Source organism: Thermothielavioides terrestris, chromosome 6 (assembly GCF_000226115.1).
Source record: "Thermothielavioides terrestris NRRL 8126 chromosome 6, complete sequence".
In the NCBI taxonomy this organism is placed as follows: Eukaryota; Fungi; Ascomycota; class Sordariomycetes; order Sordariales; family Chaetomiaceae; genus Thermothielavioides; species Thermothielavioides terrestris.
The window spans coordinates 3410-137220 of record NC_016462.1 but is presented as its reverse complement, the minus strand read 5'-3'; the positions used below and the strand labels follow the sequence as shown (position 1 = coordinate 137220).

Below are 133811 nucleotides of genomic sequence, written 5' to 3'. Positions count from 1 at the left end.
GCTTCTAGAAAAGCTTCTTCAATATACACTATATATAGCTTTTAAGTAGCTAGGGCGCTTCCTTAACGGTAACTCCTTGACTAGCTATCTAGGCCTAGGTCCTCGCTAATATACTACTAGCGCCTAGCTTCTATCTAACTATATTCCTTAGCTATATAACCTCCTCTTTTATATAGTCGACACTCCTATATAGCTTATATATATTACAAAGGTAGTATAGCTCTTTATAAAACACTTTATAGAAGTATATATATATAGTGGCCTATATACATAGCTATATCTCCGGTGCTATTAAGGCGTAGAACTCCTATAGTAGCCTCGATTTCTTGTCGCTAGCACCCTCGTTATATATATTTCAATCGTTTATAGCTCCTATAGGAGGGAGCATAAGTCTCCTATCGCGTTAGTTAGGGTGCTTATATACGTTAGTAGCAGTGTTGTAGCTTATAGAGTTTTTTTACTTAGCCAACGTAGCTACTACTACGGCTTGCACAATCGCTACGCCCTCTTTGCAACATCGTAGATAGGGGTAACTAGGTATACTGAACACACTTGCGTTGTTAGATTCGATTTTAGTGCAACAGTTCCTTCGCAGTTGGCGTTTCTAAGCTAGTGCTAACACTCTAGCTATAATATATATAGTGCCTTCTTTTTAGCCTTGACACTACTTTTATATATATATTATTAGCGCTCTCGCGAGGTGCAAGTGCAGAGCTAGCTCCGCAGCTTAACATAGATATAACTGAGGGCCCTAGATCAGTACTAGCTACGTAGCTATAACATTGCGAGTGCTCTACTAGAACACCAATAGTAGCTAGCAGCGCCTCAATTAGGCGTTAGAAGGGAAGGAGGAGTTCGACCTAGTGGCGATATAGGAGCTGCCAGTTAGGCAAAATACAACTCTACTAGCCCTGCCCTATAGGCGAGGTAGGAGATACAAGATGATATATAGCGCTAGGAGAGTAGCGCTATATATAAGTAAGCGTATCGACTATACTACGTAGTCTATAGAGGCTAGGGAAGACTAGGTAGCGATAACGTTTGAGAAGGAGGAGGCTAAGCCCTTTACTATCTAGTTGATCTACTCGCCTAACTAGGAGCTAAGATAGAGATCGTCGCTCTATACCTTTGTAGAATAGAAGCTAAAGGGGTACAATGTACTAGTAGAAGACTTCAATATATATTACTTAATATAGGATAAATATAATAGGACCTTCTAATTAGTAAATGTATTACTCTAGATTATAGTAGAATAGGAGCTTAAGCTTTATATACCTTATAGTATACCTACCTAGGTATAGTAAAGTAATAAAGATAGTACAATTGACTATATCTAGGCAATATAGAGTAGTAGTACCTAGTAGCTAGGGCCGTTTAACTTAGTAGGTTTAAACTATATACTTTAAATAGCTAAGGTACTATTAAAGGGAAATAGCGATAGAGCAATAGTACTACTTAGCTATAGCTAGGTAATACTAGACTATAAAAGGTGTAAAGCCAAAGTATAGTTCCTTATACTATTAGAAGAAATTAATATTATTATTATTATTATTATTAATCTTATACCGAAGAGGCACTTAGCGCCTCGCCACTAAGGGCAAGCGGTCCCTCCACCTCTATATACACCACTTATACGCAGCGCCCACACTACGTTCCCGCTATATAGGGCGGGCCTCCCTAGTTCCTTCTCTCCAACTCGCTAGAACTTACCTTTCTAGCCTAATAGCGACAGAGATATAGCGGCCTATATAGCCCGTTATACACTACTTATATATACGATACGCTCCTAGCGCGAGTACTATAGCCGCTAGGTGTACTATATACTCGAGGGGGGCAGCTAGAGGCTAACCTTCCTACACCTCTTCTTCTTCCTTTTATACCTTTCGCCTATACCCTAGTCCTCATAGCTAGCTACTAGAGGCTCCCCTACCGTATTGTCCTAGCTACTACGCTCCTATTACGTATTTATAGAGCTTTTAGCTAATCCCCTATATTCTACCTTGCCCTCGACATTTAGTTTAAACGCTAGCTAGAACTCCTATAGACGTCTAATATACATTAGCTATCTTATAAGCCTCTAGGCGCCTCTCCTACTTCTAAACAATGTAAATAGTGTATATCGATCTTAGATATAAGGCCTTCCTATAGTAACCGTAGGGTCCCTATAATGTATTGTAAAGTGGGCGATAGTCTTAGGTACCTCGCTATAGCGATAAAGTGGTATAGGCATATTTAGCATCCCCTTCTAAAATAGGAACTACCTAAGGCCAATAGCCCTAGTTTATACCTATATAAAGAGGGAGCTTTACGCTTTACTAAGATCCTTGTACACCTATAGCACTTAGGCAAGGGGTTCAAAGGTATATAGGTCCGCCGCCTCTCTATAGTACGCCCTCTCTAGCCTCCTAGCGTCTATATAGCGTATCTATAGCTCTCTATACACCTTCTATTCCTCTATTATAGCTATATCTACGTTAATGTAAAGCTATAGCTCTTAGGGCCTCCAATCGTCGTCCTTATTACTCTTGTTCTATACCTCTACTACTACTACTAGATAGTATATAAGGAGCTAGCCCTTGGCCTATATTTGCCTCTATTCTATAGAGGACTCTCCTATAGCTAGCCTCGCCACTAGGGTATAGTATATATAACGCTACCTCTTCAACTTCGATACTACCTTTATATAGACATCGTATAGAAGCTATATAAGCCTAGTTTTCTAAAGCCTCTATTTGGTATATACCGCCTAGCAGTTGAGGTATAGATCGATAAGGGGCACCTAGGTCTTACTTTCTAAGTTGTAGACTAGCGTAGCCTTATATACGTTAGTAACTACCTAGAGGTAGCCTAACTACATTGTACTAAAGCTATATATAATCCTATAGGAGGTCCCTCAAACTAGCGTCGGTATATACTACGCTACTACTCTATACGATAGGACGCTCCTAATAACCTTCGTATAGATCTTCTAAGCTTATACGATATATACCCTATACGTCTTCGCTATAAGTCTTATAAGGGCAAACTTCTATATAGCTATCTTAGCCTTAACCGCCTTCTTATATACTTAAAACAAAAGCTTATAGTCTACCTATACACCTAGGAACCTAGCTAACTCTATAAGCGTAAGCCCTAGCTAACCTTCGCCAAGGATATTAACGACCTCTATATATAGCTACTGCACTCTTATAAAGTAGATAAGCTCGCTCTTCGTCAATTCGAATTATATCCCTTGTTCTATAGCCTATTTCTTATATTTAGTAAACCCTCTCTCTAGTATATAGTAGTACGCTAGTATATCCTATCCGAATATAAGAAGGTTAATGTTATCTATATACCCAACTGTTAAGAGCCTAGTATATATCTTAAGGGTATAGAATAGGGGGGTAATAAAGAAGATAAATAGCGCTAGTAATAGCGGCGAACCCTATAGCGTACCCTACTATAGGGTCGTCGGCTTAGCTATAATCTTGTCGAACTATAGATATACTATACAATCCTTAAAGTAGCTCTTTAGAAGTATAACTAGCCTTCTCTCGAAGCCTATCTCCTAGAGTATATACAATAGCTAGACCTAGTCGACCTAGTCGAAGGCACCTTTCAGATCCAATTGTAGTAGCAAAGTATAGGCGCTATACGCCTATACCGTCTTTACTATATTGGTCACCACTTAAATTACTACCTTGGTAGACCTATACTACTAGAAGCTTATCTATATCTCTAGGAGCAGCTTATACGCCTTGGCTATATATATTACCTAGTCTATAATAGCTACCTCGATAATCTTACCTACTACGCTAAATAGCGATATTAAACGGTATACCCCTACTTCCTTCAACTACTCTAGAGACTTCCCTAGCTTCCTAAGGACTACTACCTATATAGCGTAGAATCTATATAGGAAATGCGCTAGCTAGAAGCAAATACGTATAACTATTGTAAGTACCTCCAATAGTTTACCCTCCTTATCATAGGCCTTAAGGAACTTATTAATAAGAAGGTCTTCGCTAAGCACCTTATTTAATCTTATACAACTTACAATCTTAGTAATCTCAATACTACTAACCTCCTAGTCAATAGGTATAGTATTATAGAAAGACTCTTTAGGCCAATCTCGGTCGAATATACTATTGTACTACGCCTATAAAGCAAGGAAGAAGCGCCCTACTAGCGTCTCCGCCTTCTAAATGTATACTATAGCGCTCTAGAGCTCGCTAGGCCCTATATCACACACAACTGTGGCAAGGGCACCTATAACCGCACTGCGGTCAGGGGTAATGAGCATTCCCTTAAAAAGGGAACCTTACCTAGAATCCCCTCGTAGGAAGACAGACTACATCAACATACTTTTATAATATATATTAGTGTTCAAGAGTACCGCCTTATTAGCTAACAAGGCTAAGAGGCATTGATCTTTCTCACCCTTATACGTTTACCGCTAGATGGTCACCAAGGACCATCTACGTATAATAAGTGGTGCCTACTAACGATTTAGACCTATTCGCTTCCCTTCGAGGGGAGCTAAGCTTAGCTTAGAAGGCATTATAAGTTACGCCTAGTAAGTTGTATAGAGTAGTACCTAAGGCAGATATTGCTCCTTTGTAAAGGAGCAAGCTTCGAAGTATACGATTTATAACGAACTGGTTTACAACCTAGCTACTGTTATTCTAGTACTAAATACTTATAAGGAGTTAGAAGCTAGATAGATCTAAGCCTTATAAACGCCAACGTCTATAGGGATATATAGTAGACACTTAAGTTTATTAAGGACTTTGAGGTTACCTATAACGTCTAGTAGATAACCGCTATCAATTCCTAAGAACTCCAATACCTAGAAGCTATAGCATTACTTAAAAAGGTATTAGAAGGAGACGCCTACGCCCAATAGTATACCGAAACACTATATATCGTAGAGTATCCTCCCTCTTAGATACTCAACAACTATATTCTATACGCTTATCTTATATCTATTAGGTATAAAGTCTAAATAGCTATTAGTAAGAACCTTATCCTAGACCTTAGGATCAAAGACGCTACCTTAGAGACTAAGGACTTAATTTAAGAAATGCTAGAGACTTTAGTACTAGAGAGTCAGGGACCGCTAGAGACCCTAAAGTCTTAGAGGACCAACGATCAATAACTAGGACTAGCTATACTGCTAAAGATATTAGTAAGAACTAGATATAATCCGACTAAGAACTAGCTAACAACTCTATTAAGCCTAACCTTCTAGGAGCAACTAGAGCCTTAAGATATATTAACTATTCTTTAATAGAGATATAAAACCTATATTATTAGTAGCTATAATCTTAATAGACGCTATTAAGGGCTACTAAAAGGATTATAGGATCTGTCGCCTTAGAACCAACAATCTAAAGAGGAAGATCTATTATTTCTAATAGTCTAGCTAATTAGCGTTTTCGACTAAGTTCCCTAGCTACTACTATAAATACCTAGCCAACTATCCTAGTACCTATCTAAGCTTCCTAAACTAGGTATAGTCGTCTAGAACCCTAGAATAGAATATATAGACAGTTTAGTCGATTCTAATGTCTCTTTACTATTCTAAAAGATGCTAAGCCTACTATACGGACAAGTAGCTAGACCCTTTAAACAAAGAGCTAGACCCTCTAGATAAGTAGCTAAAGCTATAGATATCTAGGCCACTTTTACTATATAGGACTTTCTTACCTAGATGGCTAGAATAATAGAGAATCTAAATATTATAATCAAAAGGGTGAATAGGGCTATAGGCGTAGAAGACCGTTAGCCTAAAACCAAGGATAGAAGTACTATATCTTCGTAACCGTCTATACCTATATCGAAATAGAAGATTTAAGATACTAGTCTCTTCTAGCTAGATATAGAGAACAAATCTAAGGAACCCTAGGACCTATAGTACAATAAATAGTAGCTATATTATAGGGACGTCAACCTTTAGGTTAAATAGATAGATTAGGTCGTTAGATATTACTTAGTAAGAGAAGAGACCCTATATATAGAGATATAGACCCTACTTCGAGGATTAGCGCTATAATAATATAAGTAGTAGCTCTCTACTATAGAAAAGGTAGCATTGACTATATCTATAAAAGTGTAGATCAAACGTTTAAAAAAGGAGTTTAGTATTAAGAGATATAAAGTAGAGAAATAGCTAAACGAAAACCAATATATTACAAAGGACAACTATAAAAACAAGCTAGTCTAGAAATTTACTATAGAATACTTTAAATATATATATATTTAGGGAAATACTACTAAAGAGCAACGTCTAATACGCCTATACAACTGCCTTTATCTAGAACTTCGTTAGTTGTACCCTAAACTAGATATAACTATAGAGATAGACGTATTCCTTAGTATTCTCGACACTAAAGTATATATTGTTAGAGACAAGCTCTGCTAAGACGTCGCCAAGGGCCGTATTATCGGCTATAGTCCTATTGCCAACAATATAGATATAGAGTACAACGACGAAGGATAAGGAAACGACTAGGAGGATAGTAGAGCCTTCTAGATAGAAAGAGGTAGAAGAGGATATTACGATCTTTAGAGAAGAGATAGAGATAAGCCCTAGCGACCTAGAAACAATTGGCGTAGAGATAGTAACTAAGTATAGCTATTTAGTAACTGAAACTTCTATAGTACAACTAGATATAGAAGAGGATACTAACTATTTAACGATTATAGAGGAGGAGTTAGACTATTCAACAGCTAGAGAAGAGGCGACAATAGCAACTAAAGAAGATAACCTCAACGACTTTAATAGATTTGGATATATATATATAAGAAGCAGTTCAAAGATAGTACCTTCTTATACTATAGTAAGATTATAGTGATAGAAGACGACAAAGACGCTAACCTTTATTATAAAATGCTAGAGAAGACTAGGTACATTCTTGTCGACAAATATAATACCGAAGCTAAAGACAAAGAATTAGAAGATAAGGAAGCCAATAGTTCTTACTACTTATATTATACCTTTTGCTAGCCTAGACTAAGTTGGAATAAACTACTATAATAGTTCCTATAGATTTAGCAATGTACCACCTATAGCAGAGTCTTCGCAATATATTGTAAGCTTTTTAAATATATAGCTAACGACGGCGACGAAGACAAGTATAAACCTATATAACCTTAAATAGACTACTAGCACAACCTTAGTAACAACAAGGACAAGCTTAATAGTAAAAACGTAAACTTTACATTGACTAAAGGACAGATTATAGAAGTATAGCTATATATATCGCTATTGAAAGTATTAGATAAACAAGCTATATACCTTATAATCAATATTAGTGTAAACCTAGGTAAGCTAGGCACCAAGGTTTACTTTGACACTAGTAGTAATATTAACCTCGTCGACAAGGAGTTTATCTCTAAATAGGCAAAGAACCTACATTAGATTGATATAAAGCTACACTTTATCAAAGGCGTTAGAGCCTATACTAAAGTTAAGAAGTAAGTTGAGTTTAACTTCTATATCCGAGGAATAGTCTATAGTACTAATATAGACAGTTACTTCACTATAATAGCCAATATCATTGAAGGTTTAGGAGCGAAACTATTGATTAAAACTAACTTTATACTCTGTAATAGAGTAAAGATTAACCTTAATATATCTACCTATTACTTCTAGTCCGTCTATAATATAAAGGTGAGAGTGTATATAGAATAGAAGAGAATAATCTAGAAGGTGAAAGCCGCGAATACTATAATAGTTATACCTATAATAGAACACCTAATTAAGACTATATTCGAGCTTATAGACATTGATAACAACAATCTAGGTAGCTAGAAACGTAAGCTCTACTTTGCTTTATATATCGAGGGTATACTAGACGCTATTGTAGATACAAAGAGTGTACACTAGGCTATTATAAGGAACAATACCGTTCGCCTAATCACCATTGTCGAAGGATAGTATACTAGATACCTCCTCTAGTATAGCCTAGAGGAGGATATCTAAGCAATAGTATAGAACTTTATATAGTAGACCTAGAATAACGTTATAGACAACAAATATATATAGATAATGACAACTATATAATATAAGCCTAGTGGTAAGGAACTAATAACAAAGACACTAATAGAGGATAAGTACAAGCTATCTACTAAGTAGGAGTTCTATATACTATCCTATAGTATTGAGAGACTAGACGACATCCTATATATCAAGTTAGCAATAGAGGTAAATGTCTATAGCAGGGATAAACGGTATATAGAAGAGATAAAGGTATTGCTAGACAAGTATAACGTCTTCTATAACTATAGCATTGTCCCTATACTAGAGGATCAGAAGATGAGAATTCTGCTTATCGACGAATAATAGAATTAGCTCAAGCCTATTTAGATTTATCCGCTAAGTACTAAAGACCAAGTGATCGTCGACGAAGAATACAATAAACTATATATATAAAGAAAGATAGACTTTATAGACTAGCTAACCCCTATCGCTTACCTAGTCTTTGTAGTCTACTATACAGTTGCTAGAAAAACGAAAGGCAGAGCTATAGTGGACCTCTAGCCCCTAAATATATTAGTGGTACTAGATATATACCTATTGCCTAACTAAGACGATATTATAAATATAATAATAGGCAATATAATCTTTATAGTATTCAACGCCTTTAGATTCTTCTTCTAGCTTTTAGTTATAGAAGAACATTGTAACTATATAGTAGTTATTAATCCTAGAGGTTTAGAACGCTTAAACGTTATACTAATAGAATTTAAAAACTCGCTAGCTTTTATATAGCGCTTTATAGACCGCTTATTCTATAAGTATAAGCACTTTGTCTACGCCTATATCAACGATATTATTATCGCTAGTAAGAATATAGAGGAGTACCTCAAGTATATTAAGACGGTTCTTAACATCCTCAACAAGGTATATATTTACATTTTAATAGAAAAATCCTTTATAGCCTATCTATTAGTAAAACTTCTTAGCTATATAGTCAATAGCAAAGGAGTAGCTAAGATAGACAATAAGATCGCTATATTTAAGAAACTTAAGTTCCCTAATACCCTTAAGACCTTAGAATAGTATCTTAGTATAGCTAGATAGCTATATAAAGGCATCCTATAGTATATAGCAAAAGTATAGCCCTTATAGGACTATAAGACTAAGCTCTTTGCCTAAGGGAGAGTAAACGGAGACCTTCCTATCGCTAAGTCGAAGAACGTTAAGAAAGTATTTACTTTAAATGCTAAATTCGAGCCTATACTAGTAGAACTAGAGTCCTTTAGGTTGCTATAGGAACACCTATATAAGCAGTACTTCCTATATTATTATCGTCCTAATAAATCGCTATTTATTAAGCTCGATATAAGCGGCAAAGAATATAGAATAATCGTCTTTCAACTTTATAGCGAATAGGATAGTACTAGTATCCCTAGCTAAGATATCTTAAGTAGCGAGATCTAGCCTATTATATTTTTATTCTACTTGACTTCCAATATAGAAAGGAAGTATAGGAGTATAGAAATAGAAGTCGCTACTATTGTATAAGCAGTTAGGAAGCTCTAGAAAATAGTATAGTTAAACCAATACCCTATAAATATCCTAATAGACTATATAGCGACTAGAGGCATTGTAAAGTATATATCTCTCGCTACTATAGACCTTATAAAGGCTAACCTAAAGCTCACTAACGCTATAAATTAGTTATCTTAGTTCGACCTCAATATCTTTTATATACTAGGAAAGCTTAACGTTGTACTAGATGCCTTATTATATCTACCGACCTTCGAGGAGGACGCCCTTGACGAAACCTAAGATACTATCGACGAACTAGAGGACATTTAGTCCGCTATCTAGATCAACACTAAGGAATACTATACTATAGACACTAATACCTTCGAACTAGTTATTAGTAACAAGTTCAAAGCTAAACTGACTATAGCTTACTCTAACAACCGTTAGTATAACAAGATTATTAGGAGTCTCTATAATATAGAAGAACAAGCTAAGAAGATCACTAAGTAGAGAGAATACAAAAAGTAAAAAGGAGAGCTATAAAGAAAGTAATATTAAAAGCTATAGCTTAGACTCTACGAACTAAAGGATAGTCTCCTCTACTATATTGACTACAAAGGAGCGAAGAAGCTTTATATCCCTAGTAGCTATATTAAAGATATCTTTACTATTATATATAACAACATTTACTACTTTAGTATAGACAATATAATAGTGAACCTCTTAATATTTATATTTAACTAAAAGCGCTAGATAGTATATAAATACGTTTAGCACTGCCCTATATATAGAGAAAACTAGACCTTAAGAGAACCGAAGCCTAGAGACCTTTAGCTAATTCGAATATCGCTATAGCCTTTCTATACTATTACTATAGATTTTATCGTCAGTTTACCTACTATATCCTTCGAAGGGATACCGTAGTTAATAAAAAAGTATCTAATCTTTAACGCTATATACACTATCACCTACAAATTTAGTAAGAAGAAGCTTCTTATAGCTAGAAACAACGAAATATTAGTAGAGAAATAGACAATTATAATTCTTAGAGCGCTAATATATATAGATTAGAGACTCCTAGTATAAATCATTAGCGACTAAAATACTAAGTTTACCTCTAACCTATAGAAGGAAATCTTTTATATCCTAAGCGTTAGCCTCCTTTTCTCAATAGCCTATTATCCCTAGATAGACAGTCAATTAGAAAAGATAAACTAGACGATAGAAATCGCTATCTATATAGAAGCTATAAAAAAACTAGGAACACTATAGCCTCTACTTCTCTTTATATTGTAGTATAACTTTAATAATATGCTTATAGTCACTATCGGAAGATCATTGAACAAGTTAGTATATAGCTTTAAACTATATTCTATCTTAGATATACTTCACTGTGAAAAGGGTACTATTACCTTCGCTAAAGCTATTAGTGTCCTTAGACAGTAGTACTAGGAGGAAGTAGCGAAATAGATTGATTATATAGGCGCTATCGTAAAGATATATTATAACGATAAGTATATACCTACTAAGTTTAAAGTAGGAGATACCGTTTACCTACGACTATACGATAGATACTATCTCCTAGAAAAGCCTAAACGAAAGTAGTTACTATAGTAGGTAGGACTATTTAAGATTGTCTATAAAATCGATAGGAACGTCTATAAGCTTGACTTTCTAGCTAGTTGGAAAGTCTATCCTATAGTTTCAGTTTCCTAGTTATAAAAGCTAGATTAAAGGAAAGACCTCTTTAGCTATAACGTAGAACCTCCTAGCCCTATAATTATTGATAGAGACGAGTATTAGGAAGTCGAGAGAATTGTACAATAGTATATCATTTAAAGGAACTAAAGACCTAAGGTCGAGTATTTAATACGATAGAAAGGATTTATTGCTAAAGACGATTAGTAGATCCTACGTATCTAGCTTATTGACAGTGCTAGGGAACTTGTTGAGAAGTATAAGAAGGCGTACCCTATCGACTAGAAGAAGGAATACTATAACAAGGGTATCGCTATTAAGGAATAGGAAGAAGTAAAGGAGATTCCTTAATCCTAGAGCCGAGTTGTTGTCAAGCTACTACAGAGGAAGGGCAACGACTACTAATAGCTATACTGTTATTGACTTTCTCTTTCCTTCTTTCCTATTTCCCTCTCTTCCTTTCATTTACTTATATTTTCCTTATTAGAATATATTTACTTCAATATATCTATTACTGCTATACTACTATTAGACGTATAAACGTCGTCCTCTATCTTATAGATCTCCTAGTTTTTCTTCCCTTTACCCTTTACTTAGATATTACTAACGCTTTTAGTTATAAAACTATAGTTATTTAGTTCGTTAAGCACTCTACTTATTCTAGTTTTCCTATATATAGATTCGCTACTAACCTTGATCTACAAATGGTTAGGGAAAGCTATCCTATTGCTATAAAGGTATAGGGCTTCGAGCCTCGAAGGTACAATGTTCTATTCTCTAGCTACCGCTAGATAGTAACACTATTTATCGGCTATAGACATTACACTATTGTTTTTATTTACTTCTAAAATAGCCTAATATAGGCTACTACAATTTCCTTTCTCTTTATATATTAACCTCAATATATCTATCTTCTCTAATAATTCTTTATCATAGTTATTCATATTCGCTATACGATCGATCGTTAGACCTTTTTATCACTAAGCTATATATATCTATATAAGCTATTGTCAATTAGTATACGCTTATACTATATTCGTAACTTGAAATAATCTGCTATATATTCTTATAGTGTCTACGTTAACGAAAGAGGCGACTATATAGTCGATTCTCTTAGCTTACTAACGTTATCGAGTAGTAAAGCGCTCGAGTACGATTATATCGATATTATAGAGAGAGATATCCGACTAGCCTTCGTCGTATATAAGATGCCTCCTTATATATGAAAGACGCCTACTAAAGGCTATACCGCTAGTACCTAGAAGAGGGAAAGCGCTTATCTCGCTACTAAGTAAGTAGAAGGTATAAAAAGAGCTGATAATACGCCTAATGTTCCTTTATATACTATACAAGTATATACGTCCTATTAAGCTATAACCGAGAACGTCGCTTCTAGAACTGCGTAAAACAACGAAATGATAGCCACTAAAGAAGCTAATATAGCCAAAGTAATCTAAAATAGCTTAGAGACCACTTGTAAAGAGCGGTAGTAGAACGTTACTATAGACCCTATCATAGTGTCTAACAACGAATAGGACGTCTATAAGGACTATAACGAAGCGCTAAACAACGACGCTATATAAAAGCGCTTAGGAACTCTCCTAACTTATAAGTATATAGAAGGGGAATAGCCTCTATAATATACACTAGGGATCAAGTATCTAGAAGCTAGCAACGTTACCTCCGCTAATATATAGCGTTAAGAAGTCTAGCAAGCTCTATATATTACGTTAGAAAACGAGGCTACTACAACTAACGACGACCTAGACGTCTCCAACGACGATAGTGCTAATTACGCCAATAATAAGGAGGATATAGCGATAGAGCTATACTATATCCTAGAGCTTTAGGAAACCTATATATTATATAAGTACTCTCGACGTCTAACTAAAGCTATAAACAAGTATATCGCTACTATAAGCAAAGCATTTACTTATATATATATAGATTTCAGTCACAATGATAAGTATATAGCTATGCTAGCAATGTAATTCGCTAGGTTCTACTATATAGTCCTAAAGAAGGATTTCGGTAACAAGCCTACTAGCTTTATATACAACCTATACGTTCAAAAGATCAAAGGTATAATTAAGAGAGCCTTTAAAGAGTTCTAAAAGACAGGTATAGTTATAGCAAGCTATATATCGATAGCAATTGAAATCCTTACATTACATTACATCTCGTCTAAGGGCGAGGGCAACCCTTCTATAAATACAATGTTAGTAGAGCTTAGGCTTGCCTATTACAACAACGCTAAAGCCATAGATATAGCGAATAGTGCTAGCTATACAGTCACTGTGAACGATAACGCTATTAAATCTCTATAAGTAGATATAAAAGCTATATAAGCGCTGACTAAGGATCTACTCTAATTTGCTTAGAAGTACTAAGTCTATATTAAAGAAGTCGAAAAAACTATAGTAGAATTAGCAAAGCTTATTAATATATCGGAAATAAATAGCAAAGCTAGTAACTTAGATTTTAATAGTCTTGCCTTCTAGGGCGACCTTAATAATATATACTATCACTGGATAGCAAAGATTAGCGACCTATAGCTAGTATATAATAAGACTATAACGGATCTCCGTTATAAGAACAACGCTCTTTTAGAGAAGATCGACCTTACTACCTAAACGACAGTAAACCTATACAATGGTATCTATATAGGACTGGTATAGTATATATAAGACGTTGAGCACTGCTTTTCAGCTATCGAATCTCGAACTATTGCGATAGATTCGTCTACTACGAAGATAGATATTACGAAGTAGGCTACTACGGCTATCTAAACCGTCGGACACTAAAAGGTAGCGCCCAAGGTCAGCTATACTATAACCGTGACGACTATATACTCTACTAGGACTATATAGCCGCCCGCTTAGAAAACGTCTACTAAGGTACCTATCGCTAAAGCTATACTACTAGTTATATCGACGACGCTAGCTAAAACGCTATAAAGCTAGTGTAATGAAAGCACCTATTCAAAGTTAGGAGTTAAAATAGCCGAAGTTACTGCTACTAAGCGCTAATGTAAAATAACTATTGACGACAAGGTGTAGGAGACGTTGACACGTCCTTCTAAGAAGTTTAAGAAGATGCCCACTTCCATTGAATATAAGGTGGTAACAAAGGTATCCAAGGTCGGAAGAGACGACCCCTATACTAGTAATAGTATAGTCGATCTCGATAAGTAGAACAAATAAACAAATGTATTATAACGGAGGACTTTGCTATAGAACGAGATAATAGATATAAAAACCTATATAGAGTATAATGTAGATTAGTTTTCTTTCTTTTCTATACGCTCCTTATCCTATATTGAGTTCTATAATGATGGTGAAGACACTATCTTTTTCTTCTTATCCCTAGGCACTTGTTATACGCAATTGTAGCAAAGGCACCTATAACTGTACCGCGGTTAGGGGTAACGAGCGTTCCTTTAAAAAGGGAACCTTACCTAGAATCCCCTCGTAGGAAGATAGACTGTATTAATATACTTTTATAACATATATTAGTGTTTAGGAGTGCCGCCTCATCAGCTGACGAGGCTAAGAGGCATTGATCTTTCTTATCCTCATACGTTTACCGCCAGATGGTCACCAAGGACCATCTGCGTGTAACACCCTAGCTAAAGCACTAGTAGCATTGGCGGCTTAGGGCGTTAGTAGCTATAAAGCTATACCTACCTCTCGATATCCTATATTAGCTTCTACTCCCTCGATGCCCTAGCAAATAAATAGCGCTAGTACAACGTCTATAACTAATGGGTATAGCGCTTAAAACGCTATATCGCCTTATAGTAATATACTTAGGAGCTCGCTATACGATTTAACCGCTAGGTGCATTTAGCCCTCCTCGCTTCTTATATTGCCTCGTTGACTTCAAGGTTCTACTATAGCGTATAGGACCTCTAGTTAAGCTTATAGTATAGGGCCACTATATCTACGATACTAGCTAGCTTATATATAAGGGTATCTACTATATCCTTAAGTTCCTCTACCGTATTAATCTCCCTTAGTAAAGTTAGGAACTAGGCCTTAGCCTTATACCTTTTATAGTCTAGTAGCACCTAGCTATAGCCCTATAGTGCAACGGCTTTGCCGTTACTCCCCTTTAGCGGTACTTTAGCTACCTAGAGTATATAGTCTAAGCCTACTAAGTTAAGAGGTCCTAGCCACTAGGCACCGCTACTCTATATTGCTTAAATATAGTCGATTGTACCATCTCTATTGCTTTGCTATACTTAGGTAGATATACTATATAATATACAAAGCTCAAGCTTCTATTCTACTATGATCTAGAGTAGTATATTCGCTAATCGAGAGGCCCTATTATACTTGTCCTACATTAGGTAATAGGTGTTAAAGTCGCCTATAAGTACATTGTACCCCCTCGGCTCCTGCTCTACTAAGGTATAGAGTAGCGACCGCTACCCTAGCTCCTAGTTAGGTAAATAAATGGACTATACTATAAAGGGGTCTAATCCTTCTTTCTTAAACATTATAGCCGCCTAATCTTCCCTCGCCTTAGCCGACTATATTGTATAGTCGAGGCGTTTACTTATATATAGCGCTACCCTACTAGCGTACTATCTTATATTAGCCACCTCGCCTATAGGGTAGGGCTAGGGGGGTTATATCTAGATAAATTAGTAGCTTCTAAACCGCTACTAAGTCGAACTCCTCCCTACCCTCTAGCGCTTAGTTAAAGCGGTTTCTACTCCTATTGGTATTCTTATAGAGCACTCTTAGTGTTATAGCTACATACTTAGTATAGGATAGGGGCCTTTAGTCATTATTATATTAGGTTATAAAGTTAGCTCTATATTTATACTATATAGGGGCACTATATAAATAACGCTCTTATTCTATACTCTAGCTCCTTAGAAGGTTTATAAAAGTACTTTAAATTAGAACAAGTCTATACTATTGGAACGCCTTACCCTTTAGATATTAGTAGGCTAGCCCACCTTAGTAGGGCACTTCCTTAGGCGCTATTCTCCCAACTTGTCCTCCTAGCTCTTAAACTATATACTCGCCCCTATTGCTACTACTACCTAAGGCTAGGGTATATAGAAGGTAAGTAGGCAATTGTTAAACCGCTCCTTTATACGTTAACGCTACTCCCTTACTATCTTATAGTTTATATTAAAGGCTATATAGGCGCTTCTATAGTTGATATACTTTAGCCTATTCCTAGCTAGGTTGGTCTTTACTAAGTATCTTACCTCTTGTTCCCTTACTATATCGCTATCGCTATATACTATATAGACGTAGATTAGGTAGTATACCTCTTCCTTTTTATAGAACGTTGCTTTATACCCCTACTTCCTATATTTAAAGTATAGGATTGTATATACTATACCTTTAAAGCGTTTATAAGGGTAGACTATATAATCGAGTAGGACCCCTTAGTCGATAAGCCTTACTACTTCCTCAACTATATATAACTTGACTAGTATATATATCGTTTATAGCCCTTAACCATCCTTGGTACTGCCCTACAACGCCTATAGCCTCGCGTATATAATCTAAACCTTATTCTTCTTCGCTAGGTCTATCGCTAAGCGGCTAACGTCACCTTCGTACCTTGTTAAAGCGGCTAGCTGAATACCCTTTATAAGTACTATAAACGTATAGTACTTAAGTATTATAGTTGCTCTAAACATAGCTATAACCTATGTTTTATTGTCTTTATCTATAAACTATGCCTAGTAGTCCTCCTTAAAGGTAACTACTATATTCCTACTCTTTAATAGCTTCTATACTACAATTGTGCTACTTTCACTACCCCTTGTTATCGCTCTTATTATTGTTGTAGCTATATTGACCGTCTAGACTATATTACCTATACTCCTATTAACGATATCTGTAGGTACCTACCTAAGGTCTACTATAAGTTTATAGAATAGTTTCTTTAGTATATACTAAACGTAGCTTTCAAGTAGCTAGGGCGCTACCGTTATAGCTACGCCCTACCCTACTACCTATACCTAAGTCCTCACTTATATACCTCTAACGCTCGCCTACGTCCCGACCTTGTTCTTAATTTGTATAACCTCCTCTTTAATATAGTCAACGCTCCTACGTAGCTTATATATATTATAAGGGTAGCTTAGCTTATCTCGGAACACTTTACAATAGTATATATATATAGCTACCTATATATATAGCTATATCTCTAGCGTCACTAAGGTATAGAATTCCTATAGAAGCCTCGATCGCTTATTGCTAGCGCCTTCGGTATATATATTCCGATCGTTTATAGCTTCTATAGGAGGGAGCCCAAGTCTTCGGTCGCGTCGGTTAAGGTATTTATATATATTAATTATAGTGTCGCGACCTACAGTACCCGACGCTAGGCTTCTACTATCGCCACTACGACCTACGTAGCTGCTACACCCCCTCTACGACATTGTAGATAGGGGTAATCGGGTGTACTAAGAACGCTCGCGTTGTTAGATTCGATTTTAGCTCAACAGTTCCTTCGTAATCGGCGTTTAAGTACGAAGAAGCTCTTCCTTCAAGAAATTAATATAGTCGACAAGCTTAAAAGCGTTATAAATACTTTAATATAGAAGCTTACTAATATTATAGACGTAGTAGTGTTATATAGGAAGCTCAACTATAGATCTTATATACTATAGTAGAACCTTGAGGTTAACAAGGCGATATAGGAGGTAAAGTAGGTAAAATATACCTAGAGGGCAAGCTGTATCATAAACACCTAAGAGTACTATCGTAAGACAATTAGGCAGTTTAAGCGCTATACTAGTAAGTTGTAGACGCTTTACTAACGTTGTTTACTCGCCTAGGTATCGAAGGAATAAAATTTGATATAGGACATTAAAAGGTAGATAAGGCTCTATAGCTATTAGCGCTTCGAGCCCCTAGCGTTGCTAGCGTTTAAGCTAGGGCCTAATAAGCCTTAGAGCGCTATAACGTATACCTAGAAGGCAAAGGCGTTAGCGAAGCGCTTCTTCTTTATATTATAGGCGTAGGTCGACTATATCCTAGACTAGGATTAGTTAGAGAAATCGTTCTATAATATAGCATTTATCGACTAGAAGGTCTATAAAGCTAATATTATAGAGATTATAAGCTACTTAGAATTAAATAAGATAGTTAGTAATAACCTCTTTACTAATAAGTTCCTTAAGGTCTATAATAAAGAGAGGAAGCTATTGGAAGTACTTATAGTAATAACGTATATATACTTTAAGTTTAAGCACTTCCTATATAGATTCTAAGTAGTATAGATAGTTCTTCTAAAGAAGTCTAGAAAGTCTTAGAAACAACTAATAAAGGTAGGGGTATACTACTCTATATCGCTACTTAGTATAGTAGGCAAAGTTATTAAAGTAGTTATTATAAATTAAATAATAATAATAATATTATTATTATTAATCTTACACCAAAGAGGCACTTAGTGCCTCGCCACTAAGGGCAAGCGGTCCCTCCGCCTCTATATATACTACTTACATATAGCGCCCACGCTATATTCCCGCTATATAGAGCGGGCCTCCCCAGTTACCTCTCTCCAACTCGCTGGATCTCACCTTTCTAGCCCGGTAACGACGGAGATATAATGGCCTATATAGCCCATTGCACACCACTTACATATACAACGTATTCCTAGTGCGAGTGTCGTAGCTACTAAGCGCGCTATATACTCGGGGGGAGCGGCTAGAGGCCGATCTTTCTACGCCTCCCCCCCCTCTTTTTACGCCTCTTGCCTACGTCCTAGTCCTCGCGGCTAACCGCTAAAAGCTCCTCTACTACATTGTCCTAGCTATTATATGCCTATTGTACATTTGTAGAGCCCTCCGCTAGCCCCCTATAACCTACTTTACCTTCGATGTTTAGCTTAAGTGCTAGCTAATACTTCTATAGGCGCTTAGTATATATTAGCTATCCTATAAGCTTCTAAGCGCCTCTCCTACTCTTAAATAACGTAAATAGTATATACTAGTCTTAGATATAAAGCTTCTTTATAGTAACTATAAGGTCTTTATAATATATTATAAGGTAGGCGACGGTCTTAGGTACTTCGCTATAGCGATAGAGCAATATAGGCGTATCTAGTACCTTCTTCTAGAATAGGAACTGTCTAAGGCCAATGGCCCTAGTATACACTTATATAAGAAGGGAGCTCTACGCTTTACTAAGACCTTTATATACCTATAGTATTTAAGTAGAGGGCTCTAAGGTATATAGGTCGGCCACTTCTCTATAACGCGCTATCTCTAGCCTCTTAACGTCTATACAATGTATCTATAGCTCTCTATACACCTTCTACTCCTCTATTGTAACTATATCTATATCGATATAAAGCTATAGCTCTCAAAGCCTCTAATCGTCGTCCCTATCGCTCTCGTCCTATACCTCTACTACTACCATTAGACGGTATACAAGGAGCTAGCCCTTAGCCTACATTTGCCTTTATTCTATAGGGGACTCCCTTATAGCTAGTCTTGCTACTAGGGCGTAGCGTATATAGCGCCTCTTCTTCAACCTCGACGCTACCTTTGTATAGACCTTATATAGAAGCTATACAAGCCCAGTTTTCTAGAGCCTCTATTCGGTACACGCCGCCTAGCGGTTGAGGTACAAGTCGATAGGGGGCACCTAGGTCTCACTTTCTAGGTTATAGACTAGTATAGCCTTGTATACGCTAGCAACTACTCTAAGGCAGCCCGACTAAGTTACACTAAAGCTATATACGATCCTGCGGAGGGTCCCTCCAACTGGCGTTGGAGTGTGCTACACCGCTGTAAACTAAATAATATATATAGCTAAAGCGTATAGGCTACTCCTAGAGATATAGATAGGGTTTTAGCAATATAGGTCTATAGAGATAGCAGTTAGGGTAGTAACTAATATAGTAAAGACAGTGTAGAAGCGTAGTGCCTATATATCGCTACTATAGCTAGACCTATAGGACGCCTTTAATTGTATCGACTAGATCTAGCTACTATATACGCTTAGGGAGCTTAGGTTCTAGAGGAAGCTAATAATATTTTTAGAGAGCTACTTCGAAGATTAAATAATATACCTATAGTTCAATAGGATTATAGCTAAGCCTATAACCCTATAGTAGAGTACAATATAGGGCTTACTACTATCTCTAGCGCTATTTATCCTTTTTATTACCCTCTTATTCTATACCTTCGAAGCGTATATAGGGCTCTTAACTATTAGATATATAGATAATACTAACCTACTAGTATTTAAATAGGATACTCTAGCCTATTATAAAGCGCTAGAGAAGGGGGTTACTAAGTATAAGAAGTAGGCTATAGAGCGAGGTATATAATTTAAGCTAGCAAAGAGCGAGCTTATCTACTTTATAAAGGTATAGCAGCTATATACTAAGGTCGTTAATATACTAGGTAAGAGCTAACTAGGGCTCGCCTTTGTAGAGTTAGCGAGGTTCCTTAGTATATAGCTAGACTATAAACTTTCCTTTAAAGTATATAAGAAGGCGATAGAGACAAAGATAGCTATATAAAAGTTTACCTTAACGAAGCTTATAGCGAAGACGTATAGGGTATATATCGCTAGAGTTTAGATAATCTATATAAAGGTTATTAAAAGTGTTCTCTTATATAGAGCTATAGTATAATATACCCTAATGCTAGTTGGAAGAACCTTATATAGTATTATATATAGCTTAGGAGCTATATAGTTGGGTTGCCTCTAGGTAGTTGCTAATATATATAAGGCTACGCTAATGCATAACCTTGAAAGTAAGATTTAGATACCCTCTATCAACCTCTACCTTAACGCTAGGTAGTATATACTAAGTAGAGGCTTTAGAAGACTAGGCTTATATAGCTCTTATATAACGTATATACAAAGGTAGTATTAAAGCTAAAGAGAAGGCGCTATATATACTATAGCCTATAGTTAAGACTAGCTATAGAAGAGTCGCCTAGAGATCGAAAGTAGATATAGGCTAGGGAATAGCTCTTTTTATATTACTCTACTAAAGTAGAGAGAATATAAAATAAGAGTAGCGAAGATGACGAATAGAGGCTCTAAGAGCTCTAGCTCTAAGCTAATATAGATATAGTTACTATAAAGGAGTAGAAGGTATATAAGGAGCAATAGATATACTATATAGATATAAAGAGGCTAGAGAGAATATACTATAGGGAAGTAGCTAATTTATATAGCTTAGAGCCCTTAGCTAAAGTCTTATAGGTATATAAGGACCTTAGTAAAGCGTAGAGCTCCCTATTTATATAAATGTATATAGAAGCTATTAGCCTATAGTAGTTCCTATTTTAGAAAAGAGTCTTAGATACACCTATACTACTATACCACTATAGCAAAGCGCTAAAGACTATTGCCTATCTAGCAATTTATTATAAAGACCTAGAGATAGCTATAGAAAGGTCTATAGTCTAGGACTAATATATACTACTTATACTACTTAGGAGCAAGAGGGGTATATAAGCTCTTATAAAGTAGCTAATATATATAGAGCGCCTATATAAGTACTAGCTTACCCTCGAGTTGAACGTCGAAGGTAAAGCTAGGTACAAAGGAGCTATAAAGAGCTAGGTAAACAAGTGGACAGTATATAGTAGCTAGGACTATATAGCGAGGGAGCCTTCTATAAGAGGCCCTAAAGGCGGTAGTTGTAATAGGAGTCTTCGAGTGCTACCGGTGAGATGCCCTAAGGCAGAGAAGTACAACAGTACTATAGCAGTGACTAGGGCGAGTAGTTGCAGTTTCTAAGGCGACACTGTCTAAATGCGTCTCCTATTATGATTAGAGGCTGATCTTTAGAGGATTAGGAATCTTCTTCCGCCTCGGTAGGCGACTACCTACCTTTTTAGCTATAGTCCCTAGGCTCTAAGTATATACGTTATATCGTACGTTATAGATATAGGCTTCTAAGTTCTAGGTGCTTACTTTGTCTTAGAACTATATTGGCGTCTACTCAATAGCGGCTTACGTATATACTATAACAGTTTGTCCTCCCCTCTATAGAACCTATCCTTAGGTTTAGACTTTATAGTTGACAATGTACTATATTGCCTAATCTCTAGAAAAGGTCCGCCTACCTATATAGACTTGTTAACTAGCGGTATAAAGGGTAATATATTATCTATCTAACTATAAGTTTCGCCTAGGATTTAGTAGGGTATCCCTATAGGGTTAGACTAGTTGCTAGAGCAACGTATATAGCGCGCTTTACCCTTTTTATAATAATTTATATTTTACTATTATATATAGACTATCTACTCCTTGCTTTAAATTTATATTATTATAGCTACGCTTTATACTTTATATTTCTTTTTTTTATATATTATTATCTTATTGATTATAATACCTCCTTCTTCTTTGTTTATTCGCCTTATATTCCTACATTTATTACTATCTATATATCGTTGTTTCTTCTTATTTTATACTTATTGCCTTCTCTCTACCGACTTATTATAGATCTTAAAGAGTTCTTTATACTTTCTATCTATAAGAAGTTGCTATACTTTAAATATCTATATATAGTGTATAAAAATCTTCTACTTAACTTATTGATATTGATTATTCCTAAGTATATTATTACTAAGCCCTCTTTAAGTTGCTATAATTAGTATATTAAAAGGAAGGATATTTATATATCGGTAGGTAGCTTAGGACTAATATTTAGTAGTTGTTTGCTTATTAACCCTATTAGGCTATTAGTACAATGTCTAGCGATTTAATTAATCTAATAATTGGTTTATATATCGTTTATCTCCTCTATAAGGCTAAGGAGAGTTAGGTTCTATCTAATTATAAGTCCTTTAGTAGTTAGGAGAACAACGAAGAATTTACCCTTTTAGACGACATTTGCTATAGTATTATACATTTATCTAAAAAGTTAATCGATATATTTTACGCTATAGACGAGGCTTACTGCTACGTCTATAGTATTATATTGAATAAACGTCTTTCTACTAATTAGCAATTAGCTTTTAAGGCTATAGTAGTTAAGTATATAAAGCTTAATGTCTCCCTCTTTTTATACTCTAAGTGCTTAGCCAATATATCCTAGTCGTTGGTAAGTTGCTCTCGTTTATCCCTTAGGTTAGACGACTAAAATATTGATAGCGATTTAATATCGATATAATTTATAGATCTAGGATTTAAAGAGAGTCTATCACCTATATCCCAACGACGCTAACTACTTCGCCTAGACTTAGGCGAAATACAATTTTACTAAGGCCTTAATCCTACTAATCGCTAACAACATTAGCGACTATAACAATGCCTTAGACCTAATAGAGCAGATTTATCTACTTTATAAGTTGCTAACCTAACATTCTCTAATAGTTTAATCGAGGTTTTTAGAAAGGGGATCTAGTCGTTTTGTCTATATATAACTATATAAATTAATTTGTATATATCGGTCTCTAGCTATAACTAAGCTAACCTAATATCGCTATATTGTATATTACTTAATATATCTTAAACGTCCTCTCCTCACTTCTTTTTAGCAGTAGCTTTATATATCTGTTGAAACTAGTAGATCAATCGCTATACCTTTGCTATATTGTCTTTATAGACCTACTAGTTGTACTCTAATAGCCAACTTACCTATTTCACTTAAAAGAATGTTTCGCCTTCGATTTACTATTTAGCCTATACTTCTTCGACTTCCTATTCTTTATTATCCTTTAGGTCTAGCATTGGTATCTAGGTTTCTTTAGCTATAGTTTATATATACTAGAGCTCTAATAGAGCTATTAGGAATACATTATATAGCTTTATATACTTATATAACAAGGCTAACCAATATACTAGCGATCCTACTTAGTTTAGTACTTAGAATAGCCTAATAAACTAGGGCTTTAGCTTCTTACTAGTCTTAAGTTTTAGATTTTAAGTAGACAACTTGACTAAAGCTCCCTTCTAGAACTCTATTAACTTATATTTTTTATCGTAGTACTATTTCTAATTTACTATAGTATTAGCCTAATATCGCTCTAGCTATTAGTGTAACTCCTTAAGTTTCTTAATCTATTCTACTATATTGAGGTATAGTATCCTTCTTTATTAAATATCGTCCTTAATATAGTAGGAAATTATAAGGTTGTAACCTATAAATACTTAAAAAGGGGTAATGCTAATAGTTATATTGACGGAATTATTATAAGTGAATTTAGCTTTAGAGAGGAGTATTGTCTAAGTGATAGGATTTAAAGAGGCGAAATATTGGAGGTATTAGATAAAGGTCTAGTTTATTCGTTTAGTCTAGCTATTGGTTTAGGGGTAAAACGCTATTAAGAGTCTATAGTTTACTTAGTTTAAATAGTAAAGATCGCTCTAGAATTAGAAGGTAAAGACTAAGCCTTGATTGCTAAGGTATCTATAAGATACTCTATACTTAAGCTTAATCTTTTAATAAAGGAGTTCTACTAGCTATTGGCTATAAATAGAGGTTAAGATAAGGAAGAATCGACTTATTTTTATATACTAGTCGACTATAACTAAGATTATATCCTTTTTACTATCTAGTTGTTCTATTATAGGAAAACCTATAATAAAATCTATAGTAATCTCGCTCTAAGGTTATATTAGTATTAGTAAAGATTAAAGGTTGCTATAAGGTTGATACTTCGATAGTTTCTAATACTAATATACTAGGTAGATATTATAGTATTCGTTTACTTCTCTATCGATACCTAGCTAGTAGTACTTCTATTATACTAACTCCTTAGTTTAATTATAACCGAAGTATCCTACTAGGGGATTATTATAGTGTTACCTAAAGAGCTTTTACTTTATAGCCTCCTTAGCAAAGATATAAAGCTTAGCTTAATATAGTAGCTCGTCATTAGGTCCTAACTCCTATTTAAAAGTAATGTTAGTTCTTTATTATAGAGCCTATAGATAGTCTTTAATTTTTTATATTACTAGATCTAAGTTCTATAACTCTAGGATCAACTCTTTTATTGTTTTAGAAAATACTAAGTTATATAGGGCTTCGCTCTATATATAAATAGCTATAACCTTTCTAGGTATAATTTACTCCCGACTAAGCAATTCTTTAAGTTTATCTATACTAGAGGGCTCTTAAATATCCTACTTTACTAGCTAGGTAGTAACTGTCTAACGTTTTATAGCTATCTTAGGGCTAATATATAGCTAGCTCTCTATACTATTAGACATCTAGTATCCTATACCTATCTATATAATAGATTGAATATATAGAAGCCTCTCTTTAGTGAACATTTACTAGAGTCCAACTATCTTGTTTTACAGAGTTAGCAACTACACTATATATTCTAAAGCCAACCCTTCTTCGTAGTTAGGTCTCTTCAACGGCGTATTAGCTAGGTTTCGCTTACCTGCCTAGTACTTAATAATAAAATTATACCCTATAAAGTATATATATTATCTAGCTTAGCGCCTATTTAAGTATATTTACTTTATAAAGCTCTATAGATTATTATAGTTAGAGAGAATAGTAACTAGAAAGTTACTTTCTTTAATATAATAGCACTAATGTTTAAAGGCCTTGATAATTGCTATTATTTCCTTGTTAAATGTCCTATAATTCTTAAGCGATCTAGAGAACTTAGCTAACTAAAAGGCTATAAGTCGTCTTATTCTATTGTCTTCTTTTTAAGATAGAACTACTTCTATAACGAAGTCGAAGGCATTAGTCTTAATAGTTACCTTCCTCTATAGATTATAATAATATAATATTAGCGCTTCTATAAAAGCTTGTTTAAATCGCTTAAAAGCCGTTTATTCTTTGCTAGTAAATTAGAAGGATTTTAGTTTCCTCCTCTTTTCTAATCCCTTTAGCAAAGTAGTTAAAGGTAGTACTAGTTCTAAATAGTAGAAGATAAACCGTTAATAAAAATTGTAGAACCTAAGAAAGACTTAAATATCCTAGTAAATAGTAGGCTCTAGCTATTTCTAAATGGTTTAAACTTAGGTCAGATCTATAGTGATTCCTTTAGAAGTTACTAGGTATCTAAGGAACTCGACTTTACATTAGTAAAACTAACATTTACTTAGCTTATAGTATAACTATATAGCTTAAAGCTTCTTAAAGACTTACTAAATATAGGAAGTATAAATATTATAGTCCTTTAAAAAGATTAAGACGTTATTAAGGAAAGCTATATAAAAATCGTCTATAAGTCGCCCTAGTGCTTAATAAATATAACTTTAGAAGGTTGCTAAGGCGTTGGTTAACCTAAAGGGTATAACTAAGTATTTAAATAGGCTATATTGGGTATAAAAGACTATCTTCTATTTGTCCCCCTCCTTAATATAGATTCGATAGTAGGCCTCCTTAATATCTAATTTACTAAAGTACTTAGTACCAATTATATAGTCTAAGATCTCTAAGATCAAAGGCAATAGATAGTGGTTCTTCCTTATAATTTTATTAAGCCCTTAATAATCGATATAGAGTTGGAGGGTACTATCCTTTTTAGATATAAATAAAACTAGGCTTATAGCTAGGCTCTAAGATTCTTAGATATGTCCTTTTACTAGGTTTTTACAAAGATATTCCTTAAAGATATCTAACTTCTTTTAAGCTAATAGGTAAATAGGCCCTACTAACGATATTATACTTAGCAATAGCTTAATAGTATAATCGATTTTATAATATAGTAGTAAAATATTAGCCTTAATAGGGTCTAATACGTTAACAAAGTCTTAGAGTTCTTTAGAGATTTCGTCTTTACCTTAGGACAGCTTCGCCTACGTCTCCTTATCCTCCTCCTCTTTAGGGAATAGAGTTTATAGTATATTAAGGTATATAAATAGAGTATAAATATAAAGCTTTTAGTATAACGTTTTAGTAAATCGCTTTAGATATTTAAAATGAACTTTAATAGTCTTAGGTATAAACTACTATTCTTTAGCTATTAGAAACAATAAGATATATTCTTCTACTATTATAGGTATCCCTAAAATAATGGCTAACCCTTTTTCGATTAAGAGGCGGTCAATAGCTATATAAAAGACGTTAAGTCTCTATATTACGCCTCTTTCGTCTAATAGCTCTAGAGGTATAGAGAATACTCTATATAACTAGGATACCTAAATATCTACTATATAAGTCTATAGTAAAGAGGGCTTTACTATAGAAAGATAATACTACTTTATAAACTTAAGGCTAACTATATTAATCTCAATATAGGTATTTAAATCTACTATAACCTCCTAGGGTTTCTTAGTATATAGGGTAGTAGTAGCTTAGAAGTATTCTATAACTTAGTCCCTATATAGGAAGAGTACGCTAATAGTACTAGAGTCTACCACTAGGTATAAGCTTTTCTCTCTTTTTCATTATTGTCTTATAAATGACTAAGGCTCGTTTTATACTTAGTTCTTAGAGTATAATAAATGCCCCTATAGCCTCAACGTCTTATATCTTTAACTTTGCCTATACTTTTAAGCTTCTTAAAGCAGTAGTAGGAGAAGTGACCTACCTTACTATAGGTCTAATAGATAAAGGAATTGTTACTCTTATCCTTCGCCTCCTTATCGTTATAGCTCTGCTTTTCCTTTCCTACTACGTCGTTAGAACGAGGCCAACTATAATAGTCCTAATATATAGATTGCCCTCGACTTTACTATTTATAATTAGAGAGCTATCTAGATCCTTGATCGACTTTTAAAGGTCTTTAACAAATATTGCGCTATTTAACGTTCTAAATCTAGGTTACTAGCTAAACTATAGCCTTATAGATCTTAGGTTTTTTAAAGAAGTATTAGTTGATATACAACTGAATCTATAGTAATAACTTAGAGTAGAATAGAAGAGCCTATTTCTTATTATCTTAGCGCTTAGTCTATGCCTCTAAGGAATTAAGGTATTAGTAAAAGTTCAAAGGGCTTTAGCCCTCTTATTACTTTACCTAGTTAATAGCCTTAGCAATTTCTAACTAACTATTAGTAAAGTCCTTAATATACAAAGTAATCTAGTTTTTAAAGACCCTCTATATCAACTTAGCTACTTCTTATTCTTTTTTTAGTAGATTATTATAGTAGCTATACTAGTAGATATATAGTATCTATTCTATTTTATCGATAATAAAAAGAATCTAATTCTTTCCTATTTTAAAGCGTTTAAAGTTACTTTTAAAGGCTTAATAAAGATCTTAAAGCTAAATCTAACGTTTTTAAAAAGTAATATTCTCTTCTAATAGTATAATGTTCTTAACCTTAATAGTTTAACGATCCTACCCTCTATCTTCGCTATCGTCGATTGATCTAGTACTATTCCTCTTCCGTTTATTAGGCAGCTTGCCTATTTTTAATGACTAAAGCAATTCCTACTCCTAGTCTTTAAACTCCTTTAGAGCCTAAAGCTAAGTAATATAGGCCTATACCCTTTATAGTAGGTCCTCTATAGAGAGTATCTCTCCCTATAGTAGAATACTAGGAGGTAAAGGAGATAGGTAGCGAAAGCTAGGAAGAGACTCTGTTTCAAAGTTATAAAGTTGTACTAGATTTATAGGTAAATTAATAGTGACTAATAGCGATAAATAGGACGAGGATATAGGTATCTAAGTTAGGGTACTATAAATAGATAGTATTTTAGTTAATAGAAAAAGAAGGATTAGAATCTATAATAGGAGTCTTTAAGTACTATTAGTAAAATGCTCTAAAGTAGAGAAGTACAATAGTACTATAGTAGTAACTAGGGCGAGTAGTTGTAGTTTCTAAGGCGATACTATCTAAATATATCTCCTATTGTAATTAGAGGCTAATCCTTAGAGGATTAAGAATCTTCTTCCGCCTCAGTAGACGACTACCTACCTTTTTAGCTATAGTCCCCAGGCTCTAAGTATATACGTTATATCGTATATTATAGATATAGGCTTCTAGGTTCCAGGTGCTCACTCCGTCTTAGAACTGTACTAGCGCCTGCTCGATAGCGGCTCGCGTACGTGCTATGACAGTAGTATAGGCGGGAAGAAGAAGAGGAAGAAGAGGCATAGGAAGGTCGGCCTCTAGCCACCTCGGGCGTACATAGCGCCCTCGGCGGCAAGGATCCTTACGCTAAGGGCGTGTTACGCGAGCAAGTGGTATGTAGTAGGCCGTATAGGCCGCCTAAGTCTCTGTTACTACTGGGCTAGAAAGGTGAGTTCTAGCAAGTTAGATCGGTAGAACCTTAGGAAGCCTGCTCTACGTAGCGGGGCGTAGCGTAGGCGCTATACGTAAGTAGTATATATAGAGGTGGAGGGACCACTTGCCCTTAGTGGCGAGGCGCTTAGAGCCCTTTCGATATAAGATTAATAATAATAATAATAATATTACAATGCTATAGTGCTACTAAATATATCTAAGCTATATACTTACCTATTGAGGTAACATTATTGCTACTACTCAATATATACTAACTTAATCTATTTAGAGGGAGACTATATTCCATTTCTTAATATTTTATTCGCTTAGTTAATAGTGCAGCAGAGTAGATTAGTGTAGAGATTTTATAGTACTTTACTATACAATAGGTCATTGGCTATAAGAGCTAGAAGCTAACTTGCTTATACCTTCTTATCTTCTTTTTACTTTCTCTATTGCTTCTTAAACCCTCTATAAATAGCTTCCTTACTATATAGCCCTAGCTACTATGCTTAACCTATTTGCCTACTTAGATACCCTTCACTCTCTTATATCTAGCCTTAACTTTGACATTTACTTCAAAGTTAAGCATATATTTATATATAAATGCTCTATGTATATTAGCTATCTTACTATTGTCTAAGCGCCTTTCTTACTCCTAAGCATTATAAATAATGTATATTAGTCCTTAACTATTAGTTTCTATGAAGCAACTGCTAAGTCTTTATAGCATATCGCTAAGTAGGCGAGGATACATGCAGGACGAGCAGGCATAGCCGGACTATAACACCCTAGCAGTTAACTCCCTCTTCAGCAGACTAGACCTGATCACGACGGAGTGGGCAGACAGGGTGTATGAAATAGACGTCAGTTCTAGCGGGACCTTTGTACACGAATAATCAACTCCCTCAGCAACCTAGCGGGCCTATTCGTCATACAGCGATGTGTCGTACTCTTTGCTGCTCTTCGTTGCATGCGGACTCGTCACCTTGATGCCGTTCTCCAGCCTCGACAACGACAGCGCATAGCCCTTGTGGTCGCACCAGGTCTTGGTCATCTTGACGGCCGTCTTGATCTCCCTCCCGTTCAGCTGCCATGCTGCGAGCTCCTTGATATCGGCATCGGTCAAGACTCCGTCGCGCTCCTGGTCCGTTGCGGCCACCACCTGCTGCTCAGCGGGATCTCCCTGGGCGGGATCTGGCCGCCCAGGCAACGGCGGCCCAGCTTTCGCAAGCGGCGGCGGTAGCCGGTCCAAGAACTTCCGCCAGATAAGCATGCGTGCCTCGGGCGTCAGGGAGTGGAAGAGCAGGTGAAGACTGACGCGGCTACGGAAGGCCGAGTCGATGGTGCTGTACAGGTTGGTGGTTAGGAAGATGATGCCGCGGAAGTACTCGAGCTCGCGCAGGAAGATGGACACGAGCTCGTTGCGCGCAATGTCCTGCGGGTGTCGCTCTGCCATGAAGACGTCGGCCTCGTCCAGCAGGATCACGGCGTCCCACTCGGTTGCCATCTGGAACACCTTCTTGATATTGGCGCCCAGCGCGGCGGCGTTGATGCCCAAGTCTTCGGCCTGCAGGTAGAAGAGCGGACGGCGGGTGCGGTCGGCCACGGCCTCGGCCATCAGCGTCTTGCCCGTCCCCGGTGGCCCGCTGAGCAGTATGACCAAGCCCTGCCCTATATCGCTGGCTGGTCAGTCCGGGATGCCAGGAAAAGGAAGGGCATGCCGATTTGGCAGGAGTGGCGATATGGCAGAACACTCACCCTTTCCGGCAATGACGTCCTGCATGGCATCGGTTCTCTTCTGCGCCGGGCCCCCGCCACCGCCGCCACAGTGGCTCTCGACAAACGACATGACGAGATCCTTCTGCTGCTCATTGTACACTAGGTGATCGTAGGCCTCGTCGTTCCATACCACGGGCCCGATGTCTTCGACGTAAAACGAAACCCAGAGCTTATTCTTGAGCGCGTAGCCTTGGACCAGGGGGAGCATGTACATGAGGAGCGGCTCCTCGGCCTCGAGGGCCAGCATCGCCAGCTTGTTGCGCTCCTGGGCTGCCACACTCAGCCGCAAGGCGCCGGCGCCGGCGCTGGTCCCGGAGGAGCCCGTGATGCCTCGGCCGCCGCCGCTGTCGTCATCGTCCCCAACCACCAGCTGCCTCTTCTTGCTCTGCGGGTCGCTGCCCTCCCGGGCCCCCTGGGCCAGGTGATGCTTGTTGTAGCCGACAACATCGATCAGCACTCTGCCCTCGACGTTATGTCTTTCCGTGGCCTTGCTGCTGGAGTGGATTGCAATGCCGCTGTAATGGGCATACGTCAGCCCCTGGTAGTCGAGCACCTTCCTGCCCCGGGCCGTCAGCCTCGTCCGGACATCCCCGGCGGCCTCGTGCAGCTCGAGCGGGTATGCGGGTAGCTCCGTTATCGGCCGGTTGCCGCCGAAGTCGTCAATGCGGATGGTGAAGTCTTCCCAGAGGAACACCCGGCCGTCGAACCGCAGTACCCTACCCAGGATGATCAAGACCTGGCTCCCGTTAAAGCTCTCGTAGGTGGCGCTGGTGACCTTGCAGAGCAGCTCGCAGTTGTTGCCCCACGAGACGACGGTCGTGTTCCTGGGGAACAGGGTCCAGGCCAGCTTGAAGGACACAAGGCCGGCAGCTCGGAGAGCCTTCAGCTTCGCGCGCGTGTCGGCGAAGATGTCGTCGAGTAGGTGGATTAGCAGGAGTAAAAAGGGAAGAAGCGGATGGGTAGGCTCCTCCTCGCCCAGAGAGCGGTGCTTTGCTACGATGTCGTCGTAGCCAAAGTAGAGCTCCGGAAAGGGGTACTTGAAGCTCGCGTTCTCGCTGGTGTCGAGGTGAATGTCCTGCTTCTCGAGAATCTCTCCTAGGGCGGCCACAAGCAGCGGGTTTTGGACCTCGAGCATGTGGTACCGCAGGCTGAAGCGGCCCGAGATGATGGGTTTCTCTAGGTCTTTGATCTTGAAGACCTTGATGGCCACGCGGTCCTGCGCCCTTGCCGCGCTCTTGGTCAGCTGTTTGGGCGGGTAGTCGACCCAGTTATACACGTCACCCCGGCTGTTGGGGCCCTCGTAGAGCGTCTTGACCGATACGCTCGCCCCAAGCTCACCGTTCTTGTTGTTGCTGCCGCCCGTGCCTGGCGTTGCCGACGTTGGCTTCCTCTTGCCGCTGCTGTCGCCCGGTTCAGCCGAGGAGAAGTCAGATAGCGTCTTCTCGCTGCCGCTGCCAAGGTGCTGTAGCTTGTAACGCCACTTCCACAACTTCTCCGACATCTCCCTGCGGTTGAAGCGGACCAGGGGCATTTTGGGGGACCAGGGAAGTGGCGGCGCTTGGAGAAGCTGGGGCACCTGGTGCGTCAAGAGTTGGAAAAGAACAAAAGGTTGCTGGCCAGGAAAACAGTACGGGTCGGCCCGAGAAGGGGAGAATTTTTGTCCCTGCCGTCACCGAGAGGCTCCCGAGTCAAAAAGGAACTGAGGAAGGCAATGTAGAGACTCCAGAGCGCCGAACTTCGAGTGGGATAAATAGCACTTTCTTCGCGAAATACGAGGCAGCGCTCAGAGGAGGATACGATTTCTCCGGTTAATCGCTCTCGCAGGCTGCCTGGTGGCCGCTAGGGGGCTGCTAGGACCGAGTAAAGGACCAAACCCCGGCTAGGACCAGGACCGCACAGCGTGATGCCTGCCGTCCAGCCTCCCCCACCACCAAGTTTAATTCGTCCATTGCTGATGCAGGCAGCAGCAGACTTGCTTAGGTCCGCCCAGTGACTATCCCGTCCTTTGGCTGACTTTGGGATTTCTTGTGATGTCAAGCAGAAAGTCACGCTTGTGACGGAGCCAGAAAGTGGAAGCCTGGCCTAGGAATGGCAAGTCCAGTCCATAACCACCTTAGGTGGCCTGGGTTGTCTCGGTCTGCCTGTTTTGGCGCTGCGGAGCCTTGGGGCTGAGAGCTGAATGCCGGCATCCCTGCAACCTGCAGCGGCAGCCCATGCCCAATCCCCCCAGGGGATGATGCGTCTACCCGCGCACCAGTCTGCCTCGTGCCTTGCAGGGCATGCTTGTCCAGGATGGCGCTCACACGCAGAGCGTGACGAGCTTGCTGCTCGTTGCGCTCCCATTCCACACCACCTTGGAGCCTCCATGTTATTATCTACCAACCAGGACCATCCAAGGGAGGTTTGTGACATTCGGGGCAATTTCCGAGCGGGTTCCAGGTTCAAAATGTGCACAACCAGCAGGATATTCACATTTGCTACTCACAGGAGATAGAAAAAAAAGAAAAAAATGAATACCGTACATAACTCATAAAACACATCACCCCCCTCTGACGCACTGTGATGCCAGGAGTCGGATCCATCCGCCCCAAGCTAAACCGGGTATCTGAGGACTGCGGTCGGTGATCGACGCGAGTTAGGCAGACGGAAGAGAGGCACCATCCCTCACCCTGGGACGCGATGGTCTCGGGTAGGAGAGATGGCGAACCCTGACGGGTTGTGGAGACTGGGAAAAGGAAACAAAAAAGGAAAAAAGGATGAACCGCATCATCATTCCCAAGCAATCCATTCTGCTGCAAGCCACCTGTGCAAATGCCTTCCTGACTCGGGTATCAATCAATCACTCGCCCTTGACCAATCCGGAGCAGTATCTGCATATCCCTCAGCACCAAAGCAGTTGCCGGCCATGCCAATTACCGCGGCCACCCGAAATTTTCAGTATGGGGCGCCCATGTGGCCAGGGGCGTGCATTGAGCCGTGACGCAGCTGGACACTCTCGGCTATCCGGCCGGCGACTTGGCTCATGCTAGAGAGCGTCTTCAAGGCTGGATCGTGTGGTGCGATGCGGCTAATCTCTAGGAAGAGCTGTTCGATCCGCATCTTCAACATAGACATGATCTTGGGCGTGACCTCTCGGACTTGGTCATCCTGCAACCCGGACACAGTTGAGGTCAGCGAGAGTGCGGCTGGGGGGGAAGGCGAGGAAAGAAGTACGTACCAAGGAGCCCAGATTCTGGTTGAAAGCGTAGATAACAACTTCCAAGAGGCTGACCTTCTTCATCAATTTCTGCGAGCTGCGGCTCAGGTCACTCGAGATCGTCGCGCCTACAGACAGCAGGAGGAGAGGCTGCAACTCTTGGACAAAGACAGGGCTGTAGTTGGAGATCACCTGCTGGAAAATCTCCTCCATGTGGTCACCCGACTGCTGCAGCCAGCGAAGCATCGCTTCATCGTAATTGCCGGAACGCATCAGCCCGTCAATCGACTCGACCAGGTTGTCGAGCTCCATCTTCTGACGCTCCTCGCGACTGAGTGGTGCGAAGACCACCTGCCCCTCTTGGTTTCCGAACTGATGTTGATGCTGCTGCGGATACGGCGCATGGGTCTGGTGCGAGTGCGTAGCAGGGGCTTGCTGCTGGGGCTGATGATGATGATGCTGGTGCTGATGCTGGGGAGGTGGATAGTTGACCAACTCCCTCGAAGCGTTGGCGGGCGGACCGTGGGAGCCGGTGCCGCCGTGCGAATGAGCGTGGCTGTGCACATGTCCCTCGGCCGCCGAGGCCCTCTCGCGCGCCTTGTCGTTGACTTGCTGCCTCAGAGCTGTCAGCTCCTTCTGCATCTGCGCCTGGGACGCTGCCAAGGAGGAGACAGCGTTAGCGAGATCCTGCGTCTGGGCAATGAGCCTGTCTAGTTTAGCGTTTTCGCCGCGACGACGCTCCTCGAGCTGCTCGAAAGCCTCGCGGATTCGACCGTTGACATCCTCGACGATGCGCTGATGGACGCTCTGAGCCGTCGTCTTCGCCAGAGCAGGAATGAGCGCATTCAGGGACCTGGAAATCTGAGCTTCGATCTGGGAAGTGACACCGTGCGAGATCTTGTCCGAAATCGCCTTGCCCACGTCGGGTTTCTGCATAGCCTGACCGACGGCGCTCGGAAGGAGTCTCTGAACTTCCTTCTGGATCGCGCTCATTTGGGCGCTCGATTTCGCGCTCAGCTGCTCCGAGACTGACTTGTCTATGGCGCCGCGAACCGAGGGGATGACGTTGTTGTTAATTTGAGCGATGATCAGGTTCTTGAGGACGGCTTCTGTGTTCTCATTCAGCACATCCGCCACCATCTGCAGGAGCGTAGACTGGTTGCTCGCGAAGGCAGAGTCGCGGTTGTCCTGGAAACTTTGCATCTTCCTCAAAATCTCGTGGAAGACAGTGTCAAAGCGACCCGAGATATTGGAGACGATGCGTGCCTCCAACTTGGAGACTACGGAGTCGAGTTGTTCGGGAGAGATCGTGCTGGAAGCGACGGGCATATCTGGCCCATACCTGCTCGACGCGGCTTCGGCACCAGCGTCGGCGTTGCGAGTAGGTTTGTTAGCTTTGCTTTGCGAAGGCGCCCGAGCAACGTCGGTCGTGGACGGAGCGTGGTCGCCACGATCGGTAGAGCTGGCAGCAGCAGCAGCAGCAGCAGCCGCAGCCGCCGCGGCGGCAGCGCCGCCGCCCTTCTTCTTCCGCCCCTTTTTCTCGTTTTTCTCCGGAGCTGGCACGGGTGTCTCGACCTCATCTTTGCGCTCAAGTTTCGGCGGGGTCAAGGACTCTGGTCCTTTCTTATCATCGCTCTCCGGGGACGAGATCTTGGTCGCGGCGTCCTTGGCGCCACGCGTGGCAATCCGGATCTGGGGCGCTGCAGTAGCATCACCGACGGCGACAGAAGAATTTTGTGTCTCCGCAGGTTGAGCCGGAGATGGGGCCACAAGCTTGGAGATCTTGGCAAGCCCAACTTCCACGGCATCGGCAGGAGCAATCACTTTGTTGTCCTTAGTCCAGCCCAGCTCGGATTGCTTGATGAACAAGCATGTCACGCCTTTCGAGTGCATGGCATACAGCTCAAAGAGAGTCGGCTCATCACCGTCGGCAGACGCAGCAGGGTTCTCGAGGATGCTGAGGCTGCGGAGGGCACCCTTATTGGCGAATGAGTACTCCCGAATACCGCTAATGACGGCAGTCGACTCGGGCTGTGGAATCGATGGATCCTGAGCGACTAGGAGCTGGACGTATTCAACCTGCGACAGGTGCCTCATCGAGTACTTGGGTGCCGACAGGTGGAGGAAGTAGATGGAATTGCGAGTCGGATGGCCGACGACGATCATGCTGGACGGCGCGTGGTACATGACGCTGCACACGGCGTCGGACTCTTTGTTGTGCGGGAAGTTGAACTCCTGAACCGGCTTTCCCAAGGCGAGATCCCAGAGCTGGAGGGTGTGGTTCTGTTTCATGCCCACGATCATGTATCTCAGGGCGGCACGTCTCTGGTACGGTCGGAACTTATCCAGCAGCAAGACTGACGTGGGCCACGCCTTTTCGCCCTCAGGGGTGGTAGTCAGGGTCATGAGCGGCTCCCTGATCTCGAGCGATGTCCGCGCCGGCATAGGATCCAGAGGGTCCGACCCTTCCCTCGCGGCCGTGAGGTCTCGGACATCCCAGAACTTGACTCGCCCGGACTTGTCCAGCGAAACGATGACGGTATCGTCTGGGCTGAAGGTGAAATCCTTGCCGGCCTTGCCCGTGTTGACCTTCAGGGAGCATTGCTTCAGAAGCTTCTCGGTGTCGACAACCCGGCCGTGGCCATTCTTGAACAGGTTGTTGTTGAAGATGAACGATGGCCAGATGATGTTGATCGACTTGCCTCGACCGACCGCGAAGAAGTCGGGGTGCATGGAGGAGGGGCGAGCGCGCGTCTTAAGTACGCCGCCAGGGGTATCGCCACCTTCCTGGGCGGAGATTGGAGGCAGGGCGAAGCCGTCCTGCTCCGGGTGCGCATCCTCCAGGTGGTCCCGGTCACCGTTCTTGAGCCGGGCCCAGTAGACAGTCCCGCTGACGCCGGTGCCGATGATGGCCTCCTTGGGATGCTGGTGGTCGGGAGAGGTCGAGATGGCAACATTGAAGATGCGGTCCTTGGTGTCGGTGAAGAGCTTGGCATCCTTACCGTCCTCCTGTCTGATGACCCGCAGACCGCCGGCCTTGGACATCCCATATGCCATGTACGTCTCGGAAGCCGACACGAGATTACGGTCGACCTGGTCGAAGTCCTTCTTCAGGCGGGCGATATCGAGGATGGCTTCTTCGCGGAACACAGGTCGGGGCTGGTCGATCTCGCGCAGGCTAATCGTGATCCACGGCATCATGGGGAAGTTGTATACAGTGACGGGGGAGGCCGTCTCCTCGACCACGGCCATCTCGTCGGCCTCGGCGCTCTCCCAGCTGTCGGCTACGGCTCCCTGTGCCAGCAGGGCAGCGTCATCTCCGCTGTCCTTGGGTTCCTCGGCGGTGTCGGGGGGGAGAGAGGGGTCCACGACAGCGGTCCTGTTATCTTCCTCGACGAGCTGCTTCTTGACGTGGGGCGAGGCGGCCTGAATGGCCTGCGCAGACGCGTCATCCTTCCTCGCGTCCGTGACTTGCTCGGGAGACTCAGTTTGTGCCTGCTCCTGCCCTGCGCGGGCCAGAGCCTCCCTGGCTTCTCGGTCGGCCGGCTCCGCCAGTCCAACGACGGCATCCGCGACGCTCTCCTTCTTGGCCTCGCCCGATACGTGGCTGGAGGCCGGGGCTGGATGCGGTGTCCGCCCGGTGGGATGCGACGGAGGTGAGACACCCGGCTCGCCGAGCCCGGCGGCGGCGGCACCGTTTTGAGAGGGGGAGACGGGATGCTCCAGCTTGCGCTTGGTGTGTTCCGGGCTGTGGGTAGCACCGGAATCGCTGAGTGGACGCTTTTGCTCGTAGGATGATTGAGCGGCTTCGGGCTTTTTGAGAATCTGGATCGGCACGGGTGCGGGTGGCTGCCCGGCGCCGACAGCCGAGCTCGAAGCTTCGGGAGTCGTCGAAGACTTTGGGGTCCGGTGGATCGGCGAGGATCCCGAGAGACCGTCGAAATGGTCTGAGTAGGGCGGAACAGGCGGCCTGGAAGCTGACTGGTGGGAGTGCTGAGAACGCGGGGTCGACGTAAACTGCGATTCGAGGTTCTTGGGCTCGAAATCGAACTCGGACCGTGATGCTACTGTGCCCACCAGGGTGGCGTCACCAGAGCGGGCGCCATGCGAGCGTTCGACATTCTTTGAGTCGTCCGCATCGTCCGCGAGAGGGGGCGGGGTCAGCAGGCTCGACTCGACAAAATCGGGCGCGTCGTGCTGACTGGGCTTTGGCCTGTTGAGCAGGTTGAGCAAGTATTGTTGCGTGTCCGAAGGAGGGGACGCTTGGTTCCACGTCGACGAGTTGGGGCCCGGCCTCGCTGGCTCGGGCTGCACGTTGCCCTTCATAAGGGCAGCGAGCAAGCCGGTCGGATCGGCAGCCACGGGGGCGGGAGCATGGATGACAGGAGGCGCGATTGGCGCCGGTGCGACGTTCGTTGGCGGCTCCCGAGCCGGCAGCGGGTGGGTGGTCGGAGGACCGCTCTGTCCGCTGTACTTGAGTAGGTTCAGCAGGTGGGCCGTCCGGTCATCTTCGGCCCCAGCCCCGGCCCCGGCCCCAGCGCCGCCGCCACGGGCAACGGTCATTGAATTCATCAAGCCGGGTGGGAACTGGGCGTGGGAAAAGCCGACTGGCGGTGTAGGCGCTTCGGGGAGGAAGGCAGGCGGGTGGGCGCCGTCCTGGGCTTGGGCCTGAGGGTTGGGAGAGTCGGGATTCGAGAGATGGCCGTAGAACTGCTGGCCGCCGCCGTTGTAGTCGAACTTGCCGTGAAAGTCGGGGCCGGGACTGGGGGACGACTGTAGACGAAGCTGGGCCAGCAGCGACTCGAACTTGGGATTGGTCTCTGCCTCGGCGGGGCCGCTGCTGCCGGGTAAGCCGTAGTTGGACATGGCGAGCCGTTACCCCGGGGGGAACAAGATGTCGAGCAGCGCGTGGCGGCACCTTCGATGCTTTACTGTGTAGGAAGGAAGATACCGGCCGTGGAGACTGGCGATGACGCACAACTGAACCGAAGACGGGGACGGTGACGGGGCCCGGAAGGAGCAAACAAACTGACTGGGGAAGAAATTGAGGTGCAGGCAGAAACAAAGACGGTCCTAAAAACGGGAAAACGCGCCGATCGCAGTCGCGCTGGCGATGATTGCAGAAACTGGTCTGCGGCACTGCTGCATTCAAGGCAGCCGCAGGGTCTGCGAGGGAAAGCAGTCGTGTTGCTGTTGGAAGCAAATCAGGCCGGGCTCAACTCCAGAAAATTATCTTGCAGGCGGCTGGTTCCATTGAGGCGGCTGGGTGTTGTGACTGGCCCGTGCTCCTTCCCGTCTTGCACCATGCTTGTGCTAGCGGCTACACGTGTCCGTCGTCCTGGCGCGCGACTGCAGAGGTTGCACCGGTGGAAACAGCAGGTCGGTCCAATTGGGGCGGCGCTGTCGAGATGCGAACCGATAAACGACGGGGCAGGGAATATCTCCTGTGTGTGGTAACTCTCGTGGTCTAAATTCCGCAGTTGTTCGGCGGCCGGGGTGCTTGATTGAGCAGACTGCTGTCGGTGTCAAGACACCAAAGGCGGCCTCGACTGTAATGTAAGGTACTGTACCTAGGCCCGTATCTTTGGTCTTGCTTGCATCTTGCATGACTGAGACTACTGCGGACCTCCTTCTATCTATTCCGTACAGTGTACCATGCCTCTACGAGACGTGCGGCCAAAAGGCACTGGCCACCTGCGTTTGGCTGCGGCCAGCTGAGGTTGCCTTGGTGTTGGTTGTTGAAATCGAAGGGTTTTTGTCATGAAAGGGACGCAACGTTAGGTAAGCCAAGCAAGCATCCAAACGTTCCAGACATTCCAGGCTAAGTCGTACCCCAGCAAAATAACGTTACGACCGACACAGTACACTAAGTATTCCGTAACCTATCCCACGCATCAGCGGAAAGAAGTGAACGCTCAGCCCCCCGACAACATCCGCCAACTTCCCCACTGGTCCCGCGAGGATGTCTAATTAGGAGCACGAGTGCTGATACGGCATCACCAAGAACGCAGTAGAGCGGAGTAGAAAGACCGACTCCGTTACCGTGGGCTTGGACGCACGGCGCACCCGGATCACCGTCTCTGAAGAACTCTTCTTGTTGGCGCCCGAGGTCTCAGGAAAGACAGCGCCGCCATTTGCGCAGTTTCCCTCCTTCGCTCGCCTCTTGCCTCGACGACTCGGCGACTGCACCTTGTTGGAGCTCGCGACTACTCGGGAAATTGCGAGCACGAACGCCGCACGTCTTCGACCCGCCCAACGTTCTCCGGCTTCCTCATCCTCGGCCTACGGGGTCTTCGCAACCGGTCTCTCCAGGCTGACACCCACTGTCCAACCCGGCCGTGGGTCGTGAGCGCGCAACACCCAAGTCGTCTCTCACCCCAGCAAGCTCGCTCGACGACTCGCGCAAGACCGCGCGGTGTTGGCAACCCACAATGTTCTGTCTCCGCAGGTAGGTAGCCGCCCCTTCTCCCGAGTCCTTGCGGCGGCGGAGCAGCCCGGCTTTGTCGCCGGGTGCGCTTTCGCAAACCGGCCGAATTGGATTGCTGACGCATCTCGGCACTGTTGCAGTTGGCTTCCGCTCCTCTTCATCCCGACAAACGCGTCGCCGGCCTTCATCTTCCTCTTTTTCCTCTGCACCTACTTTCTCAACCGGCCCTGCTTCTACTGCTCCTTCCTCCTCCTCATTCTCTTCCTGACGTCGTGCAACTGGTCCGACCGCTGCTTTCTGGATCTCGGCAGCAACTGGTTCCAGCCTCGGACCGCAGGGAGTTACGTATACGTGCCCGTCTCGGCCTGGAGGGGAGCGCCGGCTGCCAACCTCACGGCAACCGCAGACCTCAATGCCACCGCCTCGGCCGTCATTTCCGAAATGCTGAACACCACTGCCGGGGCTCTGGCTACGGCTACCGCGGAACACATTGCTCGGGCGAAGGTGGAGTGGACCGGACTCGGCCTGGAATGGCTGCGGAGTCTGCTTGGCCGGCGGGAGTGGCGGATCGACTGCTTGGATCTCTACATTAGGTTATAGCCTTCTGGGTCCAGCTGGTGGGCTGGACGGAGCCCTGATCTGTGTTCTGGTGCCAAGCACGCCTGGTGGTCGTTCCGGCCGACGGCGCTAGGACGCAAGGATCTGGACGGGCAGCTTGCGGTCATCAAATCATCTTGTGCAGCGCTGAGTTGGAGAAGTGCATGATTACGGCGTTGGGGCGGCAGCGAGTCTGGTTCTCCCTCGGTCTTTTTCTTTTTATTGTTTTTTTTTTTTTTTTTTGTTTTTTTTTCCTCTTTGCTTTCTTTTGCTCCTCTGCTTCTCTGGACATTGGGAGACAGCGCGCAAGTGAAAAGCGAGCATGGTAACGCACTGATCGTGGAATGATCACGCCGGAGCCTGCCCCAATCTGTGCTTTCGGATGGGTGTCGGTCTCGCTCAAACTCTTCAGGTGATGCTGATTCCTAAGATGTAGGTATGCTGCTCTTGGTATCTGTGTATTCCGGGAGGCGGTTGTCTTGGGCTGGAATGGTATAGTTCGAGTCCGCGGCGGGCCCGGCAATGTCCAGCGGTGATGGCTAGTTTATTCGTAGGCAGGCGGTCATTTCCAGAGTCATCGGCTCTTGCGAAGCAGGAGGCAGGAGTCCGACCCTCTCTATCAGCTGGGTACATTTGAGTTCTGCATGGTGTATCGAGCGAGAGAATTGATCCGAGTTACTCGGTTCCACGCCCTGTCAGGCACACTCGGCACCACACAGTCGCTGAATTCCCGGTCCCTCATGGAAACATATTGGAATGTGCGGACTAGGTCATTCTCCAACTCCCGTCTTTCTCTTCCCCTCTTTTTTCCCACTTTCCCCTTTCAGCCTCATCCCTCCCTTTCCCCCTCCGGTTTGTTTAAATCGTTGCATAGGAGGGCCATTGCCCGTCTCCATACCGTAAACTACCACAGTAGGCTGCTCCACGTTAAGGTACCGATCAGCGGAGACCACATCGGCCTTGTGCTCCGAGTTCCGACTTCCGGTTCGGGGGCAAGTCGAGCTGCCAATTGGTGTGGTGCCGCCACCCCTCCTCGCCGAGCCCGGTTTCCCCAAACCGAAACCGATCCACAGAGGAACCAACCGAAGAGCTAAACTCCCAATTAAAAAAAAAACCCGAGGACATGCGTACGTGTATAAACTACGGAGTCGGTCTTTCGAGTTCTGGAACCACTGGCGCATCCCAAACCAAGGACCCTTGTATAGCACCCCCGCTTATAATTAACCCTTGTGGTTCTCAAACACCAGGTTAAAGTGGGTCCAAATGGCCGCACCGCACACCCAATTTGACAGCAGTATGCAACACACTGCCATCAGTGCCATCAATATTGAAGCCGTAGATACTGCAAAAAACGGCCCAAATCGCCATTTTCTAGTGTTTTTGTATGCTTGTTGAAATCTGCAGCTTAGTCAGCATAGCCATCGAGCCCCTGAACCTAGCCATTGTACGCGCCTTCGAACTGCCCGGGAGCCCGCCTTCGAACCGCCCAGGTACACGCCTTCGAACCGCCCGGGAGCCTGCTATCTGGCGAAGTGCGTGGCCAACAACGCGCCTAGGCACCATGGTTCGATATATCAATGAGCGCCAGAGGCGCCTGATCGCCATTATGTTATACACTAGGGAACCGCCGAAAGTTATTACATGTAAGGCGGAGGTTAGCCTGATATAGGTATACCGATATAAACGACTATTCGAACTTACTAGCGATCCTTTTCCTAAGCCAAAGACGCTATAGAACGCCTATATACTATAGCCCTAGGCTATAGAGGTTCGTTCCTTGTAGTATACTAATAATGATGCTTCCTAGCAGTTAGCTAATGTACTATAACTACTAGAAACTCCTCGACTACCTTGCCTATAAGTTGGACCTCTACTTTGACGAGATATAAACCTTCCTTCTCGAAGAATACTATATATTCGTATCTATCGAGACAATATCTCGCTATCTTTACTAGACTTAGTAGAGGAAGAAAATAGCTTTACGAAGGACTATATAGTAGAACTATATCCTCTAGCTCGATCACCTTCGAAAGGTAGCTATATTTACTGTTAAGATGTTCGTATTTTATAATGAATTGGGCCTCGATCAAAGAGATAGCGTTTATTGTACTAGCTAGGCGCTACTAGGCGTTACCCCCGTCGTCGACGATGTTATAAAGAGAGGTAAACGCTATTATATCCTCCCTACTATTATAGTCGATAACATTCTTAATCTGTTGGTCTAGCAAAGTTATTCTAACTAGAAAGGCTTCCTTATATAGCTCAAGGAGTATATTCTACCTAAGATAAGGCTATTCCTAGATCGCTATAGTATTCTCGTTATAGATAACGTATTGTAGCACTAAGCCAATGTCGTTAAACAGGCCTATCGAGAGACTAGCGTTCTACTATAGTATTTACTACTATATTCACCAGATTTTAACCTAATCGAGGCGACGTTCTATAATACTAAGGCCTATATCCGTCGAAACTACTAGAAGATACTTATATAGGACTACTTAGACAAGGACTTTAAGGAGTTCCTTCGTAATACCTATACTACTATTGCCAACGACGTCATAGCTATATATAGGTACTTTAGGAAAGCGATAATACCATTTTAAAAGAAGGGCGAGACGATAGATTATATAGCATTGTATTACAAGCAGTTCTAGAAGTTCTAAAATACTAGTATAGTGGGTTAAATACTACGCCCTATAAATAGATTTATAGTCATAGTTCATTATCTTCTTCCTCCTCTTCTTCTTCTATAAAAAAGGCTATTTCTAAGCTATCTACTACCTATTGTTCTATTATATCCTCTATATATCTAAGTCCCACCTCTTCCAATTCCAATAAGTAATTCGAAGGCGTATAACGAGCTAAGGCGTTGACGAGGGAATCATATAGCAGATAAATAGACTAGGTGCTCAAAGAAGCTAGTATACCATTAAACATTAGCTATAGTACCCTAGCAATATAAGAAGAATATACTATCCTATTAAGCACCTTACTAAACGCCTTACTAGGCATTTCGAACTAGGCCATTATCAAAGCTAGCTAGTTCTACTTCCTCTTTAAAGAAGCCTTTTACTATATTATAAAACATAGGAATCAAGTGCTATAGGAACCTATTGTTGTAAAACTATATATCAGGAAGCTAACGAATATCGCGAACCCTTCTACCCTCTATATAGAGAGACTAGCTAACTTAGTAGAGAGCCGCTATTACGTCCTTCTAGCCTAGTAGGCAATGCTAGTAAACAAACGTTTTAACGAAGTCGTTAATAATATCTAAAGGCTCCTTACTATATAGTTTAAACAATAGCGACGAAGAGTATATTGGTATAACGGTCTCCTATAGGGTAACGGTGCTAGCAATAGAGGGAAGCGCCCTCAAGGTAGGTAGCGATAGTAAGGTTGGCTCCATTGTATTGATCGTTGCTACTATATTCGAGGCCGCTATAGGCTATTGTTGAGCTTCAAGATATAGCTAAGGTACGCTATATAGCTATAGAGCTAGCGCTATTCGGTTCTAATCGCCTATATTACTTATAATGTTAAACTATAGGTTAAAAAGGATTCCTATGCCTTGTATACGCTTAATAACCTCGCTATTCGAACCTATTGCAACGCCCTAATCGGCCTTAGCCTATATAGAGCTAAACTACTTTTTAATTAGGGCGCTTAGTGGGCTATCAATAGTAGCTTTACCTCGTTCGATCTAGCTTGCCTATTCGCCTATCTTCTAAACAATAATAGGAAGGTAGGCGTTATCGCTATTCGCCTAGTAATAGAACTAGAGCTATACATCTATATCTTTATAGTAGTTGCGGCAGCGTATACCTAGGCTACAACGCCATTTCTCGCTCAGTTGATAGAAATACGCCTTATCTAGCTCTTAGGCGTTGTATACTTGTACCTCGTTCAGCATTATATTTATAGGCGTCTTATATATTGCCGTCGACCTCCTATTCTAGCCAATAGGCGTAGCTAGTACAACAAAGTATATAGATCGACTAGCAATATCGGCTAGCACTAAGGCGTTGTAATCGAACAGCTAGCGAATAGGCATAGGCGTAGGAGGCAAGGGCGTAGAAGCTACTAAGGATCTCGTCTATAATAGTTCAATAAGTTCGAATTTGTACTCGATATTAATAAAATAGTCTTTCACCAATTGGCTCAGCAACGCCTTTATTAGCCGATTAGTAGCGATAAACATCAAACGTACCAATAGGCGATCTACTCTCCTAGAATTCGACTAAACCTTCGAATTAGCCCTTAAACCAAGGTAGGCTATAGCATTGGCCACAATAGCAGTATATACAAGTTCTATATCGATTCTACTTCGTTAAACATTGCTAACTACTTCGTTGTACAAGCTATATATCGTATCTTAGATCTTTAGCCTCAAATCGTCGCCAATCCTTGCTTCGTCGACCTCGCCCTATTTAGTATATTCTATAGCAACTTCGTAGCGATAGTTCCGCTTCTATAGAAGTAGTAGCGACGTTCAAAGACCCTAATAAAAAGGGGTAGAAAAGAACCTAATAATATAAGCGATATTAACGATAATAGTGCTAGGCAAGGCGGGTCTATTAGGAAGTATATTATTTCGATGGTAAAGCGATCGTAGAATATAAGCTAGTAACGTAGTATCTAGTATAGACGAGCAAGAGCGACCTCTAGTTCAAGCCTACAATTGTACTAGCGATAGCTAGATATCTAGCGATCGGGAATACACTAGTAGTAGCGATAAAGCGAATATATCAAATATATCGATATTAGTATCCTCCTCTTACAAACGACCTTAGGAGCGCTCTACAATATTGATATTAGTATCCTCCTCTTACAAACGGCCTCGGATATACTCTATAGTATCAGAACCTTCCTCTAAGTCAACTATCTCGATCGATTTAGACGGCAGTAGCTCGGAACACTATACTTAACGATCTAGTCGACCCTAGGATATAGAACGTAATTTCGAACATATCAATAGCTTTGAACGAGAGCTAGACTTCGATCGAGGGCACAAGCGATTAGCGGATACACCCATTTTACAAGACTTCGACGTATTACACGCCTAGCGACGATAGACTAGTGGTTCAGGCGTAGAAGGCTCAGCCAGGGCAGTAGCAAGAGTAGCGGTAGGAGCTTTGGCGGCTTCGGTAGCGACGGTGGCGGCGGCTTCGGCGGCATAGCGTAATACGATCCTAATCCACTTATTGCCGATAGGCGTTGCTATAGCCGGTGTAGCGGCTTCGGCGGCGGCGACGGCGGCGGTAGCGGCTTCAGCGGCGGCGACGGCAGCGGCTTCGGCGGTATAGCGCGATACGATTCTAATCCGCTTGTTGCCGGTAGGCGTTGCTATGGCCGGTGTAGCGGCTTCGACGGCGACGGCGACATAGCGCAATACGATCCTGATCCGCCTAGCGGCTTCAGGGAGTTCGGGAGGTTCGGGAGCTTTGTAGGCTAGGCGGGCACTATAGTGAGAAGGATCCGGTGCCTCACTTCCTTATATAGGTGTACAACTACGCTTCGAAGGCGCTATCGAGAACCGTACTAGGCTACGAAGAGGGCGGGAGCGATATATTATACACAGTGGATCGCCAGGGCGCCTAAGAATAGAGGTGGGAGGTCGCGCAATAGGCTTAGCAACGCTAGGCTAGCTAGGAGGCATCGAGGGCACAATACTAAGGAACTATATAGCGGCGCCTTCGTTGGTGGCTCTAGCAATATATCTACAGCTTTAGGAAGCCTAGGAGATGGCGGTGAGCCCGTGAGATGCCTAGAAAGGCTAGGAATAAGTCGGTGGCTAGGATTCAGGGGTATTTGCTGGCGCGCCGTACCCCTGATTCGATCGAATGGCTGCTGACTAAGCTAGAATACGCTGCAGAGCTTCAATAAGTATATAAAAACACTAGAAAATGGCGATTTGGGCCGTTTTTTGCAGTATCTACGGCTTCAATATTGATGGCACTGATGGCAGTGTGTTGTATACTGCTGTCAAATTGGGTGTGCGGTACGGCCATTTGGACCCACTTTAACCTAGTGTTTGAGAACCACAACCCCTGTTGTGTATGTACATACACAGTACACTACAAAGGCTACCAACTGATGACTGATGGTGTGTGGCAGACGGTACAGCCGTCTACCTTGTAGTGAAGGCATTTGTAAATACCCACGCTGTAACGTTATAACCCAGGTGTCGAGTGTGTTCCGTTCATCGTAAATCCGAAGAAAGGGAAAGTAAGGTACCTGAAGCAGGAGCACTGCGTAACTCCTTTGCACTGCTGACAATGACGACATCGCCTGACAATGACGTAATTAAATGGCAACCCACTTCACCGGTTCTCGACCGTTCGTCGCGAAAAGGCCCAAAAACCTGGCGCCACTGGCAAAGGTTAGATGGAAGAACGATGTCCACGGGTGGTACACACAATGCGAGTGCGCATTGCACAGAATGGTATTATTGCAAGCATACAGGCGCAGTTCTTGTTCGGTGGTTCAGGCAACGCAATAGTGTAGTGTAGGTAGTGTACTGTGTCCGTGGTGGGCTTTGTGGTTGGTTGCGCTACAGATTCTTGGTGGGAATGGCATGGCCTGCATCCACATCGGGTTAGATACCTTTTTTTTTTTTTTTTTTTTTTTTTTTTTTTTTTTTTTTTCTTTTCTGACAGTTGAAACCATCGGATTGTTGCCAGGTCGGTGAACCATCGGAGATGGCGGCACACTTCGGCTCCGCAGATGAGGTCATTGTGGGCATGCACGGGGCAAGTCCAACCGTTGCCGCCTCGTGCCAACTTTGGACCGCAGATCGCACCCCGGTCTGGAGGACCCCTGGAACCACGCAAGCTTGACATCAATCAGGGCAGAGTCTCTGCTTGGAGCCTTGGACAAGCTACGGTACGGATACATACCTTACCTACCTCTACCGACAACCTACCGTACCTAATGCATTATCCGTACTTGCACTCCATTTGGGAATCTCGCTCGCTCTTTAAACACTGTATACCATTTTGCTTCTCAAGGGGGAGCGCCTCCCCTTAGTGAACTGTACCTCACCTCTCTCTCCCAGCAAGACCGAGATCCCCGTGCGCACATCCGCCGCAACGGGTACACCACACAGGAATACACTACACTACTTCAGCAGACGGGCCCCACCACGCAGGGTCCGAAGTGCAACCCCGACACTGGCCCGCTCGCCCCTCCTTTTGGTCCCTGGCTTTTCTTCCCTGGAGCCCCCGTCTTTGATGGCATCATTGGAAGAAAACGGCCTACCAGGCGCGTGACTGTTGGCACCCGGCAACGACGATTTCGAGGGCTGAGCTGGAGTAGGAAATACGAATCAGCTTCCCTCCGCGCCCTACTACCTACGCTACCAGCCAGCCGGTCCGGGACTGGGGGATCACGGCCCGCTGGCCTGCTGTGCTGCGCGGCGCTGTGCTGCACGCCATATCGCGAAACCAAACCGGCCCCGCGGTGACTCGGCGGCCTTCGAGAAAACCGTCGCTCGACGACATCACGAGCCAGGAGTAGTAGACTTTACTCTGCCTCACCCCCGACTCAGGTCCCCCACGCGACCCCACGGAAGCCGTCTCTACAACGAAGGCGAAGGTCAGGAACTTCGCCAAGCCTGAGCCCGCTCTCAGGTGGCCGGGCAAGCACGAGCACGCGAGTGCTTGAGAGGACAGTGTCCTTGGACACAGCCGCCACCGCTGACCTCGCCTCCCAATCTACAGCCAGCAGACAGATTTCGCAGAGATTATGCATCTTCCCCTGCTTCCCGAGACTTCCACTTGCCGTCCACTCAGCATGGCGGCTTGATGAGCGGTTGTGGCCACAGCCTTTCGATCGCGACTCACGGCGGCGTTAAGAGGCAGCAGCGCCGCGTCTCTCGCCGGCGTCTTGCTCGGCCTCAAGCACACCATGCCACCGGAGCAGAGAGCCAGCGACCGGCCCTGTTATTATACCATGAGGACCCCGGGGCCGGTCCCAGCAGTTAGTCCTCAGGGGCTCGCTGCTCATTCGCGCTCGAGCCCTCAGACATACGTTCACAGCAGCAAGGCAACTACTTCTCCCGTCGCCTCGCCGCGACTGCCGCACCCGGCCAAGCTGTCCCCGGGAGCCTCTCGCGGTGCCGCTCATGATCCTCAGATGCCGAGTCCCAACTACTTCGGGCTTGACATCGAACCTACGACTGACCCGCGCGATTCGTGCCAGCTACCGCGCGAGAATTGGAGCCCGCCAACCTCCTCAGTCAAATCGTTTGCCGCAGTCCTATCGAAGCAGCTGCCTCTGGATGCGAACCCGGAATTTGAAGCCTTCCGGCGGCAGGCAGATGTAAACCGCGCGAGAGCGGCTTTTAGTCTATCAACCTCGCACTTCGGCGGCGCAGCTGGTGGTGTTCACGCTACGTCCGCGTCGACGGCGTCTGCTGCTCCGCAGCGCCCCCGGCCTCCGAAGTGGCACACCCACGGGGGCGATGGGTCCGACTTTCCGTCCCCTCGCCCGCCGCCCCTTGCTCCTCTTGCTCCCGGGTCGTCCGGCCTACAGGACGTTGCCGACAGCAGGGCTGTCCGGGACGCAGACCGGTTGTTACAGGAGGACTCCGCGTATATCTCCGCGGATTCCAAGCGCAGCTCAACCGTGTCGCTGAACCCACCTTCAATCTTGAGTATGCCCAGGCAAGACGTCGCCCCGCGAAACTCGCCGTCGCCCTTCCCGCCCCCGGACCGTGAGGGAGCGGATTCTGCGGCAGCGAGGGTGGCTGGCCGCCCATGTCCGCCGAGTCGCAGTGGGAGCAATTCGCCGTCCCCCATCTCGCCGCAGCAGCCTCTGGCTGCCGCCGCTCCTCAATCACCCGGGGCAGCCGGCCCCTCCATGATATCCCCGGCGGGCTTGAGAGAGCTCCTCGAGGGGGATCAGGGTGCAAACGTCTTGCTCCTGGACCTCCGAGTCTCACCACAGTACATGCAGGCGAGGATCCGAGGCGCACTGAACCTCTGCATCCCGACGACCTTGCTGAAGAGGCCAGCTTTCAATCTGCAGAAGCTGCAGCAAACCTTCCAGTTGGATCTGGACCAGGAAAAGTTCGCCAACTGGCGAAATGCGACCCACATTGTGGTGTATGGCGCTTCGTCCGCCGACCAGCGAGATGCCGTCTCGGCCCACAACATGATCAAGAAGTTCACCAACGAGGGCTACTCGGGCCCGGCCAGCATATTGCACGGAGGCTTTGACGCATTCGCCGCATCGTACCCGAGCTTGGTCGACTCTTCCTCTTCTGGGCCGTCGCCGGCCCTGTCGCTCGGGGCTCGCTCCGTGTCTAGTGGTCTGCGGCCTGATCTCCCTCCGGTGTTCGGGGGAGTTCTGCTGCCGAGCGCAAACGACAACCCCAGCCCGTTCTACAACAACATCCGGCAGAACCAGGACCTGGTTGACGGTGTTGGTCAGATGGCTATCGGCGTACCGCCAGGGCTCGCCCGGGACAGCCTCCCGCGTTGGCTCAGAGAAGCAGTCGAAGCCGGTGACCAAGGCAAGAAGGTCTCGGATAGGTTCCTGCGCATCGAACTCGCAGAGCAGTCGCGCATGAGGGAGGCCTATTCTGTCGGCAGCTCGACCTTGGCCGGCAAGACTGCCGAGGAAGCGACAGCCAGGGTCCAGCTGTCAGGCATCGAAAAGGGAGGGAAGAACAGGTACAAGGACATCCTGCCCTTTGAACACGCAAGAGTAAGGCTTCTCGGCCGCCCGGAAGGCGCCTGTGACTACGTCAATGCTAGTCATGTCCGATCCCGTCGTACAAACAAGCGGTACATTGCGAGCCAGGGTCCGCTGCCGGCTACCTTTGAGGTGAGCACCTGCCACGCTTTGCCCAAGATGAAATGGACATTGTGACTCCGTTTGTCATCGGGTAGTGACTTATCGGTGATACAGGACTTCTGGTCGGTGGTTTGGGACAACGACGTGCGGATCATTGTCATGTTGACGGCCGAGTCTGAAGGTGGCCAGCTGAAGTGCCATCCATACTGGAAAGGCGGGGACTTTGGCCCCTTAAAGCTGCGCGTCTTGTCCGAGAAGAAGGTCTCGCTGGACATGGACAGGCGCCCGTCGCCCCCGAGCACGGCGGCCGATGGGCCGATGAGCAGCTTGGCGCAGACCTCGGCGACAGATCCCTTCCTGCACGAAGCCCCGCGTCGGCGTGCGAATACGGCGACCATGCTCGGCTCGGGCGCATCCATGCCTAATCCGTTCAATTTCGCCTCACAGGTGACCGGGGCCCCCGACCCGCCCTTTGCCATCATTCGGAAGTTCGCGCTGAGCCACGCGGCGCACCCGTTTTCGCCCATACGCGAGATCACACAGCTTCACTACCCGTCGTGGCCCGATTTCGGTGCCCCTGCGCAGCCCAGCCACCTCCTGGCCCTCGTCGAGCTCGCAAACGTCATGCAGCGCGCCGCGCTCCCGGTCGTCGAGCCGGGATCCCTCCATTTGGCTTCTACCTCGTGCCATAACAGCGGTCCCTCCGGCGACGGTACGGGCAGCCTCTCTACGCGTCGACAAGGCGTCCATAGTAGCAGCAGCTCCCCTGGACAGAAGAGGGCGGATGGCAGCAGCGTGCTCCCGAGTTGGATTGATGGACCGGAGCAGAGCGAACATGCCCGGCCGATGCTGGTGCATTGCTCCGCCGGTTGTGGCCGAACGGGCGCCTTCTGCACGGTCGACAGCGTCATCGACATGCTCAAGCGTCAGAGGCAGCACCTGTTGAGCCGTTCCCGCAATGGCAGTGCCGGTTCGGCGACGGGGGAGAACTCCTCGGACTGCAAAGGGAACGGAGACGTCGTCATGGGTGACGAGGGAACAGCCGCTGTCGGCGGCGCTGGGGTGGCCCGGCATCGTGACGGCGGGAACCCGTGCGAAGCCAATCTGAATCCAGACATTGACACGAGCTGGTTGGATAACGACGACATCGATCTGATTGCGCAGACCGTGGAGGAGTTCCGCAGCCAGAGATTGAGCATGGTCCAGAGCTTGCGGCAGTTTGTGCTCTGCTACGAGACTGTGCTTGAGTGGATTCGGCGGCTCCAGGAGTCCGGCGCTGCAGGCATCGACATGCGAGGAAGAACGAGGAGCGGGAGTTTAGCCCTTTGAGGCAGCATCCTGGTGTAGTCCACAGGGATGGAGTTAAGCAGGGGAGAAGACATAATGGGAAACCCTCGAAAATGGCGGAAAACGCAGTAAGCATGGGAACGGTCCTGCGCATGGCGAAAGAGGCGTGGGCGCCCCGGCGTGGAGTTGGAAAGCGTCTTGGGGAGCTGCATTGTGGTGATGGCCTGGTTTATGTGCCGCGGTGTACAAGCATATACGCATGACGGCATGGAATACAGCAACAGCGCCAATGGCTAGAAATATAGATAGAGTTGGCAATGGCGGTGGCAAGTTCTCCCTGCGTCTGTGAGGACTGACACACTCAGAGCTGTAGTGACCTTACTAACCACCCATGTAGCTGGTCATTCTCCTGACCCATTGTATATTACCCCTCGCCTCCTCTTTTGGTATTGTACATGCGTTTTGCCCATGATGCCGAGGCCTTCACACTCGCGGGTCACGCCGTCCTTCGTGCCCATTCTTGCAGCGTTGTCCAGTCAGGCAATCCACCAAAGACCCAGCCTTCCGCATATCTCGTCTTTTTCTGCTGGATTACGGACGGACGACGACCAATTCCCACTGCGACGCCGAAAATCTCGATCGCGCGTGTCCGTGAGATCCCCCAGAACAACCACAGCCACCCCACCCTCCCTCTCCCCTTCCCCTCCCCCATCCCCTTCTGCATCGACTAGCGCCAGAGCTTGGCCAGAGACACCTCCTTGTCGTCGTGCTTATTCAGGATCTTCGCAGTGGCAAGCTCGAAATCCTCCTGTGTAACGTGCACGCGCCTTTCCCGAAGGGCGTACATGCCGGCCTCGGTACACACGCCCTTGAGCTCGGCGCCGGAACAGCCGTTCATCTTCTCGGCGATCTTGGTCAAGTTGATGCCGCGCGTCAGATTCATCTTGCGGCTGTGGATGCGAAGGATATCGGCACGGGCCTCGACACTCGGCGGCGGGAATTCGATCTTCCGGTCGATGCGGCCCGGCCGCAGCAGGGCCGGGTCCAGGATGTCCAGCCGGTTGGTCGCCATGATGACCTTGATGTTCTTGGTCGGCTCGAAGCCGTCGAGCTGATTGAGCAGCTCCAACATGGTGCGCTGTACTTCCGAATCACCTCCCGAGGAACCTTCGACGCGCGAGGAGCCGATGGAGTCAATCTCGTCCATGAAAATGATGCTCGGCGCATGCTCGCGCGCCATGACGAACAGCTCACGCACCATGCGGCTGCCCTCGCCGATGTACTTCTGCACCAACTCGGAGCCGGACACGCGGATGAACTTGCAGTCGGTATGATGGGCCACTGCCCGCGCCAGGAGGGTCTTGCCGGTGCCGGGAGGGCCGTAGAGGAGCACACCCTTGGGCTGCGCGATGCCGAGCGACTCGAACAGCTCGGGGTGTTTGAGGCCGAGCTCGATGACTTCCTTGATCTCCTTGATCTGTTGATCCAAGCCGCCGATCATGTCGTAGGTGCTGTCGGGCACCTTCTCGACCATCATGAGGGAGACGAGCGGGTCGACTGATGAGGGAAGGATCTTCTCGAGCTTGTACGAGTCGGACAGGAGGGTCACGCGTTTGCCCACCGTGAGTTTGGTGACATCAACCGAGTCGGCGACATCGACAACTGGAGACATGGCGCAGCGGGCGCGCGTCAGTTAATGGGAGCCCCCAGACGTCTTGCTCCGCTCGGCAAATGCCACAGGTAATGGCATGGCAAACATACCGTATTTCCCCTCGGGATGGACCTTGACGAGGACCTTCTTGGTGCTCATCACCTTGACCACCTCGCCGACGTACGAGCCCGGCTGTTGCAACAGGCCCAGTTCTTCTCTGAGCAGGCGTACCCGCGAGTTGTAGTCGTTGCGCTGGGCCTCGAGACGGCGAAGGACGGCTTGACCCTTCAGAATCTCGAGTTGCATCGCCTCGATCTTGTTGTGGTAATAGCTGTCGAGCGCCATGATGCCGGCCTCGCTGGGGGATGTGGAAGCGGGGCAGGCCGACAAAGGCAACGGCGAGGGCGAAATGTGGTCGGGATGGTTTCGCGAAATGGTCTGGTATTGTGCAAGTATATGGGAAGCGCCAGGTGTGTCGAATGGAAAAATTCGATGTCGCTGGATTCGGAGCTCGACAATAAGCTGTCCGGGAACGTTGGGTTCGATGTGGGAAGTTATGGTTTGGCGGATGTAAATGCTGTGTACGGAGTCCGAAGCGCGGATTCGTTAGTGCATGTCGACAGCAGGGCAGCTCAGGTCGGTCCACGCAAGCATCACTCTGCCTGCGATGGCCCTTGCCCGCCAAGGCCTGGCAGCTGTCCGTTGGCGCGCGGCTCAGCCACGTGACCCTGGCCGTTAAAACGGATGGCAATGTCAAATGTCGCCTTATCTATCGCAAGGGTGACTGATAAGAAAGGGCTTGCGATGTATTCCGTAACTTTTGCGGGTTAGCGTTATCTTAGGACCAGGGACTTCGTGTTGTCGCTGCCAAAAGCGAGGGAAGCGTGGGTTCAACTGTCTCTGGAATACACAGTACTATGGATGGTACGGAGATGCGCACGCTCTAAGACATGAGACAAGCCTCTTCACAGCTCCCCCGCAAGACAGTCCATGTCGGTGCTGTCGGGGCGACCACCTGCCGCCGCGTCCCCATGGTAGTATAGATAACCTTGCAAAGTGCAGTGACAGGAAATTAACGTTATTGGCTCTGTGTCCATTTGCCGGGCATTCCACGAGAAGTTGCCCATCCTGGAACGCCATCTCTCTCTTGGATAGGTTCCAGGTTTTTGCGTAGTACCACCTCGCATATCTTCAAGAGAGCTTTGACCACACCGGAGCGGTGCGTCGCACTGCTTCCAGTCGGGGGCACAGCTGGCGGCGCCACCGGCACGGCCTTGGCGTCATGTCATGGTCTCCTGTCACAGTCACTGGGGTAGGGTAGGCTCGTGAGCGCGCACTTGTATGTACGATGGCACCCTAACGGTTGTTTCGCAGGCGTGCCGTGGAGCATACCTACATTCACGCTGCGGCTCCTCCATACAGAGGCATGCGCAGCGTTGAGTGATCAGGTTTGGAATGGTAAACCACCTGGGCACCGATTTTGCTGGCGCAGCAGTTCACTTGTTTTGATGAGGCGCGTGCGCGAGGTTACATTACACTGCTGCTGCCTGTTGCAGGTATGGAGCACGGTGTAAGTGCACAGTACCGACAACTTCCATGTTTCTAGCCAAACCCGCTAACTATCGGAGGTACCTGTGCTGAAACTTGAGGTGCCAAGCTACCATACCTGGTAGGTGAGGTTGCTCAACGGTCACAGTTGGTCGTTACGGGAATATCACGGTAGAGGTCGCTACTCTGGACTGTGTGGAAGGCAGCGCCGGCACTGCCCGGGCGATCCCCGTCCGTCACTTCCCCGAATCTGACGGGGGATCCATCACGGCGCCACTTCCTCCTGCTTCAGTTGGCACCTGGAAGAATGGTCGGTTATGAACCGACAGACTCTCACATCCAGACGAACCCGCTGCGCGCGGTCCAACAGGGCGTTTTCTTGATGGACCTGACTTAGACTACCGCGCTGAAGCTCCAAGGCGGAAAACCGAGCCAGCGTTCTCTGCAGGCAGGCCCGTTTGAGGAGCATCAGCACATCGATCAGCACCGCAGCACCGCAGCACTGCAGCACCGCAGTAGCGCACGCAAATCTCCAAATCCTCGCTGCATCGGCCGTCACGCTCGCCCTTACCTTCTCGGTTCCTCTTCGTCTCACTGGCAGCTTTCTTTGCGTCGCCATGAATGATAATTCTTCCACGCGGCCGGGCTGCGACTCGCCCACCGACCCCTCCCCCGCCGACACGCGACGACCTTCGCAATCCACTGCCATCGCCCATGACGACGATGGTGTCTCTGACAGCCCGCAACCGACGGATACGGTGCGGCGACGGCCTGAATGTGGGTACAAAGCTCCACCCGACCCGATCGAGAGATACCGACCCCTCGTCCCCGAGTTCTTGTTTGGCATTCCGTTGCTGTTCTGGAACCTCGCTCTGGTTGAGCGGGGCCTGGTGGCTGTTGATGTTGATGTTGCAGTCGGAGTTGCAGTTGCAGTTGCTGCGGTTAGCTAACGCTTCATGTTGGTGGGCCAGCCTCGATGCGCAGTCCGATTCCCGACAACCCTCCTCGCTCGGACAGAGGCGAGCCCGCCGGCCCAGAACTGCTCATGCCGCGAGCCAGCCAGGGAGCTACGCGCTCGCCCCTGCTGGGCTCTGATCGCGCCCGGGCGCGCCCTCGAAAACCCGCCATGCCCCGTCGCGCTTCGTACAACGCCCAAGCACTACACCGTGGCGGGGTCTTCTCAGTCGACGACGGGATCGCCGAGGTCGAAGCTGATGCCGCCGAGCGCCAGCAGAGCTATGCGGCAACGCTGCGAAGAAGAGCAGCACCTCCGCCGACCCCCCTCGCGAGGATACACTCTCCTTCCGATGATGACCCCACGGACGATGCCCACGCAGACCAGGTCGGCCAAACCAGCAGCGACCCGGCGGACGAGGCCGACGCAAACGCGGAGTCAGACGACCATCCCGATGACAGTCCGGTGCCGATCGACGAGGACGCGGACATCAGCGACGCCGAAAGCTTCACCCTGAAGGACCGCCAGCAGGCCATCAATCAGACTCACCCGTTCGGCATCAGGTTGTGGAAGCCGGCGCTGTACAAGAAGAGTCGGTCGGTTCAGAAGAACGCCGAGGGCGATATCCACTCCTCACCGGGGGGGCACGTCAGCAACTGGCTGTTGTTTTTCAACCTCGTATGGACGCTGGCCTTTGGTTGGTGGATGGCCCTTATCGCCTTCACGGGCGCCGTCGTCTGCTTCCTCTTCGCCGCCGCCGCCCCCGGCGGGCGCCCGTACGGTCGCGTCTTGTGGGGGCTGGCCGGCTACCTCTTCTACCCCTTTGGCAAGTTTGTCAGGCTGGAGCAGCAAGAGGCCTATCTGGACGAGGACCAGGGCGAGGGCCGCAGCATCAGCGAGTACGAGCAGTGGCAGAGCGGCGACCTCGAATACGGGCGGCTGTTCTTCGGCCCCGACAGGAACCGATCCATCGTCGGGCGGTCCCGGAGGAGTATCGACTCGGAGCCCGACGAGACGGAGAGCCTCCTCGGCAGGGGCCGTGGGCGGCCGCTTGACGAACACCTGCCCCGGATGAAGCGGAGACTGTTTGGGCGCGGCGAGTGGAATGTCGGCCGCGTCGTCTTCTTCGCCTTCTTCTACTTCCTGATCACGCCGTCTCTGTTTGTTGTCTCGGCCATCTGTTGGCTGCTGGTGTTCACGATCCCGATGGGCAAGGTCACCATGCTGTTGTTTTCCCACCTCCGCCGCCATCCGCTGGCCCTGTCCTTCGAATCCGATATCGCCTCGGCCCGTGCCCCGGCGGCGCCGCATTCTTCCATCTTGGTCTGCACCTATCGGGCTGTCGGCCTCAAGTACTGGAAGTACACCATCGACGGGACCAACATCTTCCTGATCAACCTCATGGCCATCGTGGGCTTCGTCGTCTTTGACTGGCTCGTCTTGGACGGCATCTTGCACCTCGAGAACTTCCTGACCTCGCCCGCCTTCCTCTTCGTCTCCGGACTCCTGTCCATCATCCCCCTCGCCTACTTCATCGGCCAGGCCGTGGCGTCCATCTCGGCCCAGTCATCGATGGGACTGGGCGCTGCCATCAACGCCTTCTTCTCCACCATTGTGGAAGTCTTCCTCTACTGCGTCGCTCTCCAGCAGGGCAAGGCCCAGCTCGTCGAAGGCAGCATTGTCGGCAGCCTATTTGCCGGCATCCTCTTCCTCCCGGGCCTCTCCATGTGTTTTGGGGCCATCAAGCGCAAGACGCAGCGCTTCAACTCCAAGTCCGCCGGCGTGACCTCGACCATGCTGCTCTTCGCAGTCATTGGCGCTTTCGGGCCGACCCTCTTCTACCAGATCTACGGCACCCACGAGCTAACCTGCCGGGATTGCATCAACCTGGACCGCCCTTCCCACAGCGGTGGGGGCGCCGTCCGAGATTGTCGCCGCTGTTACTTCTCGCAGACCCCTGCCATCAACGACCGCTTCTACCTCGAAGCGGTGCGTCCGTACTGCTACCTCGCCGCCAGCATGCTGTTTATGTCGTACATCATCGGCCTCTGGTTCACGCTGCGCACGCACGCCGCCGTCATCTGGAACATTGAGATCGAGGAGAAGAAGCACGACGACCACATGACCCCCCACAACACTCCTCGGCCGCTGGGCAGCAATCCGGCCGTGGGCGACGCCAGCGGCGCCGACATTCGGGATTCGCACCTGTACAAGCGCATCCTCGGCCAGTCCCTTCGACAAGTCGGCCAGATGCCCCGACCGGACGAGCAGACGCGGCAGAACACGCCTCTTCCTTCCGGGAGCGGAGCCAACGGCCCACCTCACCTCGTCCCACCGAAAGCCGCGACAAACTACGGCACCGCCGCCACCCCCCGCCCGCCAATCAGTATCCCGGGATTCACCGAGGCTGAAAACAACAACCTAGTCCACCAGGTTGCCGAGATCGCGGCCACGGCTGCGGCTGTGGCGGCAAGAAACGTCCAGAGCTCGCGGCGAGGCCCGCCAGGCTCGATATCGACGGCCGGTCATCCGTCCGTCTCCAGCGGCCGCCCGGGGCCGGGCCGTAGCGCCGCGCTCTTCCCCGAGCAGGACGAAACCGCTGGAGGGCCGGCCTCCGCGCAGGGGGGTGGCCACGGAGGCCACGATGCACCCAACTGGAGCCGGCTCAAGAGCTCGATCATCCTGATGGGCGCTACAGTGCTCTACGCCGTCATTGCCGAGATTCTCGTCGACACGGTTGATGTTGTGCTCCAGAGCTTCGACATCGACGAGAAGTTTCTCGGGATCACGCTGTTCGCCCTGGTACCGAACACGACCGAGTTCCTCAACGCCATTTCGTTTGCCATGAACGGCAACATTGCGCTCTCGATGGAAATCGGCTCCGCCTACGCGCTGCAGGTCTGTCTGCTGCAGATCCCCGCCTTGGTACTCTTCTCGGCCGTCAACCCTCTCAAGGTCCCCGCTGGGGACGTGGCCCGGTACACGTTCAGCCTCCTCTTCCCGCAGTGGGACATGGTCACGGTGATCCTGTGCGTGTTCCTGCTGAGCTACATGTACGGCGAGGGCAAGAGCAACTACTTCAAGGGTAGCATCCTGCTGCTCAGCTACCTGGTCGTCGTGGTCGGCTACTACTTCAGCGGCTTCGGAACCAGTCTCGACGACCCTGTGACTGGAGTGAGCCGGTTCGATATGTTGGGTAGCGACGGTCAGTGGATGAGTTACGCCTTCAAAACGGTGGGGAGACGCTCTTCGGGGGTTGCTTTTTAGGGGGGTGCTTTTTAAGGGGTTAAGTGCGTTCCAACCCCGATCGCCCCACTTTTCTTGCCGCAGAGCGCGACTTTCTTCCCTTTAATCGCCTGCTCCGGGGAGGAAGCTGAATTCTTGCCCGGTATTTTGCTTTTCTTGGGCGGGGTAGGGCTGGGCATGCCGGCGGCCGCCTTCAAGGCTGGGTGTGTGACTGTGTGCTTAGGGGCATTTATTGGCAGCTTCGTTGTTTTTATGTCAAGCATGGTCTGCTATTGGTTGTTTTCGTTGTTCAAGTAGGTCCTGGGCTGCTGGCACTGTTACGGATTGAGGTGTAGATGGGTTTTTCTATCTCTTAAGACTTTCTTGCTTCAAGACATGTCGAAGACCTGTTGCACTTTGAAAGTTGGCTCTGTGATGAGTCCATAGGCTGTCATCTCAGACTGTGTAGTGCATCGTGGGTGAGCGTGTGCTTGCTCGCGGGTTTGGCTAGGAACCGCCTCGCTTCTGAGGGAACCAACATGTGAACCATCATGTGAGCTTGACCGGTCGCGCGGCCCTGCCGGCCCGCTAACTCATACACCGCGTGAATGAAGACGACTCATGACGACACCACTGACGCTGGGTTGGGTGGCCAACTCGTGATACACAATCTTGGCCATGTAATCGAGACGCTGATGGTATATTGCTGCGGGTCTTGTCGTCCTCCCCGATGGTCGCCCATAACATGGGGGTCAAGAGGAGGATAGCGGAGGATCCCATTCCTACCTTAATATAGGGTGAGGTGGGGAGGGAGGAATTCTCCCATACTACGTAGCGGCAATTAATCAATATATACCACCTTTAGTTACGGAGTCGGACTATGTTGTATTCAGCCCCCGCCAATTCGGCGTCCAAATCAGGAGCCCGGGCGGCTTACGCCGGTTGTCAGACACGACTGGTTACGGTAGAATGGATGCTCTAGAATTTACCATAGGCTATGCTCCGGCTAGGTAGGTACACGCTTGGTACATGTTACATGACGGCGCTGGAGACAAATTCCCCTTCCCTACCCCCAGATGTAGGCAGGAGAAGGTGATTGACCGACTGGGCGATGTACGATGGTGAAGCAAAAACTGCAACAAGTGGATGAGGTACCAGCACTGCGCTGGCCCTTGACGATAGAAAGGTGCAGAAAAAAATGGCGAGTCAAAGGGGGCTGCAGTGGCCTGCCATTTCTAGGAGCTGGTTGGTTCCCCCTTTCTTCGACGACGCCGGTTGTTGTTCGCCGCTCGTCCTTGGCCTACAAGGTGCTCCTAAGCCTTCATGGGCATGTCGCCCATCGGCAGCGCCTTGAGCCCTGCAAGGTTGAGTCAGTAATCCGAGGCTGGTCGTCTTCTAGGGGAGTCATGGGCGACTTACAGCCGTCGACGGGCTCGGGCGCTTGCTGCTTGACGGTGCAGGCACTGTAAACGTCGGGGCTCTGCGCCGTGAGACCGGCGGCCGGGCAGTCTCTGTTGAGGTTGCAGCCGTTGTCCATGGCCTTCTGCAGACTGTCGCCCTCCCAGCCAAAGAGGTAGTCGCCGTGGGCGGCCGAGCCACTGTGGGGTGTCGGTGGTTAGAAAGAGACTCTGTACTTGGGGTTTTTATCTCGAAGCTGCTGGCAGGGGCGACCGGACACATACCCGAGGTTCATGCTGTAGATGAAGGCCGGGCCCGAGTCGGGCCAGATGCTCCTGTCGGCGAAGCTGCTCACATCCCACATGAGCTCGTACATGACCTGGGGTAGCTTGACGGGGTGGGTGGACGGGCAGGCGCCGCCGCCGGTGGCACCGGAGCCCTGGCCGTAGGCAACATGGGACTTGTGGTCGGGCGAGTCGAGGTTCTTGCCGTCCCAGCATCTGTTTGGCGCGACACGCCCCAGTCAGCTACGTCCGTCCGGCTGGAGAGGGAACTTGGGGGAAGGCAGGGCAGCGTACGCGGGGAAGATGATGGTCTGGCGGATCATCTTGCACTTGGTGTCCTGGGGGATGGCGACCGTGTCGGAGCCGGTGCAGGGAGCGCCGCCCACAAAGTTGTTCTCGTTCGTCGACGTCCAGCAGCGGTGGCAGATGTTGCCCTTGGAGACCTTGTTGTCGTCGGTGTTGGTGGCGTCACCTGCCAGCATGCGGAAGCCCTGGGGAATGGCGAGGTTAGCGGATGGGGCGGTGCGTTTCCAACAGGCCGGGATTCACTCACCGGCTTGAAGGCCGTCACCTTGCCGCTGGGGATGTAGTAGACGTCGAGGCCGCCCTTGTTGACGAGCTGGCCCTGCGGCCCGCCGTTTCCGACCTGGGGCACGCGGTGGTAAGAGCCGTTCTTGGCCTTGAAGAACATGACAGCGGTCCAGTAGTTGGACTTGTCCTGGGCGAAGGTGCATGAGGTGCATGTCGACAGCTTGGCCAGGTCGTGCTCGACGGGGGTCATGGTCAGGTTGAACGAGTTGCCGCCCACGATCTGATGCAGGTGTGGTGTGTAGCGCTGGCCGGGGTTAACCAAGGGGTCGACGCGGTCGACGACCAGCTGGGAGCAGGCGAAGCGCAGCATGTTCTGCGCGACGGCGCCGTTGGCCAGCAGCGCAACAGCTGCGGCGAGCGAAGCCCACTGACGCATCTTGGGGCAGTTTCTTGCTTCTGCTTCCTGGCTCTCGTTTGCTTCTGTCTCTTTCCTGATGCGGACTTGATCTTCGGTTTTCGCTGCCAGCCAGACCGGGAAGGGAGGAAGGCTAGGTACTGATGGCACGCAGGGGACAAGCTTTGGATGAGGAAGATCCGGGAAAGGGGCTGATCACGTCGCACCGGACCAGACACTTATATACATACACACGTTCAGTCTCTGCTCCCCTTTCGCCTCCTCGGCCACGCCTTGCCCCTCCGGACGGCGTCGACCCGGTTGACCATGCCTCCGGTTCTCCAGATGCCCCGGCGAGTAGCAACTGCCGATGCTACGGAACCAAGTTCGAAGGCGTTCTCTCATCTGGATGTAATATCGACGATTGGTGTTGAGCGTGTTCCAGCACTTATTGGACGCCGTGCCTGCCCTGTCGGTCGACCATTGCCGGAGGACCGGAAGCTGGCTGCACTCCCACCCCCCTGACGCCGACAACAGGCACTGTGCACGTACCCTCGCTGTTAATATGTGACGCACATGCTTGTTTCCTTATTATGGTTGGACACTCCGGGTAAAAAGCGGCCCCATGTCGCCCATCCCACGCCCAAAACCGGCCAATATGCGGCTTCCTCCATATTGCCCCAGGTCACGCTGCCCGCCGGCCCCTGCCTGCAGCGAAGCACGAGGTTGATTTGACAAATGTCTGGGGGGGCCGGCCGGCCGTGCTGGGGATACATCGTGCACTAGCGGATTCCGTACCTATTCCGTACCCAGTATTGTTGTTGTTCGGTTGCATCCGAACGTGGCGTAGGCCCGCCGCCAATCTACAAGACTCTCTGCCGTTGGTGGGAACCCCAGACGCTTCGGGCCTTTCCACTAACTCTCTGTCAAATTCCGGCCGAGCAACGGCCAAGGCAAGCAGGGCTGTGGCAACGGAACCAATCACTGGGCCGCCACGGGGGCAACGGTCATCCCACGTCGCAACAAGGATTTCCTGTGCCGCCGTCGACCACAAGTAAGCCGTGGAACGCTGGCCCGAGTGCTATCTCTGGGACGGAATCAAAGCAATACCGGGCTAGGATAGTCACCACCGAGTTCCACGATGGGCAGCAAGACCCCCGGTGCCGGCCAGGCGGGCCTGCTATACATCTTTCTGCCTTGGATGGCTTGCCAAGATGGCCTTTCGGCGGCATATCAGCCGGTGCTGCAACCTTCCGGCCGCGAGAAGATGGAGAGCCCCTCGACCGTTCTTGTTGTCGCTTTGTGTGGTCATTCCAGAAGCCTCCCTTGGCTAACACGTGTGCCGCTTGGATCAGCAAGGCGTCCCCTCTACTCCGAGTCGCCACTCTCCCCGTGTTCAGCTCAGTAATGAGATACCCAACCTCCGTGCCAGAAAGCATGGCCGGCATATGTCTTGCCCACCGTTGCCCAAGTCGATCACGGCAATTCCCAATGACGTTATCGCCCCATCACAGACGGGCTGCCCGACTGCCATGGTCGGCTCGAGCCATTTTGGCTTGTAGTCCAACTACCGGGAGGCCAAGAGCATTTAACTTAACTCCTACGTTACTGCCCCGTGCCGCTGAAATCAACTTGCTTCCGTCGACAGGTCTGAGCCGTTCGGATTCCAGCGCCCGGATCGTGCAATTACGAAGAGGCGGAATGCTAATCCTGACCACGCCACCCGCTGCGGTTCTTTTGTCTGTTCGCAAGGGGACGATGGTCGTTTGCTTGCCCCTTGCCAGCGGGCGGCACCGTCGCTGCCGAGAGCACGACAAGCGCGCATCACATGGAGCGGATCAGAAGCCTCGCCTCCTGCTGCCCACCACTTCCTGAGCAGCGACTATGGGCATACCGAGACCGGTCTAGGATGGGGCTCTTTAGACGGTGCTCGTGTTCCACGTCAGGGAGCCTTTCATTGAGCGGCAACCCCACAGACGGCTCCAAAAGATGCAGGAGGCGCAGGCCCTTTTGAATTCTTATCGCGCCCCGAGAAGGCAACGACCCTCGTTGGTAGTCGAACTCTTCTCGTGACCCCGGCTTTCAAAATCACAACGCCGCAGTGTGATGCCACATGCTGGATCGGATGCCCTTTTGATGGACGTTGATGGGTTCGGGTGGCCCATCCAGTTTGGGGGAGACGGGAGTTTGAGGCCGGAGCAGGCGGTGGGTCCCGACGACCGACTTCGACTAGGGGTACTTGGGCACTAACGCTCTGCCTGCTGTGGAGCTACTGATGCTTTTCTGCGCTGTTTGGGTGAGTTCAGATTTTCCTGCAACGAGTCGATTTCATAACACTAGCGCACCCTTGTTCCACGCTCCGACACGTGCCTCGTCTGGGCTCAAAAAAGACCATTGAGACGAGCTAGCTTTGTTCCCATCCAAGCCAACGATTTCTTGGTTGGTTGTTTTCCATATCCACCTCCGGCATTTGCTTCAAAAGCCGAGAACCTTTATCAAACAGCTGCCCGCCCGGTAGTTACCGGGGAGGCTGCGGGCTGCAGCGCCCCCGCAGCAAAAACCTACTCGGACGAACGACCAGCGAGAGAAAATCATGGACAGCCCCTACCGCCGGGAGCTCGAGGCTGCCATTGCAGCCGTCCAGACGGCTGCCCAGATTAGCCGCGAAGCACTTGCAGCGGCCCAGACGGGCGGTGACGCGGGCGCTGCGGGTGGAGGTACCTTCGGCCTCGTTAAGGACGACCTGAGCCCCGTCACCGTCGCCGACTTCGCCATCCAAGCCTTCCTCACCCGCACCCTTCGCCGGGCTTTCCCGCAGGACGGCTTCGTCGGCGAAGAGTCGGCAGACCAGCTGAGGCAAAACCCGAAGTTGCGATCCCGCGTGCTCGCCATTGTCGCCGACTCCGCCGGCGATGCTGCCCTCTTCCGTGATGAAGACGACCTCTGCGACGTCATTGATTCTTGCACCGTGCTCACCCCGGCGGCCGCCGGCCCGCGCAGGATCTGGGTGTTTGACCCCATCGACGGCACCAAGACTTTCATCCGCCGCGAGCAGTATGCCATCAACATCGCCCTGCTCGAGGGCGCGCGCCAGGTGCTCAGCGTCGTGGCCTGCCCGCTCCTCTCCGCAGATGCCACAGCGCCCGTGACCGACGGCTCCGTCGACCCGACCGGCCGGGGCTGTATTCTGTACGCAGTTCGTGGCCACGGCGCCTACGTCAGGCCGCTGCTCGGCGGCGGCGCACCTGATAGCCAGGCGGGCACGCGGCGACTTCCCCGGCACGCCGATGCCGTCACTTCCCCTGCCGGCCTCCGCTCCGTCACCTGCTGGGCCCTGCTCGACTCCGGCGTCGATGAGGTGCACAAGGACGTTGCCGAGGCGTTGCGCGTGCCGTTCCCGGGCTGCGACCTGCTCGGCTGGGTGCCCAGGTGGGCCGTCATGGCTCTCGGCGCCGCCAACATGACCGTCTGGGTCTACAAGAAGCGGGACCGATACGCCAAGATATGGGACCACGCCGGCGCCATGCTGCTCTTCGAAGAGGTTGGCGGCTTGGTTACCGACGTCCACGGCAAGGAGATCGACTTGGCCGCAGGGAGGAAGCTCAAGGCCAACTTCGGCTTCGTCGCGGCCCCAAAAAGTGTCCACCATCTGGTGCTCCAGGCGGTTCATGATACGCTCAAGGCGCGCGGGAGGGAAGACCTTCTTCAGCAGTAGGTAGACAACCAGGTGGGTTGATGATCAGCTGGTGCCAATCACCCCATGCCCATGACTACTAGATATTGCTTGAACAAGTAGATGGCCATGGTTCCACATCCAATGTCAATGAATCGATGTTAACTATACCTATTCCGCCACGCAACCAAGCCCGACCAGCGATGCACCTGTCTCACACCAATTTGGCGCCCTGTGCAACGGTTCTTGGAACGCAAAAGAACGCTGAACCAGCTGCTCTCCGACACCCTCCCCACCGTTTGCCTCGGAGATATCAGCCTGTACTTGTATCCTTCTTCGTATATCATTCTTGCTCAACATGCTATCCAGAAGCCAGCCGCTCACGTGTTTGATATCCCCTGGCGCCCCAATCCGGTACACGTGCAGCTGCTCGGAGCGGGATCATCCATCTGCCTACTCGCCGCAGCCCAGACGTAGTGAACCATCCAGTGGTTGCCTTAAGAGAATAGAACATGCAGGCCCTTGACAATAAGCGGTCAGATAAAATGCTACAGGGGCAGGGAATGAGAGCCAGCGAAAAGAGAATGAGCACTGAGAGTAAACTCAGGTAGGTAGGCAGGTAGGGACTGGAAAGCGAAATGCGAGGAACGGACGAGAGAGCGCGGAACATCTCGCTATTAGCAGGCTTGGAGAGAAGTACCATCCAACCACATGGAATGGGACCAATATACCCCAGCAGGAAGTCAAAGTACCAAAATGCTAGCATCAGAGTAAGACCACAACACATCCGGCTAGAGCATGTGCAGAAAAGAATCCAAATGCATCCCGTATGCATCATTGTCAACCAAATACAGAAACTTTTTTTTTTGCATCATTTCCCCCCTCGGGATCAGTCGTCTGCCACAACCCTCCCGACGGATGCTGCGTCCCACAGGACCCGACACTGGGCACCTGTCTGGGCACAGTGAGCGGGAGGCAGAAGATGACGGTGGCGTGGAATTGAGATTAGGCAGTGGCGGGGGGAAGGGGTTGAGCGCGTGCTTCATTGCCGTTGCGTCTTTTTTTTTTTTTGTATTTTGCTCCCCGCGCAGGCGGGAGGGGAGGAAAGTTGATGAGGGCCACCGAGGGGGAGCGGGTTGTCATTGCCATCTAGGACGTGACATCGTAACACCGTAACATTCGTTAAGCCCGGGATGCGTGGGCAGCGTCTGCCTGCTTCGCCGCCCACTTGGCAGGCCGTGGGCAACGCTCGAGATGGCCGAGAGGCTGGGCGAGCCTGGATATTTCCAAGGTGCGCCGCATCCGCGTGTCCAATGCTTAGGGACGGTGGAGAGCCTTGCCGAGTTCCTGCCGGGCTGTCGTGCGTGCATGGTTGCCCATTGCGAGGCGTAAAATGTCTGTGTATACCCAAGTTCTTCGTCTCCATCCGTTTCTTTTGATGACTTCTGGTCGTCGTCATCGTCGAAGAGGGTTGAGTTCTAAAGTTCCGGCTCAGCCGAGGATGCCAACCGAATCGGCTGAACCGTCCAACAAAGCGTACAGACAGCGCAGCCAAGCGTCTGAGATTCGCGGCGGTCGTTTCTCCCGAATCGAGCGAGCCTGAGAAACGCTCCGCTCCGAAAAGACATCGAGAACTCTGGAACTGAAAAAGGGGAACCGCTTAACTGCATCTGGAAAACTGAAAATATTACAAGCTTGATGTGATCGTAGATGGCGGAGCATGTTCGAAGAGGAAACTGAGCTTGGCTTGGCCACCCCAAAGGGTTACGCAACGGCGGGCGTCACGACTCTAAGGACTGTCTAGGAGTCCCAAGCGGGAGGCGTCGGGAAAGCGCGGACACCGGCAAGGAGGAGCGCGAGAGAGAGGATCAAGCGGCCTCAGCTCGGGGCACCACCACCGGCTGCTTTCGCCTCTGCCGGTTGCCTCAAGCGCAGGCAGCGGTAAGGGTCGGCCTTACTGGAATCTCGACGTCGTGGCAGACGTCGTGCGTACCCCACTGTCGGACGAGTCTGCTCAACCCGGCGCGGTCAGTGGCGCGATGGCTTCTCACCTGAGTCGGACGAGGGACTCTTTTTACATACCACTGCTGCGCTGGATGTGGCCATTGGCCCGGCTGCGTGCGCCGAAGCCCATGTTCTCGCCCCAGTCGCCGCTCGGCCCGTGAGGCTGACGCTCGGGCACACTGCGCGTACTGGATCCGTTCAAGCCAGGCCGCTGGCTGCCGATGGCTCCGGGAGTTTCCCGAGGGCGAAGGCGGCTGCCATTGAAAGGCTCGCCCAGAGTCATCGCCCCGAGATCGCTGATCAACAGAGACGGGTCGCTATTCGAAGTGGTGCCCGGCGTGGTCGGGGTTGTCAGGGCGCTAGGCTGGCCAAGATTGGCGCTGTATTCGCCGTACTGGGCCACGTTCGGGGCGTGGACGGCGCTGCCTTGCGGGTATCCCGAGGCGGAGAGCGATGGGCTCGGAGTGTACGAGCGCAGATCGGCAAATGATTTGACGCCGCGCAAGGCATTCAAACCCCCGTCTGGGCTGTCCGGAAGCTCCAACGTCGGTCCATGCCGGCCTTGCCTGCCGAGAGTGCTGAACTGGCCGGGGGCGCTGCCCCGCGTCTCGGCGAAGTCAATCGTGGCGGCGCGACTCAGGCCTCGGCGGTGGGCATCGGCTGAGACACCCGGCGGCATGTGGATCGCTGGCGCGGCTCCAGTATCCTTGATGACGTGAATCTGCCTGTGCTGTCCCTCGCCCACGGACCGGTGTTCAAGGCCCATGTTGTGGGCTAGTATGTGCACCGTACGCCGCTGTTGCGGTGTGATGGTGCTGGGGAACACGATGATCTCGCGGCTTGGATCGTTCTTGAACAGCATCAACTCGGTGTAGAAGCTGAGCGTGTCTGGGTCATTGAGATCCACGTCCCCTGCGCGTTCAAATGCTGATTAGCAGCTGCCTCTCCGCCTCCGCCCGTCCCTCCCTTTCTTGTCTCCCACAAAACGGAAGTTCGCGCTGTATGACTTACGTAACGGCGAGTTCCGGGACCTCGAAGTGTGCGCAGCGGTGTTCAGCGAATGCATTGAGGACTGCGAATGCAGAGTCATGGGTTGATGCTGCTCTTCCAGCTGGCCGCGCTTCTCCCGCTTCTCCCGCTCGATCCGCTCTCTTTCATGCTCGGGCAGCATCTTCTTGTACTCGACCCTCAGTTTCCTCCCTTGCACCTCGTAACCGTTGAGCTGCTCGATAACGGTCTGCGTATCGATGGGACTCTGGAAATTGGCGAAGGCGAGGCCACGGAAGATGCCGTTGTCGAAATGGTAGTTGAAGGCATAGGGTTGCGGCAAGCCCAGTTCGGACATGATGGAGGTCAGCATCTCCTTCCTCACATTGAACGGGATGTTCTTGATGACGATCGCCGTGGGGATCAGGTCGTTGCCCAGAGGCTTGGCCTCATGCCGCGGATCGTACATGGTGGGCGGGTAGCCATGGCGTTCGCCGCTCGGAAAGGCAACCTCGCCATTCATGAGGTTCATGGGCGGGTTGAAGTTTGCGACGCCGGGATATTGGGTCGAGGCCACGGGCATGGGCTGGTTTCCTAGGCCCGGCTGTTCAGGCATGGTCCACTCCTTGTGTCAGGGAGGTTGACCGGTCAGCAAAGCAAATCCACTGGCAGGGTGAAAGTATGGGTTCGTTGGATGTGATGTGGGGGGGGGAACCAACTGGCGGGATCGCTCTACGAGCCCCTGGGCGCAGCCGGCCCTCGCCCAGCGCTCCGGTCACGGTGCTGGCACCAGAATTGTAGGCCCAGGCCTGCGAGTTCCCGACAAAGCTGTCTGCAGCAAAACCCGGCGCGGGCTGCATCCTGTTATGGCGGAAGGAGCTGCTATCGTACGAGCCGAAGCGATCGTCGGTCGCAAAGAGAGCGGGAGGGGCCTGGCTGACCGGCTCCATCTGTCGCTGATCCAGATGGTTGAGGCCAGGATGACCGGTGGTGGTGTTGTAGCCCGGTCTCGAAGAGCGGGGCGACCGGTTGGCGGTGCTCATCGCGTACGAGGAGAAGTATAGATCGGGTTGTTGGTTCATTGTCGACGGATTAAGGGGGAGTTAGGGGCAGCCGGCGTCAAACCAGACCAGCGGACGGACTGGTCTTCGAGCGAACGCGTGGGCCCGGAGCCTTCCTTGCCAGACGGGGACGCCGGCTTCGGGTTTGGGGGAGGTTCGCGGGCTCGGGTTCGCGATTCCGGGGCGGGAGCCGCGCCTCGATGTGGGAGTGTTGAAGTGCAGATTCTTCAGGTGGAGAGGGGGGAGTGCTTTTTCGGAGATGCAGAAAGGGATGGAGCAAAGAAAAAAAAAAAAGAAGACGAAGGAGGCTCTCCACAGTTCGCGCACCGAGATGTCTCCAAGGAAAGCAGAGATGAAGGGAATGCACGCGGCAATGCACGCGGAACGGAGGCGTATCAAAGTGCCACTACTCTGTATGTCATCACGTCGTCTGGCTAGATACTTCGTCGCTGTCGTAAATAACGTGTAGAGGCGGTGCGCAGGGGCTCCGAGTTCTGAGATTGGACCGGTGGAGGATTGGGAATTGGGGTTGGCCGAGAATAGTGCAGTGGTAGGCATGGAATGCGGGTACCGAGAAAATCCACAGCCAGTTGCCAGGCGGCCCACGGCGGGTGCGCCCCATCAAGCAAAGCTGAAAGGGGGATGGTGGTCTGATGCTGGCGACCTCATTTTTTGTGGGCGAACTCCACCAACACAGCACTGAGTGTCACCGCTGGCCCGGGTGCTCGCCCGCAGAGCAGCTGCTGGGAGGGGTAAGGTACCAGGTAAGCTTTACCGGTTGCTGCTGCTGCCTGCGTCACGTGCAGGAGCCGAGCCCCGGCCCTCCAGTAAAGGCAATGATGCTGCATGGGCACAGGTAATGTTAGGTAACTCTCGTCATCCCTTGTATCAAGGCGCCCTAACCGGGTCATGCAAAGGGTGTACACATGGAGGTGAGTTCTGGACGCAGTTTCTCACTTTTGTTGCTTGAACCTCACCAAAAAATTCCCCGGCGCTTAAGAGAAGAAAGGAAGGGGTTCTGCCGTCGCCGCCCGACGGTCAAGGGAACCTGGAAACAGGCCGCCGCCCCACCTGCGCTAGTCTCAACGGGGCCAGCTTTATTCGCAACACATCGAAGTCCCAGGTGCTGAGAGCTTCACTCAGCTCAGGTCCAAGCTCATCGCGACACTTTCCGTTCCTAGAGATGATCCAGCCCAGCATCCTAGCTGACAACGTTGAGAGCCGTCATGATGGATCCCACGCAACATTCGGCTCAGTACGCGCTAGCGGCTAACTCTGTGCTCTCTCGCCAGGCGCAGCGAAGTCAAAAAACTCGGGAGTGCCGAGGAGTGATGATCCGAGTTCATTCAAATCATTTGGGTCTGTCTGTGGCGAGCAGCAGGCGAGGTAACAATGGATAGGGGTTCGCGGCTATGTTGACCATAAAGCATCCGCCGTCCGGGATACGGGGTTCAAAGTAAACATAACAACAGCCTGCCGGGTGGGAAGTACGTGATTGGAGGAAATTGGAGAGGAAGTCTCAACTGCGCTGAACAACACCGTCGCGGCACCTGCCTGTTCCCCTAGTTTTGCCCGGCATAGGTTGAGACCAGCCTGGAATCTGAAGCCAAGCCCGCCTCTACCTCGGTGTCTCGATCCCCGTCCGCGCAAGCCCGCGATGGCCATTCTCTTTCCCTCCCATCAAAGGGGCTTGTCGTATCGCGGTGCCGACCTCGCAGGCGGTATACCGGACCCACTCCATTACGACTGTTTCGTGTTGGAGGACGTGATTCAGTATCCATAAACAACCGTGTGCGACTACCTTTTTTTTTTTTTTCTCGCACAATCTGCTGAGCCACAGCAGCAACTATGGTACGCAGGACCACGGGGCAACTGCTGGACCTACGACGGGATGGGTCCGCCCGGAGCTGAGCTCGATGTGACCGCTGCGCTTCCGTTGGTGCGACGCTCACCGCTGGAAACCCAGGGCACTGCCGCCCGCTGAAGACCGGGTGTCTAACCTAGCCAAGAAAGAGAGAGAGAAAAGTTAAATGAGTTCAGGTCCGTGGGGAGTGGGGGAGGCTGGCGGAGGGGCCGACGTCTGTGGTGGGCTGGTGGGCGAGTTGAAGGAGGAGTTGAGGGATGAAGAATGGTGCTGGGCCGGCTCCCGTGAGCGACTCGCAGAGCAAGCCACCTTCGCAGCCGCAGTCAGGGGCAGAGTTGACCTCACAACCGGCCACTCGCAGGACGGGAATAGTCTGATCTTGGCGGGAGGGGGGTCCGGGGGCGAAGACCTTCAGCGAAGCGGCCTAGTCGATGAAACTGGCTTCTTTTCAAGAAGTATCGAGGCGTCGTCTCACAACACAGATAAGCAGAAGCGTGGTGGCCAGCAACCAAGATGCAACCCCTAGCCGGTTGCTTACAAAGTAGGAGCAGTAAGATAATGCAGCTTGCAACTAGCTCAAGCAGCCACCACTGCCTTGGGTCCCCTCTCGCCAACTTAGCAAAAAGAGACAAAACTGTGTTGATACAAGTAACCGAACCAGTCTACTCCCGGTGGATGAGGGCCAGAAGTCCCACAACGAGAGCCGGCGCCTACCCTAATGTGCTCCCACACCAGATCGCATCCCAAACACTCGGCAATTTGCCCCCCATCCTTAAACCTCCGCGTTAGTTGTGACCGTGTACCTTAGGCGTCGTAAAAGTCCCTTGTCGCGCATAGCCATTGTCGGATGGTCCGTCCGAAATGCGGGTCTCGCCATGCAACGAAACCAGGAGGAAAAGAAAAAGAGCACCACAACTGTCCCGCGCGCCTGTTCTTCAGGCTCGCATGTCTCGGATTCTAACTCCTCTCCACAGTCGAGCTCATGATTCTTGTCTTCTCACGCCTCGGCGGCTTTGGCTTTCTTCTTCTGTTCGACCTTCAGGAGGAGAGCACGGTTGATGTGCGGGAGGACACCTCCGAAGGCGATGGTCGCGCGGATCAGGGTATCCAGTTCCTCGTCGCCACGGATGGCTAGCTGGAGATGGCGCGGCGTGATGCGCTTGACCTTGAGGTCCTTGGCAGCGTTCTGCAGCAGGGATGCTATGGTTAGCCCAGTATTGCTGAAAGAGCGAGGGCACCGCATGGAACGCGGCGGTGGCGGATGAGACTCACTCCGGCGAGTTCGAGCACCTCAGCGGTGAGATACTCCAGTACCGCAGTAACGTAAACAGCTGCCTTGGCACCGACGCGCATCTTGTTTTGGGTGTTCTGCTTCAGGAAACGCTTGACACGGCCGCAAGGGAACTGGAGCGAGAGGGGTCAGCGGGCGACGAAACGTCACAAAAGAGGAAAGACAAGGTGGCGAGAGAGGCGCGCTCATGGCATCGGGCGTCCAAGCCAGCACCGGGACGGCGCCGTCGTCGGCCAGCGAAACAGCGAGTTGTCTGATGCGCCCGATTGCCGCCATCGACGCGAGGTGCACGCGGTGAAGATGCAGCGGTGGCAGCGCACCACGCCGCCACTGTCGGAGCAAAAACACTCTGCAGTTGCGGAATGTCGGGAAGAACGCGTTGTGTTGGAGGGGTGTACACAGACGATACGGGATGCGCTCGCTTGTCGCAAAGATAACGACATGCGAAGGCACAAGAATACACGATAGAAACGCGACGTACCTGCAAGCCGGCGCGCGCCGAATGGCTCTGCTGCTTCTTGGGGCCTTCAACCCCAGTCTTGCCGCCGGAACTCTTGCCTCCCGAGGACTTGCCCTTTCCGCCGGCCATTCTTGAGATGTACGCGAACGCGCGGGCTGCGACTTGGGTAAAGAGGACAGAAAAGTTGGCAATATATAATCTCTTGTATTCTTTCTTTTTCGCAGCGATGCGCGGTAGGGATGTTGACGACGCGAATTTTGGGCGGTTCCGGGTGATGTGGCGGGGTTTGGTGTCAGTTTAAGAAATGACGTTCGAAACCAAGCCTGTGTTGTTGGTGTTGACGGGGCAAAAATTCGCAGGTCGATTGGCTTGCTGGTGGTGTCCGAGGTCACTGTTGCGACCGCGCGGCAGGCGCCCAGGGAGCTCGAACGAGAACTGGACCGTGTTTTTGGGGCACATGGCCACGCCCCACCCGGGGAATGTGTGTACTTGCAGGGTACGTACACGGTCGGGCCATCGGCGCCAAGCGTGCACGAATGCCAGGCAGCTTCCGGCGAAATGTGAGAACCACCACGGCGGAAAGCAGGAACAGACCTGCGAGACCTCGCGCAGCCCAAGGAGCCCGGTCAGCTCTCCAGATCAGCCATTGCGTGATGACTCACAACGTTTTTGCCACCATCTTTTGACAGCGGACGGCCGTGTCTTCGAAGGCCTTCACACGACAGACGATGACGGGAAGACTCCCATGGCAAGCATCGCAAAAGGGCAAGCTGCTGCATTGGCCTCTCCGGGCTGTGCAGGCCGCTCAGGGGAGTCAAGGAGGTATAGAACAATGCCGAACGAGGGAATTCAGGTGGACATCAGATCCTGGTCCCCGGACCTCTGAGCGCGCCGTTCCCGCAGAGGGTTGGTACACTGGGAGACACCCTTCAAGAAGACGCTCTGGTTGATCGACTCGTGACCTCGCTCCTGCTGACTGATGTCCTCTTGCTCTTGGTTTGGCCCCACAGGGCTTGAGGGGAAGTGGCGTCGCCACAGCAGCCACAAAGCGCCCCACTCACTTTGCACAGTAATACACTGTGTTTACACGCTTGGCCTGCAGCAATTCGCGAAGTTGCAAAGAACAACCAGCTCTGCCTAACCCGCCCTGCCTGCCAGCCGTAAATGTCAGCGATTCGATAAAATAATCGACTTCGAATCAGATGTCTTATCACACCCTTGGGCATCCGATAGGACTGTTGATGCTCGCCGACCATCTTGGCTAAGGTAGTTACACAGGCTCCTCACATCTGACCTCGAACTTCGAAGTCGACGTCGGACGAGGACGCTGTCGTCACTACCTACCTGACCTTTTCGTGTGCGGCGGTATTGTTACAATTTGACGACGCTTCTCCTGCGAGGGGTTTCAGTCTCCGGCCTCCAGGTAGCATCCCAAAGACCGGCCAGGGCGACAAAGCCTGTTACGGTTCCGGCGGCGGCGCACTCGGAATCATATGGGGTTCGGCAGCCTGCGGCCTCTGAACCAGGCTCTTCTTCTTTGCCCACTCAAGAAATCAAGATGAGCTAGGCGCCGCCTGAGGCTGCCTGCGTGCTACAGTACCTTCACTCTTGGCGTCAATGTGCGCTTCGGCCCCGCCCCCGCCGAGTCGCACTTCTATGCTGAGCTGACGGCGGGGAAGGGTGGGGGTTCTGTAAAGCATTCCGGATGACTTCCAATCCGTCCCTAACACACAAACCGCAGCGTTCGAGCCCACCCCGCCCCAGGTTGTCCGCCTGAGTGGGAGCCCCGCACTCCTCCACATTCGCTCTGCCTTGGGCGAGGGTGGCGGCCGGATCAGCCGCAGCGGCGGTGCAGCCTGCCAGAGTTCGACTCGGCTGGAGTTCGAAAAAATGAGCGCAAGGGAAGAGTGAACATCACGTTCATCTCGTCAGGTATCTGGAAGTTGCCCTTTGGCCGTTACAAACTCTGTTGTTTTTTTCTTCCCCTTCCCCCTGCGTGGCGGGATTCTTTCCCGGGCATACGGTACAGGGGCACGGGGCAGAGTCCCGAATGGAGCCATCTCGACCTTCTAGCCCTTGTCTCGAGATGCCGGCGATGGCGTCCGTCTCGGTGGAACCCCCGCCCCCCACATGTCCGGCTCCCCATGATCCAGCCGCCCAGAGCGGCACATTCATCCATGGACTCATCGGCCTCTCTCCGGCCGGCCTCTCCGAGGCGGTCCGCAGTTCGATCTCCTCCCTGGCCAGGAGGGACCCAAATGTCACGCCCGCCGTGAAGCCGGACGCCAGCGGCGGCCCCAGCAGCAGCAGTACCACCACCACCACCAACAATAACAACAACAACACCACCTGCAGCCCGCCAGAGCCACCACCGGCCCCGCCTCCGCAACCGCGTCACCTGCTCGCGCTCCCGCCCGAGATCCTACTCATGGTCCTGCAGCGCCTCGACTTCGCCGACATCTTCCGCTTGCGCAAGACCTGCAAGCAGCTGCATCATCTGGCCAGCCCCTCCCAGATCCGCACCCTCTTCGGCCCGGCCGAGCTGCGCAGGCAGCTCCTCGGCCACTGCAAGAGCTGCCTGGTCTACGACCCCTCCGGCGCCACCCTGCTCCAGCCGCGCCGTGCCGACCCGGGATACCCGCTGGCCAGCCGCTGTCTCGACTGCGCCGTCAAGGCCCGCGACCCCCGCGTCCGCGTCGGCAGGAAGATCTGCCTGGCCAGCTACGACACCGTCTGGGTCTGCCGCTGGTGCGGCTACCCCATCGTCAACGGTGCCGCCTTCGGATGCGAGCAGATGCATCGCTTCTGCCACAAGCGGTACAACGACGCCCTGTTCATCTTCTTCATCCTCGGCTGGCTCCAGCTCGGCCTGGGCATCGTCGCCGCCGCCCTCGCCTGGAGGTATTACCGGCATTCTGTGCTGGTGTTTGCGCCCACCGTGGTGAGTGAACGGAGTGCCCGTACCATTTTCAAATTCTCTGCATTCTCTGTGTCGCTGTCTCCGGCGGTGGCGCGGTAAGTGTTAACCGTTTAGAAAGATCAACTTCATCCTCCTGTGGATCTGCCTCGCCTTCATCATCCTCAGGGGCAACAGGCGAAGGACGTACCATTGGACACTGGCCCTCGAATTGACCATCCTGAGCCTTTGGATTCCGCCGATCTACTACGTTGCCGCCGAGGTCGCCAGGGCTTCACCATCCGGTAGTCCTGCTCCAAAGTCTACCCAAGCCACTTTGGCTCTATTCGCCCTCAACATGTAAGCTTAGCGGAACCTTCAATTTCGCCCGGGTTCCCCAGCCAAGGAGCTGACGGGATTTTGTCATAGGCTGTTCAGGCTCATCAACTGCATGGGGAACATCGTCCTGCTTTCGCGGTTCGATACCACTGAAAGAGGTCGGTCTGAGAGCTCGTCTTGGAGACGGCCGTTCCATTACTTGGCAACCGCACTTGTAATGTGGACCTATCCCCAATCCCTGGAGCAGAAATACCCGCCCGATTATCTTTGATTCAGGCATGTGAAGCATCGAGGTGTCAGAGCTTTCGCTGGGGCAGTTTCAACTGTTTGCCTGCTGGAGGGACGGTAGACATACACATTAGACAAGACGCTGCGTGGAGCGTCTCAAATGGCAATATAAACCCCAACCACTCGTACTGCCGACATGCTGCATGATAGATGTATTCCGTAGGAAAAGCTGAGTGGAGTTAGGCACGGTTATAGTACTACGGAGATTGTAGCTCGGATCTAATCGAACGGAAGCCGATCCGGGTTCGACGTGAAGGTCTCCATTGAGGTTCAACTAAGGTACTCTCCTTGTAATTTCCTGACAACATAAAATCAGATGGTCCTGATTCCTTTCCATTCGCATGTCCCTCCCGTCCACCCCCCACCATCCTAGCCAGGTCCCGAGCCCGCATCGCTTGCAAAACCCCCTCTCTCCAGCCCATCAATCAAGCCATTGCCGCTCGGCTGATAATCAATATGTCTGAGTGCAGCTACGGGCGAAAGCCGCAGACTGATGCATTCCGGAACGGCTGAGAGAATGTTAGGAGCCGCTCGAATAATGGGGCACGTCAATGTCCATTGGCGCCACGCAGCCCAGGTCCGTTGAAACGAAGCAGCGTTCCCACTCTTACTAGGTCAGCCACCGAAGCCGACATTCCCGCTGCCGCCGTATGCGTACGTCTGGCCCCCCCGGCCTCTCGTCTCGAGGATGCTCAGCTCGCGCACCAGCGCCGCCGCGGCGACGATCTTGAAGCTCTCGAGGTCGAGCGCCGAGCTGCGGTGCCAGGCCCGCTTCTCCCTGGGGCCAGTGCGGCACCCGATGTGTAGGCAGGCAAGACACAACTCGAGCGCGTCTAGCTCGCCGGCGTGCCGCCCGCTGACCTTGGACGGGTTCCGCATCTCTCGCGTGATCCACGAGGTGATGTACTCGAACTCGTCCTTGATCTTGACGGACCGGTCCCGCTGCCGACGTGCCTGCCCTTCCGTCTTGTGCAAGATGAAGCCGATGAACACCTCAAATTCCCTCAGGGGCTGATGGGGGTGCTCAGCACAGTCTATCATGACGCCGTGGACCGCGTCTTCGTAGCTGTGTGAACAGAAACAACCGTCAGGCTCAGCACAGTCTATCATGACGCCGTGGACCGCGTCTTCGTAGCTGTGTGAACAGAAACAACCGTCAGTAGGACCCTCGGACAAAAGCTTGGCGAGCTGGTGAACCGAAACGGAATCAGCAAACTTACGCGTGACGGATTCTCTGAGCCTCGGCAGAGCGGCGCTGCCATTCCACAGGGCCAATGGCACGCACGCGCTCCTGGATGACGGCAAGGAACTGGTCCCAGAAAGACGACGACCCCCGGCTCGTGATGGCCATCCGGATGTCTTCTGCCCAGATCTTTCGCTCGTCCACTGCGCGGTAGAGCTTTCCCAGGATCTTTTCTGAGCGGTAGTACCGGTGCTGTGGCCCTTCATCGTTAACGTCATCGACATCCTCGTCGCCCCGTGAGGCGGCGTACTGGTCCAACTCAATGGCGGATATGTCGTGGATTTTGATTTCTGGCCCTCGAGAGAGGAAATCGGGCCGCCATTTCAAGCTTTGGGGAAGCTCCCACCGCTCGACGGCCCGCCCGGTCTTTGAGAAATCAACGGCTCTGGAGTGCAGCTCGGCGAGCCTGACGCAATCCTGATCGAGCGTACCACCCTCTCTCTGGTCTGCGAGAATTTTGTGCCGCGTCGCGATCACACCCAGATGGTCCGTTCTCATGAAGTCGACGAAGAAGGCGGCAATATCTGCGCTGACCACCGGTCTGTCCAACTCGAGGGGCGAGACGCGATCGTATTTCGCCGGTTCGAAGGTGATCACAGACGCAACGACTTGGGGGTCCCAGATGACGTGAAACTGGTCACCGTCGAGGTCACCTCCTGACAGCTGGCTTGGGAGGTCACGATCGCCCCAGCTGCTGAAGATGAGGCAGTTGCGCTGCTGGATCAGAGGATGTCCGTCCGGCGGGATCCGATTGTACGCAACCTGGATGTCGCCTGGATGCAGCGCAGGTGAGCGCGCCACAATCACGGGTCCGGGTCCCGGAGGCTGGCAATAACGGTCCTCCGCGTCGTACGTCACGTAGACTTCCCCTTCGTCCAAGAACCCTGTTTCGTCCTGTCAAACAATATCAGCCTGTCTGTCTTCCCTTTCTGACAGATTTCGAAAGCAGGCCATGAGGAGCACAAGCCGGTGCCACGGGCAGGGTTTTAGAGGCGGAACTGAAACTGACCATTATACCGAACAGGGTAATGCCCTTCGGGACGGGGATACGGGCTTTGTGCTTCAAGAGACGAAGCTCATTGAGCACAATCGCCTCGACCGCGGTGCGAAGGAAGTCGTCTTGCCAGTAATCCAAGCCCATGGCCTCTGTCTGGAGGAGAAGCTTATGCAGCTGAATGCTCTGGCCAATTTTCTTGGCCCTGACGAAGCTCGCTGTGTTGCACACTGTGGCAGTAACAGCGCGGAGCCGTTGCAGTTCCCTGTTTTGCAATTCGAGGAACCACTTGTCTGGCGCCCCCATATCTTCGAGGATCTTGATCAGTTGGTGGTTCAGCACCATGGGAATCGGCCTGGAAGCCATGTCGCAAATCTCCAGCTGCCTGTCGTTGCTCTCAAATTTGACCATGGAGGGACGGATGCATATCTTGTTCCCTTCGAGGCGCGGGTCTAGGGACAGCATGCCTTTCGCGCCCGCCCATCGGATCTGGAAGCAAGTCGGGTAACCTTTGGACTTGGGAATGACGTTGTACACAGCGTCGGCAGCGCCGGCCGAGATGGTTCCGACGCCGTCGCTGAACACGCGCCCGTTCCGCTCGACATCGGGGACCTCGAGAACTTGGATCATGTTCTCGTCGAGGTCGACGGCGTAGGGGGTCTCCGAGAAAGCCTGGCCGATACGAGCCGCACGGCGGGCGGGCGACTGGATCCTGTTGAAGTCACCGAGGCCCGTGATGATCAGATCGGGGATTTGCACGCGTCCCTCGTGGATGAAAGGGGCGGACAGCCAGGCAGAATGTGCTCGAAGGCTCGAGTGGGAGAAGCCCAGGAGCTTGTATACCCGGCCGGCCACCTGGATGCCGTCGGTGAGCACAGACTTGAAGCGATCGAAGACGGCATCCAGGGACACCTTGGCGTTGAAGAAGAGGTCCTGGCCGTTTTCGTCGCAGAACTGCGCCCTGATGAAGTACGAATGGTCCGAGAACTTGCGGAGGACGCGGTTCATGGGTTCTAGCTCAGGGCCATGCAGAGTAATGCGCGTAGGCGTGACGGTGGCGCGGAAGATGCGGGCCCTAATCGGCGCGTCATCGAAAATGGCCGCTCTTGTGGCCGACCCTTCGCGGACGAGGCGCTCGGCCCCTTGCAGATACTCCATGATGCCGTCGACAGAAAACATGTTTGGATCGCCGTTGGGAGGCGGTGTTGGATAGTCAATCCATTGGAACAGCTGCTTGAAGGCGTCGACTGAGACGGGCGGTTGGCTGCGCCAGGCAGGCTTAGCCGCTGCGAACAAGGCGACTAGCTTGCGGGCGAGGGCAGAGACCGTGGCCGGATGGAGATAGCCGTTTGCTACGAGGGCCTGGAGTAAAAACAACAGGCCGAATGGAAGCGAGCCGTCGCGGTTGTAGTTCGCCAGCTGGTTCCGCATGCTGGCGGCCGCGTCCGCGAACCCCGGGGCGGCAGCGTGCCGGAAGCCGAGACGGTAGTGCGTGACAGGGAACAACGCCTTCTGTTTCATCTTGTACATTTCGCTTTGGAAGTCGCTGATGGCGTGTCTGGTGACGGGGTTGGGCACTCTGAAATGGTACACCAGGCAGAAGGCGGATACGGGCCGATGCTGGGAGTCGATGGCATCGAGTCTCTGGCGCGGGTTGGCTAGCATCAGACGGTCTCTCTCGGTGACGCTGAGCATGGAGAGTAACCTGGTAAGCTTGTCGTCGGGGGGTTCCCATGTCAGAATGGTGGGCGGCCATGAAAGCGTCACTGCGGCGCTGCCGTCTTCCCACCACACCAGCTCGATGATGCTTTGAAACGGGATGCGCAGCTGGACTCTTCGTCCGGTCATGCCGATGAGGAGGTTCCGCTTGGCGAACTTGACGTGGCAACGCTCCCTCGCCGTCCACTCGGCCGTGAAGGTGAGTCTTGCGTCCTTGTCGAAGTCGTAGTAGCCGCAGTTCAGCTCGGTGGCCGCGAGGGTCCTGGTGGTTGGCTCTGGCGGAGGCTCGGCCTGGCCGCGTTGGCTGGCTTCATGCTCGATACTCCTCAGGGTCAGCCCGTCGGGCTTCCGGTTGCTTAGCTTGCAGAAGACGTTCTTCCCCATGATGGAGAGGCGGGCCTGTGTGGGCGGGTGCCCATGCTGCCGGCCCCGCGGCGGGGCGAACGGTGTCTGGGGGAGCGGCACTTCCCCATGATGTTGGAGAAACCGCTTGCCGTCGGCTTCGCGGAGGAAGGTGATGCGTCCTGTGGGTTTATTTCTCGGTTTCTCGGCCACGTAATCTGCGATGGAGAGCTTTTCCATGAACGGCTGGAGCTGGCCGAGCAGGGCGCCCTCGGTCAGGTGCGGGGGCAGATTGCGCAGAAACACCTCCATGTTGCCGTCGGCCGCCAGACGGATGGAAGGAAGGAGGAGCGCTCCGGGTGCTTCGATTCAGGTGTGTTCAAGGAGTCGGACCGGAGGGGTTAGGCCGACCGGCGGACTCGGGCCAGTGTGGATCATGGATCTGTCGGATCGGATGTTGCCGGGTCGAGCCGGAGGTGGAACTCAAAAATTAGGTGGCCATTGAAGCGCGCAGAAAGAAGCTTGGGAAATTGGCGGATGGATTGCGCGCGCTTCCTTGAAGTCCAGTCCTCGCGCAGTGTGAACAGCCTGACATCGAAACCCGGGCGCAACTTTGAAGGGAGCTCTGCTCCGTACGTAGGTAGGTAGGTAGGCAGGTAAAGTGGGTGAGTGTGTTGATGAATTCAAGAAGAAACCATGGTAGGTGTCCGCCCCTCTGCGACCAGGCAGGCAGCAATGAGGCCATCTTCCAGGTGCTCTGACCTGCACCTTCCCGCACACACACGAATCGCCACATGCGAATGGAATGCGGGCATCCGCATCAAGCCAGCCGGATGACACTGGAACCTGGAAGCGACAGGCGAACCAACAGTGGTTCACTCAGTGGCCGCTCACCCACCATCCATCCTTCCATCCGCACTGCACGGAGGCCCACAACAGACGGCGCCTCCGAAGAGGGCTCACCTCCGCCTATCGACAAGGCACGGCATTTTGCTGCACTCCATGGCAGTCAGCGGGCTGCCGATGCGTATTCTCGTCCAATGATGCCCTCCGGCTTCGTCGCACCGCCTGGCGCGGTCTCTTTTTGTCGATAACAAACAACGCGAGTCTCTGACTGGCAGCTTCCCAGGGGTAGGTTGAGACTAAAGGTTACCTTATGATTAATCTCTTTAGGTGGAAAAGACTGAAAATTTGTGGCGGGCTGGGAGGGCTCGCTCGTCCGCTTATTACCTTGGTGCATTTAGCTCGGAGCTCAACTGTCATGCTACCTGACGAACTGGCTTGCAGTTAGGTCCTGAAGTGGCTTTCAGTTCCAGCGTACCGATTGGAACAGCCTTCGGATCGCTTGTGGAATGTCCCCGAGCAGCTCGGGTCCCAAGCTCCAGGTCGAACCCCACACAAAACAGTACGGATTTACACTCTCAGGTACGGATACTTCAGTTCAGCCTGGAGGCAGTTAACGGGAACCAGAAGTGAATCCCGGGATCCTCTTGGCAAGGTAACATGCATTAGGTACCTTGCGCATATGCTAGCCTCAAACAACTGCCATGGTCCTCTATGTACACAGTATGATCCATCCATAAACACTACCTAGGTAGTCACAACGCATGCAGCTGACGGCTTACTCAGGACGCATAACTAATCATGGTGGTATTCCGCTGACGGCTTCCCACTCCCCGGTCCTCCTGCCCATGGGACTGCAACGCTGCCCCGCACGCGACCACCAACTGACCAGCACCTGGACCGAATTCAGCAGCACGAGTGCGGGAGTGTGGGACTGCACTACGCTAACACTACATTATGGGATTGTGGAGGCACGACGAACGGATCGGTGGAGACGGCACGCTCCGGCTGAATCGCAGATGCCGATTCGCCGTGCGCGGCGCCATGGTATGTAACGAACGTTAGTGTGACGTGAGGGGGGTTGTCTCGATCAGGGGTTCGCCCTGCCTTCTCCTACTTCGTATCCTGGGCATGGGAAGAGGTAAATAGCAGTAAAAGGAAAGGAACTGGCGGTGCCCCGCTTCCCGCCATCGCTCGAGCTCCGGTGCGTCCAAATCTTCGCTGGTCTGCCCCCCCTCCTCAGGGCTGAAGTCCTCATCGGAATAGTACATACCGAGCCCACCAAATTTGTGTCCAGACACTTCACCGGAGCAGGCCTTCCATTTTGTCAGGTACAAGGTAGGGGCTTGCGTAAATCTTCACTGCCCCAGAGCTCAACCCCCCGCCACTCTCTCTTTGTGTACAGTACCTGGGTCTTCGACAAGACACCGACTGCTCGCCGACCATGCCGCCATTCCGCGCCGAGCACCTGGGCTCTCTCTTGCGGCCCCAGAGGCTGCTCGAAGTGCGAGAGGCCATCCGTGAGAAGGGCCTCACGCCCGAGGAGGCTGGCCTCCCGGCCGTCGAGGAAGAAGCCGTCGCGCAAGTGGTCAAGCTGCAGCGGGACCTCGGCTTCAAGGCCGTCACCAGCGGCGAGTACAACCGCACCCGCTTTTGGGGCCTCATGTGGGACGAATTCGAGGGCACCGTCCGTCTGCAGGATGCCGAGGCTCCGCTGTTCAGACTCTACCATCCCGATGTGGTCAGCCTGATCGAGAAGGACCGCAAGGTCATGCCGGGGGACTCGGTCATTACTGGCTCGAAGCTCAGGCACAATCCCGAGAAGTCGCAGTCCAACCTCCACGAGCTCCGCCTGGTGCAGAAGTTCCTACCCCAGAGCGAGTGGCCCAACCTGAAGCTCACCGTCATCACACCAACCTGGTACCACATGCGGTACAAGCAGGGCCGCGCCTACTCCAAGGACGCCTACGCGAACGATGCCGAGTACTTCAAGGATGTGGCCAAGGTCTACCAGGCTGAACTGGACCAGCTCTACAAGGCCGGCCTGAGGAATGTCCAGTTCGATGACCCTGGTCTGGCATGTGAGTTGCAAACGATGCATCAAAAAGCGCCGTCATGGCTTCTCAAGCGACAGAATGCTCACCAAACCCTTGCAGATTTCTGCTCCGACAAATTCCGCCAGGGGTGGGCCGAGGACCCGGACAACATCGGCTCGGTCGATGATCTCCTCGACGCCTACATCGAGCTGTACAACGACTGCATCAGCAAGTTGCCCGCCGACTTCCACACCGGCGTCCACCTTTGCCGCGGAAACTTCATCGGCGGCAGATTCTTCAGCGAGGGCGGCTACGACGTCATTGCCCAGAAGCTGTTCACCAAGCTCAAGGTCAACACGTTCTACCTCGAGTACGACACCGAGCGGGCCGGCGGGTTCGCTCCCCTCAAGTTCCTCCCTAAGGACAAGAACGTAGTCATCGGGGCCATCTCGACCAAGGTGCGGGAGCTGGAAGACAAGGAAGAAGTGAAGAGGAGGATCTACCAGGCCGCCGACGTCGTGGCCGAGGGCAGCGGCCAGACGCGCGAGGAGGCCTTGAAGCGCATCTCCATCAGCCCGCAATGCGGCTTCAGCACCCATGAGAGCGGCTACCCGCTGAGCGAGGAAGACGAGAAGAAGAAGCTGGCGCTTGTCCGGCAGATCGCCGATGAGATCTGGGGCGAGCCGTGAGATTCGCATATGAGCTAGTAGCTGGGGAATTGTTATGGGAGAGGATGGGGGGTACTCGTTTGTTCGTTCAACACCAAGGGCAGGAGGGAATCTGGCACCGAGTTGATGAAAACAAGCACGCGGGTCGGTCTTGGGAATCAACTTCCAGATCACTGGGACGGATGCAGAGCTAAAAATAAAATTGGACAAAATGATGCGGAAAAACCGCAGATTCCTAACTACTCTGTTCCCTCGAATGCATCCCCACGCACGATCCCGTGGTAGTTATGGTATTGCATCTGTGTCTCGAGCGGCCAAACAGAGGTGTTGCCGCCGTGATCACCTCGCCCACCCGGTCCTCGGCCCCGCTCCCCCTTTGCAGACTCAAAATTCCGGAAAAAAGCTTTGCCTGCTGGATGCCGCAGCCGGAACAAGAGCCGGGCTCCACTGTTCGCTCCGACGTCACCTCGACCACTCCCGTCCCGACCCGAGCACTCTCGTCAACCTACAAGAGACGCCGTTCATAGCCTCCTTTGCTTGACTTCTTTTCGTCTATAATTATCTGGCATTGACCCCTTGTCTATCCTGTCCATCGTTCGACTCTGAACCCAAACGAGGAAGCGCCAAGGTTTGACCAGCGACGTTCGAATCAGGTTCCTAGCGCTGGATAGGCAGTTACCGGCAGCCATGGCGGGACACGGGCCGGGCATGCTCTACGTGACAATGCAGCCGCGAGACGGTCTCTCGCTTGACCAGTTTCACGAGTGGTACAACAACGAGCACGGCCCAACACGCCTGCGGCTCCCGCACATCTTTCTCAACGGTCTTCGGTACCGCGCCACCGACGGCCAGGAGCCGCAGTTCTTGGCCATCTACGACGTGACCTCGATGGCACACCTCGAGACGCCCACCTACACTGACTTGCGCGCCAACCGGTCCCCGCGCGAGGCCGCCACGATCGGCCAGGTCGACGTCGACCGCAAATTCTTGGACCTCGTGGCCACGCAGCAGAGCCCACTGTTTGCGCCCATCGAGCAGCTGACTGACGACGAAGCGGTGGGACTGGTGCTCGTGTCGGTCGAGGTGTCGCTCAAGCCGGGCATCGAGGGGGCCGAGGAGGCCGTCACCAAGTGGTATGTGGACGAGCACATCCCAATGCTCTCCAAGATCCCCGGCTGGCTGCGCAGCCGCGTCTTCCGCACCCCGTCCGCCATCGAGGGCGGGAGCAGCGCCACCAAGATTGTCACGCTGCACGAGTACGCCCGAGAGAATGGCCTCGGAGGCCCCGAGCATCAGGCAGCCATGAGCACGCGCTGGCGCGACGACGTGTTCTCCAAGTACATCGCCCACAAGGGCCGCCGCACCTACGAGCTGTTTTACGTCTTTGGGCCCGCACCGAGGGATCTGCAGACCCTGTCGAGGCTGCCCCCGAATGCTGCTTTCTCGAGCGCAGACGGGAAGATTACGACGAAACCAGGGGAGAAAGACGCGGCAATCAGCGCCTACGTGGTGACGGCGGACGGCTTGACCATCCCCTACCGGCTCGAGGGCTGCCCATCCCCAGCCGCGCCGACCGTCGCCTTTTCCAACTCGCTCCTCACCTCGATGCACATGTGGGACGCCGTTGTGTCCATCATCAAGGTGCAGCGGCCGGATTTGCGCATCCTGCGGTACGACACCCGCGGCCGCCGCGACGTGCCCACCCCTCCCGTCCCGGCCGACCTGGACATGCTCAGCGACGACCTGGCAACGCTTCTATCGGCGCTGCGAATCCCCAAGCTGCACGCCCTGGTCGGCGTCTCGATGGGCGGCGCCACCACGCTCAAATTCGCCCTTAAGTACCCGCATTTGCTCGACCGGTTTGTGGCGTGCGACTTCAACGTCGCATCGAGCGACGCCAACACGGCCGCCTGGAAGGAGCGCATCGCCGTGGCCGAGGGCCCCGACGGCGGCATCCGGAAACTGGCCGGCCTGACGGTCGAGAGATGGTTCCACCCGCACACGATGGCCGAGAAGAAGGACCTGGCCGACCGGATGACGGACATGGTGGCGGCCAACAGCGTCCAGGGCTTCAGGTACTCCTGCCAGGCGCTGTGGAACTACGACATGCGCGACGAGATGAAGGGCTGCACGGTCCCCGGCTTGTTTGTTGTCGGCGAGGGAGACGGCAAGGGCGCCCTCGTGAAGGCCATGGAGGGCTTCAAGGGGTTGCTAGGGCCGAACGGCGGGGAGCTCAAGACTGTGCCTCTCGCCGGGCACCTGCCTATGTGGGAGTCACCGAATGAATTCTGGGATGCCATAGCCGGTTTCCTATGATAGTTCCTCCGTTAGAGGAGAAAAACACAGTGAATTCGAGGTACGCGTCTGCTGCTCCTGATTCACGGTGGTGTGGCGTAGTCACGAAATATGAACCTCAGAGGCAATTGCGGCCTTTGCAATGGCTCGTGGTACTTGAATTATTGCTCGGGGTATCTGTGCATCCTCTCCTAGGCTGCGGGTGGGTGATCCAGCAATTCCCCGTCGAATAAAGCTCGCTTGTCCTCGTCGCGAACCGGTGGCGCGACCGCGATCTCCCCCCTCATGATCTCGATCGCAGAGATTACTGGTAGGATCAGCATGAGGAGGGACAGCAGCTGGCCAAAGCTCCACTGCTTCTCGCCGTCATCGCTGAGCTTTACGTCGGGAGATCCGAAGGCTTGTGACAAGAGATAGGCGCGGGCGGTGGCTCCTGGGGGTAAAAAGAAAGGGAAAGAGAAAACATGTTAGTGGCAACAAAAACGCACGTTGAAGGAAAACATACCAATAGCGATCGCCGACATCAGAACCAGGCCAACGATCTGAATGGCTTTGTAAAAACGCTGGCGACGGCTCTGCAAGTACCACGTGGCCAACCCGAACACAACGCAGTTGCCAGCGATGGCGGCGATGGTGCCCACGTAGTCGAGCCCGCCGACGTTGGAAGTGGTCGAGTCCAGCGTCCAGACGCAGTCGATGGGCAGCGTGTTGGGCAGGCCCTTGATCTTGCTCTGCAAGATATAGACCCCGTAGACGCACGACAGGGCCAGGTTCACGAACATCAGCAGCTGCCGCATCCAGCGCAGGACCCAGTCCCGCTTGAAGTCGTGAACCAGCGCCAGCAGCGCGGCGTTGTGCGTCGCGGTCGAGAGGAGCGCGAGCATCCAGATCAGGAAGAAGTGGTAAGGCACGAGCGAGCGCGACTTGGCGAGCCCGACGCTCTGCAGGCCGATGCCGACCATGATCTGCTGGTCCGAGTACCCGCTAAGGAGCTTCCGTCGGATCACCGAGGGATTCCGGGCGCCGGCGGTCGGCCAAAAGTGCCATAGCTCCTGCAACACCAGGCTAGCCGATATGCCCAGTGCCAACCCCGCGGTTATGGTCGAAGAGAGTAAGACCTGGGAACCCGTCAGTCTCGTCCGCTCTACTCGTACACTAGTCTCCGGGTTGCCGGTGACACGAGTGGGGTGGTGGGCCACATACGCCTGCCCCTGCGATGCCAGCATCGCTGGGCACAGCATCAGGTATGACATTGCAGGTTTGCCCGTCGGGCATGCTGGGTCGGTAGGAAACAGCTTCGGCGGCGGGAGAAGAGAAGGAGAAACAAAATAGGGGAAAAAATAGGGGAAAAAATAAATAAACGGGAAAACAACGAAAGGACAGTCTTAGCTTAGGGATCTCAGTCAATGCCCGAGGAACGCTTTTGTAGCGATCGCCCGTTTGACCGCTTCTCCAAAATCTTGAAATATTGTGTCAAGGTCGAGGAGATGTCGATCACGAACTGTCCACAGGTTTTTCGGAGTGCAATAACCTGTCGTGTGTTGTTAATGTGCCTGAAACGCAGGCACGCGTCAATGGGGTTGCCAAGGAACCAGCCTGGTAGAAATGACTGGACCAGATGAAAGGAGGCCGCCGTGGCAAACGCTCGCCAAAGGCCGACGGACGAATCCGAGACAAGGGTAGGATGCATGCTATATTTGGGCCAGGAGAGCAGTGGGGCATAAAGCAAGGGAACCGATTGACAATGAGATTTATTGTCCCTCTTTTGTCTATTCTTGCCGCGCGGTCCCAATGCAAATGCTTCCTTACCTATTGTTGTGGGCCGAAGATAGTCCAGAGAGGCCACTGAGACACGACAAGATCAATTGGCACCACAGTGGGCGGCTGACGGCGTTCGTCAGTCTGTTCGTGATTCAAAGCTCACGTTGGGAGGTCCCTTGCTTTAGACGTGCGGAGTCCATTGAACCAGTGCTTGTTCCTAGCAGTAAAAAGGTAGGTCTTCGGGGAGAGGACATTGAGCTTGTTACTCGGTACTCGGTAGGTGTCTAGGGAGCTTTGTTTGCATATTTCCGCAACCGCGCTCCCTCTATGCCTCGTCGCATCTTCCGAGGTAGCTCCTGGATCAAGCCCTGGTCTGTCCCCGGATCCTGCGCTCCTGAGAAGAACCACCTGCCGTGGCAGTAGCAGCTGGGACAGTGAAGTCGATGCACGACTCGTACGTCTGCCCCTGACCGAGCCAGTACCACTGGATGACCTGTGTGTGTGTTCCCTTTGGTCAGCCCGCCCTGACGAGCAACAGGGAGGAGGATGGGACCCAGGCAGGGAGCACTCACGCAAGCACCAGCTTCGGTGCATTTGCCGCCAAGGTCGGGAATGGTGACGTTGAACTTGGTCTGGTCCGCAGGCGGGTTGGCGGTGGCCGCGTAGTTGCTGGGCCAGGACTTCAGGGGCGAACCGATGACGGTGTTGCTGGCCGTGTCTACGACCGAGACGTTGGCATATCCCTTGTGCGGGATCCGGATCCACACCTCGATGTCGACCACCTGGCCAGGCTTGTAGCTCTGCACGTTGGCAACATTGTCGGCGAATTGGTAGCCCCTGCAGAGCCACAGGTTGCACTTCTTCGGGTCGTAGCCGCCCTTCAAGCCGCCGGGGTTGGCGCGGAGCAGAGCCTCGGGGTACGAGGTGTTATCGGCCCGGTAGAAGTCAACCATGATCTTGCCGCAGGCTGCCTCCGTGGCCGAGCCCGGCTCACGCGTGGCTGGCTTGGTAACGAGGCCGTGAGCCGAAGCCCGGGCAGCAAGCCCAGCCAGGGTGAGGAATGATGCTAGACTGAAATGCATGGTCGACTCTAAATCGGAGGAGAAACTTCTCAGCCTTTCAAGGGTGTTTGCTGCCTGAATTGCATTTGAGAAACTGAACCAGCTGTCGCGGGTGTCTCTATTCTTCTTTTTAAAGGGCCAGATTCAACCACGCTGGCAAGTGTGCGCACGGGAGATAGCAGCACGGCAACCAGGGGATCCGGTTGTTTTGCCTAATTAATGATTCAATCCGTTCCTGGGGCCGCGGTCAGGGTCAAAGCGACCAATAACTACCCAGTGTCAATATATGTAGATACGACGATCGAGGCAATATGGAGCTTAGCTGCCGCTGTCTGGTCTCGGCAGACAATTCGTTGGGCCGTATTGATTACCTACTGATTGGGGGATGGGCGGCTCTCGTTTGGCACACTTCTGTACGGAATGCTCGTTCTTGATAAACTACGGGGTGTTTGGTAGAAAGAGTGTTCCGTTTATGCACACTTTAAGGGTGCCGCGACAACTCCGCTCCCTAGAGACTGGCTCATGCTCCAGAGGGACGTTTCGTATATGGTTCAAGTAGTCGATTTGAGGAGAACGTGCCCAGGCCCCCCCCAAAGCTGGACATTCAGAAGCCAGTGCGCCTCATACACTAAACCGCTCCAATTGCGGACAACCTCTTTGTGCATACCTCCTCGAGATCGCCGAGCATCTTGCTCTTAAGCTGCCTTGGCAGCAGAGGCCTTCTGGACCAACTCGGTGAAGTTGGCAATCTGAGCGCTCTTCAGGTCGATCGAGAACTTCTGGTGGGAATTGTGGATGCTGAAGCGGCTCGCATTATTGGCAGGCTCGGTGGGCGGAGTAGCGGCCTGGGCGTACGCCAGCGACACGGTGCTAGACGGGTCAAGCTTGGTGGTGCCCCACGCGCTGACGCCCTGGGCAAGCACGCTGAGGGTCCAGTGGGTGTCATTGGCCTTCGTGCCGCTGAGCACGGTGTAGGTAGCACCGGCGTAGGGGGTGGGATAGGTCCGGTAGCTGTTTTCCACATGGAGGAATTAGACGGGCACAGAGCAGAGCAAGTCGGGCATCTGGCTATCGAGACACCTACAACGCGCTTCGGCTTGAGACAACCGCAGAGGTTCCATTGGCCCAGCCCACTGTCAGCGGGTTGTTGACCATGACGCCTCCCCAGGCAACGCCAGCCCAGCCCACCGTCTTCGGCGCCTCGATCTGCAGCAGCACGTCGAAGTTCCCCGCGGTCGCCGTGTCGGGAATGGCGACGCGGATTGCGATCTTCTCCTGACTCACATACTCCGAGTAGCATATGGAGGTCGAGGCATCGCAGTACTTAGCCGCAGGCGCGGTTCCACCCTGGGGGACGGGGCTGCTGTGGCCAACGCTCCCAAGGGCGAGCGCCACTGCGGCAAGCTGGAGGAGGCCCATTGCAGACAATGTCAAAGGAAAACCAAAAATCAGAGGAATTGGAGACGAGCGAGAAGAAGCACGCTGACCAGACCCGGCGGACCGCGAGCGCATCACGGAGCAACGTACTGGTGGGAGAGCATTGCGCGAGATATATAGGTGCACAGGACCGCACCTCGTTTTATCCGGATTTGGTTCTCGAGACGGCTGAACGCGCCTCTCCATCTGCGGTAATTGTTAATTGTGCGCTTCTAAGTGGTGGCTGGTCAAGGTCGAAGTTGATGAGTTGCAGCAGGCCCGGACCTCGGATGGAGTGGTAGGTTATTATTGATTGACTCCATCTCAGGAACCTAGCCACGGTGAGCCAATGACGGAATCACTCTCGAATATTGCGGTAGCAGGAATGAGACGTGGTTCTATTGCTGTCGTCCCCGGAACTTCGCCATCGGACTGACAGTGAACGTAACTACCGCGGGCTTCTCGGTTAGAGCATCCACAATCAGGGGCGGGGGGAGCATTCTAATCTACCTAGTACGTCCATCGCCCGCTTGATGCTAGCCGAGGACGCCCTTGCATACGGCAGATTAAAACCCGGCGGCTCTTTTGGCCCTGCGACCAATCGGACCCAGCTGATTACCACCCAGCCGCCGAGCCACGTTGTCGGGCCAAAGAATCTCCTTGTACCGTGTATCGCGCGTCGCCTTGTCTTCTTGGATGGATGCGAAGCCGAATGTGGAGGAGTCTTGAACAAGTCGCGCGGGGGGGGGGGGGGGGGGTAGCACAACTATGCAAGAGATAGCAAACACACGAGTGAGGTCGTGGCCATAGGTAGCAGTGCTGCTCCTACTAGACCGCCTGGGAGACTTGCGTAAATCAATGCGAGCGTGTGTGTGTGCGTGTGTGAGGTGTGTGCGGGTATCTGGTGGCACGGACGTCGCTGATCTGCTCTGCAACAGAGTGTGACCGACCCTTTAGAGATGCCAAAAAGAACCTTAGCTAACCCGAACTTGTTGGGAAAGTCCTGGGAAGCTACCGAATCCTATGACGGGAACGAATCATCGATTTATGCTTGGGCAAAGCCGAAATGTATCTCACGGAGAACCCATATGCATCAAACGACAGGCATGTGGGCTATAGGTCTTCTCTCCCTGAAGCCAGTTGTGGGCACTCAACACGGAATTCTCTCCACGAAGCGCCCCTCGCGCTGGTAGCATGTGTCTCAAGAGTTAACTGTCGAGTCTTCGGCAGATGCCTCCCGGAAGAGAGTATGTCCGGGCACGCTGCCGCACCTGTATCTCAACACCGGGCGTTTAGGCCCAAAGAAATGGGTCGATTTTTTAGCATCATTTCCAATATACACTTTCCAATATACACTCATGCTTGAGATAACGGTAGATTGAATGAGTTGTGTTGTCGATCGCCGGGCGCCTTGATGACTCTAGCTCCCTACAATGGGGTTGGCATTGCGCCAGCGTCGACATGACTGCAACCATTGTGGATTCCTGTTCCTCAGTAGCGAGGGGATTTCGAGAGGGTAAGGGGTGCCTAGGTACCTTAGCGCGCCAGGGGGGGTGGCAAAATGATCTCTGTTATAGTTTCCGAGAGCCAAAATAGTTTTCTAGTTTACAATATACTTTATATTATAAAAATGCTTACTATTACTATTGTAGAGCTAAAATCACTATATAGTATAAGATCCACTTAGATAAATTATATATTTAATAGTAAAATAATCACTATACTAGTTTTTTAGAATATATATCTTAGATTTATAGAAAGATTTTAAAGTTAAGCTTTTTTTCTAATTTAAAGATCATTTTCTTTAAAAATATTTTTCTACTTTAAAGATTATTTTCTTTGAAAATGATTTTCTACTTAGAAGATTGCTTTTACCTTTTTTATTCTCTAACCTATAGCCTTTAGCTTAAGCCCCCTAGATAAATATGAAATTCAAACTAAGGTATAACTGTGAAATCGTAGTCTCGTAGTCTCGTAGTATAATGGTAAATTCGTAAGCTTGTATTGTATAGGTCTTGAGTTCGATTCTCCGTAGAGTCCAGTTTTTTCAACTAAAAAAAAGAAAAAAAGAAAAAAAAGAAAAAAAGAAAAAAAAAGAGAAGAGAGAAGTAGAGGAGAGAAGAAGTAGGAAAAGGGTAGAGGGCCTAGAATAGATAGAAGGGTTTACTTTTATATATATAGGTAGATAATAAAATTTTAAAAGATAATTTTATATCTAAAAGTTGATTTTAAACTAATTAAAATTATTTTAAATTTTAAATTTCTTTTTCTTATTAATAATTATCTTTAATTACTAATATCAATATCTATTTAAAATAATCCTATTAGTAAAAGATTATTTTTACTCTAAGATATTTTTACTCTTTAAATTTTTATTTTATTTAAATTAATCTTCTTAGTTGAAAATCATTTTCTTCGTAAGATATTTTGAACTCGGGACCGGTAGGCGCCTGTTTTCCAGGTGAAATATCTTGACGCTCCAAAATAGTCCCAGAGATCATTTTGCCACCCCCCATGGCGCGCTAAGGTAGTTAGCCCAAAGGACGTCGTGAATTTCCAGTGGGCAAATTCCAGTGGGCCTGGGCTAGATAGATGCCATGGTTCTAATTCCAATTACCTTCGGTAGCTGCGTGTGAAGGGACCATTTTGCTGCCTCAAGGTTTCACATTACAAGAGATGGCAACGACTTTAGTGAGATACTGTCTTCAGTGATTGAAGACGACTGAGAAACATCTGCGCGGCCTCCCACACCCGGGGCAATATCCCGTCATGGATCGGAGGGTGGGTGGCTTGGCCCAAAGCGGCCGGAGTTGTGAAGCACCAGCAGGATATGAATTAAAGTTTAACTTCGAGGCTCGAGCTACCTGTGTTCCTTTTAATAAACGTTACTCGGGCCGCTCACAAAGTCTGGGACCTACCTCCCTTGCTGTGGTAGGCTAGGTGCCGCGGTTCCACTCGAGATTCTGAGACCACCAGATGATCGACCGATCTGGCAGAAGAGATTTTGTTGGATTTCTCGCGTTGTTCTCCGTCCAGAGGTAGACAGTCGTTCCGTGGGTGCGCGTTGCCAGTTGGACGTCTGCCCCACACTTTGCTGCAAGTCAGCCCGGCTGGCGTCTCGGTTAGCAAGCTGCTTTCACACTAGCGTGGCCTGTGTGGATGCTGTTTCCTCAAGCTAACAGAGCTAACGAACATTTCAGACGCATGGGCGCGGGATGAGCACGTGCCTCGGTTTCCAAATCGGATAGTTCATCCGAGGTGATTACCTAACTTTTCGTTGCGTGACTGCCTAGACCCGAATTTGAAGGTTGGAATCAGCGTCCCGTATACGTGTTACAGTCGACGAGGCCACGGCGATCCAATGCTATGGCATCCTACTGTGTTCAGAAGTGCATGATGTAGTGCACATTACATTACATGCAGTACACCACATTAACGGTTACGTTACCTGCTTGGGACGGTGGAGCGGCGATCCCCAGCAAGCTTCGCCCGCTTTCAGCGTTCCTTGATCTTTCCAGACGGCCGGGACAGGGTCGGAAAACGGGCCCACCCCGGACCACCCGATGCAACAGCAGTTGCTGTTGGGACTGGGCGTTTCCTGACGCTCCTGCCTGCCTACCTAGGAATCTCTTATCAGCATTCCGTACGTAATTGGCAACCAAGTGGAGAATCTCGCTTGCTCTTGGGCTCTTTCTTGAAGGTTCTTCTCACCTGGAAAGTTTTCTCGTGGATTTTTGGACTTGCATGGAACAACTTCTGTCCCCACCCTTGGAAGGAAGAAAAAAGGGAAAAGAAGGAAAACAAAAAAGAGAAACAAAAAAGAAAAAAAAAAAAGGAGGAGAAGAGGAACGGCTAGGCCTCAATTAACGAGCATCCCTCCCTCCGAGCGACGCAGCCTGCACTCGTCGCCCATCCGGACATGAGCTCCCATAGCCACACGGCCCCGCCGGGTGCCGCCCCCGTTGCCCAGGCCGCCGTGGTAGACGAGCGCGTTCCCGGGCCCGACACAGGGGCCGGCAGCGAGTCGGACGATGGCGACGGGCTGCTCGCGGCCATGGGCTACAAGGCCGAGCTCGTGCGCACGCGGTCGACCTGGCACGTCGCCTTCATGTCGTTCGTGCTGGCGTCCATTCCCTACGGCCTGGCCACCACGCTGTACTATCCGCTGCAGGGTGGCGGGCCCGTCGTCGTCGTCTGGGGCTGGGTGCTCGTCAGCCTCATCATCCTCTGCGTGGCTGCGTCGCTGGGCGAGATCACGTCCGTCTACCCGACCGCCGGCGGCGTCTACTACCAGACCTTCATGCTCGCCCCCTCCAGCTTCCGCCGCGTGGCCGCCTACATCTGCGGCTGGGCCTACGTCGTCGGCAACATCACCATCACGCTGGCCGTGCAGTTCGGCACCACCCTCTTCTTCGTCGCCTGCGTGAACGTCTTCGAGTCCGAGCCCGGCGTCGGCGTCTGGGATGCCCAGCCGTACCAGGTCTTCCTGACCTTCCTGGCCATCACCCTGCTGTGCAATGCCATCTCCACCTTTGGCAACCGCTGGTTGCCGCTGCTAGACGTAAGTCTTTGCTTGCCGCCCGTCTACCTACTACTCACTCTCAGCAAACACACCTTCTTCAGTTCTCTGCGCGGATGCTGACTTTATGGGCCTCTGTAATCGATACGAAAGACCTTTGCCATCTTCTGGACCTTTGCTGGTCTCTTGGCCACCCTCATCACCGTACTGGCTGTCGCCAAGGAGGGCAGGCGCGGGGCCGACTTTGCGCTCGGAGGCTTCGAGCCGACCTCGGGATGGCCTGCCGGCTGGTCGTTCTGTGTCGGCCTGCTCCACGCCGCCTACGCCACCTCGTCGACTGGCATGGTGATCTCCATGTGTGAGGAGGTCCAGCGTCCGGCCACCCAGGTGCCCAAGGCCATGGTCATCACCATCGTCATCAACACCATCGGCGGCCTGCTCTTCCTGGTGCCCCTCATGTTTGTCCTGCCCGACCTCGCCATGCTGGTCGCCCTCCCTTCGGGCCAGCCCGTGCCCACCATCATCAAGTCGGCCGTGGGCTCCTCCGGCGGCGCCATCGCCCTGCTCGTCCCTCTCATGGTGCTGGCCATCCTCTGCGGCGTCGCCTGCACCACGGCTGCCTCGCGCTGCACCTGGGCTTTCGCCCGCGACGGCGCCATTCCCGGCTCCAAGTGGTGGAAGCAGGTGCACCCCACCCTCGACCTGCCCCTCAACGCCATGATGCTCTCCATGGCCATCCAGATCGTGCTGGGCGTCATCTACTTCGGTTCATACACGGCCTTCAACGCCTTCTCGGGCGTCGGCGTCATTTCTCTGACCGTGTCGTATGCAGCTCCGATTGCCGTGTCCATGCTGGAGGGCCGAGCCCACGTCAGGGGAGCCAAGTTCCCCTTGGGCAAGTTTGGCTGGCTCTGCAACGGCATTGCTATGGGTACGGCGTCCTGTTTCCTCTTCCCGGTCTTGTTTGCGACATAAATCATGGCTAACTGTCCTGGATAGCCTGGTCGATCCTCGCCGTCCCCCTCTTCTGCATGCCTGCTTACATCCCGGTCACGGCCGCTAGCGTCAACTATGCACCCGTCGTCTTTGTCGGCTTTGTCGTCATCGCACTTGTGTGGTACGCTGTTTGGGGCCGGAAGCACTACCGTGGGCCGCCCACCGAGAGTCTTGGCCAGGAGCCCGTACCAGGTCTGGATCGCGTCGTCGGTTCGACCAAGAAAGACTAGAGAGGAGCTCCACCTCCTCTCTGCCCTTCCCCCGCCCCTCGCGCGCGGTGTGTGATGCTCATTTTTCCCGCGTATTATGTTTCAACGAGTGATGTCGCGAAGGCGTTTGGGCGTCTCATGTCAATAGGGTCATTTCAACATCCTATGGCCCGTTCGATACCCCGTTCTTCCCCGATACAGTTGGGGCGTTGATTAGTAGACAAACATGATGATTAGAAGCTCGTTCAGGCTTTTATGCTGCTAAGCCATATCTCACATCTGCAGACGACTTGCCCCTTTTATGCAAGAAGCCCCTTAACCTGTTGGTCCCCGAGTTTGGCGTCCCTCCAGAAGGCGGTGGTTTTCAGCGCGTCACCCAGCAGACACACGCTGGTGACGAGCATGTACTGCTGGACATCGGCACACGCCAAGGCAAGGCCTGTCCAATGGGGCTGCCGACGAAGCAGCCCAGCACAGACGGCTGTAGATGGCTTCGACAGGTGCGCCCTCTGGCAGCCGAGGCTGTCGACCTAGCAATCATCAGCGGGATGGCGAAATACAGAGGCACCCACTTGAACCGTTTGGGGTAGCGGATGAGGAAGCTCTCGGGCACGACGATGACCCTCGTCTTCTTCAATTCGGCCGCATAAGTTGCGACGCCACGGCACGACGCCATCATGCAGAAACCGATGATCCAGAGGATGAGCATCAAGGCCATACCCTGAAATCTGCCCCAGTTATCAAGGATCTTGGCCAGGGGCAGCTTGGACAGGCTGGCAATGATGCTGCGAAGATGTCCGTCGCGGCTGTCAGCGAGTGCATCGAGATGGAGCTCGTGACGAAGGGCGAGAAGGTGCGGGCGACGACCTCCTACAGGGAGGTGACGAACTAGATCAGCCATATTGTGAGACATCAGCGGCGCTAACACCCAATCAATGAGCATGCCCCTCAAATCCCACAGGCCTTGTGTGAACGGTCACTTACATCCCGTAGGCGGCCCCCAGATTCCGGTGGCACGCCACTTGTCACAGACGGAGGTTGCGGCCACAATGTTTGGCACCCCGGCTTGCACATCGCTAGAAGCACCCGACGACTTCTCGAAATCCGACTCCATAGCCGGCTGTGAGGCGGAGCGGGTTTGCTTGGGGCGCTCCGAAAATTTACGGTGTCGGCTTGGGATGATGATCGAGGAGACTGCGTGGCTGCCGCCACGACGAGAAAGCGGACTACGCTCGCCAGGATGTTGCAAGATGGCAGAGGGATAAGAGACTGGGAAAAGGTCTGAATCCCACAACACTGGATAAGAATTGGGAAAGTGGTCGGGGATCCTAGTCCTGCTCACTCCGCCCTTCGTGCCAACCCCTCGTCCCCAGCAAAGGGGCGCAGGAGACGGCAACAGGATAAGGGATTGTCATCGCAAGCCGGGTACCCGCATGTGGGCTTAACCGAGGACCAACAGGGACGTTCAGCAACGGGGAACAGGGCCACATCCTATCCCTGCAACCCCGTTTGGGACCTCTCGCCGTGGCCCGCACCAATCTGATCGAGGGAGCGAGATCTTGTCAGATCATCAGATCATCAGATAACAAAAACCTCTGCTGTGCGGAAGCTTCGGCAAAGAAGCTGTTGATGGGGAAGCGGCTGCAGCTGTATGTGGCTGTCGCACTTTTCGACGTGGGGCGAGCAGTGTTGGCCAGGCCGTCGAGGTGGACGAAGAACAAGCGAAATCGGCGAGGTCCGAGGGACTGTGCAGCCGTGCCGGTGAACGGGTATCCACAGACGGATACTCCAGGTAGGTGGTTACAACATGATCTGGTCATATACGAGAAGAGGACGCCTTGACACCAGCCCTGTAGGCAGGTACGAGCAGTGTCCCTCTTCATAGGCAAAGTCCTTCCGGCAACAGCACACATGTGCAAGGTGGTGGTGGCTCGGACCGGCCACAGTGTTATTATGGTACGATGTCCCACAACGGGGGCGGCTGCCGCGGCGGCCGTATCACCACTGCCTCGCCGTTCGCGAACACTACGTTCACATTGAGCTCCGCAGGCGCACGCTGCCAGCATCTATGGGAATTCGAGGCTGGATGCTCATATACTTGGTGTCATGGCTTCCTGTGCGCTGGCGGCTGTTGCAAAACTGTAAGAGACAGCTCGGAAGGGCGTGTTGTATAATCAGATCGCATGTTCCGCAGCAACAGGGCGCAGTGGTTGCATGTATGTATATACGTATGTTCCCCGTTCTCGATACAGTGACATGATTCGTTTTTGAGATCTACGCGGTCTCCCTTGGTCTGCCCCCGTTTCGCCGCGGTCGCAGGGGGGTTTGGCTGTGTTTCTTGATTAGTTGTAGGACTGTTTCACCACATCCCGTCGCGAACGCACTGAACATCTGGGGCAATGTCGATGGACAGGGATGTTTGGTTCATCTGAGCCGCGGAGGAACGGCGGAGTCTTGTCGAGTCAGTTCTCGCAGACCAAACCCGCGAAACGTCCCTCCCCCATCAAAAGTGCACCACACAACTCCGGCAAAACACGCTCCTCGGCCGTAAACACCACACTGGTTACATGAAGATGCAGTACTGCAGCGTCTTTTCTTTCTGTTGTTGTGCAATCACCCGTGGCGCGGGAATTGATGCGAGGTCCTGGGGACAACATGTAGTTGGATTTTCGTGTTGTCAATACCGACGGTTGGCCGCAACGGAGGTTCATCTGACATGCGTCATTGGTGTGCCCTCCTTGCAAGCCAACGCAAAGATCGGAGGCAAATGGAACCTGGGCCGGTCCAATGGGGAGCCTCCGTCATGCACTGTTCGCTTCCCTTTTTGCCTTCCTTGAGCCAATGGACTTCGCTGTGCACTCTTCCAGCTGGGCCATGGAACCACTGAGCACCTGTTATTCTTATCTGCACAGGCAAATACTTCATGGTAGCAGGCGTAGCCTTGTCAGTCCCACGCACACGCCGTCATGGATCTCTGACCGGCGCGCAAGCTGTGAGGGGCAGGACATAGGAGGGACACACTTCCACTTGGTCTGCCTGGCGGCGAGGACCCTTGACGTGTGCCGCATTGGATGTCATGGAAGGCACCGTGCGGGCAGCTTCTTAAAATCGTGGCTAGATCCTAACGGGCGCCCTTCCCTCTCTGTTTGTGTCACGAGCATACACCCAGTCGCCGACGATGTCTGCATTCTCGAGTAGCAGTCCGCAACCTATTGCCCAGGGGAGGTCAGAGGGCCGTCGTCATTCGATCCTCTCCGAATTCCTCCCCGAGAGCTTACCGTTGCCCCAGTCCTTCCTCGCGACGTCGCCCGTTGTCCGCGAGATCCTAACCAGAGACATCGCCGAGTGTTCTTCAGAAGACGAGCTAGGATCGCCATCAACCCCTGCTTCTTCAACGGTCGAACGAGAGTCCGAATCCGACCGCCAACATCATCATGTGCCCGACGCAAAGCTCGCATTCCACCCCAACGGTGTCGCGTATGGATGCGGCTACTCCACCGTTCCGATCCAGGGCCTGGACAAGCCGGTGCCGAATCCGCGCGAGGTTGAAGAGTCGGTCCAGGCAGAGCTTTCACTGCTGCGCGACAACGCGATCATCCCCCCGCCGCACCCCCGACCAAGGTCAACCAGCCTGGGAGCACGGCTCTACAGACACGCCTTCAGCACTAACGTCAAGGACCACGAAGAATCCGTTTTTCCCGGCGCCGCAACCGAGACGACCCCGCTGCTGCCCGAAGCAGCCGAGGAGCCCCTGCCGACCCCTCCGCCAGACGAGATCTGCGAGCAGTTCGAGGAAGCCGTGGCTGCGCAGGTCATCAAGACGACGTGGCAGCGCGAGGCGGCCACGCTCATCCAGTACTCGATCCCGCTGATCGTGACATTCCTGCTGCACTACTCGGTGACCATCGGCAGCGTGCTTGCCGTGGGACGCCTTGGCATGGTCGAGCTCGCGGCCGTCAATCGTAGGTGGACAATCACTCTGTGCACGGCCCAGTGCCGTTGGGACGAGCAGCACGCTGACATGACAATGACCTTTGTCTTTCAATTACGCTCCAGTGGCTACCATGACCGCCAGCATCACATGCTACGTGCCGGTTCAGGGCCTAGCGACCTGCCTAGATACGCTCTGTGCCCAGGCCTGGGGCTCTGGCAGGAAACATCTCGTAGGGCTGCAAGCCCAGCGCATGACGTGGATGCTGTGGGCTTTGATGGTTCCGGTCGCCGTGCTCTGGTGGTTCTCTGAGCCGGTCCTTGCCGTCCTCGTTCCAAGGAAAGAGGCGGCCGCGCTCGCCGCCCTCTTTCTGCGTGTTCACATCCTCGGCATGCCAGGGGTTGCGGCGCTCGAGAGCGGCAAGAGGTTCGTGCAGTCGCAGGGCCTCTTCCAGGTGACGACCTACGCCTTGCTCATCGGGGCGCCCGCGTCTTTCCTGATGAACTTTCTCTTCGTCTTCTGGCTCGGCTGGGGTTTTGCTGGCGCGGCTGCGGCTATGGCGATCACGCAAAACCTACTGCCATTGCTGCTGGTGATGTACGTGTGGCTGATTGACGGTTCTCAATGTTGGAACGGCCTTAGCCGCAAAGCCTTCAGGAACTGGGGTGCGTTACCATTACTCGTTACCATCCTCTCTTGTCCATTTGCGTCTGCTGACTTGCTGTTCGCACTCTGTGTCTTTCTTCCAGGCCCGATGACCAAGTTGGCATTACCAGGCATGATCATGATCGAGGCGCAATTCTCGGTTCTGGAGATATTGACCATCGCCGCGGGCCGCCTCGGCACCACCCAGCTGGCCGCCCAGTCCGTCGTTGTCTGTCTAACGTCGATCTCGTTCAATGTGCCCTTCCCGCTGGCCATCGCAACGTCTACTCGCGTTGCGAACCTAATCGGGGCGCATCTGAGTGATGCTGCCAGAACTACAGCAAAAGTTGTGAGTATCGTGCCCCGGTCTGGCCAGTTCCCCTCGTTTCTACGTCACGGAGCTCCCGGCTGACGGAGTGCGGGCCAGGCCATCGCTGCTGCCGTCATGGTGGGATCTGGGAACCTGCTGATATTCGCCACGCTTCGCAAGCACCTACCGTGCGCCTTCACAGGTGACGATGCGGTTGCGCAGATAGCGTCGCGGGTCATTCTTGTCTGTGCCGTGATGCAGATCTTCGATGCCCTGGCCGCTGTCTCTCACGGTATCCTGCGCGGCATTGGCTGCCAGGCTATCGGAGGCTACGCAAACTTGTTCTCGTACTACTTGGTGGCCTTGCCCATCTCGCTGTCGACGGCCTTCGCCCTGGACTGGCAGCTCAGCGGTCTCTGGACAGGGGTGACAGTTGGGTTGGCTGTGTGAGTTCATCCTCTTTTCGGGCTTTCAGTTGTGAAAAAAATGGCTGACGAAGCACCAGAGTCTCGGTCATTGAGCTCAGCTATCTGTACCGGGCTGATTGGGAGTCAGCTGCGATTCAGGCGCAGCAGAGGTTGGCCTCGGAAGACGTCACGGTGGAGGTGAAGTTCAAGGCCCCTTCAGACGGGAACCTCGGGTCTTGAACAAACGCGAGGGACATGGTGGGACGGGCAAGACAAGAAAAAGAACAACGCGGATCTACTGTGTAGAACCCTGAGATGGCTTTTCAGATAATGATGGTGGATCTGCATACGTTGCGTAGGCATGGGCGAAGAGCTTGGAACGTACTAGGAAGACTGCCGGTCGTGGTAAAGTTTGCCTTAGTCGCTTTAATCAAGCTTAATCAAGCTTGGGCTGGACTTTTCAGGTTATAATATATCTAACAAAGCTTGGCGCTACTCACAGCCAATCTCGGAAGACGCCCACAAGGATGGAGTGTGAGCTCTCTCGAATCTGATAACCTTAACGGAACGTGGCGGACAAAGAGGAGGTGAAAGAGAAACGGCTCAAAAATTCGGGCCATGGACTGTAGGGACCGCCCAAGTCTGATGAGAGCGTCAAGGACCTCTATGGACGGAGACCAACGCGTGTAATCTCCTCGCAAGAGAGGAGGTTTGGTAAGGTTAATTGCTTCACCCCCCACCTCGCCAAGGCTTGGGGTGAACATGCGTGATAGACTTGCCAACAGATCTTGAGGGCACTCCTGGATGCACTGCCGCGCGTCTTGAAGACCAGCTTGGTCGCCCTCCCATCGTGTGTCCGCCTTTCAAGCCTCCCATATCTTATCCCTGTCCTTGGCAATCAATTACCTACCAAATCTCGAAGCATCAAGATTTGGCGACATAGAGCACCGAAATTACAGCTATTGTACCTGAGACTTGGCACCGATGAGATCCGCGTGTTTTCGGATAGGACGAGGAAGTAAGGACTTCGCCAACAATCAGTGTATGCCTTCGGCGCATCAAGCGACCCAACGGCGGATTAGACAGCCCAGGAGGCCCATACCACCGAGTCCCACGTTATTCGTCGCAGAGACATCTAATCACCAGCTGTTGCTTCTTACAGACTCGCCACCTTACCACTCACTTTCGTGGGCTTGGGGCTAAGGCCAAGCAAACCACCTGATCCTGGTTGATAATGCAAATCCTTCGTCTCTGGGAGCCTTCACGCAACCCTATGTCATCTCCGGTGGTCCAGCCTTGCGTGTGCTCATGCCTCGCTTCCGACCCGAAGGACATGATCTACTCCCTGCTAGGACTTGCAACGGACATGAAGTCTTCGGATGCCGTGAATAAGCGGACAAGCTCGTGGGCTGCGCTCCTGAGGAGTGGCAGGGCCTCGCCTTTGGCCAAGAGCAGAGATCCGGAAACGTTTATCCGGCTAGCAACTAAACGTTTTTGGAAGTCTTCGATCGCACCATCACCACCGACGCGTCGCTGGAAGGCGGCCGTTTGATGCCGGGTCAGGGGTATCTCGGTCGATGTCGGACGTTCGAGAATTGGGCCGCAATGCTTTGGTTTCTAGGTATGAGCTTAGACTCCGCAGCTACAGAGGAATTGTTGGCGATTGAGATGAAGTTGGTGAACATGGCGGCCCAGGCTGCGCAGCTCCACATGCTGCGGCGCCGAATCTGCACCACAGCGAAGGGGTTCTCTGCGCTCCATGGGCCCCGCAAACACAGAAAAGAAAGGTAGATGCGGCTTTTGTTCTCTATGACTGCAGTGTCCCTCTCAGCCTGCCTGAGACCTAAGGGGGGATACCAGACATATTTATTAGGGAGGTATATGGCCGGCATCATGGATGGGGAAGTCATTCAAGTTGCGGCTATTTCAAGACCTAGCAAGCGCTGTTGAAGAGAACTGCGCAAACAGTCGGTATCATGTGAAATTGTGAGTGTGACTACAACTGGGTAGGTCCCGAGTTGCCCTATCGTTCCGTTTTGGTAGAGTATCGTTTTGTGTGTTCTGATGAGCAGGTCCTCTGAGGTAAAGTGGCGTACTTTTGTCTCTGACAAAAAAATGGAGGACAGCATCTGATCTCTCTGTTGTCCGACCGAGCTTTGAAAGGCCCCGCAACCAGGCAGCCGATCGATTCAAGCCGGTCGTGGTTTCAAGCCACTGTTCTTAATCCCCTGCCTCGCCCCATTTGTCATGGCCAATCAGCCTTCTCAGGAGGCTGGCCTTCGCCACTCAACACGCAGGGTTTCGGGGACCTGAAATTTCACACCCACTGAACTGAAACAAAGCTGGACGATCTTTAGGTCCCCTATCTTGCACTTTCGCGTGCGCGTTGGATCCGAGTTAGTGTTTGTTTGCCTTTGCCACTTGTCATTGTCTTATGAGGGCTCTGGCTACATGATGAGGACGCTCTTCATCCCCAGCGTCAGTGGTTTAGTGGTAAAATCCATCGTTGCCATCGATGGGCCCCGCGTTCGATTCGCGGCTGACGCATCGCGCTGTGTTTTTGCTGCTCCTGCAGGGAGGGCGTGAACAAGTGTTGGAGGCTCTAGAGAGCACGTCAACTGTTGTTGGCATTTCTTGCTTCCTTCTTTTTTTTTTTCCTGTCCATTTTTCTTTTCTTTTCTTTTCTTTTCTTTTCTTTTCTTTTCTTTTCTTTTCTTTTCTTTCTTTCTTTTTTTTTTTCAAGTGGCGTAGCACTGGAATGGGCTGTCGGTGTTGATTCCGTTTTTGCTTGCCCAACTTACTGCGTACTCCGTCGATGATGTATTCACGGCACGTCCCGCCGCGCCACGAGCAGGTGACGTCACTGGGCGACTCGGGAATGAGCAAGATTCGGATTAAACGCCATTGCCTTGGCAGCCACTCCACTCCTGACTGCGGGCGGTTCAGGTGCTGCTGGCCAGACATTATCTTCTGAGAGAGAAACTGGTCTGAGGGACTGAGCCCGCATGGAAAATGAGAAGCCACCTGCCCAGCCGCGCTGAACCGACTGAGAGAGAGTGCGGCCACTGTAAGGGTGCGTGGCCGCGACAACGATGACCAAGCAAGCGCTAGGACAGTCCCGGTCTGGAGCCGCGGGCGGCAGGCCCCATCGTAGCGGCGAAGCAGGCGAGGCAGGCGAGGCAGGCGACAACGACGCCTTTTTCGACCCCGGCGATGTAGCCAGCTCCGAGTTACAGGCTGGCCTGGCCAGGTCGTCTCCGGGCGGCAGCAACATCTCCGTACTGCTAGCCGCGCCAGCGTCAGCGCCAGGGATACCGGCGACAGAACGCCCGCCGGACTACACCCACATGCAGACAGTCCCCGAAGACGTGTGGTTTGCCCCCTCCTCTGGCCGCACCCAGTCGGCCATCCGCTTGCGCCGGCTGAGGGCCCCGAACTTGCCCTCGAGGTTGCGCCCCGAGCCGCCCGTCGAGCAAGATCAGCCGCCCGAGCCGCGCCGCCAGCGTTCGAGCTCGGAACTCCAAGGACCGGCTTTGCCGGTGATTGAGCTGCCCGCAAGTCGAACCCCCGCCGGTCTTCAGGTGCCAGCCCGGGCCCTCGTCGCAGTTCCCCGCGACGAGCCCGCCGATCAAGGCCGCCGGGTCCCCGGCAGACGGCGGCTGACCCTGCCGGCCCTTCCCCAGGGCCAGGGCCAGCAACCGGACGCGGACTGCTACGACTCGAGGATCGTCGACTTCTTAGATGTCGTTGGTGAGTCCATTTCCCTGCTACACCGCATGCAGCGCTCGTCGCGTGACGACCTCCGCTGACTGACGGAATCGCCCCGACCGCAGACCCCGAGGTAGCGACACTTTCGTCCATCACGAACATCCAGAATTCCCTCTTTGTGCCCTCACTGGGCAAGTGGGTCAACCGCAGGCCGACATACGATCTCACCCAGCTCCCGCTGATACCCAAGATACCCGGCGCGTTTCGCCCGTCCAAAGAGGATGTGGTGCCCAGCAGGCAACGGGCCGAGGGAGAGCAGCCACCGACGCCCCGGCGGTCGCCGAGCCTCTCGTCGGTGCTCAGCGAGCCCCAGTATGCCATCCTCCCCAAAGACGCATCGCTGGAAGGCTGGCCGGAGGAGGACATCAAGGCGCTAAACGACTATGTCCGCCACATGCTGCACTCTAGGCGCTCCAAGATCAAGCAGCGTCTCAAGGCCTTCGGCAAGTACGTCAGCAAGCCCCTGGGCTTTCTCGTGACTCTCTACGCCACCCTGATCACCCTCTTCGGCCTCGCTTGGGTGCTCTTCTTGATCGGCTGGATCTACGTTGGAGACCGGCAGCTATATGTTATTAACGTCATCGACTACATCCTGGTCGCCCTCTTCGCCATCGTCGGCGACGGCCTAGCCCCGTTTCGCGCCATAGACACATACCATATGGCGTACATCGCTCACTACCGTAAGTCGCCTCACCTTGCCTCGCCTCGTCCCGCCTCGTCTCGCCCTCCCTCCCCTTATCAGTAGGAGTCGTAGGCGTGTCGCTAAATCCAGCCCGATCTCAGATCGCAAGACGTGGAAGATGCGCAAGAGGCTCCTCTTGCCGGAGCTGCGCGACCACAACGACTTGCCCACGCGGAATGGCGAGGGCAGGAGTGCGCCCGACCTCGAAGCACAGGCCCCGCAGCAACAGGACGAGTTCTTCCCCGTCCTGTCGGAGAAAGAGCAGGCGCGGCTCGTGCACCACCAGACGAAGCTGGCCAACTCGCACACGTTCTACAAGCCGCACGAGACCGAGACGCACCACGCCTTCCCCCTGCGCCTTCTCATCGCCGTCGTGCTGCTCCTCGACCTCCACAGCTGTCTGCAAATCGCCCTGGGCGCGTGCACCTGGGGCATCCCCTACGACTCTCGCCCGACCGCGCTCACCACCACCATCCTCTGTTGTTCCATCACGGCCAACCTCACAGCCGGCATCCTCATCTCCATCGGCGACCGCCGGACCCGCAAGCAGGACGTGCTCGACCGGCTGCTGAAGCAAGACCTGACCGGGGAGGTCATGAAGAAGATGCGCAAGAAGAGGGAGAAGGAGGCGCAAAAGGACGATGGCAAGAGGGCCGGCGAGCACCTGAGCAACAAGCCGGGCAGGCCCTCGTTGGCGGCGACCCTCAACATCCCCGCATGGGTGGGAGGGGAGCGGAAGAGCGGCGAGAAAGAAGCGGATGAGCCCGCTCCGACACTTAATGACATCACGGACGGCGCAAACGGGAAAGACTGGATGGACGAGGGTCGGCTGCGGATGCCAGGGGCGCTGCCATGATTGGCAGGGGGGCAATAATGAGGCAACCTTGCAGTTTGGCAGGCGTAACGGAGGATCGTGACTTTTTCTGTGCTGCCGAACTCTTGGGTCGCATCTAACCGTATTGCTGAATACACCGAGGACAGCCTAGCACTACCACAATCACCTTGGGTTTCAACCCAATGCGCGTGGAGGACAATTACATGGTGGGAAACAGTAGGCAGACATAGGGAGGACGCAGAGATTCCCGGGGTATTCCTGTCTATAGTCGGAGTCATAGATGATAGAGAGCGTAGCAACGTGCGCTTGCGTGCCCATCAGTTCAAGATTCAGGTCGGGACTGTGGACAGACCAGACAGAGGCACCTACTCTCACTATTTTAACCCATTCTCTGCTTAACTATAGAGAAAAAAAGAGTCACTCAAAATCGTCTATTCAGTGAGATAATGAATCGCAGTGTTACAACTGTTTACTCTGCAGGTGATGATTGGGCCCGCACAGCATTGTGCAGCGTAGCGGAAGCAGCGGACTTCGTTAGGCGAAGTGAGGCGCGTTGATGAACAAGCCCATCAGGACGCCCGCGAGAGTGCCGGCGATGGGGATGGTGGCGATCCAGGAGAGCAGCAAGAGGCCGACCCGCTGGAAGTTGACCGCTCGCAGGGTGCCGTTGCAGAGGCCGACGCCGACGGTCGCGCCGGTGATGCACATGGATGTCGAGACGGGCAGCGAGTACTGCGAGAAGAGCAGGACGGTGATGGCGGCGCCCATCTCCATGGAGCAGCCTCGGCTGGGAGAGTGGTACGTGATCTTGTTGCCCATGACTGCCGGCGGAGGAGACATGGGAGGTTAGCACACACCAAAAACAAACAAGGAAAGACGAAGTCTGGCCAGGGAAACAAACACCTACCCTTCATGATATTGTAGCCGTAGGTACAGAGCCCGAGAGAAATGGTCAGCGCAAGGACGGCCAGCTGCCAGACCTCGACCGGCGCCTTGGAGGCGGCGGCGTCGCCGGTGGACCAGGCACGGTAGATGACGGCCCAGGGGCCGACCGAATTGCCAATGTCGTTGGCGCCGTGGGCGAAGGAGGCGGTGCAGGCCGTCAGGATCTGCACGAACGAGTAGGTATGCTCGACCTCGTTGGGGTACTTCTTGGCGTGGGCGTAGACGCGCTGCATCCGCTCGCCCTCGGGCGTGCCGGCGATGCCCGACTGCGCGGCGTGGATGTCGTAGTGGAGGCCGTAGAGGGCGCCGCAGACGATCATGGCCGGCACGCGCTTCAGCAGGATCTTGATGTTTTGGAGCTCGTATATCTCGCCGGCGCCCATGGGGTTGTCCCGAAGGGTGCGCATCGCCCAGCCCATCGGCCCGCGCTTCTTGAGCAGGCGGTCGTGCAGCCTCTTGTCGGCCTGGGCGGCGAGCTCCTTGTACGTGAGCTGGGGGACCTCGGTTACGACCAGCTTCTTCTCCTGGCCCTCGGGCGGCGTGGGCGGCGACGACTGCTGCTTCTCCGCCGCCTCTGCCTCCTGGCTCTCCTCCTCCTGGCTCTTCTCCTCCTGGACGACTGAATAATCGGGGACGTAGGCGCGGTCCGCATCAGGCGGGGCGGGGCGCCTCAGGAGCAGCGGGCCGTAGATGAACATCCACCACTTGACAGTGTAGTCTTTCTTGATCACCCTGGCGTGGACGAAGGGCACGAAGAAGATGGCCGAGAGCAGGGCAACGCCGCCTCCCGTACCCATGGTCACGGCCGCAATGTACCACGACGGCTTCTTGTTGAGGCCGAGGTTGGGCGAGCCCTTGTACACGATCGAGAGGGTGCAGATGGTGCCGGCGATGAGGAAGAAGATGGGCGAGCTGTAGACGGCCCAGGGCACGGGGTCTTTGCGTATGTGCACGGCGAGCTTGATCAGCATGAAGATGCTGGCGGCGAACGCGCCCGAGATGGCCGGGGCCATGCCGAGGCCGGCGAAGATGGCGCCGAGGCCCTTGCCGTCGTTCCACCCCCACTGAACCTTGGACGCCCCCACCGTCGCGACGCCGACACCAGCCTAGTAGACGGAGCTATCGCGTTAGCCGTATGCAGCGGGACGGGACACGCGAAGGGGGTTTTTTTTTTTTTTTTTTTTTTTTTTTTTTTTTTTTTTTTTTTGATGACACATACCACAGCCGAGACGAGCTAATACGTCGATGAGACGTGGGCCGAGTGCCGCGTGCACCACATGACCCACGACGACGCAGCAGCCAGAGCACAGGTGAAGCCGAGCATCTGGACGCCGGCGTTGCCGCGAAAGGCTTCGTTGGGGATGATGCCGTTCTTAATGGTCTCGGCCGTGCGGGCGCCGACGGTAATGGCACCGAGCGTCTCGAAGATGGTGCCAAGGATCATGGCCTGCCTGTACGAGATCGAGCGGGACGAGACCGAAGTCGCCCACGAGTTGGCCACATCATCTTGAGGATTCGGGCCAGGTCAGCGCCCCAAGTTCCGCAGTCGTGCCTCAGATGGGGATGTCAGCGTCCGGACTCACTTGCGCCATTGTTGAACGCGTCAAGCAAGGCGAACAGGGTCCCGATTGCGAAGATGTAATTGTACTGGTCGAGCGCCATGGTGGCGGCTGCGGCTGTCCTGCGTGCGTGGGCGATGGTGTAATCGGCCTGGTGGCACCGGCTGGAAGCGGCAGCGCTCTCTTGTCTCAGATAATCACAAGCTCCGAGTCACCCTGAGACGCAACCGGTGAGGCCCAGAAAGCAGGGGAGCCGACAGTTGGTGCCCGGCATCCTTTTCAACACCCAGACTGCCCAGACGCAGCGTCGCCGCTCGGCTTGGCAGCTGCTCTGCCATGAGGTCGCTCGGCGTCCGATTTAGTCCTGGCCGTCTTGGCCATCTTGGCTGTGCTGGACGTTCACCTTCGGCCTGCTGTTTTTCGCCTTCCTCTTCCACTTCGGTCGACCGAGGCCAGCCTCGGCGGGCGCACCATTGACACCATCGACAATGTTAGCACCGTCGAAGGAGCTACAGACCCGGACAGCGGCTCCTGTTGTTTTGCTTGGCGGCGGCTGTGGGAACCTATGGGGGTGGCGGCCGACGCACGTTCAAACACAGCGAGGCACACCGGGAACAAGCCAATGGAAAGGAGTGCGCAGACGGGCCACCTATCACGAAAGCCCTGGTTTGCACGTGGCGGCGAGTGTGTTTTCAAATGGCCCCGGAGCAGCACGCAGCACCATGCGGCTGGCACGCGCCAAGGGCGAAGGGGGCAAGTAAGCTGATGCGAGATCCCTGTCCCATACGCTGACGCCATCTTTGCCCGATCTTGGAAGATCTTGGCCCGATCTTGGCGAGATCTTGGCGCGTGGCTCCGGCCGCATCCGACGTTCCAGGTTCCTTCCTGGCTCCCCGGGAAGCCCACCCGATCGAGGTCCTTTGGATGGGCAGCAGCACCCTGAAGTTGGAGCCAAGGGGCGCGCCTGGAAAAGGATTGGTTTTCGAGCGAGGAGAATCCTCGTTGGTAGATGGCATGCGGGGATTCGTCGACGCTGTCTGGGATATCGTGCCCAGCCGAGAGGCGCGTGGGTTGTTGGTTGGCTTTTACGCTACGGCAACTGGTGTTTGGAATATATACATTTGAGTGGCGGAGATCATGAACACTGATTAGGCAGTTGAGCACGTGGGGTGACGGACAGCCCAAACCCGGGCTGACTATCGCCCCATCAAGTTGGAGCTGTGCAACCTGAAGTGGTCCAAGAAACGGGAGTTGGCAGCCGACAACATCCCTCTCTACCTGTTTGATGATGCCCTGGAGGATTGGCTGTGGAGGAGGGTGAACCCCGACTCTCATGAACACTTCGCCAATCTTCCAGACCATACGGAGTTTCATAGCTTCCGCGAGCTACCCCAAGAAGCACACCCGGATCCCGACTACTACGAGATTGTCGGGCGGAACAGTCTGCTGTCACGGCGTCACTTGGTGCTTCCTAGCCGAGCTGTCGATGTCTGGACCTTCCCTCGACCTCGCCTGCCCGCTTGCTTTCGACACAAAGGCTCGGGTCTTGGAGCCAACTCGCCCATCTAGGTGCTTCCTGTCTCATTGCGGAAACAGATATCTTTGAGCGACAGTATCCCACCGATACGCAACCGCAACTGGTGCGGTGGCCAGGCCGAATCTGCCCTGAAGCACGTTGGAAAGTGCTCAGTGTATTTTGGTACTGCGACAAGGTGAGGCAAATCCAGTGTTGGAGCATCCAAGCGTTCGACGCTGTCAAAGTCCCGCTCACGGACATCAGAAATGACATAAAGCTGGTGGGAAGGGAAGTGTCACAAGCAAGGAGCGCGGCGCCCCGTATACGCACTCGGGATGCATGAGCTCAATGGCAGGATCGGCATTTCTTTGATGAGCTGATGAATAGCATCTGCACTGCAGGACCCCAATCTCATGCGAATCCCCCAATGCGGACTTGAATTAGAAATTACTGAATCGACACCGCAAGCGCTGCGTTGCTTGCCGAATCCTCCAATGGCCGTCGGAAGAACACGTTCCTCTCCCATCCGTCAATGTCGTCAACAACAGTCTCCCGTACCAGCTGGTATTTCCCAATTTTGGGCAGAAGAATGGCCCAAAGCAACCAGTAAACACCGCCGGCAAAGATGATTCCGAAGCCCACGACGCAGTGGATCCAATATGGCAGCGTCTGGTAGATGTTTTGACCGTCATCGGGCGGGACGAATGGGGCAACCACGAGGTAGATGTTGCTGAGAAAAAAGAAGATTACTACGGGTAGACCGGCGCTGATAGGCGGGTTCCAGTTCCACGACTTCCGGTTCAGGTACAGGTAGATCAGACCTGCAGCCACAAATGCGTTCACAATGGCGAGGGGGTATGATATGAGGCTAGATGGAGATCATTAGTTAGCCACTCAATCTTTTCGCTATCCATGTCGCCAAAAATCGCATGGGGTTGGGCTTTCTCACTTCAGAATGAAGTCGTAGGCATCGCCCGGTGGAGGAGCCAACATGATGATGACGGACACGACCCAGTGCTCAAAGAGACCGGCTAGTGGCGCGTTGAACGGCCGATTGCTGGCCCAGAAGCGGGAGAAGGGCAGGACACCCTCGCGCCCGAGCTCTTGGACAAGACGCCCCTGGGAGAAGATGACGCTGAGGACGTTACCGAACGCCGAGAGCGCGACGAAGACCGAGAGAGCGCGCTCGGCAGCGCCGCCAAAGACGTTGCGGAACAAAGAGGCCGCGACGAGTCTCCGAGCCTCGAGAATCTCCTCCTTCGACACGGCGGCAAAGTAGGCGATGTTGACCAACATATAGAGAACCGAGATGACGCCGATGGCCAGGGGCGCGGCGATCTTGAGAGTCCGGATCGGGTTTTTCGTCTCGCTCAACGCATAGTTAGCGTTGCTGTATCCGATGTAACTCCAGATGACATTGTAGAGGGCCGTGACAACGCCGTAAGCGCTGCCCGTCGTCCCCTCAAATGCGTTGGCAAAGTTGTGTGGCCGTTGGTCCTCGGGAAGCTTCAGATGTCCGGCCAAGGCGACCCAGCCGGCAACGACAATGATGAGAATGACGATGACCTTGATGGTTCCCAGGACGTTCTGCAGGCGGATGCCCCATTTGAGTGCCGTTCCATGGATGAGAAAGGCCGCAGTGATGCAGGCCAGACCGATGCCGCGTTGGTTCCACCTGTCTACCTCCACCTGCGCGGCGTTAAGGATGTACTCGCTGTTGACGGGTTAAATAAGGGTCTCAGTTAGCCGGCTGTCGACACGCAAGTCGTGTGCTAATGGGGGGCTGAAGCGGGCATACCCAAAGATGACGGAGTTCCCGCTCGCCCAGCCAAGAAGGACCACGTAGCCCGTGTAGAGGCCGGTGGTGAGAAACTTGGGCTTCCGGAACACGTATTCAAGGTAGTTCTTCTCGCCTCCGTTCTGCGGGATGGCCGTGCCAAACTCCATGTAGACGGCTGTGCCAGCGGCCGCGATCAACATACCCGCCACCCACATGAACAAGGAGAGTCCAACGCTGCCGGACAACGCGAGAATGGAGCCGGGCGTGGCGAATATACCGGTGCCAATGACGCGATTGACGATCAGAAATGTAGCAGACACGACACCGATCTGCCGTTTGGCATCCCGTGCCTGCTGGAGGTGTCCTGGGAGCCATGGTGTTAGAGAGCATGATGAAGGATCCTCTGGGGGTGGTGGTGTCCAAGCGCTGTATTGTACAACGCGCGCCGCCCTTACCAACTTGATCGTCATGGTCATCGGAACCAGCAACCTCGCAATCCGCTGGGTTGTCGGTGTTGGTGAAGCTCACCGGAGACGAGAGGAACTTAGACATGGCCACCTAGCTGAGTATGTGTAGAAGAGCATGGTGTCTAGGCAAAAGCGGCTGAGGAGTTCAGGCGTGCTGTCTCTCCAGTAATGTAGTCGGAAGACTCAACCTTGTCTTCGAGCACGATTGCGTTCGTCGCTTGCAGGGAGGGTTGCTGCAGATGTGCTCCGCCCCACCACCAGATCGACAGGAAAGGCAGGCGACGGCGAGACTCCCAATTGCAGCGGCATATCCTTGTCCATATTGTGGAGATGAACCCTCTTCTTGCTGGAGCCAGACCCTTCAGCGAGCTTATCACAGCGGTCCTATTCTTCAAATTTGGTGACAGGCTCGAATGTCGTGATTTGGCGTCATCCCCACGACGAAAAAAAGTTTTCCATTATCGGGCCGGCAAGCGATGGGCAGACGGACCAGCCGGTTGGGTCTGGTTTTTCGCCCCTTGGGAGGAAGGCAACCTGTAAACCTGGAACTTAACCGTGTGGCATGATTATTGAGTACAGCCCAAGTACGGAATAAACAACAGTGCATGAGAAGGAAGGAAGATCAAGCTGCAAGGGCGGGCTAAAGCATCCTCAGCCCCGTTCACGTCCACTAAGAGGCGTGCAGCGGACCTACTGGCGCTTTTCTTGATACCGCTGTCGCCGTGGCTGCGAGGATAATCTTTTGCACCAGAAGCAACCCATGGTCGCAATACAGAAGTACAGAAGGTAGCTGTCCAATCTTGCCATCAAGACCTTAATCCCACAGCCTGCGAGACGAGGCGCATAGCTGCACTCATGCTGCGCCTGAAGACAAGCCATCGACCGTATCAATTACCCGGTGCCCCTGCGCCGTGTAGTTTGACACATATCGCTCTCCCCACGGCTGCATATAAGTGTCTAAACAGTTTACAGGTTGGTCAGTAGAGTTTGAAGCAAGGAGCGTTGATACGTGTAATGCCGGAGGCCGAACTCACCGTAAGTGGTGGCAGGCTTAGTCCTGCAGAGCCAAATGAAGGTCTCATTGACCCCTGGCCCGAGGTTGTCCCTTGGGAACTCGCGCGTCACAGCGACGAACTCATCCTTGGTTACACCGAACTCGGGCCCCTCGAAATCGACAAGAACGCCCTTGGCCACGACCTGTACATCTGGCTCCTTAAAGAAAGCGATGCTCTGCTGGGAATGCAGGGCAATAGCGTCCCAAACCCGCTGCACCCGATGATCGTCCCACTTCTTGCCGTCGTCGTGGTTCCGGATGAAGTCGCGCGCAGCAATGGCTCCGTCCACTTCGAAGCGTCGATCGGCACTGACGAACGGCGAGCTAGGCAAGCGGTCCCAGCCCAGATCGTGAAGGATCGTGGCTACAGCATGCACCTCGAGGTCGACGGCAGCGCGGAGAGTTGCGTTGTGCTCCACAACGAGGGCGCCGAACAGCCACGAACGCATGATGTGGTTGTACGTAAAGCCCTGGGCGTGCTGCTCTGCCAGGGTCAGGGCCGCACGAACGATCGGAGTGTCGACGACCGTGACGTTGGCGATCTTGCGCGTAGCGTAGGAACGCCTTCCATGGTCGCGTGGCAGGCCTAGGCCATTGGGGCGTGCGTGAACCAGGAGAATCGACGGGAGAAAAAGAACCGCGAGCATCAAACGCAGCGTAGAGCTGGACGATAGGAAGCAAGACATTTTAGGCATTCTCTGAGCTGGTTTCAAAGCGTGGCCTTGGGTCAATGACAAGTCTGGTGCGGTGAACATAGCGTTAAAAGTTATTGCAGACTCGGACCTTGTTAAATACATGTCTACTGTCGCCAACCTCAGATGCCCTTCCATAGGTTCTCTCCGGATGCTATCGGAAGTTGCTAACCTCCTGCCTATCTATCTCCGAGTGCTTTCGGAAGCCGGATCCGAGGGCCACCTAACTGGGCCTTGTTGCGCGGTGAGGAATGGAATGACTCGTGTCGAAATGCGGTAACCCGAGTCCAAGTACCCCAAATACAGCCGAGGTTGATCGGCTCGCCAGTCAGTGCTTGCTTGTGTGTGCTGTGCAAGTTTGGCATTCCCTGTCGCAGACGTAAGCCTGCGAGCAATCTAAGACGGCCAGCTATGGCAATGGATGGCTGTAAGGCGAATTGACCAAGACATCGCACCGTTGATCTGCGCTAAAACGGATCTCTAGGCTTAGGAATTAGGATTTTGATTACATCGCGTAATAGAGTCTTGATGCGTACACCTCGCTTATTGAGATCACAGGGGAACTGTCAGACGGACAGGGCAACAAGCCACTCGACAAGATAAGACACGCTGTCCTTACAACCTCGAAACAACCTTAGTCTAGGCCAACGTCGTGTGCCATGGCCGGGGTCTCGGGTGCAAGCCATGGTGGTGTCACCCGTTCAGGGGGCGTTATTCGCGCAGAAGACTCCAACGAAGCTAATGGGACCTCATCCTTCGGCCTTAAGCTTCATGCCACGGGTGGAGGCGATTGAAATAACATGCACCCGTGTAGTTGTGACTGGCGAGCGCATCGCAGCAGTCCAATTCGCGGAACCCCCTCACTACCTCGCGCTCAATGGGGTTTCTCCCTTGCGGTCTTCGAATGCTTTTCTCCATCATGTGCACGCCGTCGCACGCCGCCCAGGTCGTTGCTAACTGTTCTGCCTAAACACCTGTTGACCATTCGCAACGACTTAATTACAGTGAAAACCGAGTTAGTCCATAGGCATACCGTCACACATATCCCAAACGTGGATATCCTGCCGAGCCTCCTGACACATTCAATGTGCGAATCCAGAAGACAGAAGAGAAATCACGACCTGGAGGCGCAACGACGATGTGTTTCAAGTGGGGTGTCGATCCAGTGACCAACTGAAATGGAAGACTCAGAGAGAAAAGCGTGCCTATCGGTCTGAGATTGGGCAGCCAACAGGTCATGGGCAAATAAACGGATTTTAATATGGATTGGCTGTTCGCCCTCTTTAGCTGTATACCTTAAGTATCGCCAATCCTCCTTAGCGTTCTAACACTTCTGTTGGCGGGCCAATACAGAGCTGGACAGGCATGAGCATGGTGTTAGTGTGCGGCTTACTGCTGGTATTGGCGCTCTGGCCCGTAGTTCACTCTCATCGCAGTTCAAGAGATTTTTTCCCTGGCGACCAAAGTGCTTTGCTCCGTCTCGCATAATACATACACTCAGCAACTATAAGGTATCTGAACCCATTCCTCGGATGCCGCCTAGGCATCTGCGTTCTCGCTATGTCCAAAGGAACTAACCCACCTACACACAGGAAGTCAAAATCACGTTAAAGTGCTTATATGCTCAAGCCAGCAGCCCGAGGCTTCCGCTTGGACCCCACGCGGCTTCTCTGCGGCCCCCAATTTGTTGCTCCCCGTTCTAGCTACACTAGTGTAGAAGACAAGTGGGCAGCGAAAACCCCCACTTTTCCATTTGCTCTCGGGTAGGTCGGAATGTTCTGTGTCTGTGCTCTCGGCGCTCAGGAAAGAAGAAAGACGGTTTCCCACCAGGAAGCATCTAGCCTTGCTCACTCTTGCTTCTCATTCACCCTAGCATCCAGTCCGCTGTTCTGCTTCCCACCTCCGACATACCAAGCCCGTCGTTCACACTATGGGCCTTTACAAGAAGCTTCCGGATGATGTCCACGAGGTGGACGTAGTTATTGCGGGTGGCAAGTAACAACAGCCTCCCTTATGAAGCTACTGACTGGGTGGTCCCGGTTTATTGACAGGTTCCATTAGGCGGCACAACTGCCTGCGTTGTTGCCTCACGGCTAGCGGCTGCATTCCCCGACATGTCCATCCTGGTCATCGAAGGGGGTCAGAACAACGCCAACATTGCAACCATTACGCACCCAGCTTACTTTCTAGCGCATCTTGCACCTGGCAGCACGACGAACCTCTTCTACAAGTCGAAGATGTCTCCCGTCCTAGCCGACCGTGAACTCACTTTACCGTCAGGCGGTGTCCTGGGTGGTGGCTCGTCTACGAACTTCATGATGTACAGCCGGGCTCAAAAGTCCGACTTCGACTCTTGGGGTGTCCCTGGATGGTCGGGGGAGGATATGTTGCCCTATTTGAAGAAGGTAGATTCTCTCCCTTGTTGGCCCTGCTCTCGAGCATTGAAACGTTTGCTGAGACCCCCCTGGCGCAGATTGAGACGTACCATGGAAAGGACGAGAAGGGAGTCCATGGCCACGAGGGCCCTATTCATGTCTCCCGCGGGTCTTACAACTCCAAGAGACTCGAGGATGAATTCATCACCTCAGCTGCAAAGGCGGGGTGGCCCGAAGTCCAGGACGTGCAAGACCTGGAGACCGTGAACGCTGTTGGGCGTTCGTATCGCTATATATCTCTAGATGGAAGACGGCAAGACGCAGCGACATGCTATCTCCACCCTCTCTTGAACGGCGGCAAGCACCCCAACCTGCATGTCCTGGTCGAATCACAGGTCACGCGGATTCTATTCGAAAATAAAAGAGCCGTTGCTGTCGAGTTTAGGTCGAATCCGACCTTCGGCGGTGATGCGAGCGAGACCAGGACCGTCAAAGCCCGGAAACTGGTCGTTGCGTCGTGTGGAACCTGCGGCACGCCTTTGCTTCTAGAGAGGTCGGGCGTCGGCGACCCCAGAGTCTTGGAAGCAGCTGGCGTCCCCCTTGTGGCGCCGGCACCAGGTGTCGGAAATGGTTACGAGGACCACCATTTGCTGGTTTACCCGTATCACAATTCCTTGGATGCCACCGACACCCTCGACGCTCTCGTGTACGGCCGCATGGGCAGTCCGGAGGAGCTGATCAAGGAAGGCCACCCAATGCTAGGTTGGAATGGCCAAGAGGTCCAGGGAAAGGTCCGGCCGACGGATGCAGAGGCTGCTGCTCTGGGCCCCGCGTTCAAGGAGGCCTGGGACCGGGAGTTCAAAGACCACCCTGAGAAGCCTATCGCCATCTTCACCGTGCTCGGCGGGTTTCCTGGAGACCCGAGCCTGGCCCCCGGCGGCCCTGGGTTGGCTATCTCGGTCTTCACAGCCTATCCCTTCTCGCGGGGTCACATTCATATCACGGGACCGCAGATCGAAGATCCAATCGACTTTGAGACTGGGTTCTTTGACGACGACGGTGGACTCGATGTCAAGAAGCATGTGTGGGCCTACAAGAAGCAGCGGGAGATCATGCGACGCATGCCCTCTTATCGCGGCGAGATGGCCGTTTTGCACCCGCCCTTCGCAGCGAGTTCCCAGGCCGCGAGCATCCACCTTGAAAATGGGCCACTCCCCACCGAGGTGCCCGATATCGAGTACACTCCCGAAGACGACGTTGTGATAGAAAAGTGGCTACGGGAGAACGTTAGTACCACTTGGCATTCCCTTGGTACCTGCAAGATGGGACCGCGCGACCAGAACGGCGTAGTTGACGCCAACCTTGGCGTCTATGGGGTCGAGGGCCTTAAGATCGCCGATATAAGCATCGTGCCGCGGAATGTTGCCGCCAACACGAACAACACGGCCTTGGCGATTGGCGAAAAGGCCGCCGATATCTTCATCCAAGAACTCAGCATGGGCTTGAACTAAGGTGTAGCTGTGGACCTAAATCTGTGAGCGGGTCACAGATGGAATGTGACTGTAGTGTAGTGTAAAGCAGCGGCCAAAGGCGCAAAGCATTCTCGTTTTCCTTGCTGATCAAATTGAGATGTCAAGTTACTCTTACTAATACTGCCGATTGGAGCCCAGCTTGCTCCTCTATCGAACAAGTTAGGGTTTCCCAATTAACGGATATCACTGCCTTTGGCAGCTTCACCATCCGTCTCAAGCTGTAAGATATCAACATGTTACAAACTAATACGCCGAAGAAGGGGCGGGGATTACCTCACATTAATCCCAGTCCACAGACCAGAGAATCTTAATTGCACTCTCGCAGTTGATGTCGGCTCTGCGAATTTTCTTCAAGGAGATGGTAACGGTGAAGTTAGCTATTCTCTTGACAACCCGGTCCATCGCATCTTCCGGATTGCCACCGCTCTGCTGGCTCTGCGGTCCTGCGGCGACGTGACCGATGAACTTGAGAGCCTGGACTTCATTCCATTGTCCGTCTCGCACCAGGATCCCCCACTTAGCTCGGAATGCTGGATCTGCGATGGCGATAACATCGCACCAGCCATGGCCGACAACCACGCCGAACGCTCCGCTGCTTCCCTGTGGCTGCTCAAAGGCGAACAAGCGTACGGTATTGGGCGGTAGGTCAAAAGGCTGATAGAGCGTCGCAGGTGTAAACTTCCGCGGCACTTCGTAGTGTGTGTGTCCTGGGCCGGCCCCGACCGCGTGCGAGAAACAGCTTGTGATCTTCCAGGACGCCCGGGATGCCAAAGCTGGCTGTCCTGCGCGGAGCGCTGTGGGTTTCTCCAAAATGTAGAGATTCTTGTCGAGACTGTTCATCCGGTGATTGTGTGTCCTGCTCAGGGCTTCTTCGGCACTGGCGAGCGACAAGTAGATGGTCCGGCGCTCAAACGACGCTAGGAGCTTGTCGCTATCGAGGAGTTCAAAGGCGGCATTCGGGTCGTCGGACCCCGTATAGATATTGGAGTCTTCTTGCCGGCGAAGTACTAGACATACTGGAGATAGAGGCCCATCAGGGGGGCTTGAGGGCTTCAATGTCTTGCAGTTGATGTATGCGAGGACTTCTCCGCTCTGCGCTTTGGACGGCTTTAGAAGCAACGACAAGCGGAGACCTCGGCTAGTTATTAGTGGCGGAGTGTCGTCCAGGGAGGCGGGGCTCCGGGCTGCCACGCTGCTCGGGTCGTCGTGTATCAGCCGAGAATAGGTCCACACAGCTCGGTTGTGAAGTTCAAAGTCGCTGGGGCTCTCGGCGAGGGGTCGGCGCGGATCTACAAGATTGTTGCGGTGGACCCCTTTCCAATGGTGCTTGTTGCTAAGGTACTTGGACAGTCCCCAGGCCAGCATCGTGTAATCCTCGGTTGTCTTCATGATTTCCTCCTGGAGGCGGTAGAACGCCCTCTGTCCCTCGCCATAAATGAGCGGCATGTGGACCTTGAAGATGCCGAGCAGGCAGTATGCTGCATCCTCGACCCGGGTCGTCTGTCGGTTCGCGGCCCAGGACATGCGCTCGGCGACATGGCAGGTGGACGGATCGGCGCCCTCAAGGACCCGGATATCGATTCCGGTCACCGTGCTGATCACCTTGCGGAGACTGAACTTGGTGCCGATCTCACGCCAGTCGTGTGCGTAGAACTCGACTATAGGCGGGGCAATGAGCTCCTGCAGGGTCCAGCCGCGGGTGAACCACCTCGAGTTCTCGAACGTCCGTGGAAGCTTGTCGTAATCCCTGATAATGGATGGGATACTCCGAAACGTCGGTCGGCCCGGTGCGTCACTCGACCCCTTCTTAGCACCCGACGAAGGCGTTGCCGCCACGGCATCTGTTCCCTGTGGAGCCACATCCAGGGACACGTCTGACATGTACGCATAGCAAATGTGCGCTTCCTGGTACCAGCGGTACATGGAATTGATAGCCTCCGAGAGCTCGGCGCTGCTGGATTTATCGATGCTAAAGAGCGACGGTTCAGTTCGTTAGCCTTGGGAATAACGAAAAGGGCACTTGACTGGTCAGGTTCATACCAGCACGTGTCGACCCAGACATATTCATATCCATCCGCCGCCGCTCGGGAGGCACAGCCCTTGATCTTGGCATATCCGGCCTTCTTCTTAATGGCGGCTATTGGGAGCTGCGTAAGGTCTTCGAATGTTACCTCGTCCGGGCCCCATGTATGGGACAGGATCACGTAGGGAGGTGCCCGGCCAACGAACTCGACAAGCTCTAACGTATCAGTCTTGAGCAGCCTCATAGCGCCGTGTGCTTCGAGCAGAGGGTGGTGAGCTCACCGCGCCGTCTTGGACAAGGATCCTCGGCTGCCGACTGCGGAAGAAAGCCGACAAAAAAAAATGCGTGGCGCTGCGGTGGGGTTTTTCGCGTTCCGAACACTGCTTGGAACGTCGGTGAGCCAATCGGACTTGTGGGACAGTTTGACCGGAAATGTGGTGCGACACTCCAGCCACATCGGATTGAGACCGCCTTGCGACACCAAAGACTTAAGCTGCGAGGAGACATGGGGTAAGGCTGAGATCGTCTAATCCGTACTGTAGTACGTATCTACACTTAGGTTCATTGCGCCGCCGATACGCCTGGAATCTCTGCGCTAGGTTAGTTGAATGTCCTGAAGGAGACTATCTTCGGTCCATTTCTTGTGTCTTGGGAATTTGGGAGCAGCGCAACTTGAACCTTTCAGCTCTATTAGCAAGCTAAGCTTGAACCTTTGGAAGCTCAATTGAAGGTCACATTACTCCCGACGCTATAAGCTTCCTCCACACTTACACAGACTCCAAAAAGCACTCCGCAGGACCACACTAAGGATAGGAGAGGGAGAAGCGTCACGGGGTGAGCCCACGTGGCATTGCGTGATCCCGCAGCAGTTGGCATCATTGATTCACCTCATTAACATTTGTCAGCAGTTCCCAGATAACCCGTAAGTTAAAGAATATGATAAAATGTTCGGAACACTTCTGCTTAAAAGTGGTTGACCCCGATAGACGTGAGGAAGCACGGGAGAAACAAGCAAAGAGGCTAGCAATTGAACATCCTTAGCATCTTACCCACCTACCTCGGTTCCATCATGCCTGCTGAGTTTATCAGTCTTTGTTTTCCAAACCCCTCGACGGAGCTTAAGCCGATACCGAACCTCGGAGTTGATCCCGAGTATCTTGTGCGGTATGCGCGGACCCTCGACGATGCCGGCTTCAACTACACGCTAGTGCCATATGACTCGTCGTTTCTGGACCCCTTCACTATCGGGGCCACCATCGCTGCCGTGACGAAGCATATCAACATCATCATCGCTCTCCGTCCCAACACGATGTATCCGACTGTGGCAGCCAAGGCTCTAGCCACGCTCGACCAGCTCAGTAATGGCAGGGCGGTGGTGCATTTGATCGCCGGCGGCAGCGACAGCGAGCAGGCCCGCGAGGGAGATTTCCTCACCAAGGATCAGCGCTACGGCCGTATGGAGGAGTACATCCGCATCCTGCGCCGTGCGTGGCAGTCGCCCGAACCTTTCGACTGGGACAGCCAGTACTACAAGTTCAAGCAGTTCAGGAATCTGGTCCGGCCCGTCCGCCCAACGGGAATTCCGATCTCGGTAGGGGGCTCATCAGCTGAGGCGTACCGAGTGGGCGGCTCGCTAGCCGATATCTTTGGTCTCTGGGGCGAGCCGCTCAAGGAAACGCGGGAGCAAATCGACCGCATCTACGCCGAGGCTGCGCGTGCCGGACGCCCGGAAACCGACCGGCCACGGATCTGGGTGACGTTCCGGCCCATCATTGCGGAAACGGAGGAGCTCGCATGGGCAAAGGCCCACCGCACGCTCGAGCTCCTCAAGCAGAACAAGAGGGAGGGCAGCGACGTCCCGCGGCAGAACGTGGGCTCACAGAGGCTGTTGGACATTGCTTCCCGCGGCGACGTCCAAGATCGCGCCCTTTGGTACCCTACAGTGACCGCCACCAATGCTCGTGGCGCGTCGACCGCTCTCGTCGGGAGCCCGCAGACCATCGTGGATTCGATCTTGGACTACATCGAATTGGGAGCGGACCTCATATCCATCCGTGGCTACGATAACCTGAATGACGCGATTGACTACGGCCGGTACATTCTCCCTCGTGTGCGTGAGGCTCTTGCTGAGAAGGAAAAAAATGGCAGTGCTGTCAATGGTGATTGACTTGGGTGCGCGTTGGTCCCCGTGGGATGGAGCAATTGATGTCGGGTTGGAGAGTGGGAGGGAGCCCGTGTTTTGTCTCAAAAACGGCTCCAAGGAGTCTGGTGGAGTAGGGAGGTAGTTGTCTTCTTATAACACAGTAGTCTCTCGGATCATGGAGATTGCTATATTCTTGCATTCCCTAAATGCTTGGACGTTGGATGGAGCCGAAAAGCGAAAAGCGTAGTCACTCGAGTTGACGTGCCGACTTATTCAGCTGAGAATTTTTTGTTCGTGTCATCTTCTGCCCGTCAACCAAAGGAGGGGAGGCTCGTGTAAGGCGGAGTCAATGGAATCGAGTTTTTCTCCCTGAAGCCGTCGGCCTTCGAATACGTCACAGCATTCTACCCCTTGATGAGCCAGTTGGCCTGTCCACAACTCGTCTCTGAGACTAGCAGCAAGATTGAGACACATGTTTTTTTTTTCTCTCTCGCGTAATCCCGGATTCGTCAAGCGCAGATCGAAGCAAGGTCTGAAAAGCTTCTGGTATTTGTGCTTCTCACCTGTGAGCTGCCCCTGCCAAGAATTTGGGCATACACTATAAATGCTGGAAGCGCGCTACCTTGGAAATTGGAGGTTGAGGCGACCTTGAAAAGATACCACAGAAACCTACAACGTTTCTTTCTACGTGAACATTCCGTCGGAGCCGGCGTTTGTGTGTGTGTCTCCAATAAGTTGTAATGCATCATTTTTTCTCCCGTTTCTCACCGATAACCAGTTCGACAGGGCTACGCGCAACCATGACCAAGGTCGCAACTCTTCGGCCTACCTTACATCGCCAGTCAAATAACGGGGCAGACGGTCTCGGTCTCCTCGGGATCTCTTGGTCCGGAAGCAACTCACCCCGAAGCCGCTGCCGCATCGCCCCATGTGTTGCTGTCTGCAGGCATGCCAACAAAGCAAGGTGTTAGTTATAGCGCAAAGCAGCTAGATGTGGGAGCCAGTCGGCTGCTGCGCGGAAAGGCTTGCCGGAGCGGGGTTGCCTGACATGCAGGAGGGGCCTGCCTGCAGTCTCGGATCAGGCTTCCGGGAAAGGATTGGCGTGGATATTCCTCCCTTGTCAGCGCAGCATCGTGGCGTTGGCGACGGGGGCTGGCTGCAGGATTCCCAGTTGTGTTGGGTGTTGTTACCGGGATAACGTGAGGAGGTTCCAGGTTGAGCATAGCGAGCGACGGGCATGATGGCGAGCACCTTGCACTATGAAGGGAGGAACGGGATATAAAGCAGTTAGCGAAGCACTTCTGTTCAGTGATATTGTAAACTGTGTTTCAGTGTTCCAGTTTTCCTGGCCCCCAAAAAGATTTCTGTCCGAATCGGCGACCGGCTAGGCGGAATGTGGAATGTTTTGTCGCTCGGTTTCTGGGCCGGAGCTGCATTCCTGGCCAGTGCAAGTTCTGCTGGTCAAAGCAGCGACCAAAATTACGACTACATTGTTGTAGGCAGCGGGCCTGGAGGAGGGCCGCTCGCGAGCAACCTAGCGCGGGCGGGCTACTCAGTCCTCCTCGTCGAAGCGGGGGATGACCAAAGCGACAATGTCAACTCGGAGATCGCATTTCTCTCGAGCATCGCGTATACAGACCCAACGCTGCGTTGGGACTTCTTCGTTCGCAACTTCGCCAACGAGACTCGGAATCTAAAGCATAACTACCTCACATGGCGACGCCCCGACGGTTCATTCTATGTGGGCCAGGCCCCTCCAAACGGCTCTACGTTGCTTGGTATTTACTATCCTCGTGGCGGCACGCTGGGGGGCAGTTCTGCTGTGAATGCCATGGGGACAATTTACCCGAGCGAGAGCGACTGGCAAAACGTGGTTGATCTGACCGGCGACACGACTTGGAGGTGAGTAGGTTCAATGCGTCACAGTCGCTGCGAGTGTCCCTTGATGTCCCTAATAAGGCCGGCTAACTGATGTGGACGGCAGCCCTTCGCATATGCGCGAGATCTTCATGCGTATCGAGAATAACCATTACTTAACCCCGGGCACCCCGGGCCACGGATTCAGCGGCTACTTGGACACGATCATGAGCAACGGGTCAGTGTGGGTTGGGCAGGACGATCTCGTGTCTGTCCTCGGGACTGTTTCCGCTCATCTCGGCCAGAACGCTAGCGATATCTGGAGGAACCTCCTCTCAGATCCTAACTCGGCCGACCCCGCGCGCGACCAAACCCAGGGTATCTTCGGTTCTCCGCTCCATGCTGATACTGCCTGGCGCCGCTTTAGCTCTCGCGACTACATCCTCGAAACAGCCAACGAGGTAGATGCCGCGGGACAGAAGAAGTACCAGCTGACTGTGCAACTCAACACGCTTGCGACGAGGGTACTCTTCGAGAATGTCGGGCATCCAGGTGCAGAGCCGCGGGCGATCGGCATCGAGTTCCTTCAAGGTCAGAGCGTCTACAGCGCGGATCCCCGCCACAACGCATCTAACAAGGGAACGCCCGGTCGGGCGTATGCTCGCAAGGAGGTGATTCTGTCTGGCGGCACATTCAACTCTCCCCAGATCCTGAAGCTTTCCGGGGTCGGCCCGGCAGCCGAGCTTGCCAAGTTTAACATCAGCGTAGTTGTGGACCTGCCCGGGGTTGGCGCGAATCTGCGCGACAACTACGAGATACCCTTCGTCGGCCATGCGGCCAGGGACTTCCAGCAGCCAGCACCGGACCCGAACGCCCCCGTCTGCACGTATGGAGCGCCTGGCGACCCATGCGTTGATCTCTGGCGCCAAGGCAAGGGGCCATACATGGGCGGATCAACGTTCAACTGCGTCTTTCGCAAGAGTGCGTATCCCGCGTACGACGAGCGCGACTTCTTCATGATAGGCGGTCTTTTTGCGCTCCGTGGATTCTTCCCGCCCACCGACTCCGTGCCAGCAGACCCGCCCAATACATTTGGCCTGTCAACCGTCAAGATCAACCCGCAGAGTCGGTCCGGGACCGTGCTGTTGAGGAGCGCGGACCCAAGGGACACGCCCGAGATCAACTTCCACCTGTTTGAGGAGGACGATGATGGCACGGCACTTGACCTGGCCGCCGAGTTAGACACGGTCAAATGGGCGCGTCGTGTCTTTGGCGATATTCCTGCTCCGCTGGGTCCCATTGTGCCCTCCGAACCCCCATGTCCTGGCACGCCGGCTGCCGACGGGACGTGCGATGACGAATTAGACAGAGACTGGATAATGAACCAGATCTGGGGCCACCATCCTACCAGCACCTGTGCCATCGGTGCCGACAACGACCCCATGGCCGTGTTGGACTCTAAGTTCCGTGTCCGTGGCGTCCGCGGTCTCCGCGTTTCGGATGCGAGCGCGTTCCCACGCGTTCCCGGGCCCTTTCCTGTCTTACCAACGTTTATGCTTAGCGAGAAGGCGACCGAGAGCATTTTGGAAGATGCTGCGAATTGGTGAACGTGCAGTGGTCGCCGTTGTATGTACAAACATTGATATCAACATTGCCACAGTTTGAGGGGGCGAAGTCCTTCTCTTGATGCCAAGCCCCGCTCTTGATGCCGATGCCGATGGCCTGCCGATTCCTCATGTTGGCCGTTAAGCGCATTCCACAATGCCTCAGGTAGCCTCTTAGCGATGGCGTAAACAACCTGGAAGCTTAGTGTGTATAAGGTAGGAAAACATACGCACATCTGTACCCTTTGCTTTGGTCCTCCGGTTCCCCACTGAACCTTGATTAGAGCGGCTCAGAATACGATCTCCACTCGACGGTACCCGAGCGAATCTCGCTCTGTAATGACGTTGTCCAGTGCTGCACTGGAATATTCACTGCCCTTAGTCTGCTGACAGAATCCGCTTTAGGATTCCTCTTCATTCGCAACTGCGGGGAAGTGGGATGAGAAACCCTTCTATTCGAGCGCATAGGGTAGATCGCCTGTGCAAGAAAGTGATCTGCGACTGGTTTTACTCGTCGGGCCTCCTTGGCGGCTCGTCGGCGCGGCGTTTTTGGAGCCCTGACAAGAACCTTCTTAAAGGTATAAATGTAAGCATTTCCACAGTCATGAGACCGACTGGCTTCCTCAAGGTATTCCGACAACTCCGTGCGTACTTTTGCCAATATGTGGCTTCAAATTCCTGTTCTTAGTGTGTCCTTCTTACTCTTGACCCTGGTTCTTACTGGGAGCTCTTGCGAGCCACATGAGCCAGAGCTTACTGTACGGACTACCACCGGCACCTTCACCGGTCTGGTGAACTCCACTACCCCGGATGTAAACCAATGGCTCGGAATCCTGTACGGCCGGCCTCCCTTAGGCAATCGGCGCTTCATGCCTCCGGAAAAAGCGCCTGACCACGGGGATGCCGATGCAAAGGCCTACAAACCCATCTGCATGCAGCAGAGCGGAGACAAGACGGGCGTTTTCTGGGAACTTATACCTGAGTTTCAGAACACCGATCCCCAGAGCGAGGACTGCTTGTACCTCAACATCTAGGCGCCCTGGAAGCCTAAGAAAAAGCTGCCAGTCATCGTTTGGGTCTGCGGCGGCGGGTTCTAAGAGGGCGGCGGCTACGCGCTGTATCAAGTCCCCGACCAGTGGATCCAGCGAACGCAGACGCATCTGGTAGTTACATTCAAGTAAGTCTTTGGGCAACTCACAGAAGAACCTGGGAGAGAAAGAGGGGAGGGGGAAAAGATGAAGGGAGAAAAATGTGTATGCTAATTCGTTTCTTGCTTGCTGCTAGCTACCGCCTCAACATCTTCGGCTTTCCTGGTTCGCCAGCTGCAAACCTGAACGTCGGGTTTCTAGATATTCGACTTGTGTACAGACCGATCTCACTGACTTGCATTCCTAAGACTCTGTCGCTAATTTCCTAAGGCAGTACCGAGTGGGTAAGAGACAACATTGCAGGATTTGGGTGAGTCCTCGAGGCCCTCCTTACTTTCTTTGGCACATTGGTGTGCTAAAGATCTGCTCGCTAATGCCTATACTCTGAAACAGAGGCGATCCCGACCGCGTAGTCCTCTACGGCCAGTCCGCGGGGGCTAACGCCGTCGCGTCTTACGGATATGCGTACCTACAAGACCCGATTGTCAAAGGTCTCATCGCGTCGTCCGGCTCTGTGTCGACCACCAACCCAACTGCGAACTTAGGTTTCCACGATCTGGCACAAATGGTCGGATGTGCGAACCTCACCTCGGCCGCTGAGCTCGCGTGCATGCAGAAGGTCGACGCGCTGCTGCTACAAAAGTATATCCAAGGGACCTAGACGGACGATTTTCATAGCTCGTTCTAGCCTATAGCCGACGGCGTGACCCTTTTTGCCAACACGACAGACCGGCTTGAGAAAGGGTTGGTGGCCAAAGTGGTGAGTCTTCCCCCCTTTCTCCTCCCTCTCAAGATGCTAACTCACTGCGGAAGGGCATAATCACGGGATACACCTTCAACGAAGGGGCGGCATTCCTGCCCTTCGACCCTAATGCTACAGCGCCGCCGAGCCCTGCACCCTTAGGCGGTAACAGGCTTGCGTGCGGTGTAAAGGATTAAGCAGAGTAAGTTCAACCAACGTTTTTGCTCAACATGCTGTTTTCTTCTCTTTCCTTTTAGCAGGATTTGCTAGCAAGTCCAACACGCTTACACTAATCTATTCGCAGTGCACGCAGCGCCTATGGGTTGCCGACATACCGTTATCTTTTCTCAGGAAACTTCTCTAATATTACACCTCGGTACTGGCTTAGCGGCATGCATAGTTGTGCGTATTGTCTCTTTCTCTCGCGAGCACTCAATTGCCAATGACAGCAAAACAGCAGACAAGGGCGAGCACATTGGGCATGTCTGCTAACTAAGAAACAGCTGACATCCCCCTCGTCTTTAGCACGCACTATGAGTTTCGAAGCAACTCGACTAAGCTCGAGTAGCAGACAAGCTACGCGATAGAGTATAAGTGGTCGCTAGTTTCCTATTCGGAGGAGAGACAAAAGCTGATACTAGTGTAGCTTACTAGGTTTCCTTCGCCGCCAACTCATTCGCAGATCTATACGACAACTTAGGCAATGCCTAGCCCAAATATATAGGAGAGAGCAGCTAAGTTGTTGTTATAGACTAGGCTATAGCTAGGCTAGGTATATAGGGCTACGCCTAGGATCTACAGCGGTCCTATAACGGGCCTATAGCGGGCCTATAGCGGGCCTGCCTCGCACCTAGAATAACATCAGCCCAAGCCCCCTATACACAAGCCCTTGAAAACTCTATACGCGAGGGCCGCAACCTATACTTCTCCTTTTCTCTCCTTAAGGTAGTTGAATAGAACATTATACGCTTATCTATAAATGCTATAAGGCTAGTATATTATAGTTTAACTACCTTTATATAGATAGAGTAGCTATTGCTTTTAGATATAGATAAGAGTAGTACACTAGGCATTTCGACGCTAATACCAAATAGATAGGACGTTACTATAAATAATCTAGGCGTCCTATAAGTCTTAGACTTAGATTAAGTCTATAAATACTTTTAACTTTTATAGAAGACAATCGTATATTAGAATATAATTATTAAAGAACTGTATATAGCCTAGATTGCTATAGCTTAGACTATAAACGTCCTTATAGTAGCTAACGCTCTAGCTCTAACGATTAACGCTATAGCTTTAGTAGCTCCTTAGACGTAGTAGAAGCACCTCCTTATAGGACAACCCTTCAATAGTAAAAAGAAGCTCTTTACTATCTAGAAGGCTATAATAATATATATCTTAGTAGTAGACTAAGACTTTATTAGAGGCCTCTATAACTAGTAGATATTTATTTAAAGGAACTTTAGCTAGAGGGTCTAAGCTAAGGTTATATCTTTCTATAAATTAGGAGGACCTAGCTATAACTACGACCTAGGAGCGTTTCTTAAGTATTTTATAATAGTCTATATAGACCTCTATAAATAGGTTATAGCCTTAACGAAGCTAGATATACTCTACTAAAGAGACAACAAGCTATTCTCCTTCTTTATTATTTACTTTAAAGTAAAGCTATTAAAGGCTAAAGGACTTAATTAAAGCAACGAAATACAACTTACAAGACTCTTACTGTGCTACGCTCTAGTAAGTGGTGAAGCGAAGCTTGATAGGGCCGAGGCCGATGCGATCGCCACCCCTAGCCTACTGTAGCCGACGACCGTCAAAAAAAAAAAACCTTGCTTACAGTGGTTGAACCTGCTTGCAGTAGTCGAACCTGCTTGCAATGGTCGAACCTGCTTACAGTAGTTGAACCTGCTTGCGGTGGTCGAACCTGCTTACAGTAGTTGAACCTGCTTACAGTGGTCGAACTGGCTTGTAGTGGCTTAGCTACAACGCTACAAATCCTATAACGTCATCGATACTCTCGACAACACCTACTACACTACATCTTTAAGAAAAGTCAAAGCGGAATTGACGTTCTAATATTATTATTATTATTATTATTAATCTTATACCGAAGAGGCACTTAGTGCTTCGCTACTAAGGGCAAGCGGTCCCTCTACCTCTATATATACCACTTATATATAGCGCCTACGCTACGTTCCCGCTATATAAGGCGGGCATCCCTAGTTCCTTCTCTCTAACTCGCTAGAACTTACCTTTCTAGCCTAGTGGCAACGGAGATATAGCGGCCTATATAGCCCGTTGTACGCTACTTATATACGTAATACGCTCCTAGCGCAAATGCTATAGCTACTAGGCGCGTTGTATACTTGAGGGGAGTAGCTAGAGGCCGACCTTCCTATACCTCCTCCTCTTCCTTTTACGCCTCTCGCCTATACCCTAGTTCCTATAGCTAGCCGCTAGAGGCTCCCCTACTATATCGTCCTAGCTACTACGCTCCTACTATATATTTATAGAGCTTTCCGCCAATCCTTTATATTCTACTTTGCCTTCGACGTTTAGCTTAAACGTTAGCCAATACTCCTATAGGCGCCTAGTATATATTAGCTATCCTATAAGCCTCTAGACGCCTCTCCTACTCCTAAATAGTGTAAATAGTATATATTGATCTTAGATATAAAGCCTTCTTATAGTGACTATAGGGTCCTTATAGCGTATTATAAGGTAGACGATAGTCTTAGGTACCTCACTATAGCGATAAAGCAGTATAGGCGTATCTAGTACCCCCTTCTAGAATAGGAACTGCCTAAGGCTAATAGCTCTAGTTCACGCCTATATAAGGAGAGAGCTCTATACTTTACTAAGATCCTTATATACCTATAGCACTTAGGTAGAGGGTTCTAAGGTATATAGGTCTACTACTTCTTTATAGCGCGCCCTCTCTAGCCTCCTAGCGTCTATATAGTATATCTATAGCTCTTTATATACTTTCTATTCCTCTACTATAGCTATATCTATATTGATATAAAGCTATAGCTCTTAGGGCCTCTAATCGTTGTCCTTATTACTCTCGTTCTACGCTTTTGCTACTACTACTAGGCAATATATAAGGAGCTAGCCCTTAGCCTATATCTATCTCTATTCTATAGAGGACTCCCCTATAGCTAGCCTTGCTATTAGGGTGTAGTATATATAGTGCTACTTCTTTAACCTTAATACTACCTTTATATAGACATTGTATAGAAGCTATATAAGCTTAGTTTTCTAAAGCCTCTATTTAATATATACTACTTAGTAGTTAAAGTATAGGTCGATAGAAGGTACCTAGGTCTTACTTTCTAGGTTATAGACTAGTGTAGCCTTATATACGTTAGCAACTACCTAGAGGTAGCTCAACTATATTACGCTAAAGCTATATATAATCCTATAGGGGGTCCCTCTAGTAGGCGTTGGCATATATTACGCTACTACCCTATATAATAGGACGCTCCTAATGACCTTTATATAGATCTCCTAAGCTTATATAATATATACCCTATATATCTTCGCTATAAGTTTTATAAAAGCAAACTTCTATATAGCTATCTTAGCCTTAACCGCTTTCTTATACGTTTAAAACGAGAGCTTATAGTCTAGCTATACGCCTAGGAACATCGTTAACTCTATAGGTATAAGCTCTAGCTAACTTTCGCTAAGGATATTAACGACTTCTATATATAGCTACTACGCTCTTATAAAGTAGATAAGCTCGCTCTTCGCTAGTTCAAACTATATCCCTTGTTCTATAGCCTATTTCTCGTATTTAGTAAACCTTCTCTCTAGTATATAATAGTACGCTAGTGTATCCTATCTAAACGTAAAAAGGTTAGTATTATCTACGTACTCGACTGTTAAGAGCCTAATATACGCCTCGAAAGCGTAGAACAGGGGGATAATAAAGAGGATAAATAGCACTAGCGATAGTAGTAAACCCTATAGCGTACTCTACTATAGGGTTGTTGGCCTAGCTATAATCCTATCGAACTATAGGTACACTATACGATCCTCGAAGTAGCTCTTTAAAAGTATAATTAGCTTCCTTTTAAAGCCTAGTTCCTAGAGCGTATATAGTAGCTAGATCTAGTCAACCTAGTCGAAAGCGCCTTTTAAGTCTAGCTATAATAGCGAAGCATAGGCGCTATACGCCTATACTATCTTTACTACATTAGTTACTACCTAGATTGCTACCTCTATAGACTTATATTGTTAGAAGCCTATCTACATCTCTAGAAGCAGCTTATTCGCCTTAGCTATATATATTACTCGGTCTACAATAGCCGCTTTAATAATTTTATCTACTGTACTAAATAGCGATATTAGGTAGTACGCCCCTACCTCCGTTAGCTATTTTAGAGACTTCCCTAGCTTCCTAAGAACGACTACCTATATAGCGTAGAATCTATATAAGAAGTGCTCTAGCTTAAAATAGGCGTATATAA

The 133811-nt window shown here is 51.8% G+C and overlaps 33 protein-coding genes and 1 non-coding gene across 34 annotated transcripts; 18 read left to right on the top strand and 16 right to left on the bottom strand.

The window, feature by feature from the left end:
- Positions 1-8797: 8797 nt before the first annotated feature.
- On the top strand, positions 8798-9049 carry THITE_2059508 (uncharacterized protein; the record flags this gene model as incomplete). Its single annotated transcript, XM_003657306.1, has 1 exon — positions 8798-9049. A coding segment is annotated over one exon (252 nt), but the record flags the coding sequence as incomplete, so codon positions are not given.
- A 1728-nt stretch (positions 9050-10777) lies between these two features.
- Positions 10778-11197, top strand: THITE_2059071 (uncharacterized protein; the record flags this gene model as incomplete). Its single annotated transcript, XM_003657305.1, has 3 exons — positions 10778-10910; positions 10965-11029; positions 11099-11197. Coding segments are annotated over 3 exons (297 nt in total), but the record flags the coding sequence as incomplete, so codon positions are not given.
- Positions 11198-29886: 18689 nt separating this feature from the next.
- Positions 29887-32631, bottom strand: THITE_2122938 (uncharacterized protein). The gene is made up of 2 exons (XM_003657304.1): positions 31036-32631; positions 29887-30948 (listed from the first exon to the last, which is right to left on the bottom strand). The coding sequence occupies exons 1-2, from the start codon at positions 32585-32587 to the stop codon at positions 30200-30202; spliced, it is 2301 nt and encodes a 766-aa protein (XP_003657352.1). The 5' UTR covers positions 32588-32631; the 3' UTR covers positions 29887-30199.
- A 1359-nt stretch (positions 32632-33990) lies between these two features.
- THITE_135803 (uncharacterized protein) lies at positions 33991-39118 on the bottom strand (the record flags this gene model as incomplete). The annotated part of the gene is made up of 2 exons (XM_003657303.1): positions 33991-34203; positions 34274-39118. 2 exons carry the CDS (start codon positions 39116-39118, stop codon positions 33991-33993), a joined length of 5058 nt encoding a protein of 1685 aa, XP_003657351.1.
- Positions 39119-40453: 1335 nt separating this feature from the next.
- On the top strand, positions 40454-41360 carry THITE_2122935 (uncharacterized protein). Its single transcript, XM_003657302.1, has 2 exons — positions 40454-40700; positions 40820-41360. Exons 1-2 carry the CDS (start codon positions 40684-40686, stop codon positions 41277-41279), a joined length of 477 nt encoding a protein of 158 aa, XP_003657350.1. The 5' UTR covers positions 40454-40683; the 3' UTR covers positions 41280-41360.
- A 7385-nt stretch (positions 41361-48745) lies between these two features.
- On the top strand, positions 48746-52423 carry THITE_2122933 (uncharacterized protein). The gene is made up of 2 exons (XM_003657301.1): positions 48746-51107; positions 51192-52423. Exons 1-2 carry the CDS (start codon positions 49230-49232, stop codon positions 52404-52406), a joined length of 3093 nt encoding a protein of 1030 aa, XP_003657349.1. The 5' UTR covers positions 48746-49229; the 3' UTR covers positions 52407-52423.
- Positions 52424-53052: 629 nt separating this feature from the next.
- On the bottom strand, positions 53053-54514 carry THITE_2122931 (uncharacterized protein). The gene is made up of 2 exons (XM_003657300.1): positions 54126-54514; positions 53053-54026 (listed from the first exon to the last, which is right to left on the bottom strand). Exons 1-2 carry the CDS (start codon positions 54358-54360, stop codon positions 53092-53094), a joined length of 1170 nt encoding a protein of 389 aa, XP_003657348.1. The 5' UTR covers positions 54361-54514; the 3' UTR covers positions 53053-53091.
- Positions 54515-55670: 1156 nt separating this feature from the next.
- Positions 55671-59791, top strand: THITE_2122929 (uncharacterized protein). The gene is made up of 2 exons (XM_003657299.1): positions 55671-56340; positions 56535-59791. The coding sequence occupies exon 2, from the start codon at positions 56690-56692 to the stop codon at positions 59783-59785; it is 3096 nt and encodes a 1031-aa protein (XP_003657347.1). The 5' UTR covers positions 55671-56340; positions 56535-56689; the 3' UTR covers positions 59786-59791.
- A 1265-nt stretch (positions 59792-61056) lies between these two features.
- On the bottom strand, positions 61057-62392 carry THITE_49333 (uncharacterized protein; the record flags this gene model as incomplete). The annotated part of the gene is made up of 5 exons (XM_003657298.1): positions 61057-61100; positions 61163-61341; positions 61420-61641; positions 61720-61916; positions 61979-62392. 5 exons carry the CDS (start codon positions 62390-62392, stop codon positions 61057-61059), a joined length of 1056 nt encoding a protein of 351 aa, XP_003657346.1.
- A 2245-nt stretch (positions 62393-64637) lies between these two features.
- THITE_2122927 (uncharacterized protein) lies at positions 64638-66202 on the top strand. The gene has a single exon (XM_003657297.1). The coding sequence runs from the start codon at positions 64944-64946 to the stop codon at positions 66063-66065; it is 1122 nt and encodes a 373-aa protein (XP_003657345.1). The 5' UTR covers positions 64638-64943; the 3' UTR covers positions 66066-66202.
- Positions 66203-67040: 838 nt separating this feature from the next.
- THITE_127761 (uncharacterized protein) lies at positions 67041-67477 on the bottom strand. The gene has a single exon (XM_003657296.1). It carries the CDS (start codon positions 67447-67449, stop codon positions 67066-67068), a length of 384 nt encoding a protein of 127 aa, XP_003657344.1. The 5' UTR covers positions 67450-67477; the 3' UTR covers positions 67041-67065.
- A 252-nt stretch (positions 67478-67729) lies between these two features.
- Positions 67730-70296, bottom strand: THITE_2122924 (uncharacterized protein). The gene is made up of 4 exons (XM_003657295.1): positions 69734-70296; positions 69039-69639; positions 68106-68939; positions 67730-68033 (listed from the first exon to the last, which is right to left on the bottom strand). The coding sequence occupies exons 1-4, from the start codon at positions 70094-70096 to the stop codon at positions 67978-67980; spliced, it is 1854 nt and encodes a 617-aa protein (XP_003657343.1). The 5' UTR covers positions 70097-70296; the 3' UTR covers positions 67730-67977.
- Positions 70297-72438: 2142 nt separating this feature from the next.
- THITE_135798 (H2A-like protein) lies at positions 72439-74018 on the bottom strand. The gene is made up of 3 exons (XM_003657294.1): positions 73712-74018; positions 73212-73343; positions 72439-73125 (listed from the first exon to the last, which is right to left on the bottom strand). The coding sequence occupies exons 1-3, from the start codon at positions 73817-73819 to the stop codon at positions 72937-72939; spliced, it is 429 nt and encodes a 142-aa protein (XP_003657342.1). The 5' UTR covers positions 73820-74018; the 3' UTR covers positions 72439-72936.
- Positions 74019-75536: 1518 nt separating this feature from the next.
- On the top strand, positions 75537-77352 carry THITE_2122917 (uncharacterized protein). The gene is made up of 3 exons (XM_003657293.1): positions 75537-76631; positions 76729-76946; positions 77016-77352. The coding sequence occupies exons 1-3, from the start codon at positions 75777-75779 to the stop codon at positions 77194-77196; spliced, it is 1254 nt and encodes a 417-aa protein (XP_003657341.1). The 5' UTR covers positions 75537-75776; the 3' UTR covers positions 77197-77352.
- Positions 77353-77828: 476 nt separating this feature from the next.
- On the bottom strand, positions 77829-81823 carry THITE_2147717 (uncharacterized protein; the record flags this gene model as incomplete). The annotated part of the gene is made up of 3 exons (XM_003657292.1): positions 77829-78279; positions 78434-79350; positions 79466-81823. The coding sequence occupies 3 exons, from the start codon at positions 81821-81823 to the stop codon at positions 77829-77831; spliced, it is 3726 nt and encodes a 1241-aa protein (XP_003657340.1).
- A 1574-nt stretch (positions 81824-83397) lies between these two features.
- THITE_2122915 (uncharacterized protein) lies at positions 83398-85367 on the top strand. The gene is made up of 2 exons (XM_003657291.1): positions 83398-84435; positions 84511-85367. Exons 1-2 carry the CDS (start codon positions 83799-83801, stop codon positions 85077-85079), a joined length of 1206 nt encoding a protein of 401 aa, XP_003657339.1. The 5' UTR covers positions 83398-83798; the 3' UTR covers positions 85080-85367.
- A 179-nt stretch (positions 85368-85546) lies between these two features.
- On the top strand, positions 85547-87597 carry THITE_2122914 (uncharacterized protein). Its single transcript, XM_003657290.1, has one exon. It carries the CDS (start codon positions 85746-85748, stop codon positions 87372-87374), a length of 1629 nt encoding a protein of 542 aa, XP_003657338.1. The 5' UTR covers positions 85547-85745; the 3' UTR covers positions 87375-87597.
- THITE_2122912 (uncharacterized protein) lies at positions 87598-88919 on the bottom strand. The gene is made up of 2 exons (XM_003657289.1): positions 88557-88919; positions 87598-88471 (listed from the first exon to the last, which is right to left on the bottom strand). The coding sequence occupies exons 1-2, from the start codon at positions 88626-88628 to the stop codon at positions 87821-87823; spliced, it is 723 nt and encodes a 240-aa protein (XP_003657337.1). The 5' UTR covers positions 88629-88919; the 3' UTR covers positions 87598-87820.
- A 556-nt stretch (positions 88920-89475) lies between these two features.
- THITE_2058539 (uncharacterized protein) lies at positions 89476-90196 on the bottom strand (the record flags this gene model as incomplete). Its single annotated transcript, XM_003657288.1, has 2 exons — positions 89476-89607; positions 89687-90196. The coding sequence occupies 2 exons, from the start codon at positions 90194-90196 to the stop codon at positions 89476-89478; spliced, it is 642 nt and encodes a 213-aa protein (XP_003657336.1).
- Positions 90197-90870: 674 nt separating this feature from the next.
- THITE_2059294 (uncharacterized protein) lies at positions 90871-91594 on the bottom strand (the record flags this gene model as incomplete). The annotated part of the gene is made up of 2 exons (XM_003657287.1): positions 90871-91135; positions 91263-91594. The coding sequence occupies 2 exons, from the start codon at positions 91592-91594 to the stop codon at positions 90871-90873; spliced, it is 597 nt and encodes a 198-aa protein (XP_003657335.1).
- Positions 91595-95330: 3736 nt separating this feature from the next.
- THITE_2122911 (uncharacterized protein) lies at positions 95331-97641 on the top strand. Its single transcript, XM_003657286.1, has 3 exons — positions 95331-96152; positions 96264-97041; positions 97110-97641. Exons 1-3 carry the CDS (start codon positions 95511-95513, stop codon positions 97334-97336), a joined length of 1647 nt encoding a protein of 548 aa, XP_003657334.1. The 5' UTR covers positions 95331-95510; the 3' UTR covers positions 97337-97641.
- Positions 97615-98429, bottom strand: THITE_158755 (uncharacterized protein; the record flags this gene model as incomplete). Its single annotated transcript, XM_003657285.1, has 3 exons — positions 97615-97845; positions 97884-98236; positions 98300-98429. 3 exons carry the CDS (start codon positions 98427-98429, stop codon positions 97615-97617), a joined length of 714 nt encoding a protein of 237 aa, XP_003657333.1.
- A 2064-nt stretch (positions 98430-100493) lies between these two features.
- Positions 100494-102848, top strand: THITE_2059628 (uncharacterized protein; the record flags this gene model as incomplete). The annotated part of the gene is made up of 5 exons (XM_003657284.1): positions 100494-101277; positions 101372-101911; positions 101996-102240; positions 102319-102647; positions 102707-102848. 5 exons carry the CDS (start codon positions 100494-100496, stop codon positions 102846-102848), a joined length of 2040 nt encoding a protein of 679 aa, XP_003657332.1.
- Positions 102849-105084: 2236 nt separating this feature from the next.
- On the top strand, positions 105085-105155 carry THITE_t156. The gene has a single exon. It is a non-coding gene; the product is annotated as a tRNA-Gly (tRNA).
- A 1103-nt stretch (positions 105156-106258) lies between these two features.
- Positions 106259-107716, top strand: THITE_2011359 (uncharacterized protein; the record flags this gene model as incomplete). The annotated part of the gene is made up of 3 exons (XM_003657283.1): positions 106259-106358; positions 106442-107056; positions 107160-107716. Coding segments are annotated over 3 exons (1272 nt in total), but the record flags the coding sequence as incomplete, so codon positions are not given.
- Positions 107717-108427: 711 nt separating this feature from the next.
- On the bottom strand, positions 108428-110500 carry THITE_2132391 (uncharacterized protein; the record flags this gene model as incomplete). The annotated part of the gene is made up of 4 exons (XM_003657282.1): positions 108428-108714; positions 108801-109944; positions 110091-110344; positions 110422-110500. 4 exons carry the CDS (start codon positions 110498-110500, stop codon positions 108428-108430), a joined length of 1764 nt encoding a protein of 587 aa, XP_003657330.1.
- Positions 110501-111119: 619 nt separating this feature from the next.
- THITE_2092496 (uncharacterized protein) lies at positions 111120-111966 on the top strand (the record flags this gene model as incomplete). Its single annotated transcript, XM_003657281.1, has 3 exons — positions 111120-111154; positions 111237-111474; positions 111610-111966. The coding sequence occupies 3 exons, from the start codon at positions 111120-111122 to the stop codon at positions 111964-111966; spliced, it is 630 nt and encodes a 209-aa protein (XP_003657329.1).
- A 99-nt stretch (positions 111967-112065) lies between these two features.
- THITE_2122904 (uncharacterized protein) lies at positions 112066-114463 on the bottom strand. Its single transcript, XM_003657280.1, has 4 exons — positions 114149-114463; positions 113712-114057; positions 112863-113627; positions 112066-112781 (listed from the first exon to the last, which is right to left on the bottom strand). The coding sequence occupies exons 1-4, from the start codon at positions 114243-114245 to the stop codon at positions 112361-112363; spliced, it is 1629 nt and encodes a 542-aa protein (XP_003657328.1). The 5' UTR covers positions 114246-114463; the 3' UTR covers positions 112066-112360.
- Positions 114464-115013: 550 nt separating this feature from the next.
- On the bottom strand, positions 115014-115861 carry THITE_2058287 (uncharacterized protein; the record flags this gene model as incomplete). Its single annotated transcript, XM_003657279.1, has 2 exons — positions 115014-115117; positions 115195-115861. The coding sequence occupies 2 exons, from the start codon at positions 115859-115861 to the stop codon at positions 115014-115016; spliced, it is 771 nt and encodes a 256-aa protein (XP_003657327.1).
- Positions 115862-117836: 1975 nt separating this feature from the next.
- THITE_2059741 (uncharacterized protein) lies at positions 117837-119792 on the top strand (the record flags this gene model as incomplete). Its single annotated transcript, XM_003657278.1, has 3 exons — positions 117837-117901; positions 117968-118152; positions 118246-119792. The coding sequence occupies 3 exons, from the start codon at positions 117837-117839 to the stop codon at positions 119790-119792; spliced, it is 1797 nt and encodes a 598-aa protein (XP_003657326.1).
- A 300-nt stretch (positions 119793-120092) lies between these two features.
- Positions 120093-122080, bottom strand: THITE_2147704 (uncharacterized protein; the record flags this gene model as incomplete). Its single annotated transcript, XM_003657277.1, has 2 exons — positions 120093-121782; positions 121854-122080. The coding sequence occupies 2 exons, from the start codon at positions 122078-122080 to the stop codon at positions 120093-120095; spliced, it is 1917 nt and encodes a 638-aa protein (XP_003657325.1).
- An 825-nt stretch (positions 122081-122905) lies between these two features.
- Positions 122906-124003, top strand: THITE_2147703 (uncharacterized protein; the record flags this gene model as incomplete). Its single annotated transcript, XM_003657276.1, has 1 exon — positions 122906-124003. One exon carries the CDS (start codon positions 122906-122908, stop codon positions 124001-124003), a length of 1098 nt encoding a protein of 365 aa, XP_003657324.1.
- Positions 124004-125292: 1289 nt separating this feature from the next.
- Positions 125293-127566, top strand: THITE_2122898 (uncharacterized protein). Its single transcript, XM_003657275.1, has 2 exons — positions 125293-125881; positions 125964-127566. Exons 1-2 carry the CDS (start codon positions 125373-125375, stop codon positions 127441-127443), a joined length of 1989 nt encoding a protein of 662 aa, XP_003657323.1. The 5' UTR covers positions 125293-125372; the 3' UTR covers positions 127444-127566.
- A 536-nt stretch (positions 127567-128102) lies between these two features.
- THITE_2147701 (uncharacterized protein) lies at positions 128103-129898 on the top strand (the record flags this gene model as incomplete). Its single annotated transcript, XM_003657274.1, has 8 exons — positions 128103-128399; positions 128541-128617; positions 128725-128802; positions 128863-128898; positions 128982-129207; positions 129277-129348; positions 129402-129513; positions 129834-129898. 8 exons carry the CDS (start codon positions 128103-128105, stop codon positions 129896-129898), a joined length of 963 nt encoding a protein of 320 aa, XP_003657322.1.
- Positions 129899-133811: the final 3913 nt, after the last annotated feature.

Excerpts from the sequence above, each read along its gene's own strand:
- THITE_2122938 (XM_003657304.1), bottom strand. The coding sequence starts at position 32,587 with ATGCCCCTGGTCCGCTTCAACCGCAGGGAGATGTCGGAGAAGTTGTGG. Across the intron at positions 30,949-31,035 it reads GGACGTCATTGCCGGAAAGG|GGCAGGGCTTGGTCATACTG; the intron begins GTGAGTGTTCTG and ends CCAGCGATATAG.
- THITE_2122933 (XM_003657301.1), top strand. The coding sequence starts at position 49,230 with ATGAGGACCCCGGGGCCGGTCCCAGCAGTTAGTCCTCAGGGGCTCGCT. Across the intron at positions 51,108-51,191 it reads CGCTGCCGGCTACCTTTGAG|GACTTCTGGTCGGTGGTTTG; the intron begins GTGAGCACCTGC and ends TCGGTGATACAG.
- THITE_2122931 (XM_003657300.1), bottom strand. The coding sequence starts at position 54,360 with ATGGCGCTCGACAGCTATTACCACAACAAGATCGAGGCGATGCAACTC. Across the intron at positions 54,027-54,125 it reads CCATCCCGAGGGGAAATACG|TTGTCGATGTCGCCGACTCG; the intron begins GTATGTTTGCCA and ends CCATGTCTCCAG.
- THITE_2122929 (XM_003657299.1), top strand. The coding sequence starts at position 56,690 with ATGCCCCGTCGCGCTTCGTACAACGCCCAAGCACTACACCGTGGCGGG.
- THITE_2122927 (XM_003657297.1), top strand. The coding sequence starts at position 64,944 with ATGGACAGCCCCTACCGCCGGGAGCTCGAGGCTGCCATTGCAGCCGTC.
- THITE_127761 (XM_003657296.1), bottom strand. The coding sequence starts at position 67,449 with ATGGAGACGAAGAACTTGGGTATACACAGACATTTTACGCCTCGCAAT.
- THITE_2122924 (XM_003657295.1), bottom strand. The coding sequence starts at position 70,096 with ATGAACCAACAACCCGATCTATACTTCTCCTCGTACGCGATGAGCACC. Across the intron at positions 68,940-69,038 it reads GTCCCGGAACTCGCCGTTAC|GGGACGTGGATCTCAATGAC; the intron begins GTAAGTCATACA and ends TTGAACGCGCAG. Across the intron at positions 68,034-68,105 it reads CCACATCCAGCGCAGCAGTG|ACTCGTCCGACAGTGGGGTA; the intron begins GTATGTAAAAAG and ends CGGGTTGAGCAG.
- THITE_135798 (XM_003657294.1), bottom strand. The coding sequence starts at position 73,819 with ATGGCCGGCGGAAAGGGCAAGTCCTCGGGAGGCAAGAGTTCCGGCGGC. Across the intron at positions 73,344-73,711 it reads CGGCGCGCGCCGGCTTGCAG|TTCCCTTGCGGCCGTGTCAA; the intron begins GTACGTCGCGTT and ends CTCTCGCTCCAG. Across the intron at positions 73,126-73,211 it reads AGGTGCTCGAACTCGCCGGA|AACGCTGCCAAGGACCTCAA; the intron begins GTGAGTCTCATC and ends TCCCTGCTGCAG.
- THITE_2122917 (XM_003657293.1), top strand. The coding sequence starts at position 75,777 with ATGCCGGCGATGGCGTCCGTCTCGGTGGAACCCCCGCCCCCCACATGT. Across the intron at positions 76,632-76,728 it reads TGGTGTTTGCGCCCACCGTG|ATCAACTTCATCCTCCTGTG; the intron begins GTGAGTGAACGG and ends CCGTTTAGAAAG. Across the intron at positions 76,947-77,015 it reads GCTCTATTCGCCCTCAACAT|GCTGTTCAGGCTCATCAACT; the intron begins GTAAGCTTAGCG and ends ATTTTGTCATAG.
- THITE_2122915 (XM_003657291.1), top strand. The coding sequence starts at position 83,799 with ATGCCGCCATTCCGCGCCGAGCACCTGGGCTCTCTCTTGCGGCCCCAG. Across the intron at positions 84,436-84,510 it reads CGATGACCCTGGTCTGGCAT|ATTTCTGCTCCGACAAATTC; the intron begins GTGAGTTGCAAA and ends AAACCCTTGCAG.
- THITE_2122914 (XM_003657290.1), top strand. The coding sequence starts at position 85,746 with ATGGCGGGACACGGGCCGGGCATGCTCTACGTGACAATGCAGCCGCGA.
- THITE_2122912 (XM_003657289.1), bottom strand. The coding sequence starts at position 88,628 with ATGCCCGACGGGCAAACCTGCAATGTCATACCTGATGCTGTGCCCAGC. Across the intron at positions 88,472-88,556 it reads CTGGCATCGCAGGGGCAGGC|GTCTTACTCTCTTCGACCAT; the intron begins GTATGTGGCCCA and ends ACGGGTTCCCAG.
- THITE_2122911 (XM_003657286.1), top strand. The coding sequence starts at position 95,511 with ATGAGCTCCCATAGCCACACGGCCCCGCCGGGTGCCGCCCCCGTTGCC. Across the intron at positions 96,153-96,263 it reads GCTGGTTGCCGCTGCTAGAC|ACCTTTGCCATCTTCTGGAC; the intron begins GTAAGTCTTTGC and ends TCGATACGAAAG. Across the intron at positions 97,042-97,109 it reads CTGCAACGGCATTGCTATGG|CCTGGTCGATCCTCGCCGTC; the intron begins GTACGGCGTCCT and ends TGTCCTGGATAG.
- THITE_2122904 (XM_003657280.1), bottom strand. The coding sequence starts at position 114,245 with ATGTCTAAGTTCCTCTCGTCTCCGGTGAGCTTCACCAACACCGACAAC. Across the intron at positions 114,058-114,148 it reads TGACCATGACGATCAAGTTG|GACACCTCCAGCAGGCACGG; the intron begins GTAAGGGCGGCG and ends CATGGCTCCCAG. Across the intron at positions 113,628-113,711 it reads GGGAACTCCGTCATCTTTGG|CGAGTACATCCTTAACGCCG; the intron begins GTATGCCCGCTT and ends ACCCGTCAACAG.
- THITE_2122898 (XM_003657275.1), top strand. The coding sequence starts at position 125,373 with ATGTGGAATGTTTTGTCGCTCGGTTTCTGGGCCGGAGCTGCATTCCTG. Across the intron at positions 125,882-125,963 it reads ACCGGCGACACGACTTGGAG|CCCTTCGCATATGCGCGAGA; the intron begins GTGAGTAGGTTC and ends TGTGGACGGCAG.